The sequence below is a fragment of the Bactrocera neohumeralis genome, chromosome 2 (genome assembly GCF_024586455.1).
Source record: "Bactrocera neohumeralis isolate Rockhampton chromosome 2, APGP_CSIRO_Bneo_wtdbg2-racon-allhic-juicebox.fasta_v2, whole genome shotgun sequence".
In the NCBI taxonomy this organism is placed as follows: domain Eukaryota; kingdom Metazoa; phylum Arthropoda; class Insecta; order Diptera; family Tephritidae; genus Bactrocera; species Bactrocera neohumeralis.
The window spans coordinates 52,060,297-52,204,475 of record NC_065919.1 but is presented as its reverse complement, the minus strand read 5'-3'; the positions used below and the strand labels follow the sequence as shown (position 1 = coordinate 52,204,475).

The 144,179-nt window shown below is 36.5% G+C and overlaps 8 protein-coding genes, 1 long non-coding RNA gene and 1 pseudogene across 17 annotated transcripts; 8 read left to right on the top strand and 2 right to left on the bottom strand.

Moving 5' to 3' along the window:
- The first annotated feature begins 36,088 nt into the window (after nt 1–36,088).
- Nucleotides 36,089–43,812, top strand: LOC126756585 (opsin Rh2). Of its 3 annotated transcripts, none has more exons than XM_050469787.1 (5): nt 36,093–36,378; nt 36,521–36,584; nt 42,422–42,912; nt 42,999–43,424; nt 43,515–43,812. In XM_050469787.1, exons 1-5 carry the CDS (start codon nt 36,359–36,361, stop codon nt 43,642–43,644), a joined length of 1,131 nt encoding a protein of 376 aa, XP_050325744.1. In that variant the 5' UTR covers nt 36,093–36,358; the 3' UTR covers nt 43,645–43,812. The 3 variants fall into 3 exon arrangements, with proteins under 3 accessions (XP_050325752.1, XP_050325744.1, XP_050325735.1); XM_050469778.1 differs by lacking the exons at nt 36,093–36,378; nt 36,521–36,584 and adding exons at nt 40,266–40,390; nt 40,464–40,536; XM_050469795.1 differs by lacking the exon at nt 36,521–36,584 and having other exon boundaries at nt 36,089–36,147.
- A 32,205-nt stretch (nt 43,813–76,017) lies between these two features.
- Nucleotides 76,018–76,994, top strand: LOC126758035 (uncharacterized; annotated as a pseudogene).
- Nucleotides 76,995–85,720: 8,726 nt separating this feature from the next.
- On the top strand, nt 85,721–86,376 carry LOC126767658 (uncharacterized). Its single transcript, XM_050485143.1, has 2 exons — nt 85,721–85,794; nt 85,991–86,376. The coding sequence occupies exons 1-2, from the start codon at nt 85,744–85,746 to the stop codon at nt 86,342–86,344; spliced, it is 405 nt and encodes a 134-aa protein (XP_050341100.1). The 5' UTR covers nt 85,721–85,743; the 3' UTR covers nt 86,345–86,376.
- A 368-nt stretch (nt 86,377–86,744) lies between these two features.
- On the top strand, nt 86,745–90,557 carry LOC126751372 (endophilin-A). Its single transcript, XM_050461588.1, has one exon. It carries the CDS (start codon nt 87,089–87,091, stop codon nt 88,208–88,210), a length of 1,122 nt encoding a protein of 373 aa, XP_050317545.1. The 5' UTR covers nt 86,745–87,088; the 3' UTR covers nt 88,211–90,557.
- Nucleotides 90,558–91,846: 1,289 nt separating this feature from the next.
- Nucleotides 91,847–113,790, top strand: LOC126751371 (EH domain-containing protein 3). 3 transcript variants are annotated; one of them, XM_050461585.1, is made up of 5 exons: nt 91,847–92,046; nt 92,497–93,804; nt 94,065–94,073; nt 112,406–112,579; nt 112,656–113,790. In XM_050461585.1, exons 2-5 carry the CDS (start codon nt 92,580–92,582, stop codon nt 112,856–112,858), a joined length of 1,611 nt encoding a protein of 536 aa, XP_050317542.1. In that variant the 5' UTR covers nt 91,847–92,046; nt 92,497–92,579; the 3' UTR covers nt 112,859–113,790. The 3 variants fall into 3 exon arrangements, with proteins under 3 accessions (XP_050317542.1, XP_050317544.1, XP_050317543.1); XM_050461587.1 differs by lacking the exon at nt 94,065–94,073 and having other exon boundaries at nt 91,853–92,046; XM_050461586.1 differs by lacking the exon at nt 91,847–92,046 and having other exon boundaries at nt 92,053–93,804.
- Nucleotides 113,791–116,010: 2,220 nt separating this feature from the next.
- LOC126751322 (rhodanese domain-containing protein CG4456) lies at nt 116,011–118,868 on the top strand. 2 transcript variants are annotated; one of them, XM_050461514.1, is made up of 4 exons: nt 116,011–116,105; nt 116,199–116,400; nt 118,296–118,455; nt 118,525–118,868. In XM_050461514.1, the coding sequence occupies exons 2-4, from the start codon at nt 116,274–116,276 to the stop codon at nt 118,586–118,588; spliced, it is 351 nt and encodes a 116-aa protein (XP_050317471.1). In that variant the 5' UTR covers nt 116,011–116,105; nt 116,199–116,273; the 3' UTR covers nt 118,589–118,868. The 2 variants fall into 2 exon arrangements, with proteins under 2 accessions (XP_050317471.1, XP_050317462.1); XM_050461505.1 differs by having other exon boundaries at nt 116,015–116,400.
- LOC126751306 (uncharacterized) lies at nt 116,407–117,749 on the top strand. Of its 2 annotated transcripts, XM_050461468.1 has the most exons (3): nt 116,407–116,913; nt 116,974–117,200; nt 117,260–117,749. In XM_050461468.1, exons 2-3 carry the CDS (start codon nt 116,993–116,995, stop codon nt 117,640–117,642), a joined length of 591 nt encoding a protein of 196 aa, XP_050317425.1. In that variant the 5' UTR covers nt 116,407–116,913; nt 116,974–116,992; the 3' UTR covers nt 117,643–117,749. The 2 variants fall into 2 exon arrangements, with proteins under 2 accessions (XP_050317425.1, XP_050317434.1); XM_050461477.1 differs by lacking the exon at nt 116,407–116,913 and having other exon boundaries at nt 116,927–117,200.
- On the bottom strand, nt 118,815–127,081 carry LOC126751291 (DNA polymerase theta). 3 transcript variants are annotated; one of them, XM_050461440.1, is made up of 15 exons: nt 125,817–127,077; nt 124,892–125,762; nt 124,577–124,836; nt 124,390–124,503; nt 124,052–124,319; nt 123,710–123,998; nt 121,132–123,634; nt 120,813–120,922; nt 120,637–120,734; nt 120,389–120,570; nt 120,013–120,277; nt 119,825–119,943; nt 119,516–119,754; nt 119,339–119,451; nt 118,815–119,270 (listed from the first exon to the last, which is right to left on the bottom strand). In XM_050461440.1, exons 1-15 carry the CDS (start codon nt 126,912–126,914, stop codon nt 118,957–118,959), a joined length of 6,843 nt encoding a protein of 2,280 aa, XP_050317397.1. In that variant the 5' UTR covers nt 126,915–127,077; the 3' UTR covers nt 118,815–118,956. The 3 variants fall into 3 exon arrangements, with proteins under 3 accessions (XP_050317397.1, XP_050317406.1, XP_050317414.1); XM_050461449.1 differs by lacking the exons at nt 118,815–119,270; nt 119,339–119,451; nt 119,516–119,754; nt 119,825–119,943; nt 120,013–120,277 and having other exon boundaries at nt 120,472–120,570; nt 120,818–120,922; nt 125,817–127,081; XM_050461457.1 differs by lacking the exons at nt 118,815–119,270; nt 119,339–119,451; nt 119,516–119,754; nt 119,825–119,943; nt 120,013–120,277 and having other exon boundaries at nt 120,477–120,734; nt 120,818–120,922; nt 125,817–127,081.
- Nucleotides 127,082–127,242: 161 nt separating this feature from the next.
- On the top strand, nt 127,243–128,130 carry LOC126751315 (testicular haploid expressed gene protein-like). The gene is made up of 2 exons (XM_050461491.1): nt 127,243–127,758; nt 127,813–128,130. The coding sequence occupies exons 1-2, from the start codon at nt 127,530–127,532 to the stop codon at nt 128,064–128,066; spliced, it is 483 nt and encodes a 160-aa protein (XP_050317448.1). The 5' UTR covers nt 127,243–127,529; the 3' UTR covers nt 128,067–128,130.
- Nucleotides 128,131–131,732: 3,602 nt separating this feature from the next.
- LOC126751626 (uncharacterized) lies at nt 131,733–143,860 on the bottom strand. The gene is made up of 2 exons (XR_007665905.1): nt 132,602–143,860; nt 131,733–132,568 (listed from the first exon to the last, which is right to left on the bottom strand). It is a non-coding gene; the product is annotated as an uncharacterized LOC126751626 (long non-coding RNA).
- Nucleotides 143,861–144,179: the final 319 nt, after the last annotated feature.

The following is a 144,179-nucleotide window of genomic DNA, read 5'->3' as shown; positions in this document are numbered from 1 at the left end:
TGAAAACTTCAAGAAATAAATATTTTCCACCACTCCAGTGGTCAGCCTCAGCTGGAGATGTATAATTCCTCTGTCAAAATCGCTGGTGAAAATGGCGATATTATGTCAAAAATGCTGCAAGATACGCCCACATACATATTCACCATATTAAATGGTTGGGTATTTCCAAAGTACAAAAGAAAACTTGATTATTCTTCTATGTACTTCGTCCCCACATTCATCTGTACGATATACAATATACTTACAAACATTCAAATATGGTATTTATGTGGGAAAAGTAGTAAGACTTTTTAATTTAAATTTCACGCGAAAACCCACTCGTCGCAATATTTTTTTCTAGGCAGTGGAGAGAAGACAGACTATCTACTTCGCAACGTTACATTCGACCACAAAACGGGCGGGATGGGATAGATACCGAGAGTTGAAGAGGGAAGTGAGACGCATTTGCAGACAAAAAAGAGAGAGAGACCGAAATGCGTGAGTATGAAGAGCTTGACCAAGCTGGTCGACAGGGTGAATACTCGAAAATTCTAAGAAAATATGCGGCGACTAATAGAAGGTTTCAAGACCGGAGCATACACTTGTAGAATCCTCAGAGGTGATCTAGTAACCGACGCCCTTAGCATACTAAAATTATGGAGGGAACACTTCTCCAGTATGCTGAATGGCAGTGAAAGCATCACACCAGCAGAAAGTGAACCGGATGCCCCAATCGATGGCAATGGAGCGGACGTTCCGTAGTCCGACCATGAAGAAGTTTGATTAACAATACCCGTCTGAAGACAGCAAAGCGGCAGGAGCCCACAGATGGCCGGCCGAGCTATTTAAATAAGCAGCTGCATCAGCTTCTTAGAATATTTATGATCGGACGAACACATGCCCTATGTTTGGAGTTTAAATGCGCTCTGCCCAATTCACAAAAAGGGAGACCGCACAATCTACACCAACTACCGTGGAATAAGCCTCTTCAAGATCGCAGATAAGATTCTATGGAGCGTATTGTGTGGAAGATTAAAGCTCACCGTCAACAAACTAATTGGACTTTATCAGTGTCGCTTTAGAGCTGGAAAATCAAAAACCGACCAGATATTCACCATGCGCCAATTCTTGGAAAAAGACCCGTGAAAAGAGAATCGACACCCACCACCTATTGGCCGATTTTGAAGCCGCGTTTGACAACTCCCTTATGCCATTATATCTGAATTTGGTATCCCCGCAAAACTAATACGACTGTGTAAACTGAGGTTGAGCAATATCAATCGCTCTGTCAGGATCGGGAAGAACCTCTCCGAGCTATTTGATACCAAACAAGATTTCAGATATTTTCGTGCGACTTCCTCAATCTACTCTTTAAGAACAATCTTCTACAAGTGTGTACAACTGCTGGCGTATGTCGATGACATCGATATCATTTACCATAACAACGGCACCGTTAGTTATACTTCTTTCAGAAGCGAAGCAAATGGGGCTGGTGTGTAAGAGCACAAGACGAAATATCTCCTGTCATCAAACGACTATCTTGGAACCGACATTAGCACCAACAACACGTCAGCAACGTCAATGAAATCTAACGCAGAATAACTCTTGCCAACAGGTGCTACTTCGGACTGAGTAGGCAATTGAAGAAGTAAAGTCCTGTCTCAACGAAGAAAACCAAACTCTATAAGTCACTCATTGTTCCCGTCCTGCTATATGGTGCAGAGGCATGGACGATCACAACACTTGATGAGTCGACGTTACGAGTTTTCGAGAGAAACGTTCTCCGGAAAACTTATGCTTCTCTGCGCATTGGTCACGGCGAATATCGCATTCGATGGAACAATGAGCTATACAAGTTATACGCCGACATTGACATAGTACAGCGAATTAAGAGACAGGCTGTGCTGGCTAGGTTTAACGTTAATTTCCGAACAAATTATTCAGATCTAGACAAGAAAGTATAGGGAATTTATAAATAAAACGAAAATTTTTCAATCATCATCCAAATTTATTTTATCGCCTTCAAAGTAACATCCATTTGAAGCGATGCACATGTGCCAACGCTTCTTCCAATCATCAAAACATTTTTTATAGACACTTTCCGCGATGGCCTTCAGCTCTCGCGTCCAATTTGTTTTGATGTCTTCAATTGAGTCGGTGTTCTCTGAACAGTGTTTTGCTGAATAGCCAGAAGTTACACGAAGGTAAATCAGGTGAATACGGTGCTTGCTCAACGATATTTGTTGGGTGTTTGGCCAAAATTTAACACAAATACGTTAAAAAAATTTGTAAAAGTCAACAAACACTACTGAGGTCGACTGACATAAACAGCTGCTGTAAACACATTAGTTGACAGATCGCGCTAATTTTTGGCATCATAATTAAGGACAGTTGTAGCAACCTAGGAAAAAAAATTTACTTGTCTGCCATGTAAGCGGGAGATGAGAGGGGGAAATGAAAAATTCCCGATACTTTCTTTGAATAACCCGTCAAAATCAATGTGTGAGAGCCCTGTGAAACAAATCATCCCCTTCTAGCTTTTTCCATTTCCACATTCAAACTTTATTTCAATGAAAATTCTTTACTCAATTCCCACTTTCATTTAATAAGTTTCGCAGCCAAATCCCCCGAAACGAGCTAAAATGTAGAGTTTTAATTTTACTGCGGTTCGCCTTTATTAAATTGTCAACTCATTGTGTGCGCGCTTTGTTCATTGAAGTGTGTACGCTCCCTAATGCGTCATGCTTGAAAGAAAAGAATATCATTAACGTCCAGCAAAGCTAATCAAAATTAATGATTGCGCACAGTGAGCGCAACAAATGCACGAGCTTAAAGGCTGCCGCGTTACAAAGGAATATTAACTGAGCTCACGCAACAAAAAATAAGTAAATGAAGGACCATAAAACAACAACAACAAGAGTCACAATAATAGTCAACAGTAGTTGTGCGCAAACAAAAGTGCAACGGAGCAAAGTCATTCGCCAACCGACCCCGACACTCCGCTCGAAGTTGCCTTTGTCAGCCCCGCCTCCCACCTCCCCAAGCAGTGGAGACGTGAATGCACAACTTTCCTTGTTAGTTCGACACTGTCCCCGGGCACTGCCATGTATGGCTGTATGAACGTTCAACGTTCAAAGCGAGCAAACACCAATATTGTGCGCATACTTTCGTGCACCCCTGTGTATTAGCGTCAAGTTGCATTGTGCGCTGCGCAGTTTCTATTTAACAAAAATGCAATTGAAATAAAAATAGAAATTAAACTATTGACCCTACTCCAAACACTGCAGGCGATTAAACCCGCACCGGCTAAGCCAACAAGCGGCGCTCCAACCACACTGACTCCCGCCAAACCCCACGGCGTGTTGTATGTAGCAGCATCGGTCGTTGGAAAAAAAACCGTTGTGTATATTGCGTTGCATTGGTCGAGATATAGCAAAATTTATGAGCGACATACAGGGTGTGGTGGCATGTAACATAACACACACACATACACACATGCTCATATTTCTGTGAATTTTTTTATATTTTCGCTGTCGGTGCGCGCGGTTGGGTCCGGTGACTGTGGATTTTCATTTCGAGCGGAATGCAGCAATTTTAAACTGAGTTGACATTCGACGCTAAGTCACACTGACAGCTCGGCGCATTCTTATTAAATTTGCAATGAAGTAAAATTGCATTGAGAAAATTCGCAGAACGTGTCCACCTTTAGGGTGAGTGTGTGCGTGAAAAAAATATATGGACGTGGGTATGAGTATGTGTTGATATATGTTGATATATTTTTACATTAGAATGTGTTACTTTGCGAAAAAGAATCTTGTTTAGGTAAGTTATCTATTCGAGCAAGGCGACACTGAAGATAAAGTGTCATGCGAAACAAGGAGAGACGAGGGATAATAGTCGGTTTTATACTTCTTCTTCACTGGCATAGACATCGGGTTATACCCGAGTTAATAACAGCGCGTCATTCGTTTTTTTCGTGATACCAACTGCAGCCAAGTACTTCTTCACTTGATCGAAAACCTTCAAAACTTGAGGACTCTCTTCTATCCGGACAACATGACCTAGCCCGCGCAGTCGCTGTCTCTTGATTCGCTGAACTATGTCAATGTTGTCGTTTATCTCGTTCAGCTCATCGTTCTATCGACTGCGGTACTCCTCGTTGCCACTGCGCAAAGGACCATAAAACTTCCGGAAAACTTTTCTCTCGAACCTTTTTAAGGCCGACTCATCAGCTGATGTCGTGGTCCATGCCCCTGCATCATATAGCAACACGGGAATGATGAGGGACTAGTAATGTTTGATCTTTTTCGTCGAGACAGGACTTTATTTTTCCATTGCCCACTCAGTCCAAAATAGGTGAATTGGGGTATAGGCATGCTTGTGGGTAAGCAATTACTGTCGCAGGGTTATACCCAATTCCTACTCTTGCCTCCTCTCCACACATCCTGGAAACGTGAGTAACCCTTGTATAAGATGCGGTAGCCTTAGTACTATATAATATATTCACGTCACATGACATTACTTCAAAGCTGTTCGCCAGCTAAAACAATCCCGAAGAAACAGGTATGTTTGTATCTTCATAGTAGAATTCCAAATTGGATAAACAAATATCTCTTTCCGAAAGACTGAATAATCGTTAAACTTCGGGACTTGAATACCATACCTTTGTTGATGGAGTTTTCATTGCGTCTTTAATCTCCACCTGCTCTAACGGTTTAATGATGTCACTTGTGTAGAGCCATATGGACCTTGTGAGACCGCAAACCCAACTTATGCAGCAGTTCTACATTCTTTGGGCTTTGGAAGCCCTTCAAGAATAACACAGAATTATTTGACAGAGCTCGGGAGCACAGTAGCTATATCCCTTAAATGTGAGAAATTTAATCGCGATATATTTTTCCTTTTTGTGAAAAGACAGATATTTGTTTTCTTTGGATTGCTAGTTCGGCCGTGGCCCTCTGCCCAGTTGGCGGTCTTTCTATGAGATGGAATAGGCAAATAGGCAGTTCAGATTCATCCCTGACCAAAGTAGTGCATGTAGCAGCAGCGGTCGGTGTAGTAAAGTAGCGCGAGGCGTCCACGTTGCAAGCATCCGGAAGTTCTCTCTTTCGAGTAGAAGTGTTATTTCGTTGATCAAGATGACTTAAAATGTCTCCTTGCAGAGTGCGCGATTTCTATACTCTTGCAACCTGTTGCTACAGATTATAATTGTTTTGTTCACCTAACGGTTTTCCGTCTCACCTCAAACTAATCGAGATAAGGTTATATATATATATATAAATGATCAGGGTGACAGGTGAAAAGTTGAAATCGGGTTGACTGTCGGTTAAGATATAAAACTTTAATTTAGCGCAAGGGATCGCAGTAGCTAAAGGCATCCGAGGGAAAAAAAGATTTGAAAAAGTGTAAACTACAAAACCACATTCGCCAGGCACCACTTGTAATACTACAAAAACTCCTACCGACAGTGTGAAAATGGATGACATCGAAAGATAACCCCGCTCACTCCGCATATAACGGTGCTATCAAAAACTACTAAAAGCGCAATAAAGCAATAACTAAATAAGCCAGATACATAAAATTATTTATCCGAGAAACAGGGATGAAAGTTGTACAATGGGCGTGGCACCGCCCACTTTTTGGTGAAATCGCATATCACTGGACCCGATAGCATTCTCCTCATATTCTTATGTCACAGTGTGAAACTGGGCGAAAACGAAAAACAACCAGGCCTACATCCCATATAACACAATTTTAAAATCCATTTGCTTCTGTCACTTTCCGGTACACAATTCAAGAAGTGATTAATATAACGGGATAAAATTTTGCTCTAATAATTCCTTTAAAGTATGCCACTTTGGAATCAAATTTTCTCCAAATTCAACCAAAACATTTCAAGATCCTAGGTACCGAATATGTGAACCCCAGTATATAAATTTGACTTTTGAGTGAAAATATCGGTCAATGCGTGAGATATCCAATTGAAATTCTGACAGAATCCTTTCCTGACAATAATATTTTTATGTATCAAAAATGGGGTGAATGACCCCCTATACCTAATATAAACATTTTCGAACTTCCAGGTTTTTGTATACTAAATATATGTATATAATTTTAGTTATCTCAATGAAATTTACAGAACGTGTTTAATTCATAAAAGTTTTTCCCAAAATATATTAAATTGACAAACATTTGACCTAGCCCCCTTCCCTATTTGTTATAACTTCATTCTGTTACATATGTTGTTTGCTTAGCATATAACTTAAGCCAATATCAGTATTAGCACCTGCCTGTATACCCAACGGTTTGTTGGGATTTATCGTTTGATGAGATATTCGCAGATTCGTTCCATACTTTTTAATAGGAAGGAAGAGCGGAAAATATACCATACATGCCTGCTGATTTAAGAGGTTTTATGCAACCAAAGTCAATGCTAATAATTTCTTGAGTGTATACGACACCGTCATCCTGGCTGGATGGTATGACATGTTGAGAATGTAAAGCCTCAGACAGTGAGAAATAAATATCTTTTATTATTTTATTAGATCATCCATTGACTGTCAATGGTCAGAGCGGCCTATCACATGTCTTTCGCTAAGAATTTCTTAATTTTTGCCGTTCCACTTACGCTGTCTACTTGATCACACCACAGGCCAAGGGAGAACTCAATAAAAAGCTAATAGAATTTACGACATAATTTCGAGAGCACAATAAAGTGTAAATTTCGAAATCTCAACCAATAAAACAAATAACTTTGGGTTTTCGCAAGTTAGCTCAAATGACAACATTTTGAATTTCTCCTCAAAAATAATATTTCTTTGGGAAATATTGTACCAATTTTTGTATGATTTCACCAGTTTCATGCATTAACCTGTTTTGCTACTTAGAAAATATTTTAAGGATCGTTAAACTGAATTATAAAAAACTACACCATCTTAATGCTCACTTACAATACACACACATATCATTTGTCGCCATGCTTCGTGTAAAAATTGCCACAACTCACGTGAAGCAAATGCCATTTGTTTAACTTACAACTAACTCGGGGGAACAGTGTACCAAAAATGAAAAAAAAAACAAAAACACACCAACTGGAACAATTCCGCTCACCACAAAAGCGGCGAGTTGACTTTTTTCTTCTTTTACGCCAGCGACTTGCTGTTGTTGTGGTCCAGCAGCTGACATGTGGTCGCTTGTGTGAATTGTTGCTAGTTGCCAGTAGCTGGTAACACCTGGGAGCACACCCCCTAAGCGTGTTGCAGTTGAGTTTCATTTTTTATTATTTTGCACAATTTTTTTCGTTTTCTTTTCACTGCGCACATCATTTAACTGCGTCCCACGCGGTTATACACGTCGTATGAGTAACTTTACGTGCAGTGAATGCAATTTCGCAGTTAACAAGAGCTGAGTGCATAGCTCGCTTTAATACGCTTCTTAATAGTGCTTAACAACTTTTCAGCGGAAATTATGCTGGACAACAACAACTATGAAATCTTAAAATAACAAAAGCATATCTCAATATTAACAATATTTTCTTGAACACAACCGCTTGCATGCGTGCCCTTCGTTACATATAACATATAAAAATTGTTGTTACAGAAGCATTTTCTGGTCTCATTTGCAGCAGCGCATGAAATTAAGTAATTTAAACTCACCAAGCCGATCCGAGGCAGTAGCAGTGAGACAATGGCGTCCAGTAGTTGGTGTTCAAGGCTTCGATACGTCGCACGAGTACAAACAAAGCGCGAAGACAAAGCGCTGAGACAGTAAATACAACACTGTGTACACGAAAACACAACATAACGGCACTCGGTGACAACTACACCTGTTGCCACGTGCCAGCAAGGACATTAAAGTTGGTCAGCGAAGGTCTACACGCCAGCAGCAAGCCACCATTGAAGCATACAAAATGTTAAAAAGAAGAAGAAAATTTTCATTTTTCTGCCACACACATATTGTGTGTATACGCAAAACAAAAACCGCTTAACTTATGTTTGTTAAATTTTGTAACGAGCGCTGCAGCATTGATTTTTCCAGCATAAAGCCTTACTTTGAGTTCTAAAATATTAGCACTTGTAAGCTTCGTATAAATAACATAACAATATTTGCACTTCTAAACTTTTAACACAAATATTCGGCATCAAATAGAAACGCTATAACTTAAGTTAAGCCATTTTCAAAGTAACTCCCAGCGTATTGCATAGTAAAGGGGCGGCGAGCGTGGCGCAGAGCGCTGTGTCCTTGTTGATTTTCAATTTAACTGTAAGCGCAGGGGTCAACGCTTATTTGCTTTGCTATTTCGCTGCTTCACTTCTCTTCTCTTCGCTTATCTTCCGCTCTTATTATATTTTTAGCTTATTTTTTGCATATTTTCTTTAGTTTTGCTTTGGTCCTTTATGCGCGCCATCCAGCCAGTAATGGCGCTGCAAGTGCATTTTACTTTTTATTAAAACAACCATTGGCCATAAATCGCATTGAGCACTATTGAAAGTAATTAACAGAAATATTAAAGTCAATTGCGCGGCTGTGGGCTAAGTGCAGCGACAATTTAACGCATAAGTGGGGAACATAAAAATGTCATAATTAAATTCTGCAAAGTGCACAGAGGGCCGCACTTGTCGCTACGCGTTTTGCGGAAATTAATATTTTTTTAATTATTTTTCTTCCACATAAAAATGTCACTGCTGAATTACGACTGAAGGTAATTAAAAATTCGCGCAGGAATGATGCACTTGCTGCTTTTCTAGTCTTTGGTAAATTAGTAATTTGATTGTGAGTGGACTTGTGATATTTTTTTTTGTTTTAAAATTGCGATTTTAAAATTAAATTTGAGCATCTGTTAACAATAATTGTGGCTAACTATATCTCATGCTAACTATTACCTTGAGACGTTCGAAAAGCGTAGTCAGTCAACTTTGAGATGCAAGATAGAGTACATCAATTTAAGTAGATAATTTCACCGACGGTATCTAAATTCACTCACAATTCTTATCAAAAGGAATTGATCCAAAAACTCAAGGCTTTCAATACTTTTTTCATAAGAATGCAATTTAAATTGCAGGAAAAAAATATTATCGTTAAGAAATATCACACTTTGTCACGGGTTTTGACGTATTGAAATTTCGAATTCCTCAAAGATCATATATTCCACGTCACTGCTCGTCCTTTGCACAAATATAATACTACTGTGCCCAAAAAATAAGGTGACATTTGAATTTAAACTGCGCGCGTGGAAGGATTTGGAGAATTATTTTTTTTTAGGTTGGTAGTACTGTCAGTCACATTTATGTCAAATTTCATGTCAAAATATTCATTAGTGTATGAGATACGTGTCGTTTTGTGAGCTGCTAAAAGTAAGTTCTTCGTTTTTTGCGATGTCGAAATTTGTTGAGAAAAGAATTTGCATTAATTTTTTTTACGGAATCAATTTTCTGCTGCGGATACATTGAGGATGGTGCAAAAGCCTTTGATGAGGCTATCTCTAAAAAAATGTTTACAAGTGGTATAGTGAGTTCCAAGCCGGCCGTGAACGTGTCGAAGACGAAGAGCGTCCAGGGCGACAATCAACCTCAACCGACGAAGCTCACGTTCAACAAATCAAAGATTTGGTATTGAAAAACCGTCGATTAACAATTAGAGACCTTGCTGTTGAAGTTGGCATATCTAAAGAATGAGCCAATACCATTTTGAAGGATGTTTTAAACTTGAATTTTTGGAAAAAACGTCGCGTTTGTGAAACGATGCTTTCCGACTACCAAAGTGTCATGAAATGCATTATAACTGGCATGAGACTTGGATCTATTTATGACCCCGAAACAACCGATCAATCGAGCGAATATCGTGCCAAAAGAGAGCCGAGACCAAAAAGATCGCGCCAAAGTCGCTCAAAAATCAAGGTCATGTTGACTGTTTTCTTCGATTATCGTGTTGTTTGATTTGAACGTTATGCGTCGTTTGCGTAACGCTATCCGCCTAAAAAGGCCGGAATTATGGAAAGACAATTCTTGGTTTTTACACCACGATAATGCACCATCCCATACTGCCCTCGTAATTCGTGATCATTTCGCCAAAAACTCAACCCATATCGTTCCGCAACCACCATATTCACCTGATCTGGCGCCGTACGACTTCTGGCTGTTCACCAAGCGCAAAAGACCGCTTCGGGGACACCGTTTTTATACGATAGAGGAGATTCAAGCCGCAGCGAAGACGGAACTGAAGGCCATCCCGAAACTTGACTACAACCAGGTTTTCGAAGATTGGAAAATCCGTTGGCATAAGTGCATTGCATCGGGAGGGGATTACTTTGAAGGGGATGAAATTGATTTGGAAGAATAAATAAAGAGTTTTTAAAATAAATACAATGTTACCTTATTTTTTGGGTACCGAAACCACAAAAATAAGATGCAGAAAAAGAAAATTTATTCGTTGCAAGTATTATACTACTGTGGACAAAATATAGTAAGACTTTTTAAATTAAATTTCGTGCCAAAACCCATTCGTGGTAATATTTTTTTCTAGGTTGGAATGACTGTCATTGATATCTGCGCCAAACGACAGAACAAAATTAATCGATAGGAACCAAATTCCTGGTGCCGAAACGTTCAGATTGTTGAAAAAGGTCTTAGATGATAATTGTTTGTCGCGAGCAAGTGATTTTTATTGGTACAAATTATTCTAAGAGAGTCGTGAACGTGTTCATGACGAACCACGTCCAGGATGGCCATCAACATTTGCTGATGATCAACACGTCAATAAAATAGAACAATTGGTGCTTGAAAATCGACAATTAACAGTCAGAGACTTTACTGTCATTGTTGGAATATCATAAGGATCAGTAAAACCCATTTTGAAATATTATTTGGGCCGAAGAAACGTGAAAGCACAATTGGTTACAAAATCACTTAATTTTTTTGAAAAACAGTATTGCCTTGAATGAATCTTGGCGATGAATCTTAGATCTACACATACCACCCAGAAACAGACGATCAATCGGTCGAATGTCGTGGCAAAGGTGAGCCGAAGCCAAAAAGCCACGTCAAAACAGGCCAAAAATCACAGTTTTCTTCGATTATCCAGATGTGGTGCACTCCAAATACCTTCCGACCAGCCAAACTGTCAACAAGGAATACTATTTGAGTGCATTTGGGCAGGTGGAGATAGATGCCAACGCTAGAAATTCATTATATATGAAGAAAAACAGTTACAGCTATTCAAAAATGAGTGAAAATACAATACAAAAAGAATCTCGATGTTTGAGTACCACATGAATTGTCTGTGAAATATTTAATGAACCGAACTAACATCTGCCATTCTTTGCTGAAACGAAATGAAATCGTACCATTTCTGAAGTGAATGGTAATAGAAGACGGAAATTGAATCAAATACGACAATAATATGCAAAAAAGATCATGGTCGCGAAGCCAGTATTGACGCTTCGAAAGGTTATGCTCAGGGTTTGGTGGGATTGGAAAGGAATCATCCACTATGAGCTGCTCCAGCCTGGTCGAACGATTGATTCTACATTTTACTGTTAACAACTGAGGAGACTGAAGCAAGCACTCGAAAAAAACGGCAAGAACTGATTAACAGAAAGGGTGACTACCCAATATTAGGTATATGGGGACAAAGGATAATATTCACGCGAGTCAACACATTTGTAGCACACATATATATCACCATCAGGAAAGGATTCTCTCTGAATTTCAATTGTAAATCTGCCACATTGACCGTTATTTTCGGTAAAAAGTCGACTACAAGCACTGGGTCCATTTCATTTAGTCATTAGGTGCTACACCTTAAAGGCACAAGTCGTTGTATTCTGATAAATTAATTGATTCTTGAATTGTAGACTGGAAAGTGAAAGTTTTAAATGGAATTTAAAATTGTGTTATGTGGGAAGTAAACGTGGCCGTAGACCGATTTCGCGCATTTTCACACTGTAACTTAAAAATGTCACAGGAATACCGCGTGCCAAACTTGGTTGCAATCGATTGGGTCTCGAAATATGTGATCGTCCATCGTCCAATTTTGACCACGACTCCTATAAGGCTTTCTCATATCATCTCGAGGATAAAATTTAACGTCTCTGGCGTATTCTATTGTTATTGAGTTATCGCGCTTTTATGAAAAAAAAATCGATTACATTTCCAATAAAACGATTATTACTCTCTTCCATTCAGGATTTGAAAAACACGGTATACAGATTTAAACCAAGAAAATCCATTTAAAACAAATTGGTTGGGTATTCTTTAAATACAGTTATGTTTATGCAGCGTTTGAGCACAGAATCTACTAAATCCTAGCATCTTTTTTGAAGAATTGAGTACCATATAGACTTTACCTCTTCCCACATTCCAGCATTATTTTTTTAAATTTTTATTGTACCCTCACCTATGCCATGGATTTAAGTTTGATATATTGTACTTCTACCAGCGTTTTTGCCAATTTTCAAAGCACTTCAAAAAATTATTTTTTGTGATCTTGTTTAGTTGCTCCTTCGATACTGTCAGGCGGCCAGGTTTGGAGAATACGGTGGCTGCTGCACTATTAGTGTGTTTTCTTTGACCAAATATCCGCACACAAGCAAAGATGCGAAAGCAGTTGCTTTATCATGGTTCAAAAGCCAATTTTTGTTCCTCTACGGCATCCCTTCAATCGAAAAAGCTGTTAGCAAACCCTTCACATTCGATCTAACTTGGCGCCCATTTTCCGGTTTTGGCTCATGTGGCATCTTCCACTGTGATTATTGAGCTTTCGTTTCCACATCACAACCATACATCCATGATTCATCACCAGTTATCAACCTTTGGAATAGAACTGGTCAACATATACATTAGGGTGATTCAAAAAAAAATTTTTTTTTTCGTTTGGTACTCGGAAAAATAGGTTCCTAGACACCTCTAAGAAAGCCTCTCCAAAAACCTACGAGTTTCATCATTCATAATGATTTTTTTCATTGAGTTATAAAATTCATAAGAAATAAAAACTTTTCCCAAAAATAATCAAACTTCAACCGTTAATATCTTTTAAACAGTTGGGATTACGAAAAAGTCGTGCAGACCTTTTTTGTAGAGCATTAAATTTCCTACAAAATATAAGGAACAAGATATTTTTTCAAGTAGTTGGAAGCGAGATATAAATTTTTCTATCAGATAATAAGAAAAAACAAGTATGGAAGGGCTAAGTTCGGGTGTCACCGAACATTTTATACTCTCGCATGATAAAGTGATAATCGAGATTTCATTATCCGTCATTTACATATTTTTCAAATACCGTATTTGTGTAAAGTTTTATTCCGCTGTCATCATTGGTTCCTAATGTATATATATATTATACAGAGAAGGCATCAGATGGAATTCAAAATAGCGTTATATTGGAAGAAGGCGTGGTTGTGAACCGATTTCACCCATATTTCGTCATCAGGGTGTTAAGATATCCGAATTTCATTGAAATCAGTCAGTAGTTCCCGAGATATGGTTTTTGGTCTATAAGTGGGCGACACCACGCCCATTTTCAATTAAAAAAAAAAACTGGGTGCAGCTTCCTTCTGCAATTTCCTTCGTAAAATTTAGTGTTTCTGACGTTTTCTGTTAGTCGGTTAACGCACTTTTAGTGATTTTCAACATCACCTTTGTATGGGAGGTGGGCGTGGTTATTATCCGATTTCTTCCATTTTTAAACTGTATATGGAAATGCCTGAGGAAACGACTCTATAGAGTTTGGTTGACATAGCTATAATAGTTTCCGAGATATGTTTAAAAAACTTAGTAGGGGGCGGGCCACGCCCACTTTTCCAAAAAAAATACGTCCAAATATGTCCCTCTTTAATGCGATCCTTTGTGCCAAATTTCACTTTAATATCTTTATTTATGGCTTAGTTATGACACTTTATAGGTTTTCGGTTTTCGCCATTTTGTGGGCGTGGCAGTTGGCCGATTTTGCCCATCTTCGAACTTAACCTTCTTATGGAGCCAAGAAATACGTGTACCAAGTTTCATGGTATCTCAATTTTTAACCAAGTTACAGCTTGCACGGACGGACGGACGGACAGACGGACGGGCGGACAGACAGACATCCGGATTTCAACTCTACTCATCACCCTGATCACTTTGGTATATATAACCCTATATCTGATTCTTTTAGTTTTAGGACTTACAAACAACCGTTATGTGAACAAAACTATAATACTCTCCTTAGCAACCTTGTTGTGAGAGTATAAAAATAGAAAACTGTAAGTAGGAGGAACTTCCCATTACAATTAAGAACTCATGCTTGGAGAGGCTTTTTAAGAGGTGTTTAGGAACCTATTTTTCCGAGTACCAAACGAAAAAAAAACATTTTTGAATCACCCCAAATATACATATAATTATTTTTGGCGTTTTAAGCGACCTACCTTTCTTAGGCGGATTAAAAACGATTTGTTGCAACGTCAAAGTATGTACATATTTTAATAATCTTAAGCTGGTTCTTTTCCGCGTTTTGCAATTTTGGTACGATATCTCGATCCTCTAAAAAATTACCTTTATATATTTGCGTCTAAACAAATACAGATATTCAGGGCATATGATAATAATATGAGCACACGTGCGTGCAAACCAGCTTTACAAAGGCGCAGCATTTTCGGTTACTCATACGCAGTGTGAACCCAAAGAAGAGAATTACGCCACGCAGCGAATTATTTGAAGTGAAAATTGTATGCTCGCGACATTACTAGCAGCATCATAACTAACATAATATTTATTTGAATGCCTAAGTATGAGCAAGCACAACAAAAACATTAAATGTGGAAGGAAATGAAAGTCGCTGGGGGCAACCAAAGCAACGCACTTAGGTAAGGTCTAGCTATTGCTACCGGCATTCGTAGCGGTCGAGCGGTGGTGAAGGGCGGAAATGTAGTTATAAACAATTGTAACTGACAGTGGCGCGAACAGTGTTGCGGCGCCACCTACAGCAGTGCCATCAGCGCGCCGAAAAGTGTCGTTTAGAGTTAGACAACAAGCAACTTCAGTGAGGCGAAATTGCAAAGTTTACGCTACTCACTGCCGTGGCATGCATCAAATGATGTCTAATTAACATACATACCGCATCATAATGTGTGTGCGTGTGTGTGCTCCTAACCATAGACCTAGTTATATGAATATGCGGGTCTGGGTGTTATTTGTGTTGTTGTTATACATAAAAGTGGAAGTGGAAACGTGCTTGCGCCTGAAAATACATTCAGACAGCTCGTTAGGCACCGCATTGTATATCCTGTGGCAATATACATACATATGTATGTACATGCAAGCATAACTGTGTGTGTGTGTGTGTGTGGGATGGTTTGTGTGTCATGTTGAGGGCATAAGCGACAACGTTTGCGTCTACATTTTGAAATGTGCCAACTGTCTGGCTTACCCTGCAGTCGTTTTGTTGTTGTTGTTGTAATAGCATTTGTTGTTGTTGTTGTTATTATTGTTGTTTCCGTAAACTTAGAATTCCACGTAAACATGGTTGTTTTTGTCGTCGTTGTTGCTATTGTTGTTGTAAATATAGCTGTTGTTATTGTTGGGTATTTGAAATGATGCGGCACTGTGAAAAGTGGTAACGCAAGTACTTTGTAATTATAATCATTAGCCAGGCGTTGATGGCGGTGACATTGACAGTTGTCGCAGCGTAAATACCGTTGCCTTAGCGCAGCGTAAATGCCAGCGGCTGCAACTGATGTGCATGTGTATGTGCCCGCCTATTGGGTATATCATTAACAGCGAGGCGTTCACGCTCATATGCCACGCATCACCACACTTGGTTGGAATGGTTGCGATGATGTCAACGCGACAGTTGATATTATAGACAAGCGCGCCTGCCATTAGCAGCAGTCGTAACTGTCCCTTACAGACACTCAAGCTCCCATCTTGCCACTATGAAATAGTCATTATCCGCATGCGGTTATGATGTTGTGTTCTGCTATGATATACGCGTAAATATACACGCATACATAAACACTAATAATATACATATATACGAATACGTATGCACATATAAATATACACATCTATCTACCTTATACTCGCATCTAGATACAAAGTATTTCTGTTTATGCTTAAGTTGGAGTTATGTTATGCCGTGAACGGTAACTTCGTGGCATTTGCTCTCATTTGGATTTGCAGACGGATTTGTTCTATTCTATTGTTTTAGCAGTTAGGCATGGCCGCCAAATGGCCTTGTCCTTATTTCCATGTAATGTGATAAAAGAGTGTTGAATGTCTACTAAATGTCTTTAATATCATTTATGATAATGAAAATGGATTACTCATATTTCGACGAGTTAGTAGATGAACGTTTTTGAAAACTACTAAAAGTGCGAAATCCGGATCAAACAATACATAAATACGTCAGAAACATTAAATTTTACATGCAGGATGGCAAAAGAGCTTTAAAGGAATCGTTATAAGAATTGGACGAAGGGCACGGCACAATCACTTCAGACCGACAAGACGGATTTCAACCAAATTTGTAAGGTTTTTTTGACATCCCCCGTGAGAGTATGAAATCGGAAAAAAACCACGCCAAAACCAAGTGATTTCACTTGCCGGTCAAGAACTATTCAATATACCCGCATAAAAAATGCCCCTTTAAGGTAGTAGTCTGGTAACTTGGGTTCAAAAAATCGAACATTTTTTTTACTTAATTTGAAAGTAGAATGTTTTGGAAATATACTGTGAACATTTCAGACAGAAATTCGAAATATTTCGGGAGTTCTAACGAATTTCCTAGAGCGCCTCAGAGTCCTCTCTCTCGTAGTTGTTGAACTTTAAACGCGTTTTTTTTTTTCAAAACATTGTTTTTCTGGTCGGCCCGGTCCTAACTCTTTTTCTACAGAACCGAGATTCACCCGGGCCACCCACGTGCATTTTTTTTGAGGTTCCAACTTCGAGTGACAATAATAATAGCAATAAAGGATTAAATTTTTCCAAATAATTTTTTTTTTTTTTTTTTCAATATGTAAATAAAAACACTCTAAATATTCAAGATAATTCCTTTTTATTTTCCTATAAAAAACCACCCTCCAAAGAAGTCATGAAAATAGGCATAAGTTACCGGACTACTACCTTAAGGTATTCCTTATCACCAAAAATTGTTCATATCGAACCACAACTAATCAAACCTCCAGATACCGAAGTTGTGGAAATAAATGCGCATGACTGACTTTTTGCGGAAAATACCGGTTAATATGGTATGTAAGATAGTGACGGTGAAAATTTTCCTTAGCCCTTAACTCCTTATACATGGTATGTGAGGCAGCTTACCTGAATGGCTACGGATCGAAAAGCCACCAACTAGAACGATCATGTTGCAGAGAAGATACTCACTCGCACTAGGAAGGTTCGACGTCAAGAAGCTGCAATCACAACGTACACCCGAACGATTTTCTACTCGACTTCCATTTCTGCTCTCTGATAATACTCATCAGTAACGCGGTATAAGGGAACTATGGGACAGCATTTCAATCTCCTGCGTATAAACGAAACCATTGGTTTTCGGAAAAATCAAAAGTACAGCTGGTATGATGAAGAGTGCCGTGTCGCAGTGGACGGAAAACAGACTTCCTATCTCGCAACCTTACAATCGACCACAACACGTGCGGGATGGGAAAGCTACCGAGAGTTGAAGAGGGAAGCGATACGCATTTGCAGACAAAAAACGAGAGAGGCCAAAATACGTTAGAACGAAGAGCTTGAGAAGCTGGCCGACTCGAAAATTCTACAAAAAGATGCGGCAACTAACCAAAGATTTTAAGGCCGGACATACTCTTTTATATACCCCAGAAGTGATCTAGCGACTGATGCCCAAGGCATAAATTATGGAGGGAGCACTTCTCCAGCCTGCTGAATGACAGTGAAAGCATCACATCAGGAGATAGTGAACCCGATTCCTCAATCTATGACGTTGGTGCGGACGTTTCATTGCCCGAAAATATGTTCGAATAGCAATTGCCCGTCTGAAGAACAACAAAGCGGCAGTGGCCGATGGATTGCTGACCGAGCTATTCAAATACGGCGGCGAAGAACTAGTAAAGAGCATACATCCGCTTCTTTGTAGAATATGGTCGGAGTAAAGCAAGCTCGACGATTGGAATGTAAGTGTGTTCTGCCCTATCCACAAAAAGGGAGACCCCAAAATTTTCAACAACTACCTTGGGATAAGCCTCATCAACAACGCATATAAGGTTCTATCAAGCGTATTGTGTGAAAGATTAAAGCCCACCGTCAATAAACTCACTGGAACATATCAGTGTGGCTTTAGACCTGGAAAATCAACAACTGACCAGATGTTCACCCTGCGCCAAATCTAGGAAAAACTTCGTTAAAAGAGAATTGATATACGCCGCCTCTCGTCGATTTCAAAGCTGCTTTTAACAGCACGAAAAGAAGCAGCCTTTATGCCGCTTTGTCTGAATTTGGCTCCGTCAGATTCGAGAAGGACCTCTCCGAGTCAAACGAAGTTTCTGACAAGGCGATTCCCTATCGTGCGATTTCTTCAATCTACTGCAGGAGAAAATAGTTCCAGCTGCAGAACTAAATACAGAAGATATCATCTTCTACAAGAATGTACAGCTGCTGTTATACGCCGATGATATTGATTTTATTGGCCTCGAAATCCTACGCACCATAACTCTTGCCAACAGGTGCTACTTTAGATTGAATAGGGAATTGAAAAGCTAAGTCTTCTCTCAACAAACAATGACCAAACTATATAAGTCCCTCATTATTCCCATCCTGCAGAGGCATGGACGATATCAATATCTGGTGGGTCGGCTTTACAAGTTTTCGTGAGAAAGGTTTTGGGGAAGACTTATAGTCCTTTGCGCATTAGCAGCGGCGAATACCGCAGTCAATGGAACGATGAGCTGTATGAGAAATACGACGACATTGACATAGGTCAATAGGTCGAAGAAGAAGATGTGAGGTAGGTTAATGAGTTTACTCCTTTTATAGGTAAAGAGTAAAATATGCCGGAAATGCTGTTTTCGATATTCCATATTCAATAGGGAACCAAACAAAAACTATTCCAAAAATTTAAGAATTTTTCTACAAACGAGTTTTTCTATAACAACTGTTCGAATGTGTAACGGTAAATAGGTTAAGTGTGAAGTTGGCTGCGAAGCAATTCGATAAGAACAGCTATTGTCATCACATGAAACATGAGCTTTTGGAGAACATTTCCGAGTTTCCAAACGATTGAAATTTGTCGATCAAGCGAAAACTTATGGAAAATATATTTAAACAGATCTATCAATCTAAAGAAATCCGTTCTTTAAAACCTAATAAGTACTTATTAATCCGAGTTACAGTGAAACTAAATATTTTGGAGGAGTCAAACTTGAACGAAGGAAAGTGACCTAGGCGTCGGTGGGATCATTTGTGAATTAACGTATATAATTATATAACCTATTATTGATGAAAAGCTAGAAGAAGTTCTAATACAACTTCAATATTGTCGAGCAAAAACACGCCTGCTGGTGGAAATTTACATATATGTAATTTACCCAATCCACAAGCAGAATTTAATATCGCCTTCTTATATAATAGGTTGTCAAAAAAGTCTTGCGGTATTTTCGCTAGTTGGCGCTGAAAGCGCGTAGTTCTAGTTTTATTCGTCGCATCGGGTCATGCTATACCTTTTTGGAAAGCTTATTTCACGCGCTAACACGTGTTTGATTGATTGTCGTTTCTTTTAAGTCGTTCGTGAGTTATAGCGTCGCAAACATGGAGCAAAATAAAGAGATAATACGGCATATTTTACAGTACTACTACGATAAAGGCAAAAATGCATCTCAAGCCGCCAATAAAATTTGTGCAGTTTATGGACCCGATACAGTTTCCATTTCCACCGCACAACGATGGTTTCAACGTTTTCGTTCTGGTGTAGAGGTGGTCGAAGATGCGCCACGTTCTGGTAGGCCTGTCGTCAAACATTGAGATAAAATCGCTGAATTGATCGAAAGAGACCGGCATAGTAGCAGCCGTAGCATCGGTCAAGAGCTGGGCATGAGTTATCAAAAATTCATTTCAATTTCAATAAAAAAAAAATTCAATAAAAATACCGCAATACTTTTTTGACAACCCATTATGAAAATAATGCTTTTTAAGGAAAAGAATATTTGAACAAAAAATATGAACTGCAAATGTGTTGCAACAATACTTGAGAACAAAATGCACCCTTATGGGCAATACCAAAAACTGTACTGAAGAAGGCATTCCCCCCGAGATATGCCAATCCATACATATGATAAACATATACATATATACCCACATCTGTACATAGACATATATGGAATATATTAATATATATGTACGTGGGTGTGTGCATGGAAATGAAGCTGCGGAATTAGTAACACTCGAACGATTGCGTGCCACACAGATGCACTAACGTTGTATTGCTGCTGTGGAGCCATAACCGAGCGGAAGACACACAGAAGCTTTGCACTCGCAGTATACATATCTTAAAAATGGTTCAAGATATAACGGTACACGGGTGCAATTCGAACATATATGTATGTATGTGCAACCGCTTTAATATGCACAATGAGAGAGCGCATGTTGCAAGCAACCACTTCCGTGGCAGCTGAGTTAAAGTTAATTAGTTTTTCTTTGGCATCAGTACGCCAAATTAGTTTCGACTGCAGGAAATAATGTTGTTAGCTTGTTAAACAGTTATCAGTAAGGATGAGCGAACCTGAAGCGTTAATGCGGTATGTCTACCGATATTCGTTTATAAATTGTTTTTGTATCGTTGGTGCTTTTATATTAATTAACAAAGCCACAAAAACATGTTTAAATAAAAAAGTATAAATGAGTGGGACTTTTCAATATGAAATTTGAATAAGTATAAAATTATGAATCTTAGAAAAAGCGTCAGTCGGAACCACCTAAACCGTAAGACGCCGAATCTTTGCAATTAAGTACAGATATCTTCTCATCATAGTGTTACCTCCAGCGGCTTTCATACCAAATGTTTTCGGAGCAGCGGCGATGAGAAAATTTAATCATTCGCAACAAAGAGAGCTCTTCTCTTAATCAATTTAGAAAAGAACTGATATATGTATTAGGGTGTTTTTTTTTTGAACCAGTTTTTTCAATCCACAAATTCAATACAATATATTTCTCTGATATATGTACATTAAGAAAACAAAAATGTTCCATAGAAAATCCGCTACAATCGAATCTTTTATCTTTAATTCCTACAGATTCCCATCGCTAAATGATATTTCAAAACTGTTCACTCTACAAAAGTGGCCAGTGCGATTAACTCACACCCGCGAGGTGCACCGATTTTTTCAGAAAATATACCCTTGACATAGGTGAAAAAATTTATTTTAGTAACTAAAATGTGTTTAGTTTCGTTTCTTAGAAGCTATATGATATTTTATTACGTATCTAGAAAATTCTATGAATGAACTGAAATTTTTTTTCTTGTCATTTACGAGATTATATTATTAAAAATCAAGCAGTAATCCGACTTTGTTGTCAAATTTCGTGAAGATACCACGTCAAATGCGAAAGTTTTCCATATAAGCCCTTGATTCCGATCGTTCGGTTTGTATGGCAACTATATGCTATAGTGAGCCGATCTGAACAATTTCTTCGGAGATTACAAACGAGCAGTCTTAAGGAATAATGACGTCAAAACGATATCTTAAAAACTGAGGGACTATCAAATTTCGTGAATATACCATTTATATACAGTTTCGGACAAAACTCATTGGACTAACTCGAGTTCCTCATGTATTCCGTCATAATTTTTTACATAGATGCATTAGAAGAATAATTTTTTTTGCAAAAGAATGATCGTATATTCTATATTATAAAACAAAGAAATTTTATTTTCCAACTTTTATGTAAGATTTATAAATTATAGCAGAATGGAAAAAAGTAAAAAATTCGTGCGACATAACTCATTGGACTAACACTTTGGATATCGAAATAACCACTTCCAATGAATTAATTTACCGTTATCTGGAGGGAAAAGAATTTTGCAGGGACTTATAATTATAAATCGTAGATCACACTTATTCATATTGTTTATTTTAATGGGAACCGGTGTGTTGGGAAATATATAAATTTTTCCCAAATAATGCTACTAAAAAAGTATTTTATATAAAAATGGTAGGCAAAATACATTCAAATTAACTTAAATTATTAATTGTAAGCGAATTTATAAAAGATGTGTGGCAGAGGAACTTTGCAAAAATTATTCTCTGGGAAAATCAACTGTTTCTGCTATTTTACGCAAGAACAAAGCTGAAGGAACCGTTGAAAAACTTAATATTGGAGGACGTCCTAGAGTCAATTCGGTAAAGGATGACTTGCGAATAATGCGCGAGTTTAAAAAATATCCAAAAATATCAGCAAAATAGCTTACAATTATGAGTGAGTACGCGTACAATACAACGACGAAAAAACCATATATTTCCAAAAAACAATCGGTTAGCACATTTGGACTTGCGAAACTACAAATCAATTGGTCTGTAAAGCAATGGAAGTCGATATTGTTTTCAGATGAGTCCAAATTTAATTTGCAGAACTCAGATGGAATGACAGGTGTACGAAGATCAATAGGAAAGCTTTTAGACGTCGACATTTGCATGGTGCAGTAAACCATGGTGGGGGTAATATAATGGTGTGGGGATGCTTTTCTGGTCAGGGAGTAGAACGTATTTACGGAATAGAAGGGAATATGGACGGGTTCCAATATAAAAATATACTGCAAGCCCAAATGTTACCTCACGCTATCCAAAAAATTCAGCTTGATTGGCAGTTTCATCATGACAATGACCCCAGACACACCACTCTCAAAGTGTAGAAGGATTGCTTTTTGGAATGATAAGTTTATGTAATGAGATGGTCCGACCAGTCTCCTGATATGAACCCGATTGAAAACTAATGGGAAATTGTCAACAAGCAAATTAACAGGGAACAGGTTCACGGTTATAAAAACAAGCTATTAGATGCCTTAAAACGAGCTTGGAATGGAATAAATGACACACATATTGGTAAATTAATTTTATATATGCCTACAAGATATGTTACAATCAAAAAAAATAATGGCTACTCAGGAAAATATTAATTTAAAACGAATTTATTTTCGTATTTAGCTAAAGTCCAATGAGTTATGTCGCACGAATTTTTTACTTTTTTCCATTCTGCTATAATTTATAAATCTTACATAAAAGTTAAAAATAAAATTTCATTGTTTCTTAATAAAGAATATGCATCTTTCTAATGCATCTGTGTAAAAAGTTATAACGGAATAAATGAGAGACTCGAGTTAATCCAATGAATTTTGTCCGACACTATATATACTTTATAGGGTCTCAAAGTTCGTTTCGATTGTAAAAAAACTTTTGTGGTAGAATCATTGCAAAATATGAATCTGTCAAACTGGAAAAGGCTTAAGTCGCTGATTCAGTTTTTCCAAAAACACAAGCCTACGAGTGGTACAAAGCCTTCAACTACGTTGAAAACATTCCTCGTTCTGAACGACCTTCGACCTCTTCAACTGATGAAAATATTAAAAAGGTGTAGGATTTGGTGCTTAAAAATCGTCAGGCAAATGTTAGAGAGATGGCACGTTGCGAGTCCGCTCGAATGATTTTGGTGGATATTTTGGGCATAAAACGCGTTCTGGCTCGACTAGTCCCGATAAAGCCGATTTTTTTTCAAAAACAGTACCGTAAGAAGGTCTCTTTGGGTATGCTTGATCGTGCGAAGTCCGATCCCCCTTTTATGGAGAGCATTATAACTCCTAAGGATACATAGGTTTATGAGTTTGAGATGAAAACAAGTCAACTATCATCGGAATGGGGGGAACGAGCCGAAACCAAAAAAAGGCACGCCGAAGCCGCTCAAAAATCAAAGTGATGCTCATTGGTTTTTCGATATTCGTGGTATGGTGCATCATGAACTTTTTCCGGAGGGACAGGTGGTCAATAAGGAGTAATATTTGGTCGTATTGAAGCGTTTTATTGAGAACATCCGTCAAAAACGGCCGGAATTATGAAAGAACAGTTCATAGATTTTGCACCATGATCATGCACTATCGCATCGAGCCACGATTCTGACCGAATTTTAAGTTAAAAAGCGCAATTAATACCATTGATCAACCACCGTATTCACCAGATTTGGCTTCTAGTGATTCTTTTGTTCCTCAAACTGAAATTGCCGCTCCGTGGGACCCGTTTTCAGTCGATCGAAGAGATAAAACAAAATCGCTGAAGAAGCTGAAGGCCATCTTAAAAAGTTCTTATGAAAAGTTTTTCGTATCCACGACGCGAGATAATGCGCTCCCCAAAAGTTTATTTCAATAAATTGATTATTTCGTTAGTTGTACCGCCGTCTTATTGGAACCGGAGATTGCCCATATCAACATGCTCAAAACGAGGTATGAGAAAGTTATTAGTCATGGCTTAATAGAACGAGGAACGTTGACTGTAAGAAATTGATTCCGTCTGCTGACAGAGCACACCAAACAGAAACTATTTAGGAATGTAACGGTGTCTCAGGCTTGTGGATTATCATCGCTCCAACTACGACAATTTTGTTTATTAACGTAGCGTTACAACCAAAAGTGAGCTCCATCACTGAACAAAATTTTCTTGTGAAAACGAGTAAAGGTGGCGCATTCACCTAATATGCCACGCACTTGATGACCGTTCAGCTTTAAATCAATATTTTTTCAACAAAATATTCCTTGGAGTACATCTCCAATCGTTGCGCGCTAAGGCTTCTTCGATACTCTGCTTCAGCATTATTATTCACTAGAGTAAACATGGTGCGAAACCGATTCACGATTTATCAAACCACTCTGAATCTGCTGGGTGATTGATTGAATATTGATTGCAGCGACCAAACTGAGTATAAATCAAGTAACAGCTAACAAAAAGATGAACTGGGAAAAAAGTTATGCCTTATTGAGAATTACACGTATAAAACAACAACCGGCAGAAGGGTTGTTCGAAAAGTACTTTGCCTACAAAAGAAAGCTCAGCATTATCGCCTTTTAACTCAATATTCTTGACTCAGCGATCTTCCAATTTCTTTAACTCATCTAAAAACTATGTCTTTGAGAGAAATGCATAATTGGTCTCCTGGTGGTGATTCAAATTCTTATCTAAGGCCGACCTTTTCCTGTTTGGCAACAAGTGCAAGTCGTACGGAGCCAAATCTGGATGGCCTAATAAGTGGACGTTGCCTCGTTCTGCTCTTCTCTAGGTAGGCTGTACAGATCAAGCCTTGAAAATCTCAGAAAACGGTAGCCATCGCAATTTTAGCCGATAGAACAGATCTTTCCTTTTTAGAAAATATTCGCCATCTAATGGAAAAAGAGTGTAGTTTGTCACTAACCGGCTTTGCTATTAAACACCTGAGGATAACAGAAGGTACTAAGAATTATATGAGGTTCTCCTAACATATACATATATTAGAGAATCATCATTTCATTTGTATGAATCGCCGACAGTTTTTTTATTTGACAAGATATATTCAGGAATTCTGGCATTATCCTCTTATCAACGCAACATATGTGAGAACGACTCACTATAGTATATATGTTGCTGCCATACAAGCGGACTGATAAAAATCGTTTATGAAGCATGCTATAAAGGATGATCCAAGAAGATGTACTTTTTTCAATAGCCTTTTGTTGACAGATTCAGCATCCATTATTAAATCGTCGAGTACGCAGTGAAGAAAATATAGCAGATGTAGCTGAGTGTACACGAAGATCGTGTAGAGTCGTTTCGGCACCTTAAATTGAAAGCATACAAAATACAGCCTATAAACGAACTGAAATCGCTCGACCTTCCCAAACAACATCGCTTCGCTCTAAGGACTATTGAAAAGTTCTAAGAAGATCCAACTTAAGACATTCAAGAGCTGCAATTTCATTCAATCAAAACAATGGTTTGGTGTGGTTTGAGGGCCAGTGGAATCATCGGTTCATATTTCTTTAAAAATGATTGGCCACCAAGATCGTGTGATATCACACCGTTAGACTTTGTTCTGTGTGGATATGGAAAGTCTTAAATCTATGCGGACAATCCCACTTCAATTCAGGCCACGAAGCAAAACATCAAGTGTGTCATTCACCAGTTATCAGAGGAAATGTTCGAACGTAACCACGACCAATATATGAGAGTTTTTTGAATGGTAATAAACATTCCCCATTAAATTTGAAGTTTCTGTGTTTTTTCTCCAAAAAATGTAGGGAACCTCGAAATGGATGACCCTACAGCTTCGAAGCAATAACGTTTTTTTTTTCTTGTGTTTTATTGAAGACAAGCTGAGTCTGTTATATTCTTTTGAATCAAAAGATTTGAAATTAGTTGCTATTTGAGTACCTCTGGTAATGAAAATAATGTTTATGAAATGATATATTCTTAATATATTTTAGCTAGAATTCGTTAGCCTGCAATTTAAATACTTTTCCAAACTACTTACTGAACTTTGGAGAATTCAAATTTTGAAAAAAAAAATCTTAAAAATTATTTCGAAATTGTGGCATGCAAGCAGAAGATAACATGCTAATTTTAGTTACTTAGAATTCTCTTAACACCGTATTAATTTGATACCCAGAAAACTTTGATATTTAAACAGAAATTCCGGGAAATTAAAAGTAAAAATTATGCAAAAGTCTTCACGAAGTGCGCAGTCACATTTGTGAAATGTGAAATTAAAATTGCAAATACAAAGAAGCGCAGACAGATATACATATGTACATGTGTACAAGCAAGTGGCTAACAGAAAGTGCAAAACTTAATGCAAAACATATGAACACACATAAAGCAAGCGCCTACATTTGTACGTGTGTGTAAAGCAACACTCAAACACAAAATTTGAAAAAAAAAACACTCATAACGCACACATATGAGCATATAGATAGATGGAAAAACTGAAAAACATAAAGCGCATGAAGAATTAAAGCGCAAAAGAAACTATGCAAAGTGAAAGCTGCTGAAAATAATTTGCAATTCAATTGTAATTCTCACTTAATGAAGCCCCAAGCGCAGTCAGAACAAGTTCAGAAAACTGCCATTCCCAGTGTTGCAACTGCAACAACAACAAATACATACATACGGCGCATAAGGTAAAATATGCAACATAACACATTTTGTATGCGAATAAGAATACAGTGTGCGAAAGCAAAGAGATTTACACACACACATACAAATATTCACGAGGAGCAGAAGAAGAAGTGGGGAAAACAAACAGTTTCGACTTACCTTTCACTTTCATCTTAATTTCCTCTTTTACTCGATTCCACATATTCGTATTCATGGAATTTGCTCTCGCTTAATTTCTTATTCGGCTTCTGTTTGCGGATTGGAAGTGTGTACATGTGTGTACACTTGTGTCTGTGTGGTTGAAAATTTTCACTTTAAAAACCGCCCGACCGCTTGCTGATTTTTAACTTATTTTTTAATTATTTTCTTTGTTATCACTTGAATTTCGCAGGAAGTGTGGACACAAAACTGAAAACAGAAAAAGCAATTAAAGAATATAAGTTTTTAGGAATAAAAATAGGCGGATAGAAATAGGAATGCGGCAAGATGGACTTTGCTCAAGGTAAGTAGTTCAGTAAATCTCCTGCGTTCTACTCTAAGATCGCGTAATACCGCTGGAGATGGTCTTGGACTAACAAAACTAGGTCACAAAACTCCAATTGAGTTCCAACTCAATCCCATACCGTTGTGAGCGGGGCAAGGGTGCCCATTCTGGTAAGCTTATCGGCTTTGCAGTGCTTTCGGAGTGAAAGCTCATCTCTTTGAAAAAAGCTGCACATCGTAGCAATATGTCTACCGACACCTCGATAGCAGTCCATATAGCCTGAAAATCACTACAGAGCTCTGCTAGCCTAAAACCAAGATTGAAATCCGGTCGTTTCCGACGATCTGCTACACATAGATGCCTTGAAACGACTTAACAATATTAATTATTGGCCGTTTGACTCAGTGGACGAATTCATGGTGCACCACAATACGGTAATCAAAGAGCACGATAAAGCATTACCTCAATTTTTTACCGACTCTAAGCGCTATTCGACAGATTATTGGACAGTTTCAACATCATAATTATAAACTCACTTCTCATCTCTACGAATGATATTTTTGATAAATGCAAGGCTCACAGCTGGAGAATGTAGTCATGTGTAGAAGTTTACGCAAATGAGGAAAGTTCTCTGAGCGCCATACACTTGGAAGTGGCCCGAAACGATTCATTTACATATGACTCAAGCAGCTCACGACTTCCGGTCTTAGATAAAGTATCATCTGAAAAGCCAAAAAACTCCCGTTTGAGGCGAGCTAAAGTGGGAAGGTGAACCACATACAATCCAGCTCAGAAAGTATTCGACGCAGTACCAAGAGAAGTAGGAGAAGAGGAAGACATCCCCTCTGTTGGAAAGAGCAGATGGAAAAGGACTTGGCTACACTTGGAATCTCCAATTGGCGCCAAACGGCGAAAATGAAGAACAACTGGCGCACTGTTGTAAATTTGGATATAACCAAGTAAGCGGTCTTTAGTCCAATAAAGAAAAAGAAGAAGAAGGTTTTCAGCTACCAAGTCAAGCAAGTACGGGTTACCCTACTCAAAGTTCTTTTTGCAAAAGATTGAAATTTTTTGGTAAGAGTTTAGCATTGACACGCTTCATACCCAAAACATTAACCATGTGTTGAGTTGATCCATAAGAGATAATGAGATACTCTGTCATCTCTCTGAAGACCACACAACAAGCACAGTCTCTTCAACTTTTTCAATGTTATTGTCATTAACAGAAGTGGATGGATGGACGACTTACAGCGGTAAGTTTTTGTTGGTTTCATGACCTTCACTGACCGTGCTGTGCCACTCAAATACCTGTGTTATTAATAAAGAATTAAATTTCAAGTTTATTCTGACTTCATTTTTTTGAAAATGCGAAAAAGGTGCACCAGCTGTTCCAATAGTCCCAAAATGATAGTCTCATAAATTATTCGAGAGTTTTCAAGATCAATCTGACGACTGAACCTGGCTTTTCAAAAGAATATTTTTCTTGTAAAAGTTCGGTTACCATTTCTATCGATGACTTTTAACCTGGTCCCTTCATTCTGTCTACTATAATATGCATACCCATTGAATCCGAAAAAAGATGCAGAAACCATTGGTAGTTAGCTTCTGTGGGTTAAACTAGTTACTTTTACTATAGACGTCAATATATCTGTTTACAGTGATGTTTTGTGCTAACAGTTTCGAATGATGGCCAAGATCTTGCAAACGTGGTGACACAGAGTATAATTATGATGAACCTCCAAAAAAAGAACAGAAACCTTATGCTAACCCAACATTTTCTTAAAATCCAAATTTCACTTATTTTCATGCAATTTTCTTGAAACATTAAAAGACAACTTCTTACGAAAGTGTCTCAAGAATAAAAGCAAAATCACAAACATAAACTTCGATGTTATTTACATATGTGAATATGTGAAAAGTTGTTTCCCAAACTTCAAACCTATTTACGTCCACACAAACATATATTTACGTATCGCACACACGTGAGCGGCAACACAAATATTGCAACTTTGTAAAGTAAAGTTGAAACTGAAAATCAAAGCAAACATTCAATGCATGTAACGGTTGGGGCAAAAGTAACTTTCAACTTAAAGTCAAAGTTCATGTATGCAAGTAAATAGACCTGAATGTGAGTGCCCAGTAGGGAATATTTCACGCGGGTGCAAACTATAGTTATTTTGCACCAAAAATACCCTTCAATTAAAATTTTGTTCTGATAGAAATGATAAGGAACATGTTTCAGCTTCTTTGTAAAATATGTTCGGACGACAGCACGCCCGACGATTGGAGTTTAGGTGTGCTTTGCCCAATCCACAAAAAGGGAGACCCCACAATCTGCACCAACTACCGTGGGATAAGCCTTCTCAACATCGCATATAAGGTCTTATCGAGCGTAGAGTGTAAAAGACTGATACTGACCGTCAACAAACTGATTGGACCTTATCAGTGTGCCTTTAGACTTGTCAAATCTACAATCGACCAGATTTTCTCCATGCGCCAAATCTCGGAAAAGACCCATGAAAAGATGATCGACACACACCACCTCTTCGTCGATTTCAAAGCTGCTTTTGACAGTACGAAAAGGAGCTGCCTTTTTGCCGCGATGTCCGTCAGGATCGGGAAGGACCTCTCCCAGCCTTTCGATATCAAACGAGGTTTCAGACAAAGCGACTCCCTACCGTGCAACTTCTTCAATCTCTTAGTAGACAATTGAGAAGTAAAGTTCTCTCTCGACGAACAAACACCGAACTCTATAAGTAACTCGTTATTCCCTATATGGCGCAGAGGCATGGACGATGACAACATTAGATGAGCCAGTGTTACAAGTTTCCGAGAGAAAGGTTCTGTGGAAGATTTGTGGTCTTTTGCGCATTGGCAAGTACCGCTATTGATGAAACGACGAGCTGTACGAGATATACAGAATAATGACCCATTTAAGCAAAAAGACAGCGGCTACGCCGGCTAGGTCTTGCCAACCGAATGAATGAAAATATTCCAGTTGTGAGAGTAGTCGTTGGGTCTGTAACCGTCGGGGGAAGCAGAGGAAGGGGAAGATCTTCACTCCCAATTCCTTCTGGTTGTTACAAACTTCGTAGCAAAGTTAATTTCCCCGGTTCCGGGTATGAAAATCGTAGCAGATGGTTATAGTGCTGTCCCTTGTCTTATCTCATTGCAAATAGTAAACCATCACGACTAGTACAATCCTGTGAGCGGTTTATAATAAATAAATTATTCGGACGCGCCTCGTTGGTGCTTTTGTATATGTTTAAAGAAATCCCACACATTTCTAAGAGGTACCCAACTATGGGATGAATAGACACGTCGGTTCGTAGATTTGACAGTTTCAAAAATTAATACTTTCCCAAAGAAGTTCTGTACCTAAGACCGGTTTGACCTAATCCCGTTAGAAAGGGGAATTTCGAACAGTTCCTTGGCTTACCAAGTTCTATAGAACCAGGTTCAACAAGGTTAAACTCACGAATGCTCTGCCAGAAGTCAACCTTATCGCTCACCAAGTATATTTTGAGCAGTTTCAATATTTGGATAGATAAAATGCGGGATTTTTTGTTTCGGTTATGTGGACTTGAATGACCAGAATTAATAATTTTGTATATATTCCCAAGAATTTCAAATATATGTTTTGTTCTGTGCAAAGGCCCTTGCACTATGTTGCAGAACTTGGAAAGCGATCGCTTGTGGTAACAAAAACTTCAAAAAATTTTCAAAACCTTCGTATACCGATAAAGTGCCTAAGATTATCGTAATTAGATTGCTTCCACTTAGTTCGTTTAAAGGACTGGTAAGAGATTCCAATTGTTTCGATCTTAGTTTTGAGAAAGTTTGTCAGTTTAGAAAGAAATGCCGAGTGACTCCACTTCATTCTAACAACTTCATGAGTTCACGTCATGAGTTCACTTTAAGTGGAAGGAACTTATTCACTAAAGGGTGAAAGAGTAGACCAAGGCACTTCCAGCTCACCGATGATCCACCATGACCTCGTATTGCAACAGCGAAAAACTCAAAAGTATTTGAGTTTCCTCGGATTTTCCTACAGGATTAACACAAAAAACTGCCGAATATATAAGTACTTGTAGATACGAGTAAAACACGTTTTAGCTTGGCAACTTGTACAACATTTGTTCACATGTGCGTCTTTCAAAGCCAAATTTATGCATACCCCACGTTTTTCCACTGACATTATGCACATACACACATACAAACGCACACGTAGGTTTGCTTTGATATTCGTCCATCCAACTTAACATTTGACTTTCGGCACTCAGTGCAACTCTACCTCCTCATCAACAGCATGGCAGCGATTAAAAGGTTTTCACGGGAATTCCCACATACTTATATGCCACAAGAATGCAACAGCAACACCAACAACACTGCTTTAAACAGCCCTGAAAACACCTGTCTAAGGCGAAGGCGTTCAAGCATCGATCAATACAGTGTTTTTGTCACCCCTACAAGTTGCTAAAAACAACAACACCAGCAACAAAGCAAAGATACTTGAAATTATTTTACGCTTTTAACGCATTTACTTAATGTCCTTGCAGCTTACGAGGTAAAGTGGCAGCAGCCAGCAACCTTTTCGACCTGCCCGCTTGCCCCTGAGAGCATGTGTGCTCCCTCTACAAGTAATTTGAAGATTCCTGTTGCATAGCTTTCTGGCACACATGCTGGCGTAACATACATATATAATGCGAAATTCCCTCCCCGCCTTGGCCACTCAAGTGGTCCCGGCGGCTGCCGCTTGTTAAGCATTCCTTTGTAGTAGTCACTTCACATACCGTTACAATATGTAAGCGTAGCACTATATAGTTATAGCTGTATATATATGTATATATATTTATATATGTATGTACCAGTATACATAATAATGCTTGGATATATGCACCCGTGTGTGTAGAAGTATGTGTTGCATGTTGCAAGTAGATATTTAATCCTTGCAACTTTATATCAAACATTTTCGTGGTGACGTTCAGCGCATTATGACCTTTATGCTAAACTCACGCACTCACACGCATGCATGCCTATATACCTATATATATATATACATACACGTATATATTTGTACTTGATAGTGCTCGCTTGGCATTGCACACACCCACACACATGTTGCATGTGAATATCCCGTTTACTTTTTGTTTCCCTTCGCCAAAAAATCTTTGAAAATATCCATATGCAAATATTTTTACGAGTTGATTGGAAAATCTGTGGCTTGCAATTTATGCCAACGGAATTGACTCATAGTGGAAATATTTTTTTTTAATAATTTTAGCATTTCACTATGCGGAATATTAAAATGGCAAGAGGGAAATAGAAAAGAAAAATATAAATTAATATTCAAGATATTTAACGGAGCACACTTTCTTTATTTTTCATAATTTCCTGACAGTTGGTGGCAAAAGTATGCAGCTGTGGCGAGAATTGTTGCAAAAATATGAAATTTGTCTGCTTCGCTTGGTGGATTTTACAGAATTCAATTGATGACTTTGATAGTATTGCGCAATATGAATTCGGCATTCAACGATAAGTGAATAAGTGACAAAAAGAAAAGCAGAAAAATTACTTAATTTCATTTTTAATAAAATGATGTGACGATGTTACCGTTGCACGATGTTGAAGACACACAAGTTTCTTAGAAATAGTGTAGCGACGATATGTTTACGGCAAATTAAGCTCGGTCAAACTGCGCAGGTAGCTTACTGGCTTGCTTTTCTTCTTTTTTGTAGCAACGCCCCCCGAAGTGCTTGGCTGTTTTACTTCTGCCCGCACAATATCAGCTGACAACTGATTTATTGGTAAGCGTTTTTCACGAGTTATTTCAACCCGAGCAAGGTCTAAGCCCAGATTTTTGAGAAAAAGCTTACGCTTATACTTATGTTTTTGACGCGTTCCAATTAGGGTGAATTTCGGTTCATTAAATATTCAAGGGCAGAGCTACGGGCCACACTAGCCTTTTGCCTTGGTTTCGCTCTGGTTGGGCAGCTGCTGAATCTTTTCCCAAATACATTTGAAAAATTGTTTACGCATATTCGAAGCTACCCATGCCTTTATCCCGCATTTACTTGGCTGACTTGGCATGTAAATTAAGTATGGGCATCTGCCCCTAAAAGAAATTAAACGTTCATCGACTATTATGTTTTCCTACGGAACAAACAGTAGCGGTAAGTTAGCTACCCATTTGTCGTATAAATTCCGAATTGGAGCTATTTTATCGTCACCTCTCTGAGCTCTACGCGTATCTCTGTTTTATGGAAGCTCAGTTCACGACTTATTTCCAAAAACCTTGTAAGCGACATTACATTGCAAAATATTGGTCGACCATGAACATCATCCCAAAAGCTGCGGAAACTTTCTCCATGCGACCGATATACGCGGTGTGGTTTCAAAATTATATATGTTTTAACCAGTGAAATCAATTTATTTTATTCAAAATAGTCCCCTTCTGATTCAATACAGCTATTTGCACGGTCCAAAAGCATATCGAACGAGTGTTTTAGCTCGTTGGCCGGTATGGCCGCCAGTATGCCGGTGCAAGCCTTTTGAATGGCCTCTACGTCTGCATAACGCTTTCCTTTCATTGGCAACTGCATTTTTCCGAAAAGGAGGAAGTCGCACGGTGCCATATTATATGAATGCGGGGAGTGATAAATGGTTTCAATGTGATTTTTGGTCAAATAATCGTCCTTCGAATGTTGGATTCTGAGCAATTTTTGGTCGTCAGTCAATTTGTGCGAAAGAAATCATGCACACACCTTCCGTAAGCCTAAATGTTCGGTCAAAATGCGATAAATCGATGTTTTGGATATGTTCAATTCCATTTCCATGAATTTCAGTGATGATTTCGGCTGATTTTTGGTGAATTCACCCACAGTTTCAATGGAATTTCCGGTGATCACGGATTTTGATTGGCCCACATGTTGATCGTCATTTATGTCCACAGGACCACTTTGAAAACGTTGAAACCACTCGTGCACTCTGCTATGGGATAGGCAATCATCGCCATAAATTTGTTTCATCAATTGAAACGTTTCGGTAAAAGTTTTACCAATTTTAAAACAAAATTTAATGTTGGCTGTTTGTTCGAAGCTCATTTTCGCACCGATAACACAAACATACTGACACTTAAAATGCAATAACTTCACTTCCAATCGATGAAATGTCTTGAAATTCTCACTGGACAATCGATATAGATAGCAGTCGACATATAGATGGCGCCACCAGGGGGCGCTAGATTCAAAAAGTCCTGTTTACTTTGGAACGGACCATGTATAAATGATGAATATGTTGGGCTGAGTCGATTTAGCCATGTCCGTCTGTCCGTCTGTATATATACGAGCTAGTCCCTCAGTTTTTAAGATATCGCATTGAAATTTTGCAAACGTCACTTTCTCCTCAAGATGCTGCTCATTTGTCGGAACTGATATCGGACCACTATTACATATAGCTGCCATACAAACTGAACGATCGGAATCAAGTTATTGTATGGAAAACTTTCACATTTGTCAATGTATCTTCACAAAAGTTGGCACAGGTTATTTGCTAAGACAATAATGAAATCTGCTAAGAAATTTTTCAGATCGGCTCACTATAGCATTTAGCTGCCATACAAACCGAACGATCGGAATCAAGGGCTTGTATGGAAAACTTGAAATTGAAGGTCATGATCTCGAAGACATTTTTGTTTCAACAATACGGTGCCACTTCCCACACATCGCATCAATCAATGGATTAATCGAGGGAACAGTTCGGTAAATAGACAATTTAACGTTTTGGGCCGGTCTATTGGCCACCAAAATCGTGTAATATCACTCCGTTAGACTTTTTCCTGTGGGGATATGTAAATATGGTATATGTAGATACGCTTCGATTAAGGCGTTGGATCACGCGTGTCATTCGCCAGTTAACAGTATAAACCGAACCGGTCATCGAAAATTGTACTCAAGGGATGGACAATCTGGATCACCCTTTACTTAGGTGTTACGAGATGGACACAAAAACCACGTATTGATACAATTATAACATGAATAACATTTCAATTCATCTGTCAATCAATTGTCATTGATAATCGAACCAAATATTATTATAAGCATTTTTTTTTATTATTTTCAGTATTTCTGTCAGCTGTCTCCCTTGGCAAAAGGGCGAATGCAAAAGAAATTACCCAACAATGTCGCTGTCACTTATTGACATCTGCAGTTGTAAACGCATTTGTTCTACATTGACAATTACAATAACTAACTGTATTTCATTTAACTTTCTTCATGCACGTCAATCCCACACCCGTCACCTGCAAAATTGCACTTTGAGCGCCACTTTGGCGGCGATCCACCACCGCTGCGCCACAGCCGAGCCATGAGGTATGAGTTTCAAATGCAAATTACCGAATTTTGTTTTTTATGTAAATTTATAAGCGTTTTGCGCTTTGTACTACACAACACTAATCCAATTAGTGTTACAAATGCAATTCGCTAATAAAAAGCGTGGCAACCTCTGCCCGTGGCTACTCGTGGCAGCACTGCAACGCGGTTCCGGTTGACCGGCTTCACCGACTGAAAGTGCAACGTTAACGGTATTTGAAAATTTCGACTGTTAATTTAATAGAAATTTTTGATGTAATTTTGCGCGAGTGTGTGTGTGAGTGGAATGTCCATCATCCGTCCACCCCTAGCAAAAGTTCATAACTAATAGCGGCGAGCTCTAATGTAATTCGCTGAAAAGTTAGAAATTCATGTGAAACTCGACTCTCACTCATGTGAAGCTGCAGCAATTTTGTGAGGATAATGGAAATGACAATGGACAGGTACATGTGCGCAAATAAGCAGACAAGTGCTGGAATTTGTAGCTTCCGCTGTATTACTAGGGGTTAATATAGTTTTGCCAATGGAACACTAATCAAATTGTGGTAACACGTGTGGGTGCTTTTCATGTTTGTTGTTTTGCAGTTCACCTTCTCTGCAATTCCCGAAATTCGAGGCGCAGCTGAGCAATGGCAGTGTTTTGGATAGGGTGAGTGCATATGAATTTTATGAATTTTGCAATCAAGTTGCAAGCAATTTTGGGATAACAGTGTAAGCCCTCTTCATTTGTTATTTTATTTACTTATTTACTATTTTATTTCCCTCATTCCTCTTCTATTTCACTGGAGTAGACACCGCTTACGCGGTTATAGCTGAGTTAACAACAGCGCGCCTGTCGTTTCTCCTTTTTGCTAAGTGACGCCAATTGGAGATTCCAAGCGAAGCCTGGTCCTTATCCACCTGGTCTTTCCAACGGAGTGGAGGTTTTCCTCTTTCTCTGTTTCTGCCGGCGGGTACTGCGTCGAAAACTTTCAGAACTGGACGACATGACCTAGCCAACGGAGCCGCTGTCTTTAGTTCGCTAAACTATGTCAATGTTGTCGTATATCTCATATCGTTCATTGTTTCATCGAATGCGGTATTCGCCAATCCGCAAAGGACCATAAATCTGCCGTAGAACCTTTCTCTCGAAAACTTTTAACGACGGGAATAATGAGTGACTTATACAGTTTGATTTTTGTTCGTCGAGAAAGTACTTTATTTCTCAATTGCCTACTCAGTCCGAAGTAGCACCTGTTGGATTTTGTGGCTGACATTACTGTTGGTGTTGATACCGGTTCCAAGATAGACGAAATTATCTACGACTTCGAAGTTATGACTGTCAACAGTGACGTAAGAGCCAAGGAGCGATTGCGATAACTGTTTGTCTGATGACAGGAGTTATTTCGTCTTGCCCTCGTTCACATTTGCATCGCTTCCTTATCCATTCTGGAGAAAGCAGAACTAATGATGCGGGTGTTGAGGCCAATGATATCAATATGATCGTCGTACGCCAGCAGTTGTACACTTTTATAGAAGATTGTAAGATTGTATTTTCTCTATTTAATTCTGCAGATCGATTTTTTTACTCCAGCGGTAGATTGAAGAAGTCGCATGATAGGGAGTCGCCTTGTCTGAAACCTCGTTTGATATCGAACAGCTCGGAGAGGTTCTTCCCGATCCTGACGGAGCTTTGGTATTGCTCAACGTCGGTTTACACAAAAGTATTAGTTTTTCGAGGATATCAAATTCAGACATCGCGGCATAAAGGCAGCTCCTTTTCGTGCTGTCAAAGGCAGTTTTAAAATCAACGAAGAGGTGGTGCGTGTCGATTCTCTTTTCACGGATATTTTCCAATATTTGGCGCATGGTGAATATCTGTTCAGTTGTTGATTTGCCAGGTCTAAAGCCACACTGATAAGGTTCAATTAATTTGTTGACGGTGGGCCTTAATCCTTCACACAATACTCTCGATAGAACCTTATATACGATGTTGAGGAGGCTTATCACAAGTTAGTTAGCGCAGATTGTGGGATCTCCGTTTTTGCGAATTAAGCGGAACACACTTAAATTCCAATCGTCCGTATGCTTTCGTGCGTGTAATTGCTATTCGAATTTCTTCATGGGCGATCAATGGAACGTCCGTTCCATCGTCGATTGTAACCTTAGTAAGCAGTAGTTTTCTCTCCACTGCGACGCGGCACTAGTCATCGTACCAAATTTTGGCGATATCGGTAGAGTAGGCTCTGAGAAATGGGATTTCACCTAAATATATATGGTGTCAAGCATATTTTCTTATTTTGATCCTGGGTCCTGTAAAGCCCTATGGCACCATCTCGGATGTAAAATTTGATGTCTCTGGAGCATTTAGTCATTATTTTATCGATTAATTAAGATTTGTCCTAAGAGAATTTGGTTATCTAAATATAACAAGAGTTCTTACAAATTTTGGAAAACTCTTGTGAAATAAAAAAGGTTTCCACACAAAACTTTAATGTTTATAGTTCAGCTCGTATGATAGGGTATTCAACGATAACTTCTGGGTTCTAAAAACTTCGTTTCAAACTGAATATTACCCTATATGAAATGAACGTTTTTTGTGAAAATGAAGTACCATTTTTGAACGGCAAAGTAAAAAGAAAGTTGTTCAAAGTATTGGGCATAGTTTTTCATAAATTTTGACCACATGTTTGGCAATTTGTGGATACCATTCGAGAGAAATGTTTGTCTTTTGAAGCAAACCAGTCAGACACCCCATTTTCGATTTCTGCGTATAAATCGAGGTGCTTCCCAGCCAATGCGTGTCCCATCGATGAAAACAAATGGTAATCGGAAAGGGCCAAGTTTTGAGAATACGGCAGTACTGGGTAACAGCTCCTTGCAAAGTACTTTGATTGTATCCTGAACTTTTTGCTTGGTGTGCAGGTACATTATCGTGTAACGAAACTAATTTGGCGTGTCTTTTGGGTCATTCTGGTCGTTTTTCGATCAATGCATGGTTCATTATTTGTTGTCTGTAGCCATTAGTAAACCCTTCTAATCCCACCAAGCACAGAACATTGTCTTCCTACCGATCAGTCGATGTTAATGGTTGCCCCGGTTTAAAACATAAATTTCTCCGTTTAGGATTCTTAAAATAAATCAATGTACTAAGATTTTTAACATACATACTTGTATGTTTCTTAAAAAAAAAAATTTAGAACAGTGAAACAGTTCAACGGTACGCACTTCTCTTTCATCTGGACTTAGTATAACGAAAATGAAATATCTTGAAATTAGAAATAATGGAACCAAGTATCTATTTTTAGCATGAAATCTTTTCACACCACCATTCTGACACCGCAATCACTACACCTCAACCAACAAGTGATAATCCGTTAAAGCTCGTGTTCATTTTTTAATCGATGCTAAACAAGGTTAATGCCAAGGCGTAAATGAACAATTAGAGAAAATCATAGCTAGTTTGGAAATTTTGGTCTTAAAATGATGCATGAAAATAGCTATTTAGAATTCCAATTTAAAAATATCTGAAAGCCTCTGAATAAATATTTTTCAATTACTAACTTGGGTTTAGAATGCATAATTTTGAGCTTTTTGTATCGCTGAAATGTTTAGCATTTAAATTTAATGTAATATCGGTTTATCGATAACGATAAATTTTTTTTCGATAAAAATTTAATCAAAATGGTCTACAATTGTCACTCAAATAAATTTATCGAAGTATTTTAATTTCATGTAATATCGGTTAATCGATAACGATAAATTTTATTTTATCGATAAAAATGTAAACAAAATCGTCTTCAAATAGCATTCAAATAAATATATAGAAAAATTTTAATCTCACGTAATATCGGTTAATCGATAACAAGAAATTTTATTTTATCGACAAAAATGTGATGTAATGTAATGTAATAGTCTATAATTATCATTCAAATATACTTGTATATATTGAAGAATCGATAACTAGAAATTGCATTTTATCGAAAAAATTTTATTTAAAATTTCAATTAACATTGAAGTAAATTTATCGAAAAATAGTATAAGTAAAAACGTCATAAATTATCATTTAAATAATTTTACATAAATAATATTCCCTCCAAAATTTGTCGCAATTGCTAAAATTCTCCAATAATTATTGCATCCACCGACAAATATTTACCGTGTAATTTAGCCAGTTCATTATAAGCGCACACCTTTGTGCTAAATGTGTCTGCGCGTATTCGCTTTAGTCAGCGCATTTATCAAACGCATTCGAATTATTGTGTGCATGCTCATACTGTGATTGCATTTGATTCACGCTTGGCGCCAGCAGGTAGGCAACAATAGTGAAAAAAATGCCAGCGGAACAAATCCGGATAGTGATTTAAACGCTACGAGCAGACATGGTGCGGCGTTCGCGCATTTTACACATAAAATGTTGGAAAATTTAACAACATTCAACTTTTCTGCACTACTTAATGCCATCAACTGGCAGCGGTTAGTGCATAATGTTAAAGTAAATCGAAATTGTTTTTAATAATAATCGAAAATTGAAATAAATCCCACACAGTGTCGATGAAATTTGGAGTGAGTTCGGCAAAGGGTGTGCATTGTATGCGGCCAATGGTTCGATTATGGATTGTGTAAGTGCAAATTGCAACAAATATTTTATTCTGTGTGCCTGGAAGCTATAAATTGTTTACGAGCTTATGAGTACGAGCGATTCATTGAAATGTTTCGTAGCGAACTTAGTAATATTTAGAGTTTAAACAGATGCGATTATCATGTGGGTAAACATTCATATATTCAGTAACTTAAAAGCACACTTTATTTAATAGTTGTTGCGTTTCCCTATAAACACGTGATTTCGTTTGTTTGTGTCGTCATATTGATTTTGTAGCAGTTGGTCTGCATCAAAGGAATACCAAATTTAATCTCTTAAATCACAAAAAGCTGAGCTTTCGGATTAGGCTTTGTCATTTTTATTTCAGAAAGAACTGCTTTGTTTAAAATAACGTTGGCAATGAAAGACTAGCAAGACAATAATACCCGGTGCTCATCACACACATAGCTGAGCAACACAACAAGATTATCGTACTACAACTGGAAAGTATGAAGCGTTTTTTCGATAAGTTTTTGCTTTTTTATATAAATTAAATTTGAAACCAAACATTTTGGGAGTCTGGAACAAGACTTAGTACGATAAAAAAGATTTGCCGAATGAGAAAAAGAGAATCTTAAATACTTGAGATAAAATATTGAGTTGAAGTAATTCTTTTTGATCAATTTTTTAAACTAACAGAAGTTGCTGCACCCACAATGCTATATTTCATTAATCAAAGTTGTTTCTTTTAAAGGTAGGGACTTACTAAAAATCATAACGTAATATTAGTAGTGTAAACTTACGAACTTTTCAGCCTACCCGTTAAGTCGAAAAATTTTTGTGTAACGAAAAAGGTCACCACGAAGTTTATATCACCTATAAGGAAACCGTCAAGGTACTTTTTTCAATATCCCCTTTTTGACAGCTAACGCGTGAGTCATGTTAAGCTGTCAAGTTATTTTTGTTCAGTATTGTTTAGCATTTCATCATTCAAAGCCTTACGCCTGAACATTGTTCAACTTTATTACGAAAATTCACGTTCTGTAAAGAATGTGTTTCGCGCGCTCAACTTATGATCAAAATAATCGGCTTACTGAGCGCAACACCATCGCCTATCTTTCGTTATTGGATAATTTTCGACCGAACAGACCAATACCATGGAGAGTCGATTCGGCGAATCGGACTGGCATACGAAACGACTCAGCAACCTAAAGAAATTAAAGAACTGCCATTTATCCAGAAAAACCACGGTTTGGTAGAGTTGGTCGCCCGATGGAATCACCGGTCCATATTTCTTCAAAAATGATGCCGGTGAGAACGTAACTATCAATGGCGACCGTTATCGCGCTATTAGAACCGACTTTTTGAATACTAAAATTAAAGCTTGTGATCTCGGCGGCTTTTGATTTCTAAACGACGGCGCCATTTCCCACACATCGCATCAATCAATGAACTTGTTGAGAGAACACTTCAGTGTGCATAGAATTTCACGTTTTGAGCCGGTCGATTGGCCAACAAGATCGTGTGATATCACACCGTTAGACTTTTTTCTTGGAGATATGTAAACCACGAAATGGATCTTTCTTTTATAGTATATTTTGTAACGATTGTTCTCCGAAATTTGTATGTGATAAATATTTCGCTAAAATCAGCAGGTTTTCGGACCATCGAGGTAGATACCCGCTTAAGATAAAAAACTGAGTCACATGGTCAAGTAACTTTTCCAAATGCCTACTGCTTTCTGTATTAAAGTTAATTATGATAGTTTCTAGACGGTGATATACTAAAATTTTTGTATGCCCTCTAACTAGAGTTCATTTCCGCTCTAACAAAACCTAGACTTGTCTTAAATACATATAAATATATGTCATATATCACAACTTAAACATATCAACACAAATTTAAATATCAGCGTTTATTTTCAGGTAACCCCCGACATGGCACACCTCGTCAACCCCTATTGGAGTAAATTCCCACCAATGGATTCGACAATGAGTCAAATTTTAGGTCTTTTCACATTGGCTCTGCTACTCATCTCCGCGTGCGGCAATGGCGTTGTGGTCTACATATTTGGCGGCACCAAATCGCTGCGCACACCCGCTAATCTGCTCGTGTTGAACCTGGCATTCTCCGACTTTTGCATGATGGTCTCACAGGCGCCGGTCATGATCATCAATTTCTATTACGAGACCTGGATACTAGGACCGCTATGGTGCGACATTTATGCCATCTGCGGCTCGATGTTCGGCTGCGTATCCATTTGGTCGATGTGCATGATTGCGCTAGACCGTTATAATGTTATTGTGAAGGGCGTTTCAGGGCGACCAATGACGATTAAATTGGCGTTGATGAAAATCATTGCCATTTGGTTGTTTGCGACATTTTGGACACTGGCACCGTTAATGGGCTGGAGCAGGTGGGTTAATATGTTGGTGTTGCACGCAAATTAATAACTGTTAATTGAATTTCTCATTACGCGCTCTCTTATATGCGTGCGTGCAGATATGTGCCCGAAGGTAATTTAACCGCCTGCTCCATCGATTATATGACACGCGATTGGAATCCACGCTCTTACCTGCTCACCTACTCCCTCCTCGTCTACTTTACGCCGCTCTTTCTCATTTGTTATTCCTACTGGTTCATCATTGCGGCTGTGGCCGCGCATGAGAAGGCAATGCGCGAGCAGGCGAAAAAGATGAACGTCAAGTCGTTGCGCTCCTCGGAGGATTGTGAGAAAAGCGCCGAGGCGAAATTGGCCAAGGTGGCATTGACCACAATCTCATTGTGGTTTATGGCATGGACACCTTACTTAATTATCTGCTATTGCGGGCTCTTCGAGGTGGAAGGTCTGACGCCGTTGAATACTATTTGGGGTGCAACATTCGCCAAGACCAGCGCGGTTTATAATCCGATTGTGTACGGTATCAGGTGAATCGTTATATATACGTTGCATGTGAACGACAATAATGCGCCAGTGATAACTGTTAATAATAATTTAATTACTTATTTTAATTACAGTCATCCCAAATACCGTTTGGTTTTGAAGGAGAAGTGTCCGTGTTGCGTATTCGGTTCGACTGAGGAGCCCAAGCCGGACGCGCCAGCAGCGGAAAGTCAGGGCACAACCGAGGCTGAATCAAATGCTTAGCGGGTAGAGACAAATTTCTTCATTATAATAATATTTACCGATTAAATAGTTCCTGGACTTTTTGATTATTAACGATATACAAACAAACTACAAAACGACGTAAACAAAATATGTACTAAAATATTAATATATTCATTGCGAAAAGCTAATAAATTAGCATAAAGAAATCGTGTTCTCATTTGATCTAATATAACAAAAATGTTTCAAGTTTTTTCCTTTAAAGGTTGATCTTGATGGTTGAGAAGTTAAGTCCTCTCTCGACAAACAAAGGCCAAACTCTACAAGTCACTCATCATCTCCGTCCTGCTATATGATGCAGAGGCATGGACGATGACAACATCTGATGAGTCGACGGAACGAGTTTTCGAGAGAAAGGTTTTGCGAACGATTTATGGTCTTTTGCGCATTGGCAACGGTGTATACCGCAGTCGATGGAACGATGAGCTGTACGAGATATGTACGAAGACATTCCGCTCTAGGTGTTACACTTGCACTGCCGTTCAGCTGTCTGGATTAGTGTTTTCTCCTGAACATCAGCCACTAAATCACCACTTAGGGTCCTACAAGAGTAAGCTCCGGTCTTAAAACCTTCCATTAGTCGCCAAATTTTTTCGAAGAATTTTCGACCATAACCCCTGTCGGCCAGGTAGTCAAGATGCTCATACACACGCATTTCAGCTTCTATCTTTTTATCAGCTCGCGGTATCCATGCCACCCTCATGTTGATCGTAATTTTGCGAATTAGGCTGTCTGCTTTCTTTCCATTGCGACTCAACAGTCTTCATCGTACAAGCTGTTATTTCGACCTTAACGATAGTTCGACCTTACCAGTGGTCTCATTTGTAGCTGTACGTAAGGAGCTTGAAATGCCGTTACACGGTCCCCTTATACCGAATTGCTGATGAGTGCTCTCAGAGAGCAGGAGTCGAGTAGAAAACCGTATCGCTGTCGGTTGTGATAGTAGTTTTCGACGTCGTTCCTTTCGTGTACAGAAACGGACGAATAACTTCCCTACAACTAGTTGTTGCTAGGTCCTTGGAGCGTACGCACGTCAAGGACACTGCATACATGTCGTCCATATATCAAAACATGAATGGTCTGATTTCGAACTTTCCGATCCGGAAGCAGCCAAATAGCTTGTTGAATTTTCTTGTGCTGGAATCTAATACTACAGACAATCATATTTCGGACCACTGCGAAATCGATCCGCCTCAACCCAGGAGAGGTTTCCGTCAAGGGGCTTGAACTTTCCGACTATTGTACCAAAGATACCATTTTTGCCCACCCTGGCGTTAAAATCGCCAAGCACAATTTTAACATCGTGGCGTGTTAGTCATAAGCACGCTCCAGTCACTCATTAAACGTATATCATATCGTCCTTATCTTCCGTCGGGTCGTTGGCGGAAATCATTGTTATGTTGAACATTTTTGCTCTAATGCGGATTGTGGCTCATCCACCAGAGTGAACTCCAGGATTCAACGACTGAGTCTTCCCCCCTCCACAAATCCCATACCGAATTTTGCGCTCCTTTATATGGCCGCTGTAGTAAATGTCACAAGGATCTATTCGTCTTCATGCTTGTCACGTCCATCGCATTTTTTGGGCGACAGTGATGTTAGCCTTTACTTTTACGCGAACATCAAGCAGCTGTGTATCGGACCGTACATTCTAGGTCCATACCTTAAGTCCTTATTATGTTTGCTGTGGTTGTCATCAAGAATGGGATCTTCATCCGAGGCTGCTATTTCGTTTTCGTTTCTATGAAATATGGATCTACATAACCACAACCGACCCGAGCATTACTTCAACCAAGAACTTTCAAACTCGGAAGAGTCCACAAAATAATTTGAAGATCACGCGTCATTTTACATTATTTTCTACTTGGAATTAGAACTGAATTAGTTTGACTGCATGTTTTAGAAAAAAAAAATAACAGCTTATCGTTCTACCGAGTACCGAAGTACCAGTTTGACAATGGAATGCGATAGTGCAACAAGTATGTTCGCAGTTAAGTGTTTTGCCGAAGTATCAACTAACCAGATTAACATATTCGGCCTGAACATCTCTAATATAAAGAAAAAATGTATCAATCGTAGAGTCTTCAAGACAGGTAATAACTGTTTATTGAAACCCATAAGCGGCAGGGAATGAAAAATAATGATTTTGAGAACCGTTTGGGTGGAATAAAACAAGAAGCCGGAAAACATGTAGATTAACCCCTTATATGTAACTACCGTTATACAGTATAGCAGTTGTGTAATGGTTGTGGCAATGGTAACGGCATTGCAGCCACTTTCAGTATTTTCGGCAATAAACTCATTTCATTTCACTGATTACACTTTTGTAGCGGGAGGAGGAGGTTGTGTGTGAATAAATAAAAGTGAAAGGAAAATGGAAATTATGAAATACATTACTGGCATATATTTTACACATACAAACACATGTATTTGCCATTTGCTCAACATGTGTGCGGCACAAAGCTTTTAAAAATGTTGATTTTTAATTTCGAATGGCAAATATTGCACGTTTTTGACGTAAATGGAAAATCAGCGAACTAACAAAACGCATGAAGCCACCCACTTAGCTCTCTGCTGTCGTTTTTTAAGCGCAAAAAGTTAAGTGTAAATAACAATAATAACAATAGAAATATATTAAGCGTTTTTTATTATTAATTTTACAGAATATTTATTTTTTAAACAATTGTAAATGGTAAACAAATAAAAAAGTTTAGTTGTGGAGCACTTAATAGCCGGCTTTATGTTATTGTTGACATTTATAAACATTCATAACTCTAGCAGTAAAGTGAAAAACGCACACACATACAGCTGAGTCGGTATGGAAATGACGCTGAGTTGATAGTCCATATTTTGCAATATTGTTATATAAACAAATATGTGGAATGTGAGGTCATTTATCAAGCTGAGAGCGTTTACAAAAATATTTATATATGACCGAATAAGCCGCGCAGATGTATACAGCGAGTATTTCAAACGTATGTACATATACTACTGTGGGCAAAAAATAATAAGACTTTTTAATTTAATTTTCGCGCGAAAGCCCATTCGCCGTAATTTTTAGGTTGGTATGACTGTCAAGACCAACTGCATCAATGTCAAACCGAAATAGTCATTCGAGTTTGGTATATGCTTAACTTTATGAAGTACATTAAGCGCATTTGGCGATTTTTACTGTGAATGAAATTATTCATCAAAGAAGTTCCATTAAATTTTATGTGCGGAATCAAATTTCTGTTGTCGAAACGTTCGGAATGTTGGAAAAGTCCTCCGATGATAGTTGCAATTGTTTTGATTGGAACACAGAGGCGAGAACACGTTGACAACGAAGCACGTCCAGGACGGCCAACAACTGATGACCAACACGTCAATAAAATAAAAGAACCGTCTTGAGAATTGACGATTAACAGTCAGAGATCTTGCTGGCAACGTGGGAGTATCGGAAGGATCAGTGAAAACGATTTTGTAAGATAATTTGGACCATAGAAAAGTGAAAGCACGATTGGTTCCAAAATAGATAAATTTTTTCAAAAAAAATGCGTCACTGTAACGTCTGTGAAACAATGCTTTCCGACTACCAAGATGTCATGAAACGTTCAGTGTTTGTTCGGAAAGTAATAGGACTGAGTCGATTTAAAAAAATTATTGAACCAATCGTTATAATTCTTTAAAAACTTCAAAATAGGCTCCTTCTGCGTCTATGCGTCGCTTCCAGTGCAATTTCCATGCATTGTACGTGTCACGAAAAGCATTCTCCGGAATAGCCTTGAGAGCCGAGGTGCATGCTGCTTGGATCCCCTCAGTCGTCTTTTCAGGCAAGGAAACAAAAAAAGTTCGGGGGGCCACACCCGGGCTGTAGGGCGGCTGCGAAAGCGTTGCGATGGCACATGTTCAAATTTTCTTGGCACACTTCCACTCGTCGCAATTTCTGGTCGTCTGTGAGCACTTCTGGGACCATCTTTGCGCACACCTTGCGCATGTTCAAGTGACCCGTCTCAAAGTAATGAACAACAGATTTTGATAAATTTAACATCTGTGCAATTAAACGGATATTTAGTCGACGGTCTGAGTTCAAAACTTTGCGCACACGAGTCACATTGTCGGTGTTTGTCGAAGTCGCAGGTCTCCCAGCACGGTCTTCATCAGCGACCTCTTCCCGGCCCTCCAAAAAGGCCTGGTGCCACCGAAACACACCACTTCTTGCCAAAGCAACATCTGGGTAAGCCTGCTTGATCATATCAAACGTCTCTGTCACAGATTTACCGAGTTTCACACAGAATTTAATCGCGTACCTCTGCTCTAAAGAACGCTGCATTTTCGGCTTGCACCACTCACAGAAACACGACGCGCGCATATGTATATTTGTCCTGATTCTCCAGGTGCTCGGAGACAACTGACCAGCCGCTCGTTCGTTAGCTAGGAGCGACCTCTACCGAATCCAGTCAGTGCGCACACAGAAGAAAATCAGTCCTATTGCTTTCCGGACAAACCCTGTCTTATTACTGGCAATGAGTCTTGTATCTATGCTTACGACCCGGAAACAGACGATCAATCGGCCGAATATCGTGGCAAAGGTGAGCCGAAGCCGACGAAAACAACGTCATAACAGATCAAAAATCAAGGAATGTTGACCGGTTTCTTCAATTATCGATGTGTGGTGCACTTAGAATTCATTCCGACTGGCCAAACTGTCAACAAGGACTACTATTTGAGTGTTATGCGTCATTTGGGCGAAGCTATTCGTAAAAAGAGTTCGGAATTATGGATCGACAACTCTTGGTTTATGTTCCAGGATAATGCACCGACGCATACTAATTTTCAACCAATATTGTGCCGCAACCACCGTATTCGCCGGATTCAAACTCAAACGACCGCTCCGGGGAAACCGTTTTGAGTCAATTGAAGACATTAAACGGGAACGGCTACACGCATTGAAGGCTATTCCGGAAATTGACTTTAACAACTGTTTCGAACATTGGCAAAAACGTAGGCACAAGTTTATTGGGACCAAGAAACATTGTTTTCAGGGAGGCGACATCGATTTTGAAGAATAAATTACGGATTTTAAAGTTATGAGCAAAGTCTTACTATTTTTTGCTCATAGTATTATGTACGATTATATTCAGTATGTGTACTCACATAAGTACATTCAATTTCATGCAAAAGAGCAATTATTATACTCTTTTATATTTTTTATAATTTCATTTTTTCAATTCCGAATTTCGCAGTTTACTTTTTACTATACTCATACTTGTCATGGAGTAATTGATTTGATTGACATGTGGCAGCAGTTGTGGCACGTGGTGGCCCACTTTGCTGCCGCTGTGGCAAAAAATATTGAGGAAATAGACAAATTCAAATGAAATAGATAGCTTTTTTAGATATTTCAATGAAATTGTTTGCAACTCTATTTTAGTGCTGCCATATACCTCTGTTTAGGAAGATATACACATGTACATACATAGGTGGAAAGTAGTTGTATATGACGACATACATATGTATTTGGTAGTATTTCCTAATAAACCAAATTTGTATTTTATATTTTCATTAAAAGATGAGATAACAAGTCGTTAGAACACCTAAAAAAATGATCTAATTAACTAACTGATCTGGAAATCCAAGCTTAGCCACTTTACGCGTTTTTATTTGTAGATCGATTAGGAAGAAAGATAATTAGCGAGCGCAGAGAAAATCTCTACAGAAGTTTCACTTTGTCAAAACCTCCCCTGATTTGAAGAATTTATATTCTTTCACATTTTCACAAGATTAAATCACGAAATACGCAACCAAAACAGAGGGCGTAAACGAGATATATTCTTGATTTAAAGAGGTCCTTCTGGCTGGCTGAAATTAGAAGACTCAACGCTCTTCATCGATACATAAGGGTATTTTTTCCACACCGAAGAGTGCTTACTACCCCAAAGGACCGATGTTTCAATTGTCCAAGTGCCCGTGATCTTTTTCTAAACCTAACCTCTGGATATATTGAGTCTAATAGAAATAAATCCATTATTTTGGCACTAAATTGATGGTTTTATTTCGCAGCCGGAGCTTCTGGCGAGTCACTATCGACGAGTGTCATGGAGTTGTCCTGATGGAACACAATTCGTATACTATTAGCTAAAGCTGACTATTTCTGGGCTATTACTTTTTTAAGATGGTCCAATTGCTGACTGTAGAGATCCGAATTTTGACCATAGCTGTATAAGAGCAGCTCCTAATAATTATTCCCGTCCAATACTAAAAAAAGTTGCTGTTGACAGCACGAAAAGAAGCTGCCTTTATGTCGCTATGTCTGAATTTGGTATCCCCGCAAAACTAATACGTTCGATACCAAACGAGGTTTCAGACAAGGTCAACCTCGAAACCCAAAGCAGAATAACTCTTGCCAACGGGTGCTACTTCGGACTAAGTAAGTAATTGAGAAGTAAAGTCCTCTCTCGACAAACAAAGAACTAAAAGTCACTCATCATTCCCATCCTGCCATACGCTGCAAACGATGGACGATTACAACATCTGCTGAGTCGGCTTTACGAGTTTTCGAGAAAGGTTCTGCGGAAGATTTATAGTGCTTTTCGCATTGGCCATGGCGAATATCGCATTCGATGGAACGAGCTGAATGAGATATACAACGATGTAGTAAAGATATGGCGTCCGAATGAATGAAGACACTGCAGCTCTGAGAGTATTCGACGTAGTCTCCGGCGAGGGAAGCAGAGGAAGAGGAAGACCTCCACTCCGTTGGAAATATCAGGCGGAGAAGGACCTGGCTGCACTTGGAATCTCCAATTGGCACCAAACAGCGAAAAGGAAGAATGACTATGACTCTTTTGTAAACTCGACTATAACCGCGGTATCTACGCCAATAAAGAAGAAGAAGAAGAAGAAGAAAAATTATATTATTATTTTTGCAAGAGCTTACATAAGTGCCGGTCGAGTTCAGTCTATACCTAAATTATTATTGAAATATTGTCGCTGTACTCGAGTAGATGGAAGAAGTAACTATTAACCAAATGGTCGTGAGTTCAAAATTCAGAAGCAAATTCTCAGAAATAAAAATTGTACAAGCACCTCAAATATTTGTGATTATTAAAATTGCAATAAATTTTAGAAACATGGTGCATTAAGATTATCCAAACTTGGTAAGCATATTGAAATTTGGACGCTGACCTAGAAATTAGAAAGGCATGTAAATATGTTTCGACCAAAAATTTGTTCTCAAAGAACTGTTAATAACACAGAAATTCCACAGCAGGGAACAAATTATGAATCAATTCTACGCTATAAAGACAAAGAAACCCGTAAAAAGACGAAGGCTGTGTGTATGATCCTGCTTTAATTGTGCCTCAAGGTCATGACAACAAAAGAAGATGGTTTCCAAAAGCGGTGCAGCAATCGGTAACAAGCAACGCTTATTTTCTCCTATATTGAAAAGATTTCCAAAAAAATATCACGCACCAGAAAATCCCATTGCTCATAAATTTGAAGAAAGTTTTAATTGTAAATATAGCTTATTTAAAGCGATCGTATAATTTCTAATATGAAATTATGTTCAACTTCTGTTCAAACTAGTTTAGGGCTCAAATTTTTATCCTTTCCAAAGTATCTACATTTTACTCAAAAATCGCTTATTTACAACCGCATTTGCGGGATTAAGAGAAAGTACACACATCACGGTCAACACATTTCAATTTTAATTGCAATACTAAATGCAAAATAGCAGGCCACATGATGTATGCCGGCACTCTATGCGAACTCAACTATGCATGAAGGCGTCGCGAATCGCTTTTGCCAGGTATGCACATAACGTATGCCGGAAAGAACGTGTGTACGTACGTACCATACATTGTGTAAGCCGTTTACAACACACACATATATATTTGTATGTGTGGCCGGGTGGCTAACGATGAAAAGTCCGATAACAAGCTGGCTCGCCAACTCATTGGCATGTGAGGGTCAATAGGAAAAAACTTTTGACCAATATGAAAAGGCAAGCCGGTTCTAAGGATTGTAAAAACTGTTTAACTTTAAAAATACTTTCCAAAAAGTATCTAAATACTATGGCGGTCCTTAAAATATTGAGACTGTTTAATTATTTTTATTACAAAAATTCACGTTTTGTAAAGAATATATTTCGCGCGCTTCGCCCAACATACTCGGCCCGCTGCGCATACTATTCGCAACACCATCCCCCATCTTGAGACACAGCATTCCTTATTGGATAATATTCGACCGAATAGACCACGTCCAGCACATGTTGAAAAAAATATAGCATCCGTAGGTGAGAGTGTACACGAAGACCGTGTAGAGTCCATTCGGCGCCGTTCGTAGCAACTCGTACTGACGTATGGAACGATGTGGCGCATTTTATATTGAGATCTTAAATTGAAAGCATGCAAAATACAGCTTGTGCAAGAACTGAAGCCGCTCGACCAACCCAAGCGACATCGCTTCGCTCTATGGGCTCTTGAAAACTTTCAAGAAGATCCGACGTTTTCGAGCCCAGCGTTGGACCTCATTTCTAACTCAATGCGTATGTAAACAAGCAAAATTGCCGCCTCAGTGGCGAAGAACCAATTGAAGAGATTCAAGAGCTGCCATTTCATCCAGAAAAAACAACGCTTGTGATGTGTGCTTTGGTGTGGTTTATGGGCCGGTGGAATCATCGGTCTATATTGCTTCAAAAATGATGCCGGTGAGAACGCAACCGTCAATGGTGACCGTTATCACGCCATGATAAGCTACTATTTGAAATTCAAGCTCATGATCTCGGCGACATTTGGTCGCAACAAGACGGCGCCACTTTCCACACTTCGCATCAATCAATTGATTTATTGAGAGAACACTTTGGTGAGCAGATAATTTCAGGTTTTGGGCAGATCGATGGTCACCAAAATGGTGTGATGTCATTCGTCAGTTACCAGTCGAAATACTCGAATGAGTCAACGGATGGACTATCTGAGACGTAGCCGTGCCAACATTTGAAAGAGATAATCTTCAAAAAATAAATGCCAAAGAATGTTCTTTTGAATGATAGTAAACACTCTCCATTAAATTTGAAGTTTCTGTGTTTTTTCTTCAAAAAGGTAGGGAACTCCGAAATGCTCAAGATCTTTCCAGTGAGCATTTTGAAGTTTGTGAACCAAAAAGAAGCCACGGATCTAGTTTCGAAGAATGCGGTAAATGCGAAAGTAACTCTAATTTTTTTTTTTATTAAGGGGTCAGTAGGGTAAAAAAAACGTTAATTACTTTTTTTATTTATCAAAATTTTTTCATTATTCTAGTAGGGACGATAACCATTAAGGTACTTTTTAATAATAAATTGGGTTTTTGTGTTTCAGATGATCCAAACATAAGAAATTAGGTCCGCCAGTGAAAAAACGCATCTCATTCATCCAGCCATTTCTCCGACAGATGTCATCAAAAAATTCCGAAAAAAAATTTGTTTATACACTCCACGATATACCTCATGATATGTGAAAAAAGTTCTATTGTAGAATAAAAATTTCTATGAAAAAAATGTCAAAAAAACAAGCCAGATTACCCTACTGACCCCTTAATCGTTTTTATTGATTCCTGATACGATGTATTGTTTGGATAAAGTAGATAAGCCGTTAAAGCAGCTTTTGTGGACTCCCTTCAAGCGTTCCAATAACAATATATATAATAGTCACCCTTCGAGGATTTTTTTCCTTTTTTCCAAAGGCATCTCAAAATATTGACGTTTATCTTCACCAACTGAGTACACGCGGATAATTATCGATTATAAATCCTGATGATAAGTCTTACGTCCAATTCGTTCCTTCAATGGCTCCAGATCTTCAGCTATCCCTATCAATTTCATGTTAGGATCTTCATAAAGCATTTTTGAGTGTTGTAATTGAATCTTGGCTTATAAAATATTTGTATTCAAATATTTTGGGATCTCAGCTTTTTCTTTGGTCGAAGGAGAGACGAACAGAATTTATTAGAAAAGCTGCTAGTATCCATGTAGGGAGTTATTGAAATAAAGATAGGGCTAAACTTCCCCACTGTACTTAACGATCCCGCTAACCCACAAAAACCCACAAAACCCACATGGAAATATTCACCTAAAATTTCCTACAGGATCTTCGTTGGCATTTGCATTTGCATGCACTGCGCACAGCGAAATAAAGAAATATAAATAAAACGGGACAAAATTGAAAAATCCTTCAACAGGCAACTGCAAGCCTGTACCGTTATAGCGTTGTTGGTGTTGGTGTATGTACATACAGTCATTTCTATTCAGCCATTCAACTAGTTGGTGGCGCTGCTTTATGGTCGTTTTGTTGCCCATTATTGCTTAGCCCGAGTAAATTTCATTGATGATCGCGGAGTAAATTGCATTTGCGGTCAGCAAACTCAGCACACACACGCGCGCGCGCGCATACACATGCATATACACAGCAGACATCAGCGTTGCTCACCTCATTTTTAAGCATGGTTTTCTTTTTGAGGTCAAGCCACCAGCAGCCAGTGCTTGCAACTCACTCCGCCCGCTCATAATCTTACTTTCATTCGTTCCATTTCGTTGGCTATGCGGCCATTTTCAATTTCAATACAACATTACGGTTTTTAGGTTTGGTCAAACTCGAATTTCATTTGCGCTCAGCGGTGCACTCGGTCTGTTTGCCTGTTTGTATGAGTACATGTGTGTGTGTGCATAACTGTATTTATACTGTTAACTGTTTTTCACATTATTTCGTTCGTTGTTTAATGTGTATGTGTATTTGTGTAGGTATGTTTGTAGGTGTGTGAGTTTAGTTTGCCGGGCTTGGATATCGGTCCGTTAAGTGGTTAGTTGGCCGCACATTCGTTTAGTTTCAATTGCCATTATGGTGCTAATAGGAGTGGCAATGGCCAGAAGCAATACACCATGTATCTAGCATGATTCTAGCTTTCGCTCATTGCCTGTTGTTGGTGCTGATTTCTGCTTGCACGTAAGCCCCATGCCACACCCATTGATACTGGGTTACTTAAACAGATTTTAATTTTGGTTTGTTTGTTTTATTGCATCGCCATTTGTAGTTGTCTGCGCTGGAAATAATTCATTTTATTTTCTTTCTTTGTTATTTTTGTGTTTTGCTAACCGTTGAAATAACCCAAGCGCTTCGCTGTGGAGATATAAAATCATTTTTATCCTTTTATTTCAAATATATTGAGGTGTATTTCTTAAATTTTCTTCATTGTTTCTTTGTTTTCAACATTTCGATATTCTATCGAAATAAAGGGTGTGTCATTCTTTATTTTTCTTTTTCTTTATAACCATTGCCTTTCTAACTTTGAAGTAACAACGTGAGCTTTTTATATTTGAGAAATTTTTATTAAACTTGGCTATTTACAATTTGAGTATATAAGAAATTTTCAATACAACAACAATCAAAATGGTTATATTTATTTTTTTGTAGTTCGTCAATTTTGGTCTGAAGATTGCTGGCTTAAAATGTTTGAGTTTGAAGTAAGACCAAAAAGGACGTATCAAAACGAACCAACTTTGAAAATAATGGTGGTCAATCAAATTCACCTCTTTTTGAAATCAGATCAAAGAAAGAACCAAGCAACTTTTCTCATAAAACCTAAAACGTTTGCCTCGGAGTATGTCACGGTGGCTTGTCTTCTTATATTTATTATAAGCCGGAATCATTTTCATGCCTAATAAGTCAGAAAAATTAAAAAATAACTTATTTTTAGTAATGCTACTCTGGACGATTTTGGGGTTGAGTCAAACTTCAAACTCTTAATTTTCAGTCTTTTGTGCGACAGAGTGATTGAAATGGAATGGTTCAACGCATGTGCTCAACGAAATGTGAGTAGGAACGCCACTAGATAGATTTGTCTCTCGTCTTCTATGGATCCTGATCGTTAATGACCTGCTTAAAAAACTTGAGAATCGTCTGTCAGGTGACTGCTTATGCAGACAAGGTAGCACTTTTGGTCAAAAGAAAGTTCCTGAATACGTATACGAGTTGTCAGCGTCGTAACAAATTGGGCAGTCGGAAGTGGTCTCGCCATCAACCCAAATAAAACAGAGATGATTTTATTTACTAGAAGCTACAAGATCCCTTTATACTGCTGTAAAAGAGCCATTGGCAAAAAGTCAGGTCTTTCATCGAGAGTGGTCCTCTGGCTCTTAGACACTATAATCAAACTCATTATGTACCATGAAGTCTTTATGTGGTGAGGGGCTCTAGAAAAGACCACACTTGCAAAGAAACTCGAGAGCGTTCAGCGGTGCTCATCAGCACATATGGTGACCTAAGGCTCACTCCAACCCTGGCACTTAACGCCATCTTGCACGTAGACATCGTCGAAAGGCTGCGAAAGCTGCTATCAGACCCAGAAAATCTGGGTTTTTAAAATCCTCACACACTTTGCCATCGTACCGGATCACTTGGATCAAGGAGTCCCCAAACCGAACTCTGGCAGCTCCTTTGTGGTTGGGAAGAAGTCGTTGGAGAAGAGGGGCAGTGAGCTTATTTACGGATGGGTCAAAGCTTGGGAGGGAGGTTGGGGGGTTTACTGTCAGAAGCTCTCCATAGCATTGAGTGTCTTTGTGATAAGTCTGGTATCGGTGCCAGGCCACAGTGGGATGGCAGGAAATTGTAAAGCTGATGAGCTTGCAACAAAAGACATCCTAGAACCGCTATCGGTAGAATGGGAGTGGGTCGGTGCTCCCTTATGCTTTAGTGTTCTACCACTAGATACCTAAGGTTCGCGGAAGATTGGCGTGCGCTGGGTCACCAACGGTACATGCGCTGTCGCAAAAGCCTTTTGCCCAAAAATTTATCGCAGGAGATCTAGTGATCTCTTTGCCCTCAGTAAAGCTAGCCTCTCCCTAGTTGTGGGGCTTTTAACAAGACATCGCCCTATGGGCGTGAATGCTATAAGACTGAGAATCTTACCAGACGCCATCTGTAGAAGCTGTATGGAAGAAGATGAGGCGGAAACAACACAACACTTCCTTCTTGACTGATCCGCGTTTGGTAAGTCAAGATTTAAACACCTCGGAGCACATACCTTCAGACATCCCACCGAACTGTATTGGCTACTAAGTGTTTTGCTAATTAATAAGCTCGAACACAAAAGTTCTCCTTTTCGATGGCTTCATCTTCATCATGCGATCTCTTTAGATCATCTATCTAACCTAACCTAACCTAGTCATGCAATATATAGTAATATTCCATCATGCCACTAGGCAGTGTAAAAATCGCTTACAAAAACCAAGTTCAGTATCGTTATATCGAGTTTTGATATTTAGCGCTTCAAGATTACAATTGTACTAAATGGATGTTTCCAAAACATGTCTAGCCTTCTCTTAGTAAAATTCAAATAGATAGATATAGATATAGATATAGATATAGATATAGATATAGATATAGATATAGATATAGATATTATAGATATAGATATAGATATAGATATAGATATAGATATAGATATAGATATAGATATAGATATAGATATAGATATAGATATAGATATAGATATAGATATAGATATAGATATAGATATAGATATAGATATAGATATAGATATAGATATAGATATAGATATAGATATAGATATAGATATAGATATAGATATAGATATATATAAAAAAGAATCTCTCTTAAAATTTTAGTTTCGCCCCCACAATTTACGAAATAGCAGTCACACAACACAGTGCACACGATTACTCATGCTCTGTCATAAATATTTTCTAGATATATACATACATAGTATACAATGGTGTTGATTTCAGGTAAGGTTTTAATTAAATCAACAATAGCAGTATGGCAATTCTAATTCGTACGTGTTTTTGTTGCCGTTGTGGTTCGCTGGCTTCATCTAATTCGTTTCATTCTATTTTTGCACATTTCTTGGCTCTGCATTTTCTAAATTTTTGTTTTTCATTCAGCAGGGCAACAGGGAGCTAAGTATCAAATTCTAATTTATTGCCACAATAAAACTTGTTTCAACTGTTTTTTTAACTGCATCGCCAGCCAGCTCGGTTGCCGGCTGCAACGTTTTGATAAATAAGTTTTGATAATTCACAAAATATTGTGGTAATGCAAGCATTTCTCTCAAGCGAGAGAAATTAATAATCGCAACTGAAGCAAGCAAATCTCGGTGTGAAGTAATTGTGGGCAGTGATACCCATACATATGCACTCTTAAAGATATATATATATATATAGATATATATATAAAGTAGCAAAACTTATTAATAAATTCAGATATGTTTTGATTCAAAGAAAGTATTCATATTTTTGATATTGAGGATTTTAGGTTTTTTAGTTTTTGTTATTGCTCTTTTTAATATTCAAATTTAAATGCCTTAAATACACAATGGTTTACTCAATCTCCGCAAAAAGGAACTGAGGTCAATATAAATGTGATCCATTACAAAACACAGAAGCTTCAAATTTAATGGGTAAAGGTTATTATCATTCAAAAGAACATTCTTTGGCTTTTCTTTTCCAAAAAGTATCTCTTTCAAACTACGTCTCAGATGTTACAATTTTGCTTTGCTCCAAGGCCTGAATCGAAGCGGGACGATTACATTCTCACCGGCATCATTTTTGAAGAAATATCGACAGATAATTCCACCGGCCTGCAAACTATACTAAACCAAATCATTTTCTTGATGGAATGACAGCTTTTGAATCTCTTCAGGTTGCTCTTCGTCCCACATGCGGCAATTTTGCTTGTTTACATATCCATTGAGTCAGAAATGCGTCGCATCGCTGAACAAAATTTGGCTCGAAAATGTCGGATCTTCTTGGAACTTTTCAGGGGCTCATAGAGCGAATGGATGTCGCTTACGAAGGTGGGCGGCTTTAGGTCTTACACAAACCTTATTTTGTACGCTTTCAATTTGAGATCTCGACGTAAAATGGATCAAGCCGTTCCAAACGTCAATGCGAGTTGCAGCGAACGGTGCCGAATCGACTATCCACGGACGCGTGCTGGACGTAGTCTACACGGTCGAATATTATCCAATAAGAAATGCTGGGTCTCAAGATGGGGGATGGTGTTGCGAATAGTACGCTCAATAGGCCGATTATGTTGGCGATAAGTTAAGTGAAGTGCACGAAACAAATTCTTTACAGAAATACAGATTTCAAAACGTTGTTCAGGCGTAAGTCTTTCCATGACGAAATGACAAACAATAGTCACATGACAGCTTGACGCGCCTCAAAAAAAAAGCTATTGAAAAAAGTAGCTCTACTTGTATCACTCGTTATATATCGAAATGATTAGCGTGGTGAGCTGTGCTGATTAACCGTGCCCGTGTGTATGTATATACGAGAACAAGTATCTCGGTTTACGAGATATCCAATTGAAATTTTGAACACGTCCAGTTTTTTCACAGAAAACTGCTAATTTGTCGGAAGTGCTGATATCGGACCATTACAACATATAACGATGAGATTCAAGTGTTTGTATGGAAAACTTTTTCATTTTATGAGATATCCTCACGAAATTTGGCCTTGCAATCTTCGAAGAAATTTTTCAGATTGTATAACTATAGCCTATAGCTGCCATACAAACTGAAAAATCAAAATCAAGTTCTTGAAATAATATTATTTATTTGAAAAGGGTATTATATCTTTCTTTTTTTTGTTATTTCATACTAGTTGTACCCCTTGCATGCTTTCTTGATACTTGAGGATAATAATGCTTCTGTATGCTATACGAAATTTCTTAACAGCGACTGCTTTAAACAAAGTTTACCTTCCGTTCATTCTCTCAAATCAAGTCTTCAGCAAAACTTTAAAAAAGCAGTTTCAAAGTCGGCTACAAATGCGATATTCGCGAAAGAGACTACAACAATAACACTTAGATGAACTTCTACTTGTGGAAACACTCGTACTCTCCCACTTCAAGCACACAATCATAATAAATCTCGATTTTGTGTTGAAAACTCTACAACTCCGCTTTCGCTGTGAGCCGCCACAACAATGAGCTCAATAAAGTAGTAAAGAAGATTTGCAAAAAAACAAACCCTGAGAACTACAAAAAAAATACAAAAAATAGAAAATTGCAAGCAAACACTAACACCAGCAACAGTTGGCGCAGTTGGCGCTGGCATCAAAGTTAGATCAACTGCGAGAAGCTGCGCTTGCAACCTGGCGAACGCGCAGCAGCCACCCGCCGCCGTGTTTCAGGAAAGTACGATTATGGCTTTGGCATTAACTGCAAGAAAAGCAGCCGGCCATAAAAAATCGTGAAATATCATAATTATTGCATTACCCTTGAACTTTGCCGAAACTGCCACTTGCCACATGCCGTCATTTTGACTGCTGCCAGCCAGCAGCCACCATCTTCTGCAGTAATGCGACTGCAGTAGACATTTGAATCCTATTCTTTCGATAAACTTACTTGGGAACATTTTAAGCAGCCGTACACTCACTTTCAGAGCCAAAATGCAACGCTGTGCTGCAACACACTTAGCTCTGCGCACGCTTTCACTCGCCTTCTAAACATACAAATCACTGCCTGCCAGCCAAATAAGCCAACTGAGCCTCCTTTATATGTATGCGTTTATGAGTGTGTGTGCAATCCCTTGAGAAATGTGAATAACTGATTTCGGTGTAAGGCCATGTGGCTCAACTTCATTGAGCTGCAGGTGCAGTTTATATGCGATTGCTTCCAGTTGTTATTGTTATTGTAGTGTAGTAAGCTCGGCGAATACTCAGCCTAACGGCAAGCTTTACCCATTTGCGGCCAAATACAATTGACTCACTGATGAGGCTGCATGCAACACACATGTATGGTTGTATGATTGTGTGTGTGTATGTGTGCCATTATTTATGTATGTATTTGTTAGTAGTAGTTGCCGGTCTGTTGACCATCATTAATAAGACATTTCGACCAATTGCTTTCGAACTGCGGACATTCTGTGCCTTGCAGCATTGTTGCCCGTCGGTCTTGACGCATTCTTACAGACAGCGCCAAGATGGTGGAGAGCTGGGTATGTTCGCACATGCGGAAAATTCGATGAACCCAGCATAGAATTGGGTTGGCTTGTTTGTTTCCTATTTTTAGTTTTGTTTAGCATCAATATTAAATTTGAACCGGTCTGGTCTATATGTGGCTTCCAGCTGTTTGTACACGAAGTTGTCGCTCGAAATGGAATCAGAAGAATATTGGGAAATCGATTTTAACACGAACGCATTCGAACACATCATTACTGGTATAGCGTTTAACGCTCCAAAAATGAGCCGAAAACACCAAACTTCGCTGAGAGCACTGAAAACACTGAAGGCCATCTCAGTCAGGGCTTATAACTGTTATGTGTAAGGAAAATAGTATTAGCGTTAAAATACGTGAAAATTTATTTTATATATTTTTTTGTCAGTCCGGGTCAAATTTGATCAGATAATTATAGAGATGAAATGTCAACTCAATCAAAAGTAACGCTATATATTTCGGTGTGCTGAGAAGTTTTTTTGATAAATGGGTTATATTTTCATAAAAAGCAAAACAGCTGTAATGGCTATGAGAAAAAAAGTTGTCATTCGGTGCCAAGTCAAGACTATACAGTGGATGACTCAATAAACCTCAAAAATGTGGTTGATTCAGTCGAATTGTGAGAACTGGCAACTAAATGATTTGGTACTACTCAGAATTTACTGTTCTGTGTTATACAAGTCGTATGGTTTCGAATGTGCTGGGAGAGCTTCGTACACGAACAAATTTGAGCAATTGATAATTTGTGGGATCCAACATGAATTTTTTTTTTCACAGAGCATCTATAGCATCAAGAACCACAACTGACTTTGGACGACCTTCTTGAAATTCGTCTAGAAGTGATCTGCGACCTCGATTGTATTCACCATAAACACTGGTTCTAGGTGCTGCTTCATCGCTAAAAATTGAATTAAGTTCGTCGATACTCTGTTGCTGAGTTAATCATCATCAAAAATTGTAAGAATGCGAAAATGTTCACTATTAATAAATTTTTTGGCTGAGAAGAATATTTCAAGTTACTGTAAACAACACAAATAGCGGTCGTATGTCAAAACATTCTGAGCATGTATAATATCAAAAATGTGGGAATTTACTATACAGTTGTGAGTTGCCATATTGCAACACTCGCTAGGGTTGCCAAGTCCCGAAATATGAAAGACAACAAACGTATTAATAAATTTAGAAAACTGTTTTCCAAAGCTTTAAAGTGCCACTGAAGTTTAGCTATACGTGATAAAAATAAAAATGTCAACCTTTAAGTGTCACCTGACTCAGAATTTGGAATTATTTTCGAAACAATTTTGTGAAGCTTTCGTTTTAGCGCCGCAAATTGTAAATTATATTTTTTAAATAATTTTCTTAAATCATTCGAAATTTTTACTTGTATTGACCACTCCTGGGTTCGGGCAGTAGCACTCGTGTGTGCAATGACGCTTGACCGCTGCGCCAACGAAAGTGCAACAGTCGATGCCTAGTTGCAAAGTGCTCACACATACACATACACACACACACATCTGCATGGACCCAATGTATTGCAGGTATACATACATATACCTGCACCTACACTTATATGTATGCCGTTATGTACCTGCACGTGCATGCAATCATTTTGTTTGGAAAATTCGCATTAAATTGCTGTAATTTGGCTGCCATTGCTTATGCTGCATTGGTAATTGCAACTTGGGGAAACTAATTTGTTTGCCTCGGAGATTTACGATCGCCTGATTAGACGCCAAATATAACTCAAATATTGTAAAAATCAATGAAATGCGAAGCAGGAGCGAATGTTTGAGTGAAAATGAAAGTTCGTAAAAATTCAAGTCATCAATTATCTATATATAAAAGCTGATCTATGATTTTTAAAGAAGCAACACTTAAATTTTAGTTTATTTAAGGTCTGCGATAAATCCAGACTAACCATCTGTCGACCAATTTCTTCAGCTAAAGGTCATTTATCTGTCTGGCTAACTATTTGGGTAATTTGAGTAAAGCGCATGAATTTATAAGTGAATAATTTTAATTGTTTTTAATTTGAAATTCATGGCATTGATAAAGGTTCTCGCCATTAATTAACCCCTTAGTGACCGTTATGAACCTTCTTGCGGCTTAAAGTTGGCTATGAGCAAAGAATGGGCGCAAATTAACGAGCTCAGCGTATATTATCAGTTAAATACTTTTTTTTGTAAAGTTTTATGCACATATTTAAAAAAATTTAAATGTTCAAAAATTTCATTTATATCTACATATGTATATAAATAAAAAGGAATCGCCAAACTGTATGTACGCTCATAACTTTCATACGACTGAACCAAATTTGATAATTTTTTTTTAAATTCATTCCAGTGATTAACATGTTCCAGCAATTGTAATTGCTGGCTTACTTCTCCAAAACTTTCACACACCGTACCATTCACAGTACGCAATGGCTCAAATGCAGTTGAACCGCGTACATTAATCAATAGCAACCGAAAGTAGAAACAATCGTCGTGTTTCGGGTGGTTTGTATAATTAAATTAGTTGGGAATACACCTGGATGTCCATCTACTGGTTGGTCTTGTTTCTGCGCCACTATTTCTTCGACGATGCATATCAGGTATAATATCGAGGTATTTCCGAATAGAGCAATGTTCTCGCAAACGGATCACTGACGAAAATTGAGCAAAAACTCGTAAATGTTAATTTTGTTGCTGGTTTCCACCAGCTGTACTGTATTCTTTGGGTTGAAATACACTCTTTGGCCATTCTCCAAATTAACTGCGAGACGCACAACAGTAGGAAAACGTTCATGAATTGCAAAAGTAAATATCCAACAAAACGCTTTATTGCATTTCACGTATCGACCGTATCGTTCAAGATCAGTAACCGTCATGTTGCTTCCTTTGGTGACGTACTTACAAACGAATTGTACCGATTTCACCAAACTGCAATATTAAACATTGATACTCGTATGAGTTTTGAATGTGAATTAGACAATAATGGTGAATATAGCACGATTCATGTGTTGTCAACTTCGATATTAACTCTTGTAGGTTTATTGCTGAATGTTCTGTTATCTGGTGAGCGACGCCGATAGAGTTGATATCCATCATTTCCAGTTTGTGTTTCCGAAAGAAAAGCACGTGGATAGTATTTCATGTTGTTGACTTAAACCGGAAGATTCAAAGTCAAATTCCGGGAGACTTGCGCTCATACAAATCGATCGATCGTCTTGACAATGAAGACGACCCCGTGAATTATCCAGTGGTATTTCTAAATTCTTTGGACAGGCTTGGTATGCCACCGCATCATTTGCGTCTCAAAGTAGGATCGGTCGTTATTATGTTTCGCAATCATCATGCCCCGAAACTGTGTAATGGAACCCGACTGATTGTGATGCACCTATCGAATACAAGGGGCAGAATGCTTGATTCTACGAATTCCTGTGAGTTCTAACGATTTCCCATTTCAGTTCAAACGTATTTCGCTTCCAGTGAAAATTGCATTTGAGATGACAATCTACAGGACCTAAAGATAGTCGCATAGTGTGAGGCTTAAATTTGGAAATGCTATATTTTTCACACGGCCGTGGCGTGCTCACGAGTTGGAAAACCATCTTTTCTGTACACCGGAACAGAAACCAAAAAATGTTGTTTATCAAGCTGCGTTACATTGAAAAAAAAAACAAAAATAAAATGATAAATTTAACTTTTTTTCATTTCAAAACACATAATTTCGAGCAGGACAACGGCTGCAGGGTCAGCTAGTGAGATATATAATTGGGATACTCACAACCCGTCATAATGTATCATAAAATGATAACATTATAAATTTTTACACTGGTTTAAAAAAATTGTTGTTGGATTACATACAAAAATGAGTTTACACATTTACAATTCTCGATGCTATGTTTTCGGATCGTTATAACTTATAACTTTATGAGACTATGTGAAACCCCTAAATTACTTAATTCATACATATATTTACTTTAGGAAATAGTAAATAAAGTAGAAGTCATTTTTCTTAACTTAAAACAAGAAAAAGCGTTAACTTCGGCCGAACGATGCTAATATACCCTTCACAGGTGCTTTTCTTTTAGTAACTATGTATGTGTTCAGTTTGTATGGAAGCTATATGCTATAGTAATCCGATCTGAACATTTTTTTCGGAGATTACATGATTATCTTAAGCAATAATCCATGTCAAATTTCGTGAAGATACCACGTCAAATGCGAAAGTTTTCCATACAAGCCCTTGATTCCGATCGTTCGGTTTGTATGACAGCTATATGCTATAGTAAGCCGATCTGAACAATTTCTTCGAATATTACATTATTATCTTAGAAAATAACCTGTGCCAAATTTTGTGAAGATACATTGTCAAATGTGAAAGTTTTCCATACAAGAACTTGATTCCGAACGTTCAGTTTGTATGGCAGCTATATATTATAGTAGTCCGATATCGGCAGTTCCGACAAATGAGCAGCTTCTTGAAGAGAAAATGACTTTTGCAAAATTTCAAATCGATATCTTAAAAACTGAGGGACTAGTTCGTATATATACAGACGGACAGACAGACAGCCGGACATTTGTAGCTAAATCGACTCAGCTCAACATACTGATCATTTATATATATGCTTTATAAGGTCACCGACACTTCCTTCTGGGTGTTACAAACTTCGTGACAAACTTAATATACCCTTTTCAGAGTATAAAAATTTTGGACTTCATTACCTTCTCACAAGAAGTAAAAACATACTTTTTCGCATCTTTAACAAATTACAAACCAGTTTTGTGAACTTTTTTCAACTTTTATATTTTTTTTAGCGTTCAGGTTTTAAAAACATGTGTCAATATATATTAACTCATAATATCATCATTTGACTTATTTCTGATTTGATAGAAAATTCAAAAGAAACTAGACTGAGTTTGGGTGCAACCAAACATTTAATACTCTTGCAACTTGCAAGAATCTTAGCTGGGGAAATACTTTAAGGTGTAAGACCAATCATATAGAGTAAAGTCAGCCGGAAGTTCGAAAGTCATGATGTTAGTTATACAGGGGATAGGCCAAGCTTTCGCTCCAAATTACCTATTTTAGGCACAAGGAGACACTGTTATGAGTAAAACACGCTCTCTTATATTCATTGGGATAACTCCCATATTGACCGTTATATGCGGTACTAAGTTAGCCGGAAGTTCGAAAATCTTTATATTAAGTATATGTGGGGACACACAGACATATCATTATAAGAGAAGAATTACCTATTGCCTGACATTTTCGATCAAGAGTCAACTATAGGTACCGGGGTCTAAATAGTCTGTTCTTAAATATTTTTTATTGGATTTAAACATTTTTGATCATAAGATGGCACACACTGAAGACATTATTCGTGCAAAATCTTATCCCGTTATACTTGTATTAATCGCTTTTTGATTTGTGTACTGGAAACTGAACGAATCAAGTGGAATTTTAAATTGTGCTATATGGGAAGTAGGCGTGGTTGTTGTTCGATTTCGTCCATTTTCACAATGTGACATAAGAATGTAAGAAGAGTGCCATATACTAAATTTTGTCGAAATCAATGAGCCGGGTACCAAGAAGTGGACAGTGCCATGCCCATTGTCCAATTTTTACACCGGCTCCTATAAAGCTCTCTTATGCCATCTCGGTGGTAAAATTTAATGTCTCTGGCGTATTTACTTATTGTTTTGCGCTTTTAGTAGTTTTTAACGGTACCGTTATATGGAGAGTGAGCGGGGTTATTCTCCGATTTCAACCATTTTCACACTTTCGGTAGAAGTTCTTATAAGATTTGTACTCAATAATCTAAGAGTTCGAAATTTTTTTGTCATCGAGAAGATATCGAGATATCTCTGATCTGAATTTTTACTCAAGTTACAGCATGCACGGATGGACGGACAGAACAAACAGACAGACAGTCAACTGGATTTCAATTTTTCTCGTCATTCTGATCATTTATATATATTTATATATTATATATAACCCTATATCTATCTCGCTTAGTTTTATGTGACAGTTACAACCGTTAGGTGAACAAAACTATACTACTCTGTAGCAACTGGTTGCAAAAGTATAAAAATTTTGAAGTATTTTGAATACTTTAACACCAAAATTTTTTAATTTAATTTTTTTTTTTAATTACAAAAAATTTAATTACAAAAAAATTTACAGAACAGATAAAAAATCGTTTTCGTGTTTTCTACACATTATGTACCAATTCTTATAGGTTTTTTCATTTTTCGTATTTGGTCAAAAAATCATACACCATCGTGCTAGAATGTCAAGGCGCCATATCGTGGTGCATCAACAAATGCTTTACTCACAAGTATCATCGTTTACGATGAATTGCCTTAGGTGATCGTTTTTACACTATTGTAATCAAAGATACTGATGGGCATCACCTTTATTTTTGACTGACATTGACATGTTTTTTTCGGTTGGAGGCGTTATTCGGTAGATTGTTGGATAGTTTCAACGTCATATTCATAAATCCCTGTTTCCTCTCCAATAGTTCGATGAATGCAGGTTCCTCAGCTACGTTGTAGGCATCGTTTTTTGCAAAATATTCAAATAATTTAATAGGAGTCAAGCATTGACATGCTTCATAGACAAAACATTTTCCAAAATGTGTTGAGTCTATCAATGAAAGATGAGATCCTCAGCCGACTTTCTTTTGTCTTGAAACAACGAATTTCAACAACAACAACAATCAACAGTTTCTTTAACTTGTCCAATGTTATCGTGATTAACAGAGGTGGATGGACGATTCGCTTGAGACACGTTTTCGATGACGTCATAACCTCAATGCTTTTTGTCGCTCAAATACTTGGATACGTGATAAAACAGAATCCGCAAACTATTTCTGCAACAATCTCAATGATTCCGTTGCCATGATTCCATTGGAAAAGCAAACGAAAATAAAAAGGGTTGTACCAATCTAGAATTTCATTGATTCGGTTCACGTTCGCTGTTTTAATGGATCAGTTCGAGTCAAATTTGATTCCTTTGAGGGATCAGAATATTTTACTTATGTATTATGTTGAATAAACCCCATTCAAATAACGGTACTTGTTTTCCCCTATAATGAGTGCAGAATTCGATATATTTTTGATTAAAAACTCGGTAAACAAAGTCTTGCGTATATTTTTTAAAAGTGTTCGAATCTCTCTAGGCAATGTCAAATCAGCAGGTATTTTCTTGAAGTGAAAAGATGTGCTTATCTTAAAATGTATCGATTTGTTGGATGACATCAAAAATTATCAGAGAAAGAGGAATAATATATTTTCAATTTGGCTATTTTCTAATATAATTTTAACGAAAACAACTATTTTCCCAACTAAAAACGGCAAAACATTATCCAAGGCAGCAGCTTAGCATAATACACAAACTTAAGTTTATTTGCATATCTCTCCCGCGCAGAGCAACTTCTGCTACAAGTCCCTCACTCACTTGCGTGCTCAACGAACTCGACAAACTCTACTTGATTTAGTTGTATTTTTGTTCGAGTCTTTCAATTTGAATATAATCAAGTGCGAGTGCAAAATACTTCCAATTAAATGCGGTCACACCCTGAAATGGCATGCAATCCCAGAGCGTAGGCGAGCGGAGCGTCGAAAACTGAAAACAACAATTGAAAAGTGGTAACTAGATGACAAGGCGTATGAGCAACATACGTCAGCAGAGCAACAACAGCAACATATCCGCATGCATATGTATGGAAGTTGTCGGCTAAGCCAGTAGAGTAACGATTGTTGAACCGAGACTTTGGCCGAAGGCGAAATTAGAGAACGAAAATACGCAGATTTATTTGTAGCATACATCTAGGCTGAGTGGCAGCAGCGGGCAGAACATGGCAGAACGACACAACAGCAGCGGCAGTAGCGAGCAAAACAACAACGGCGTCGCCTACAACGTCAACAACAACAAATGGCAAATGACAAGTGCAAAGTTTTGTCACTTAATTGAAATATTCGCCCGAAGATTAAAACTTTCCACCAGCATTTTGGTGTGAATTTTTAAAAGTTTCACTTGTTTTACAAGCGAGCGCTCGTGCGAGCTGCCAGAGCAGAGTGTAGATGAGTAGACGTAATACCGCAATTGTGCATGCGCGTGTGTTAACTGTATAATAATTCAAAAGTTTTCGGCCCAACAAAGAAAAACAATTGCCAACAAAAAGGAAACAACTGACTAAAATACAACAAGCAACAACAGCAACGACAACAGGAAATAGAAATTAGCAACAACAAAAAAACGAGAATCATCAACAGCTCAGCCAACTAAGCTGAGTAAACAAATTAAGGCGAAACATGGAGCGAAAAAATGGAGTCGCACGAAATGGCAAGAGCCCCAAATCAGCGCCAGCAAGCGACAGTGGCCAGAATAGTAGCTTGTTGTCACATACACCTACTTATGCGGTATAGAAATGCTTATATATGTGTGTAGGAGGTTTTCAAAACACATTTGGCGACCACAACTACAGACGTTTGGGTTTAGTGCGTCACTCGGCAATCGGTTGGTGGTGAATGTGAAATCAGGGGACCTTTAGCAGGCAATGCCAAGCTTACGAGTTCATTTGGAATATAAAGAGACTTCAATAGGTTAACGGTAGAAAAAGACCACTTGATGTCAGTAAATCAGTTTTTGTATGTTGAATATATGTAGTTCCAACAGTTTTCAAGGGCTGCCAATAAAGTTTGTGGAGATATCCCGTCAAATGTACACGTTTTCCCTACAAGCACTTGATTCCGCTCGTCCAATTTGTATGACAGCTAAATGCAATGATCCGATATCGCCGATTCCAACCAATGAGCAACTTCTTGGGGAGAAAGAACGTGTTCAAAAGCCCCCGGCCTACCATAGTTAAACAAATTCGGCAAAATTCGGTTTTTGTATTCAACATTGTTGCCTACAATGGTGATACTTGACCCTAAAACTTTTCGATACAAATTTTGTAATACAATTTGTCCTTTGCTTCAAAATAGGCCTCAGTTTCGGCGATCACCTCTTCATTCGACGAAAATGTCTTCACAACGAGCATTCTTTTGAGATCTGAGAACAGGAAATAGTCGCTGGGAGACAGATTTGAAGAATACGGTGGATGCGGAAGCAATTTCAATCCAAATGCATGCTTTTTAGCCATCGTTTGCACCGACTTGTGACACGGTGCATTGGTTTGGTGAAACAGCACTTTCTTTTTCTTCAAATGCGACCATTTTGGCGACTTCTTTCTTCAAACGGTCCAAACCCTTATATAATAGTCGGTGTTATTGAAGGTAGTCAATAAAAATTATTCCACCCGCATCCCAAAATACAGCTGCCATAAACTTTCCAGCCGACTGTTGCTCTTTTCCACGCTTTGAAGCGGGCTCATCGTGTGAAGTGCACTCGTATGACTGTCGATTGGACTTCGGATATATGTTCCATTCATTCTCATATGTCGATACAAAAACTTGGGTTATTACGCTTGAACATTAGAAAAATGAATGGAATACAAAGAGCAACATGTGCAAGTGTTGCTGGTGCAATCAAGACATGTTGGACTGACCCGCTCAATGTTGTCCTGCATCAACTATCTATAGACATCTTTATTCACAAAACAACAGCATGTTCTGCTATAAGAATAAAAGAATTGGGTGGTTGGAATCAGCAGAACATAGTGGAATCCTAAACAAGCTCAACGTTAATAAATCAGACTACATTTTCCCAATGCCTGATTTCAATAGACACTTCCAGGTGAGGATACCCTAGACGAGAATGGAGAAGGCTTAAAAGGGGAGGAAGATACCATCGCAGTCTATACCGACGGGTCCAAAATGGACTGCGTGGTAGGCACGGGGGTATTTTCCGTTGATCTAGACATTTCTCTCTCTATCTGTCTACCGAACTCGGCTAGCATCTTCCAAGCGGAAGTACTGGGCATAGAAAAGGCCTGCGAAGCTCTATTGGAAAAATACGAGCCTATACATAAAGCAGCAATATTTACAGATAGCCAAGCGGAGCTCCTGACCTTGTCTTCGCCCATGACAAATTCCAGTATAGTCCACAATTGAGAGAAAGCACCAAGTTCAATAAAAGACAATACATAACGAATTGATTTGTAAACCCGGCCACAGGAACATTTAAAGCAACGAATTATTAAATGAGTTGGCAAAAGACAGGAGCTTTCTTTAACGATAAAAGGACACTGGCCATTTGGAGAACATGCGTCCAAAATGGGTATGCCCTACAACAACATCTGCCGAAGCTGCGGAACAGCAGGGAACAAGGAAATAATTTTCCACTTTCTTTGTGAATGCCAAGCCCTATCATAGATCCGACACAGAACACTTAAAATCCATCAAGCACAAAACCTTGAATGGATTTCTACTAAAAGCATATCGGACATAAGTAGCTTCATCGAAACCTCTAAATGGTTTGAAAGAGAAGGTGAAACGTGATAGCAGATATAAAAGGTCTACGAATAGTGAATCAAAATGGCACAGTCAGTGCTAATTGAGCCCGAAAGACAACAGGGCTGCACTCCCACCTACCTACCTACGCTTGAGCATATCCAAACGCTATTCCGAATCATGAACTCTTGACTGTTTTGGTCAAAAGTGAACTCGCACGGCACCCACTTTGCACAGAGCTTTCTTATCTCCAATTAAGCGTGAATGGTATGATGTACAAATTAAGTAGATATCTTTAAAGTGCCTGCTATCTCGAACAACCTCACTTTATGGTCATACAAAGTTATTTTGTGGACTTTTTTGATGTTTTCGTCGGTAACAATCTCTTTTGTGCGTCCATCGCATTCACCGTCTTCGGAGCTCATTTCACCACGTGCTTAGCATACCAAATCTCGATTATTGGTTTTCCTGGGGCAGTGTCCGAAACTCTAAAACACAAATGACGAAGTAATCAAATATACTTCCATCCGTGTATTAAGAGCTGTCTATTTGGTTAACTAGTATGTTTTACTGATGGGTTTATGGAACCCTTACGCTCTCACGCCCCTGCATTAAGTGCTCTTTTATAACACAGCATATTCTACAACTCATTGTATTGTCTTTTTATTGTGATTATAATACTTTTTGCTGACATTATTGTTGGCTACCTACACACATACATATGTACTAGTATGAATGTATGTATGTATGTCTGCATGTGAATGTATGAATAAATATGCATAAAAATAATTTCCGTAGAAAGATTCGCACTAAAATTATAAATTGTGCGGTTTGTTACAATGACGGCTCTGCCACGTCACACCGCCCTCACCATACCCATCCCCCAACCGTTGCTACCACACCCTCTGCGCAGTCATACAAGTGCGCGTAGTCTTGTAATTTCTTGTCAAAACTGCTGCATAAATTATGCCAGTTGGCAAAACATGTCGAGTTCCCAGCTGTCATAACTCTTTCTGACACTTCCATTCAATCTCGTCACTTTAAAATTATTTAAATTTGTTTGCAGCTCTGTCTCGCTATGAATTTATCATTTCGCTGTAATTTTTGCCACATTTGTGCGTGTGGTTGGGTGTTCGAGTTGTTTTTGCTGTGCTCGACTTTTTTTGTGGGCATTAGAAGTGTTTTGCTAAAGACAAGCTGCTGTTCTATGGCGTAGCGCAGCGAAGTTTTTGTTGTTGACTTTAGTTTTAAATTTGTGTAAGTTAGCAGCTAGTTGAGCAATTAAAGTTTCACCAAAGTGTTATTAATTCTTTTAGTTATTTATATGGAAATAAGAAAACTTATAGGAAGGGTTAAAAGCTATTGAATTTTTGTAAGCGCATGCTATTCTAACTCGACTCGAATACTTAGCAGGAACTGGGGTCTACAACTAAATAAAGTCATGCGAATATACTATATACCTCATGGAGCACTTGTTTGATGTCCAGCATTAAAGAAACAACATAATTTCAAAAATTTAATTGGAATACAGATAGGGATTACCAAGGCCATGAAGTCATTCGCTTAATATGCTCCTGCACCAACTTTCCATAGATGTTTTCATAAAAGAATTAAAGGAAGAGGAAACAGGAAGAGTTATGGATACGTGCGAAATTTCGAACCAACACGGTACTAATATATACAAATCCGACAACATTCTCACAAGGTACCAAAGGTATTCAATAGCGATTTCCGGGTTAGAATACCCCTAGACGTGAAAGAAGAACATAGGTTAAAATGGACTTGCGTGCCCTCCGAAGATTTTGATATCTCTCTCACTCTCTATCACCACCTGTTTACCAAACTCCGCTAAGATCTTCCAAGTGGAAATTCTAGGTATGGAGAAGACTTGTGTACTTCTACTGAATAACTACTGGAGGATACAGAGAGCTAATAAACTCCAGCGTGATCGACAAATGTGGTATAGCTTTAAGCTCACTGGCAGATCAACTCCAATTGTCCGTATATTTTCAGCAACGAAAAAGCAAGCGAGTTGGCCAAATCAGGTGCCTCTCTAGGACAAGTCTGCGGCTTAATACACATTTTGAACAAATTGATTAGAGCAGATGGCAGTTTACAAGCAAAAGGAAGAAAGCGAAACAGATTTGGCCAAAATGTGACGTGAAATGAACTAAGGACTTATTATACAGGTTCGGGAATAGTATATATAGACTTACAGCCAACATAACGGGATGTTGGCAGTATGGAAAAGACACATTTGAAATGGGAAAAAATGTACACTTTCTCTACGAGCGCCCAGCGCTAACACCACTTGATATAGATATCTCGGACTCCTTCAGGTACCTAAACTTTAATGTCTGTCTGCAGAAAGCATAACGGTGATAAGTGGTTTCATTGGGGGCACCAAATGGTTTGAACACAATAATGAAACGAGATAGCAATATTAGCGCTAATTGAGCTCGAAGGGATTTTACGCTTATCTACCTACCTCTATGATTAGCTCTTTTGTCTCCGAGTTTAACAACCTTTGAGCTCTTCAAACAAAAACAAAAAAGAACGTGTGCTTTAATGCCACCTACCACATAGCACTGCTGTAGAAGAAGTTCGTGTCTGTTAATAATTTTTCACATCGGTGCGTACCAAGATTGCCACTATCGACAGTCATACCATCAGCCGACGCTTTTCTTTTACGAAGCTGGTAAATCATGGAGAAGTCCGACTTTGGTAATAGTGCTGACTCAGAGTTTAGTTGCAGAACACCTTAAGATAGTAGACCGTCAGCAATGACTCATGTTGTACTTAAGTATTTATTCATTGGATTTAAGAATGTGCCCGGCTCACAGATAAGAAAAGGCAATTAATATTATGGTAATGTTGTGGTGTTTCCTTATATAGTTATGGTTCTCATATGTTAAATTATTCACAAATACAGGGTCTTCAATTAGTATCAGATAATGATAATAATCATGAATCTTTTTCAGTTCGATAGTAGATATAGCCCTCTCACCCTTTTATGGTAGATTATCTGGTCATGAAATAATCTCTAACACATGGTTCAGATTCAGACGAATTTGCTCGATGTGAGATCGTAAGCGATCTTTTTGGTGTGTTGAAAATTTTCAATTTGGCATTAAAAAAAACACCATTTTTTCAAATAAAAAACGACAACTATTGAATCTGCTATCTTTACCGATTGTCCAGTGAGAATTTCATGACATTTCATTGATTGGAAGTGAAGCTATTGCGTTTTAAGTGTCAGTATGTTTGTGTTATCGGTGCAAAAATGAGCTTCGAACAAAGAGTCAACATTAGATTTTGTTTTAAAATTGGTAAAACTTTTACCGCAACGTTTCAATTGATGAAACAATTCGGAAATTCCATCGAAACTGTGCGTGAATTCATCAAAAATCAGCCAAAGTCATCATTGAAATTCATGGAAATGAAATTGAACATCTCCAAAACATCAATTTATCGCATTTTGACCGAACATTTAGGCTTACGGAAGGTGTGTGCACGATTTGTTTCGCACAAATTTACTGACGACCAAAAATTGCTCTCAGCGATCGACGCTTGTGACCGATTATTTGACCAAAAATCACATTTTAACCACTAACCACTCCCCGTATTCACCTGATATGGCACCGTGCGACTTCTTCCCTTTTGAAAAATTCAAAAGGCTTGCACCGGCATACTGGCGGCCATACCGGCCAACGAGCAAAAACACTCGTTCGACATGCTTTTGGACCGTGTAAAAAGCTGTATTGAAACAGAAGTAAACTATTTTGAATAAAATAAATTGATTTTGCCGAAAAAAGCATTTTTTCTGTTTTTTTTTTGTAAAGTCCTGTTTACTTTGGAAAACACCTTGTATATATGAAAATATACCCTATTATGTCCAAAGAAACATTCGATCGAGTACTTTTTTTTTTTTTAATTCGAGAAAATCGCCTAATTCTTCATGGGTTACACTATTATGGCCCCTTAAGATTTTTATTGCGTTACCCGGGTCTGAAATCATTAAAAATACTTAGGGCTTCATCAAAGATAGAGAAATAATGTTTTGATCTCTTACTGGATCAAAATAATATTTCACTACAAACATGCAATGGTTTCTAGGACCTAATGATATCTTTGGTAACTGTGAAGCAGATGAACTAGCCAGAGATGCCTCGTGCTAGTTGCAGATATTTAATCGACAAACATGTTGCACATAAAGCTGAGTCTACTAACTGTAGTCGGGGGGCTAGCAGGTTACTGTTTTTATTACTGGGAACGCCAGAGATTGTCAGGAGGTAGAAGAAGAGGAGCCTATAAAACATCTTCTAAGCGAATGCAAAGCTTTGTATAGAAAAATTATCACAACTTTCGATCGGGATCGCTCTTGATAACAAATAAAACTTCTTATTGTACTGAAGAATTTTATCAGAAACACGGAATGGTTCGGAGAGGTGACATGATTGTGAGGGGAGTTTAGTCACGGTGGTATCACAATGAGCTTCCTAAAGGTCGAGGTGCGTCATCAGACAGCTACTCTTCTTACCTACTCACCCTGTATAATCTATATTATTGACAAAAATTACATATTTTCCGTTTCAGCGAAACATTTTCTGGGTTATCGCGTTAAATGTCAATAACTACATTATGTACAGGTATTCTCTGTTGTTGCTGGAACCGAAAGAAATTGCGTGATAAAAATATTTACTCATTTATGGGATCAAAGGAGCAAAGCTGATATAACTGTATAAACAGATAAGCGCAATTGTATGTCGCAATATATAAGTATATGTATGTAAGTACACCTATAGTTTAACGCGCCATGGGAGTAAACACAAATATTTGTGAGTACAATATGCTAATTAAGATCACCAGACTCAGCGCAGCGGCCTTATCAGTTATATACATACATATGTATACTATATATATATATATATACGTGTGTGTGTGCTGTCAACAATGTGCAGATAAACACGGTGAAAACATCTTGAAGACCTGCCATGACGAAGCTTTTGCAGCGTTTCTCTATTTCACAAGCCACTTGCGGGCGAAAAGCATCATTGTCGAAGAAAGTGTCGCAGAGAAAGGCAGAAAATTTCACCGAGAGAAGCACAGGAAGAAAACTGCAAACCACAAAAAGTGCACAGCGCTGAATTCTCGAAACTCGAAATTGATTTAGTGACCATGTGTGGCAAATCGTTGTTTGCTTGCAACATTGTTGCTGCAACAGCAACTGGCATCGCAATTGCGCTACTGTCATTGGTAAGCGTAATATTAGCTGTAATTTTGGCTTTCACAAAACTTTTCCAATTTCTTTTGAAATTAACTTTTTTTCTCTCCTTCCAACCACACAAGTGTGCAACTGCCAGTGCAGCGGCTGCCAACGACACGTACGTGAGCAACGCAGGTGCGGCGGGCTCAAGTGTGGTGCCACCACCGGATGAGGCACTCATCATTGCCACCGAGGTGCAGCAGTTCACCAGCGCAGCGCTACTGAAAATCGATAATGTGCTGGTGCACAAACTGCCCGAGCGAATGCACGTCGAGGGTGAGGCGGTGCGTGCTGAGGCGGTGCAACAGTTCGAACAGTGCGCACAGTTGGCCACAAGCAAAGAGAAAATTTGGCGTTTTAAGGAATGTGGCGCGGAAGAGTTGGGTCGAGCTATGCAGCGACTTGGCTTGCTGATTGAGCAGGCGTATAGCGGTGGGCCGAGTGTGGCCGGACATGCCTTTTGGTGGAGGCTCTTGAAATTAGTTGGATTCTTCTGAAATGTTGCATGCCGGTTTGAGACTGCACATGCAGCACGTGTGCGGAAATGCAGCGCTGATTGTGTTAGAGAGTGAGAGAGAGAGAGAGTTACTTAGGATATATGAGCTGTGGATGTTGCAAGAATTATTAGATAACTCTAAAAATATTAATTTAAATACACAATGCTTTTGATAAATTAATATTAAATAAAAACAATTAATTTTATCATCCGATTCGACTCCAATTTCATCTATTATCACACTAGCATATGATCAAATTTGACCCGGACTGACAAAACAAAAACACATTATCATTTTCTATGAACAACAACATCCAAGATCTGCATACAAAAGCTTACAAATCACTGCCTGCGCAAGAGCCACTCGAGAGCGTGGTATTTATGTGTCGTGTACGTCTCGGTTTTGTAGAAGCAACATGCAACATGCAGCAGCCACAGACATGGTTACAAAAAGCCACAGAGCAATAAGCAATACAAATGTTGCACGTAAACTACGCTTGCGGTTGCGCATAAAAGCACGTCGTTTGACTCGCCACAGTTTGGCATAAACATAGCGATTGCTGCCGGTGCTTATTCGGTGTGGTTAAACACAATCGGAAATGATAATAAATTGCCATTTCGACTACACTGCTCAGCACATTGCTGCCACTAAGGTGTGTGTACCCACATGTGAGTTCCAACAAATAGTTTTGCTGGTTTGCAGTGGATAAAATATAGAATTGTGCATGATTTGTTGAGATTTTTAGACAGCTGGATTCACTCGATCCTCGATTCATTTCGATTTAAGTGGTAGCTGACTGCTGGTCAGTTTATACCCCTTTCTAGGTAGTCGAAAAAGTCTTTTCGTATTTCTAATCAAACTTCAACTTATTTTTCTTTTTATATTTATAATGAACTTTAATGAACCAAATATGTACCATATTGGTCAACCGCTTTTTGCCATTTTCCGCTAGAGACCTTATTCCAACAGTGTAAAACTGTTCTGGTTTCTCGGCGAAAAACTGCGACAAGTAATTTTCGCAGGCTTAACTTGAACTCAACTTTACTCCATTAAGAGAGTTCTGAATTTACCGGAACAAATGGTAGTCCGATGGTGCAAGGTTAGAGCTATGTGGTGGATGCATCAAAACTTCCCAGCCAAGCTCTCCCAGTTGTTGTCGAGTCATCAAAGATGTGTGTGGTCTAGCGTTGTGCTGATGGAAAACGAAGCTCTACTGTTGATCAGTTCTGGTCGTTTTCTTTCGATTGCTTGCTTCAATCTCATCAGTTATGGACAGTAAAATATAGAATCAATCGTTCGACTAGGCTGGAGCAGCTCAAGGTGGATGATTACTTTCCAATCCCACCAAACACTCAGCATAACCTTTCGAGGCGTCAATACTGGCTTTGCGACCATATGTTGAGCTTCACCACGCTGGGACCATGATCTTTTTTGCACATTATTGTCGTATTTGATCCACCTTTCGTCTCCTGTTACCATTCGCTTCAGAAATGGTTCAATTTTATTTCGTTTCAGCAAAGAATCGCAGATGTAAATTCGGTCAATTAAATTTTTCACAGACAATTCATGTGCTACCCAAACATCGAGCTTCTTTTTGTAGCCAGCCTTTTTTAAATGGTTCAAAACCGTTTGATGATGAATGTTAAGTTCCTTAGCGATATCATGGCTGCTTATGTGACGGTCCTGGTCAATCTTTTCCATAATTTCATCGACTTTTTCAACGATACCTTGCTGATTACTAACATGCCAGTTCGATCTTCATTGTAAATTGTGGCAAGAATATACGATATCTTGTACTTCAGAGTATCTACAGTACATATCGTCCAGCTGAACGCTAAGAAGTTTGATGGATTGAAAACGGACATACCTGTTGTCAAAATTTGGTACTCAGCTTTCGCGTAAAACACTTTTCTTACTAAAAGATTGGCTATCCAATTGTTACTTTTTGAACACTAGTTGAAATTTACCTTACTTCTTTAGGTTTCGCTGATTTCTTCTTCTTTATTGGCTGAGTAAAATTTTGTTTTTTGTTTCAGAAATCCTATCTTCAAGAATTAGAAGAGCTCTCAATACAATCAAAGTGAAAAGAAATAATTAAGAGGGTGTTCTTTGTAAAAAGTCAAGTTTTGTTTTAAATGTTCTCTGCCAAGATTTTGAGTCATAAATTTAAATTCTTATTTAAAGATTCAATAATTTATGGTTCTAATTATTAGTTTCCTGAATATTTCTTAGGAGTGTTTTAATTATTTTTACGAATCTTGTTTTCATCAACATGCCGTTAAAAATTTTTCATATTCAATGACGATTAGATTCCATTAGTGCATTTGTATTCACCAGCATTCATTAGTGGTCTTTATTCCATACAGTGAAGAAAATATAGCAGACGTGAGAGTGACAGTGTACACGAAGACCGTGTAGAGTCGTTTCGGCGCCGTTCGCTGTAGCTCGGACTGGCATATGAAACGACTTGGGGCATTTTACGTCGAGATCTTAAATTGAAAGCGTACAAAATACAGCTTGTGCAGAAACTGAAGCCGCTCGAACTTCCCAAGCGACATCGCTTCGCTCTCTTCTTCTGACGTTTTCGAGCCAAATTTTGTTCAGCGATGAAGCCCATTTCTGGCTCAATGGGTATGTAAAAAAGCAAAATTGCCGCAGTTGGGACAAATAGCTTTAACCTGAAGAGATTTATGAACTGCCATTTCATCCAGAAAAAGACAACGCTTTGATGTGGTTTGTGGTCTGATGGACTCATCGGTCTATATTTATTAAAAAATAATGTTGGTGAGAACCTAACCGTCAATGGCAACCGTTATTGCGCCATGATAACCGACTGTTTGATGCCTGAAATTAAAGCTCGTGATCTCGGCGACATTTCTTCCCACACATCGTATCAATAAATGGATTTATTCAAAGCACACTTCGGTGAGTAGATAATTTCACGATTTGAGCCGGTCGATGGGCCACCAAGATTTTAATGAGATGTGTAAAGTCTAAAGTCTATGCGGACAATACCCCTTCGATTCAGGTCATTCGCCAATCACGAGTCGAAATGCTCGAATGAGTCATCCGAAACTGGACTCAACAACTAACTCTTGCGAACAGGTGCTACTTCGGACTGAGTAGACAAAGTTCTCTCTTGACGAATAAATACCAAACTCTGTAAGACACTCATTATTCCCGTTCTGCTATATGATGCAGAGGCATGGACCATGACTACATATGATGAGCCGCCGTTAAGAGTTTTGGAGAGAAATGTTCTGCGGAAGATATGTGGTTCTTTGCGCATTGCCAACGGCGAATATCGCTTTCGATAGAACGATGAGGTGTATGAGATAAACGACGACATTGACATAGTTCAGCTGAGTAGATAATATGTCGTCCAAAAGGATGAAAACACTTCAGCTCAGAGGGTATTCTACACAATACCCGCTGGAGGAAGCAGAGGAAGACCTACATGGAAAACCAGGTGGGGAATGAATACGCTTGGAATCTCCAATTGGCGCCAAATATTGAAAAGGAAGGACGACTGGCGCGCTGTCGTTAACTCAGCTATAACCGTGTACACGCCAATAAACAAGAAGAATCCTCCAGTTTCTAAGATGCTGCTAATTTGAATATTATTTTTAGTCGACCCCCTATAGCATATATGTAACTGCCATACTAACTGAACTATCAAAATCAAGTTCTTTTACATTGTGCATATGTATTTGGAGCAATTTGGGTAAACAATTACAATAACAATAGGTACATATGGAGCCACGTGTGTATGTGTGAAGGCATTTTCCAAATAATTTTGCTAATTTTGGAATTACTACAATCTCTTTTGTGCAGCATATAAGCTGGGAAAATAAAAATATGCAGGTCCATATTTCTTTGTTTTACAAACCAACGTGAAACGGCCTCGAGCATTTCGTAATCTACAGCAAGCTTAGAAATTCATTAGGTTAGAATGAATTCGGAGAAATATTTCCATTAAGTGAATGCTTGTGCTGGAGGTACAAAATAATTGGATAATCCACACTTAAGCTGCTAAAATAGTTTTCAATTTGCTCGCATCGCTTAGGAAATGTGAGCTATGCAATTCAAAGTCGGTCAAAAGCCGGAAGCGAAAGCACAAAAAATTCAAAATAATTTATTGTTATGTTTCAACATATGTATGTATGTAAGTGTAGTATGTATGTATTTATTTCTAAAGCCATTTCCTTTCCATTATTTTTTGTTGTTATTGTCAAACTATTAATAGCCCAACATTTGTAAGCGAAATGGTTCAGCAATAAAAACGCTTTAATAAATTGACACCTCTGGGCATACTTGTTATTGTTGTTGCATGTGTTTTGCATACAACACTTTATTAAATTCTAATCTAAATGAAAGCCAACTCAAATCCTATCCATAAATATCCCCCCGGAGCATACACACACACACACACACACACACGTATATACACACCATGTTCTACACAGAAATATGGGACATGCCGTTATTAAGAGGAACTACAAAATGTCAATCGCTCTTCAAATATTACTACAACAACAGCAATTGTTTGTAATTGTTGTTGTAACAGAATATTGTGTCTAGAACTGAAAAAAGTTCGAATTTTCGCAGCATATGATAGATGTCTGTCGCGTCAAATTCAAATTTGCATGCCAAAAGGTGAAGGAAACTAGAGCGAAACCAATATGACAACAAAAACAAACAAAAGTAATAATAGAAATGGACGATGCTTGGCGTCTGTGAAAAAGTTATTGTTGTGCAGATTTTTTAAATGTTTTTGTAAATATGTTTGATATGTTTTTATACCCTCAACAGTTTATAACGGGTTTTTCAATAGAGACGTTACAAAAGTAGACCGATAGGGACGGGAAACGACGCCATATTTTTTCGCGCTCTTTTGACACTTCTCTTCAGTAAGGTTTGCCATTTCATCATGGAAAGATATACGATCCAACAACGAGTCGAAGTTATTAAAATTTACTACCGAAATTCGGAGTCAGCGGCCTCAACTTTAAGAGCGCTACGTCCAATTTATGGTCATCCCAATCGTCCCGTCAGATCAACATTTGAGCGTCTAGTGGAAAAATTTTAATCCACAGGCACAGTACAAAATGTTCGCGTGCCAGTGGGACAAAGAAGTGGCCGTAGTGTCGAGAATATTGTTGCCGTTAGCGCATCTATTGAGGAAGACCCAAATTAGTCTTTCACACATCGTTTTCAAGCGTTGGACATCTCTGTGGCGTGGTTGTGGCGAATTTTGCAAAAAGATCTTGGCCTACATCCTTACAAGACTAAATTGAGGCAAGAACTGAAACCGCTTGACCATCAGAATCGTTGTATGTTCGGAAATTGGGCTGGGCAAACAACTTGAAAATGATCCGGATTTTGATCGAAAAATTATCTTGGATGAGACTCATTGCTGGCTGAATGGCTTCGTCAATAAGCCAAATATGCGTTATTGCTCAAACAGCAATCTACACATACTCCATGCATTCCGAAAAAATTACAGTTTGGGGCGGTTTATGGGCCGGCGGCGTCATTAAGTCGTACTTCTTCCGTGATGAAGGCCGACACGTTACTGTGAATTGGAATCGATTACGCTCAATGATAACCGAATATTTTTGGACCGAATTCGATGATATGGACTTGGACAAAATGTGGTTCCAACAGGATGGCATCACAACGCTTCATTGAAAATCAAGTTTGGTGAAATTGCCCAATCAATTAGTCGCCTCGGTCGTGCAATTCGACGCCATTAGATTCTTTCGTGTGGCGCTACGTCAAGTCTGTGGTCTATGCCAACAAGCCAGCGACAATTGATGAACTTCGTACAAATAACGGACGTTAAATTGCAGCAGTATCGGCCGATTTATGCTTGAAAACCGTCGAAATTTGGATTCAACGTCTGGACTTCTGCAAGCGTACCCGTGATGGCCATGCAAAAGAAATCGAGTTCCATACATATTGGCGTAGAATGTACTTTCACAGGAATAAAGAATTCCATTGATATCCCAAGCCGCTAAAAAACTTTTGTAGCGCTCTTATTGAAACCCCAGTTTTATATATTAATTATACGTAATTGATCAGCACGACGAGTTGAATGGATTTAGCCATGTTCGTCTGTTTGTCCGTCGGCCTCTATGTATGTACGTGAACTAACCTTTCAGTCTTTGAAATATCGCTCTGAAAGTTTGTACACGTCCTTTTCTTCTCTAGAAGCTGCTCACTTGTCGGAACCGCTGATATCGCACCACTATAGCATAAAGCAGCCATACGAACTGAGTGATCGGAATCCAGTCCTTGTATGGAAAGCTTTTTCATTTGACGTTATATCTTGAAGAAATTTTTCTTGAATAACTGCTCAACGCAACGGTGCAATCTCCGAAGAAATCCGAAGATCAGATCGGGTCACTATAGCATATAGCTGCCATACAAACTAAGCGATCACAAACAAGATATAGATCTTTTGAATTATACTACAAAAAATGCACCTGTAAAGGGTATTATGGCTTCGGTTCAGTCGAAGTTAAGCTTTTTCGGTATTTTTTTTTTTTTTGCGTTTATGAAAATTCCATTAGAATGATAAAGAGTGAAAACTGCACGAAATGCCAATAGCAAAAACAACAACAGCACTGAAACCAGCTGAGGAATGTTTTCACGTATATGTATGTATGTATGCATATTCTGCACACTGATAATTGTATATGTATATTTGTGAATGCAGCGCTGTACGTATAAGCATAAAGGAATCGCAAAAATACACCGTCCAACTGAGCCCAGCCAAAAGGAACAGCAGATGTTGCAACAAATTTCTACTGCCTCACTGCTAGATAACATTAACAACAACAAAAACAAATACTAATAAAGTACTTTACCTTCAGCAGTCAGCAGGTAACGGCTTTCTCTAAGAAGTTTCAGCAAAAAAAGTTGCAAAAAAAAGTATTTATGAAGGGAAAATACAAGAACAAATAAAAATAAAGAGAGCAAGTCGAGAAGATGCAACAGCTGATAAGGAAACTGCTTAGTTTTTAAATTTGCAAAGAAAATATGCTACACCAAATGCGCTATACAGCAACAACAAGGCTCTGCTGTGCATTTACCTGTAAAAACAATCAACATCAACATGTTGCTTCAAATTAAAAAAAAAATTAATAAAAACGCGAATTCGCAAATAAACGCATACTTAAATACTTTTGCTTTTGTATATGTATAAGGCAAGCATATTATTCGCTGCTATTTGTATTAGAAAATGGAACCCTTTTTAAAGAAAAATGGAGCCAAATGTTCAGTTTACTAACATAAATAACGAGGTTTTCAATATCCGATCTGAACAATATTTTTAGATTATATTATATTATTATTATCTTAAGCAGTAATCCATGTCAAATTTTGTGAATATATCTTGGCAAATGCGAAAGTTTTCCGTACCAGCACTAGATTCCGATCATTCAGTTTGTATGGTAGCTATATGCTATAGTAAGCCGATCTGAACAATTTCTTCGTATATTACATGATTATTTTAGAAAATAACCTGTGCCAAATTTTGTGAAGATACATTGACAAATGTGAAAACTTTCCATACAAGAACTTGATTCCGATCATTCAGTTTGTATGGCAGCTATATGTTATAGTAGTCCGATATCGGCAGTTCCGACAAATGAGCAGCTTCTTGAAGAGAAAATGACTTTTACAAAATTTCAAAACGATATTTTATAATCTGAGGGACTAGTTCTTATATATATACAGACAGACAGGCAGAGTGACATGGCTAAATCGACTCAGCTCAACATACTGATCATTTATATAATGTATATAAATTGTCAAAAAAGTCTTTATTCGTCGCATCGGGTCATGCTAAACCTTTTTGGAAAGCTCATTTCACACGTGTTTGATTGATTGTCGTTTCTTTTAAGTCGTTCGTGAGTTATAGCGTCGCAAACATGGAGCAAAATGAAGAGAAAATACGGCATATTTTACAGCACTACTACGATAAAGGCAAAAATGCATCTCAAGCCGCCAATAAAATTTGTGCAGTTTATGGACCCAATACAGTTTCCATTTCCACCGCACAACGATGGTTTCAACGTTTTCGTTCTGGTGTAGAGGTGGTCGAAGATGCGCCACGCTCCGGAAGGCCTGTCGTCGAAAATTGCGATAAAATCGCTGAATTGGTCGAAAGAGACCGCCATGGTAGCAGCAGTAGCATCGGTCAAGAGCTGGGCATGAGTCATCAAAAATTCATTTTAATTTCAATAAAAAAAAATTCAATAAAAATACAGCAAGACTTTTTTGACAACCCATTACTTTATAGGGTCTCCGACGCTTCCTTCTGGGTGTTACAAACTTCGTGACAAACTTAATATACCCTGTTCAGGGTATAAAAATGCAAAATCATTAGTCATCAACTGCAATAATTTCTACGTGAACAAAGAAGCATTTTTAATTTGTTATGCGTAACTAATCAAATATGCTTTTTAGATCATGTACATACATACATATACAGTATGTACATATGTATATATTTATATCTAAGAGTTGTACTTGTAGTGCAAATAATAATAGATGTGTAAATCAAAGCTTGGAATTAAAGATAACACAGACAACTGTACGCATTTATGTGCACACACATACATACTAGCATTATAAGAAACTTTAATTAATAAAACTGCAGCCGTTTAACCGACATTTAGATACTGTACATACACATCTATAACCTGGCAAACACACATCAACATGTGTCATACAAATGTCAAATAACGCGGATAAGCAAATAAACAGTTTAAAGGAAAAATCTACGCATGGCCGAGGCAAGTTTCCAGCCAAACTGGGATATAAAAGCCATGATAATTGGTTGCGAGAACAATTTAAAACGAAAAGTGAAACGAAACCGTTGCAAAGTTAAAACGAAAAACCTATTTTCCAATTATTTGTCGTTTTTTGAATTCCAGTCAAAACTTAGTATGAAATTTTTAGTAATTTTAGCATTATTTTGCGCCATTGTAGCGGTAAAGGTAAGCTTTTCTAAAGGCGATCACTTTTATAATACAAACATGCACTTGTGTTCATAACCTCAAACGGGAGCACTTGCATTTCTATAAATATATGAACGTTTATGATCGTAATTCAACCATAAACTTTTGTACGTAACCTTAAATGCCTGAATCACATAATTTTTATAAACTTTTATAACACAAACTCACCTTTCAGGCACAACTCAATCTTGGTTTGGGCTTAGGTATTGGGCGAGCTGGCCCACCGCCGCCGGAGTTTTTCCAAAATGTCATTCTCAATGCAGAAGCGCAGAAAGTTCTCGCAACTCCCAGTTTACCCGCTGATTTACAACAGCGTGTACAGGACACACTGAGCAATTCTCAATCCGGATTAAATAATTGCAGTACCCTGACCACATTGCCCTGGTTTCAAATGCGTTGCGTCGCTTTACAACTATCGAAGTCCAAAGCTGAATTGAAGGCTATAGATGACGAAGCAAAAGCGAGGGCCCAGGCAGCTGCAACAGCGGAAGCAAGCGCACCAGCTGCCGCAGACGCAATAAGCATTTAAACTTTATAAAATCAAGTAATACATTAACTGAATATAATTACCTCTAATAATTTAATATAACATTTCAATTTGTTACATTTTGCAGACATTGCATCTAATTCACACGAATTTTAGAAATAAACTAAACTGTCAATACATGGTGTTTGTTATGAAATAAAAAATATTTTGAAATATTTCCTTCCGCTTGCAATTGATTTGTACGATAAGTAAACCTACACCCTGTGCTTTATACTGCTTTATCAAAGTTGAAAGATAGACTGCTTTACCAGCAGAAATAAGTCAGAGAACGTATATCATTTATAATTTACGTTCTCTGCTGAGCTTTTCTACGAATGTCATAATCAGCCCCAAAACTGTCAACTGCCAAATTGTCAGGGTCGAATCGCCCCCCACTGTTGGTGAATGTTGGCGAATGTTGGCGCAGTGCTAAACATTTTACCAGTCATTTCTTCTCCTATCTCCAACATACACCGAAAGCTCCGCTACGAAGTACACAAATTCTTTGGATGTGAAATATCGATTTGCAGCGCGAGAAAAGTCCATTAGCCCAAAAAACACACAAAAAATTGAATAACGTTGAAGAAAATCGGAGTATCTAACAAAAAAACAACTTCCAAGTGCAAATCGAAAGTCCACAAAGTCGCTGAATCGTTTTGGAAAACCAGTAAAACGCGTAATTAATAGCTCTAGTGAAAATCGCAGTGTGTGACTTGACGACTGAGTGAAAAAGCGAAAGTAGCAGGGATGGCGTTCGCAGGACTAAAGAAACAAATTAACAAGGCGAATCAGTATGTGACGGAAAAAATGGGTGGGGCGGAGGGCACAAAGCTGGATATGGACTTCATGGAAATGGAGCGTAAGACGGACGTCACCGTTGAACTGGTCGAGGAGCTGCAGCTAAAGACGAAGGAATTCCTTCAACCAAATCCAACGGCACGTGCTAAAATGGCAGCCGTCAAGGGTATATCGAAACTATCCGGTCAGGCCAAGTCCAATACATACCCTCAGCCAGAAGGTCTACTCGCCGATTGTATGCTAATGTATGGCAAGAAACTGGGTGAGGATAATAGTGTATTCGCGCAAGCGCTTGTCGAGTTCGGTGAAGCGCTGAAACAAATGGCTGATGTAAAATACTCACTGGATGACAATATTAAGCAAAATGTCTTAGAACCATTGCATCACCTACAAACTAAAGAATTGAAGGAGGTAATGCATCATCGTAAGAAGTTGCAGGGAAGACGCCTCGATTTTGACTGCAAGCGTCGCCGGCAAGCTAAAGACGAGGAGATTCGTGGCGCCGAGGAGAAATTTGCCGAATCGCTGCATTTAGCGCAAATGGGCATGTTTAACTTGCTCGAAAACGACACAGAACACGTGTCACAATTGGTAACGTTCGCTGAGGCGCTTTACGAATTCCACTCGCAGTGCGCTGAAATACTGCGTGGCTTGCAGGAGACACTTCATGAAAAGCGAGAAGAGGCTGAATCCCGACCAAAAGCTGAATTTGTGCCCAAAACATTGTTAGATCTGAATCTCGATGGCACCGGCACTAACGATACGGACAGCGTGAGCACACCGGCACATCGGGCTTCAGCGGCATCACCGCTACCCTCGCCCTTGCGCTCGCCAGCCAAATCGCTGGTGCCGGGAGCTACGACACCACAACGCCAACAGCAACCATGCTGTCAGGCATTGTACGATTTCGAGCCAGAGAATCCGGGCGAATTGGGCTTCAAAGAAAACGATACCATTACATTGTTGAGCCGTGTGGACGACAATTGGTATGAAGGCTCTTTAAATGGACGCACCGGCTACTTCCCACAGTCATATGTGCAAGTTGTGGTTCCACTGCCCAATGGCAATTAAGGGGAGCACGCTTAGCTGCTACATTTGATGAGAGCAAAGCACTTCATCACTCCATAAGCAACTAGTTGACAAACAATAATTAATTATTTAATATTAAATTTAACGGTTAATTAAATTTAAAGCTACTTAAAAGCATAGAAGCATCAAAGAAAATTCGCAAACAAATTGAGATGTGTATTTATTATAATTATTAAACTCAATGGAAATTATAAAATTTATAAAAAAAATTTCAAAGATCAATTCATAAATACTTCAATTACAATTCAATTTGAAATCTTGGAACTTTTAAAATGATATTTGTAACTTATATGAAACAAAAATAACAAAAACAAAAACCGCAAATTGATTGTGCTACTATGAGTATTTATGTAATTCCTAACTTATTGCCTACCTATCAGCCTGTTATCATAAAAAGGAATATCATCCAAAATTGTTGTCATTTTTAAGTCATTGCATACCCTAACCTACACATACCTACACACATACACATAAAAGCAAACTTGTTCCCTATTCCCCATTTCTTGCTCTTAACTTTAACCTACATTGTGTGTGTTGTTTTGTTATTTATATTTATATATATGTATTTATTAAGCATAATACAATAATATTATATACGTGTATATTTATTATAACTCTTACATTAATCGTATATATGTTTTCGAGGCGAAGTAAAACAGACATAAACAAGAATAGAAAACTAAAACGATAAATAAATAAAAAAAACACGAGAGCGAGAGCTCTCTAATTCCTAAATACCTTAAATATACCTTATACATTTATTGAAAAGACCTTAAATAAACAAAATAAACATAAAGTTTGAACACGAAACCATCTGAAATGTATTGTATTGAAAATGGTGTACCACTGAAGCTAAAAACAAGTGTCATAATTTAAACCACTGAATAAAATATACGTTTAAACTAAAAACAAAGAATACAGTGGTCTAGAAATAAAACGGATAGGTTTTATAATTACCTGTGTTAAACTAATTATTTTAGTTTGTTAAAGTTTATCATGTAACTATGTAAGCTGTTAAGGAATGTCGAAAATATGTATAAAAAGCAAACATTTGTGTTTATATGTAAGTACAGCAAATGTGTGCTGGTACAATGAGAAAAAGCGTTAAAGCTATCAGCGCTGGATGTGCGGTTTCAAAAAGTTTTTGTGTAAAACTAACTTTAAATGGATTTTAAACAATTAAGTGTTTGTAAAGTGATACGTAAATACGTGCATGTATTCATTTGAAATATTTCATGAAAGTTTGCTGCCTTTTATAAAGAGCTACTTAGGGAAAAATGTTCATCAATTGAAAAATAAAATGCATTGTAATCGAACCACTTAATTTTTTGGTTGAATACACTAATTTTCAAAGAAAGTTCGGTTGCAAATATATATTTTTTTATTTGAATAATTTTTTGTATAATATGCTAGTTTTTAAATAACATTTTATTAAATAAACAGTTTGCTGTAATTAATTTGTATGCAAACTATTGCTTTATTGCTGCATAATGCTCATACTATTTTGTTCTCTAACATTCCATGCTATCTTAAGTACATATTTAAATATTTTTCACATCTTTCTTTATTACTTTATTATTTCTAAGCACAAAGCCAAAACTTGTCCGTTATTATTTTTATGGCACTGTCACTCGAGCGGATTACTATCCGATTAATGTACTGATAATAATCAAGTAGTTACCGTTTGGTAGCGTTACCGATAGCGTTTGTGAGGATTTTTGAACAAATATATTATGAAAGAAGAAAGTCGAAGGTGGTTTAGTAGTCTCATGTTGGAATATAAAACACAAAACAAAACAAAAAAATTAAAAATAAAACCAAAACTAAAAATAAAACAATTCAAAAACATTGGTTTAATAATTGTATACATACATACAATATATAGAATAAAAGGCTAAACATAACGAAAAACAATAATGTATTGAAAATATATACATACTTACATACATATATGCAACTTGATGCAATTACGATGAATTATAACAATAATAATTGTAATGGAAATTTACAAGTGTAATAATGTAACAATTACCTACCCCTATACATACATACATACTATATACACATAATTAACGTTAATATGAAATATGAAAATTAACTATAAAGCTACCGCAAATGAAGATATAGAGATGAAGACGGCGTGTATAAGGTTTATGATATTGCTGATATTAAGATATAATATGTATTAATTACGTTATGCAAACAAACAAGCAAAAAAACTTACAAAAATTATTGAAGCAAAGCGCGACAAATATGAAGGCAAAAACCCGATAACAAAAACCAAAAAGAAATTAATAAAATTTAATTTTTAATGTGTCTTTCGTTCCAACGCAAGTATTCTTTCTTCCACGATTATTTCATTTTCGTTTTCTTTGCATTTTATATGCTTACTGAATTAGCTGCTATATCATCTGGTTTATTATTTCCCCTCACCATCCACCGCCAACATCTTATAACGGCTACTTATCTACATACACCTGCTAGGTGAATGCCAACACCCCCGCCAATTGTCACAGCAACGAGTCATTAGCCGCCCTCCGGCATTGAGAGACGCCAACACTGTTGTGCGATCCTTTCCTAGTTTGCTTCTGTTTCATTTACACGCTATTAATTATACTGAATTCTTTCAATCCCCCGCGCTGTGGTTAAAAACAAATAAATATAATTAAATTGGGGGCGGTAAATGGCTATCTCTATGACAACAATGTCAATGCCAAGCGGCGGCCAATTCATACTCACTTGTGCATATTGAAGAGCACATAACACAGCATCAGCTCTATTATCAATAGCTTCCATGCTCCCCGCTACTGCGCATCCTTGAATGCGCACAGCCATAAACAATCCATGATATATTTGTAAATGTGTACGCTTGTATATACATACAGACTTATGTACATGATGGTCTAGTATTGGCATTTTGGCGTTGTTGGAATTTTCGGAATTACCCCCAAATGGAATCAAGGCTATTAAGTATGTTGGCGCCAAAGTGATTGTGACCTCAAAGGAGTAGCCTGTGTTTAAGTTCAATAATTATGGTGTAGTGTGTGGACCGAAAGGAAGAGTTGGCGCCAAAGAGGCTCACAAAGGTTTCGCGACTGTGAAAATCTACCTTCCTTTTTAATAATACACATGCATAAATAGAAATATATATTTGTATACGTGTGTGCATTTCCCTTGATGTGCGGATGTGTACTAGCTTATTAGGTAGAGGTTAGGATAAATCACTTGTTTGATTTGCCTTAACTTATAGATTCCTTTTAGGGGTCTCTACCAACTCAATTAATTAATGTTTATGATTTTATTTTTATTAAAGTTGACTACTATTATCAAATTCAAGCTTGTTATTGTTGTCATAACTTGGTTATAATTTTTAAGCACTGTATTTCAAAATTCTTTCGACATTTACTTTAAATAAAACATAATTTTTTTCGAAACAATGAAAAATTGAGGGTTTTTATGGTCGTTCGATAAATTATCAATTGATTTTTTCATAAATTCAATTTTTATATAAAAAAATAAATTAATATTAACGGAAGTAAATTGTTTTGGTTTCCTTCATTTATCAAAAAGCTTTTCACTTCATCTGGCAACATTTTAATAAGAGCAATGTGGCAACTTTGACGATTGTCAAAAAGCTTCCAGTTGGTTTCCAATTAGAAACGTCATTGTCGTGTGTCAAAAAGCCGATGACGTTCTTCTGTGCTTATTCATATATCTTCCAGTTATCACTGATATTCACATTTGATTCAGATTTTTTGGTGGTAGTGTCTAGTCGAGTTTGTGCAGATTCGTGGACGGAGCGAACAGATAAATTAAATGTAATTAACTAATTGTATATTAAAATTAAATTTAAAATTTAAGTTTCTATAAATTACTGTTACCTCGCAATAGACTGTTCGTTTGGGATTTGGTTGATCAGACAGTTAGTGTATTGGTGGTGTGTGAAATTGAAGTTTGTGGAAGGGGCGTTGTGAAAATTGTTGCTTCTCAGTGAGAAATATCGGGGCGGAATACCTGCCTACGGATAATAAACCCCAGCAAGTCCCAGCACATACACTTACAAGTGGCAGTGGTGCAAGTGGAAAGAAAATTGTGACGGAATTTTTCCAAAAATAAATTTGTATACGTGTGTGTGATTCATAGCCAAGTATTGTAGGAAATTTGTGAAATTCAGTTAAAATAACAAACGAAAGTTGGAAAACTAAATAGAAATCCAGTCAATATTAAAATAGTGTGTTTCTTTTTTGCTTTCTTATAAATTATTACAGCCCTTTCTGTGAAGTGAAGTCTTGCCGTGTGAAGTTGCCGCTACATAAACGTTCGCTATATTGTTGTATAAAATTATAACAAAATGTTTAGTTTTCTGAAGCGCGAGAAAAATAATCAGGAAGTGGTAGAGAATGTGGTTGGCGAGTTAAAGAAAATTTATCGCAGCAAGCTGTTACCTTTGGAGGAGCACTACCAGTTCCATGATTTTCATTCACCTAAGCTTGAAGACCCAGACTTTGATGCCAAGCCAATGATATTGTTAGTGGGTCAATACTCAACTGGTAAAACCACGTTTATACGTTACTTGCTGGAACGCGACTTCCCTGGCATTCGTATCGGCCCTGAGCCCACAACAGATCGTTTCATTGCCGTAATGCATGATGAGAAGGAGGGTGTCATACCTGGAAATGCACTTGTTGTTGATCCAAAAAAGCAATTCCGTCCACTAAGCAAATACGGCAATGCCTTTTTAAATCGTTTCCAATGCTCCACTCTCAATTCACCCGTCTTGCAAGCGATTTCCATTGTTGATACCCCTGGTATTTTATCAGGCGAAAAACAACGTATCGATCGTGGTTACGATTTTACCGGTGTCTTAGAATGGTTTGCAGAACGTGTGGATCGAATTATATTACTCTTCGATGCTCATAAACTCGATATCTCAGATGAGTTTAGACGTTCCATTGAAGCGCTTAAGGGTCATGATGACAAAATCCGCATTATACTCAACAAGGCTGACATGATTGACCACCAACAATTAATGCGTGTATACGGTGCTCTTATGTGGTCTTTGGGCAAAGTGCTGCAAACACCTGAGGTAGCGCGTGTCTATATCGGTTCTTTCTGGGATCAACCACTACGTTTCGATGCCAATCGTCGACTCTTTGAAGATGAAGAACAAGATCTGTTCCGCGATTTGCAATCACTGCCACGCAATGCAGCGCTGCGCAAGCTTAACGATTTGATTAAGCGTGCGCGCCTGGCGAAGGTACATGCTTTTATTATTTCTGAATTACGCAAAGATATGCCATCAGTGTTCGGTAAAGATAGTAAAAAGAAGGATCTAATTAAGAATCTGGGTCAAATCTATGATCGCATTCAACGTGAACACTCCATTTCACCGGGTGATTTCCCAGACATCAAGAAAATGCAGGAGGTGCTGCAGCATCAAGACTTTAGCAAATTCCATTCTCTAAAACCACATTTACTGGATGTAGTTGATAATATGTTAGCCAAGGACATCGCGCGACTAATGGAAATGATACCGCAAGAAGAAATGACGCTCGTGTCAGAGCCAGTGGTCAAGGGTAAGTTTTTGTAGTTAGCATGCCATTAATGTCGAATTTCAAAATTTTTGTGTAGTGTCATTGCTTGTCGGTGTGGGCGCATGCATGTCTCTGCTTTTGCTAGTGAAATTTAACCCTCACTTCGTGTCTAATTCAATTTTCATAATCATATTCTTATATTCATATTTGTTGTGTTTCAATACCCAATTTAATATCTTAAATTTCTTATGTATTTTTTTATATGCTGATGTATGCGATTCGCCTTACTTGTAACTAATCAGAACTCAAAGGTAAATGACACTACAAAAATTAATATTTCGAACACATACTTTAAGTGTATCACAGTCACAGAATGAGCATTTTTTATATTATAAAAAGTATATATTTTTTTGGTTATATGTATATAACATTCACATGCAAATACAATACTTATTAGCGTATTGCGGCGTTGATCTCATGTCCAGTTAGAACTCAAAACTCTGAAAAATGTCAAGATAAGTTTGTAAATACAAACAAACAAGCCCTATACAATTCTTTGAAATTTCGAATTAAATACATTTTATTACATAGAGGTATATATTTGTGTTAGAAATGGGCACGTGATCTCCCTCTAATACCATTACTCAAAAACCGTTGAAACCTCAATTTCTTCACAACGCTTTTGCAATACGCCAGCAAACACGTCTAAAACAGTTGACCCAGTTAGGAGAAGAAATAAAAACTAGAAGACAAAGTATTTAACAGCAACAACAACGACAGAGGAAGTCATTGTTGGTTACTCATCGTGATTTACCATGTCGGCAAAACAAGTTTTTGCCGGCAAAGCAAAGAATTGCCATAGATAAAATTGAAAAGTAGCAAAATAGGCGGTAGCCAAGCACGACACACATGCGCACAAAAGCTGACAATAACAGAAAAAATAAAACAAAATCGAGTTGAGTAAAAAACAAAACATTATTTGAGCTTGAAGTATCTGCAAAAATCCAACGAATCATGACTTCAGAAGTGTAAATAAAGTGAATTTTTCAAAGAAAACTGAAAAGCCTTCATAGTCATACATTATGATGGGCTGGCTCTCACCGCTTTTACCATGGCGCACTTCGCTGTGTGAAAAATATTTTGTATGTTGATGGCTATGCAGATTTAGTTGGTTGCACAAATATTTAATGATTTGGCACTCATTAAATTAACTATTCGCACTAAATGCTTTTACAGTCGTCAAGGAAATTTGTTGCAAACTGGTGTGAGTTGACCATTTTGCTGAAATTTGACAGTTGGAAGTAGTATTTAGTAGTTGTTAGTGGAAGGCGTAATACTAACCTCAAAAATTCTTTACCTAAATGTTTAATATTTCAAACTTAAATGTTGCTAAACCAAAAGCATGCATTATTACTTAAACTTAAAATTTCTCTATATCTATATAATTCGCCTGCTTTTTATGGCGCCAAACTCGCCACTTAGATAAGCTGTTTGCCGCTGCTACTGCTGCTAATTAATAAACAAATATGCATAGAGAAGGCTATGATGTACATATGTACATACATATGTATATAGATAAGTATGCATATAAAAACGCCTGGCTTTTCAAGTTATTATGCAATACACTTTGCCAACTTAAGCTCTCATCGTTTTCGCGCACACCAACTGATAAGCGTACTCTCTGAATTATGTCAGGTATATTAATCTATGCGGAGAAATAAAAAATAAGTAGTAGCAATAAATTAAGTAAAATGCTCTCACGGTTTTATTTTAAAAGGTCTGCTATTAATTTTTGTAGCGAAAGCGATTTTTATTTACACATTGTGGGATATTTTCTAGTATAGTTACTGGGAATTCTTTTTTTTTTTTGTTATTTTGTGTTTTTCTTTAGCATTTTTTACTTTTCAATTTATACGAAAAACCGTAATTTTTCGTGAGTTCCTCAAAGCACCGTAAAATTTTATTAATTATTTTGTGCATAACAAATTTTTATTGCAGGCAGAATCATGAGCAGAAATCATCACTGATAAGTTCAGAATGTCATCACATTTTTTGCGGTTGCTAAATATTTTTACTTTTTTAGTATGTTTGCTCTGGAGCTGTAAGTAGGTCGACGCACTGTGATGCATCAGAATAATTTATTTACACTAGTACTTATATAAGTACTTCTACACTTCGTTATATGCATATATTTTTTAAATAAATATACGCTTCACATTATACCGAGAGCAGTCGAAACAGCGCTTTTAGCCGGTTGCATTATCTGCTCCACACATCCGCTAACCAAATTAATTACCGTCATACGGCTAAGGGGGTTTAGTTCTTGTTTTCTCTTATGAAAAAATAAACCTGTTGACCAATTTATATGTACATTCATATATGTAATTCACATGACAGTGTTAGCAATGCACTGCTTAGCGTTGACTCACGCCATTCGTTTTTTATGAAAGAAAAAATAAAATAAAATGAAATTTAAAAAAATTTACACTTGAAAACGTTTCTAATTGCTGGTCGCAAACGTAATATATGTATGTTTCCCTACATACATACATTCAACTGAGAGTACTGAATGTAAAATTGAATATTTACATATACACATATCGACTTCATGCATATGCATGTATGTACATATGTTTGTCTGTGCCATTAAGCCACTATTATAAGTATGTGAAAGTACATTACCTTATTTCAAATATTTGTTAAATTAGTCGTTGCTCTGAACGGAACAACGGTCCAACACATTTAGATTTAGATAAGCTGTGTCATGGAAGTATTTCCAGCAAATCATCAGCTGAGTCATTCCAATACGGATTGTCATTGTTTGGCGTAAGATCAAGAGCACGAATAACAGTAAATAATAGGGGGATTATCTTGCTCTTGCAAAACCCTTGCACAGTGCACGAATTGCAGAATTTTCCTCTTGGTGCAACGTCACAACAACAAACACACGCATAAAAATATTTGCAAGGGCTGTAAAATATGTCAGACCAAAACCCACGTAAAAAAATAATTGCAACCCTGTGCTAGCTGTCATTTTACTTAAATACATATTTTGACGTTAAATTGTTGAGGAAGGTAAATTTTAAATAGATTTTATAATTTCTATTTTAATTATAAAGATTTGTTACATTTTTTTTGTTAATAATGAATGCAGAAGGTGCGCCATGCACAATAGTAATTTACAATAAATATCCATATACCACTAGATTCTGCAATGGGTGCTCTCGTGCCCTTGTATATTTCGGTATAGGATTTTTGCAATCTGCAATCTTGCAAGAGCAAGAGAATCCCCCTAATGTATTTTTTAGGAATAGGAATAGTTGCCATACAAACTAAACGATCGGAATCAAGTTTCTGTAAGGAATATTTTTTTATTTAAGGAGAGTATTATAACCAGGGTGCAACTGAAGTTAACGTTTTTCTTTTGTTTTTTATAATACATATAATGCAGTCAGATATTTATTTGGAATTCGGTAAGAAACTAATATTTTTATTTATCGCTAAAAATTAGCAGCCACATTTTGTTTTAAATCAATAGCTTAGAAAAGGTTATTTCACTTAAGCCAGGTCATCTTCAATATTTTTTTATCGATCCAGACAAAAAAAAATCAATTTCTTTCCAGTCCAAAACTCTCACGTCACACCACAGCTAATTTCACTTTGTATTATTTACAAATTTTTGTTGTTACCACCAATAACGTCACAAATCCAGTTACATTAACAACGAACTTGTTTGCGTGCACCTTACAACTGCCTCGTAAAGTTCAAGGTCTCCAACAAATGCTAATACATTATTTAGTCAATTCAATCGCACAGCTGCTAGATTTCTGAGTCACGCTGCGTAAATATTTGTATTTGTAGTTATTCGATTTGTAAACGACTTTAATTACTGTTATAATGGGCTTAGTATGCTATGTTATGCCTAGATTTTTATAATTAAACCCTGAGAATTCAGAAAAAATTTAATGTTAATATAAAATATAAAAAATATTAATATTTTGGTACATATGTTTTAAACTCATAATGTTAAATATTTTAAATTTAATTATTTTTTTTTTTACTTTTTATAATATTTTTTTTTTTAGTTGTCTATTTATATTTTTGAATTTATTATTATTTTTTTAATTTTTTTGTTTTTTGAATACAATATTTTATTTTTCTAAATTTTTATAATTGTGTATGTTTTTATAATTTTTTGTGATTTTGCTATAGTTCTGTTTTTTATTTATAATTATGATACTTTCAATTTTTTAATGTATTTGTACTCTTTTATTTTTGATTTTTATTTTATTTTTTATTTTTATAGTTTAATGTGTTTGTACCTTTTTATTTTTAATTTTTAAATTTTTTTAAATTATTTATTTCAATTTTTTTCGTAATGTTTTACAATAATAGGTATGTATATTTCTTTCCTTTTTTATTTTATAACATTCTATTATTTTTAATTGTTTTATTTATTTTTAATAATGCTTAATGTTTTTATTTATTTTCTTAATTTTTTTTTTAAGTTTTAACTACTAAATTTTTTTTATATTCAATTAATTTTTTAGAGTCATTTTTATTTCCATTTGTCATTAACTTTTTTTTTGTTTTTTGTGTTCTTTTATTTTCTTTTTTCTTTTGAATTTTTTTACTTTATCATATTTGTATCCAACTTCTCCAATTTGCGCTCATTACATAGCAGATAAGCGTATCTGCCCGCATTCTAATGCCCTTGTTTTATTGTCGATTAATAAGCTTAAACGTGTCCGTGCGTGTGTGCTCAGTATAGCGAAACAATAATATTTTTTATATTTTATGAATCTAAACGCATATGTAGGCATATGTACATATGTACATACATACATACATACATATGTATATGCTTTGGCTTAAATCTGGTGTGTATTTGTCTGAGTTGATAGAGCTCTCTCTCTAAATTATGAGTTATTTAGAAAAACTATATAGTTACATTTATACATAAGTACGTACTTATGTATGTACATATTACAATGTTTACTATACTTTTAAGTATAAATAAAAAAAAAAATTCCTTTGACTGTCGTTTTAAAAAAATTCGCTTTGCATTGTAAATTTCATTAGAAATACATCAGTATTTATATAGAAAAATTATTTGTAATGAATTTAAAAAACTTTTCCAATTAAATAACTTGCAACTGTTTGTCAACAACTGCAAATGTGCATTATTTGCAGAAATTCGTTAATTTCCATAAGTAATTTTATTAGCATCCAGACTTTATAACCTCACAAAATAAATATTGATTGTTTTTGTATTATTTCTGGAGTAAAGTAATTAACTTTATACTTATTTGCACATTTTTGTTTACTTCGAAAGATCGTTGCAAGCTTAATTGATTTTGATCCCAATGTTTATATTTCGTATGCATTAGAGGCAGACATACATATGCACATAAGTATGTATGTATATATTCATAATTAAATACATATGTATGTACACAGACTCATTGATCTCTGTTTTGCAGTATTTCTAATTATACATTTGTTAATAATATGCATGCATTTATGTAGTACATTCATACAAATGCATATTTACATTAGATTCCCATGTAAAATATAGAATTTTCCGCCAGAGATTAGTTTACCAGACATATTATATGGTATGTACATATCTATAAATGCTATATTTCACTGTGTCAATGAACTCGCCAGTATTCTCCATCGTGAATGTAAACAATACAATTTTCATTTTAATTAGATGTAAAATTTCACGGGGCTGCCGATGTCGTAGATAACCCAATTCAATGCACATTTCAGACTGAGAAAATCTATAGTTGAATTTAACTTTAATGTTTTGAGATCGTTCTCAAATATATGAATTTTATATTGAAATAGAGTTTAAAATTTCTTAAAGTTTGGATTATGGAGAATCCACCTCAAAGAGTAATAAAAAAGTACTAAGATACCATTTCTAAAACTCACCGATCCAGACCAGTCTTAGATCGTCGAACAATGGACGAAGTGGATAGAGCATCTAAAGTTGTGTAACCTATCCACCGGCTTGAGTAAGCTTTGGACTACTGTCAAGGCTTTGTCTAACCCGAATGAACATGTTGACTGAGTTGAAATACAATTCAATGACCATGCATCTTCACATTGCACCCTTCGACAGACAAAGCCAAACGTTGTGTTACCTGACTGCCAAAAGATTGTGCACCACTTACTTTCACCAATAAGAAGATTTGGAGTGTCCATAGATCCAGGATAGAATGATGCTAAAGCACCTAGGCTCGACGGGAGTAAGCTACTTAACCAAGGTCCTCATGCTGTTGCTGATCACTCTTCAAATACCCGATGTGTGAAAGCGAGAAAAGTGGTGCCGCTACTAAAAACTAGGAAACCCCTCAACAAAGTGTAGTTTTATCGCCCGATAACTATCTTTTCCCCATTAGTGAGGATACTTGAGACACCTGAGTCTAGCAGACCACCTGCATGGGTTCCGCAAAGTGCACAGCCACCACAGCACTTATCGTCATAAATGCCCAGATATTTCGTGGCCTCAACCAAAAAACACCCTGTGAGAGGACGATCCTTCTAGCATTAGATTTGCCGAAGGCCTCTGACACAGTCAATCACACATCGCTACTTGAGCACATTAAACAAAGGTGATGTCTTCTCCCTGTTACTGTTTAATTTCAACTTTTGGAAACTCCCTCAACCACCAAAGGACTATCACCTTGTACGCCGATGATTGCACGATAACACTCTCCCCATTTAAATCCGCAGCCTCCTTATTCACAAACTGGGCGGAAGAGTACAGACTAGATCTTAACATTGAAATCGATGAAGATAAAATTTCGACTGTCAATTATACTAAGATTTTAGATGTGACACAAAATAGTCTGTGCTCCCTCACTCCTCATACGACAACGATAACTGCCGGAGCCGCAACCAATCCTCAAAGCCGGCTAGCACATGAGGAAAAGACAGAGAAACGTTGTTGGCAACACCAACATTCATCGATTCCTTCTCAGTGAATGGCGTACTTGGTGTAAAACCATCACCCATTGCAGACGGCGAGCTCGAGTTGCCGCGAGAATCTACAGTGATCCTTGCGCGGTTTCGTCCTGGATATCGTAGCAGGTTAAACTCCTATTTACCCAGAATCGACGGGGACATAAGAAATAAATGTCCAGCATGCAACGAGGCCCCGCCTGACCCTAACCTGCTCTTTGCATGCCAAGCTAACTCTGTACATCTAACACCCGTTTCCCTATGATCCGAATCCGCCGAAACAGCACGCTTGATGGGCCTACCGTCCCTAAGAGATATTGCGATCTTCTGCTGTCTCTCTGAGACGCAACACGAAGATTTTGAAACTTTCAGTTTCTTCAACTTTTTCGATGTTATCGGCATTAACAGAGGTGGATGGGCGAATCACATGAGAAAAGTTTTCGATGACTTCATGATGACTTAAAATTTTATCGATTCGGTTCCCGCGGACCAGTTCAAATATATGTAGTAAGAAAAAGTTCCCTTCCGGACATCGGGACACATAAACAAGCTTGGGAGCTTTCAGTGCATAAAAGTGAGCCAGTTTCACTTGGCTCAATTTCGCATTGCAAACATTTTTTTGACAGTTTAATCTCAGTTCTTTGAGAGAAATATCTCTGTGACGTCACTTTTAAATTTTGCGTGAATCAGCAATCGACTGGTCTATACTATTTCTATTATTTTTTTTGTAAGGTTTTAAAAGATTAGATACAAGATTCTGAACAAGCAAGTCAGTGGTGACTAAAACATTTATTTTGCTGTTGGTGACTTTCGCATTTTCGTGACAATTTTAATATAAATACATCATTTAGCTATCTGGTAACTACACATTTCATTTCTAGGAAAATTATTATAAACTTCAACATATCATTTACCTAACTTCACTCGTGTGACACTGTTTTTGTTTATAATTTGTATGCTTTGACGTTTCCTCCTGTCAAATTTTTTACTTTTATGACGTACATGTGTATATGAATTGTTTGCTGAAAATTTGACAAGTCAGAGAGCGGACAGAATATGAGTGCATCAAAAATTATAAACGTTAATTCTTGGAGAAAGCTGGAATTTTTTTGAAATAAATATTTAGAGAAAGTATTTAAATTATTTTGAAATTCAGAATCACAACAGTTCTGCCGAAAACAAGGGTTAATATACTGAGATCAAGTTTTTTTCATTTGAACTTGAAATTGTTATTCGATATTGTCATTCAATCGACAAACGATTTGAACTTATTGTTGGGGTCATTGTCTCTTTGTACTCGCAAACTTATAACGCTTTTTGATCAACATCGTTCAAAAAACGATTAATATCGCATTAACTTTCCACATAATTAAATTACTAATTTTAATATTCTGTTGACCTTCTTGCAGCATTTCTCCGATTAATTGCAAAATCGCTTTCTTCCCGTTTAATCTGCTGATTGCGTCTAGCATATTACCTTCAACGACTGTCTTCCCGACAGCTCTGCATTCGAGAACATCCGTTCATCCGTCCGTCCGTTTAATTGAAATATTCTTCTCTTGACATTGTGAACACAATGCGACAAAATGCCATATGTGTCCGCGTGCCTAATCTAGGCTAAACGCTCGAATAACCAGCCACGGAGTACACAGCCACACATGCATACATACACATGCAAATGTGCTGCACACACGCGCACCTATTTGCTATCACAATGCTACGTGTCGTTATGGCGTCATGCTCATATCGCAAATACCCTCAAAAAGCACAACAGCAACAACAACACCGACAAAATGTATGCAAATTATTTGCGCTTACTGTGATTGTTGTTGTTGTTGTTGTGTTTTTAGCAGGTTTAAGTAAACGCAATAAAATCGCTGCCGGTGCTTCAGCGTCTGCACTTGTTTGCGACACCGGTTCTGGTTGAGTGCATCCACCCACGCGCTTGTATGTGTGCCTATTCGTGTAAAGGGCCATCGTGTGCACGTTTGGTTCATTTTCGAGTCGCCCGCTTCACTTGCGCTCATTTAATGCCAAGTGTCACTTTTGACAGCGTCAAGCTGCGCTCTTTTTTTAATCACATGCCGACGAACCGCCCCACTGTAATGCATCGGCTGGCACTCTCGGCGTTTGCACGGCACTCACCTCAATTGGCGGCACAAGCTGCGCGCTCCGCTGGCACTTTTTCACTTTTCAAATTAATCGGTATGAATAACTAACTGCAAGTGGTTTAACATTATTTTATGCACAATCGGCGTTTGAAGACGATCGTGGCCGGCTAGTGTATTTTTTGTTGCTTTAATTTTTTTTATTTCACTTATGTATGTATGTATTTGTAGTGTATTTTTTGTTGCTTTAATTTTTTTTATTTCACTTATGTATGTATTTGTAGATTTCCTTTTTTGCTTTTGCATTTTGCAATTGATAATGCGCTACATCCATTTAATGGCATTTAAATTGTGCATTTGCAAACATGTTAATGTACAGACATACATACATATGTACATACATACATATGTACATGTGATGAGCTCGTATATCAGTCGCACATTGCCCATTCATGAAAGTGTCAGTCAACCATTCAGAGAATTCAACACACTGAATTGAGGTTAATATTGATAGTTGAGCTCTTCTTCTGAAAAGCTGAAGTGCATATTTTTTATTAGAGACTGTTGAAAATGAAAAATTATAAGAATCTTATTTATTAATTATAGAAATTAACAATATTTTCGAAAGTTTCCATACAAAAAATTAGTTTTGATCGATAAATCCAGTATAGCCGCTATATGATATACATATGTACATAGGGATCCAAGGAGCTAAATAAATTTTTCGAAGATTGTAACAATATCTTGGACAATAATCCTTGCAGTTTCTGCTGCAGTGTTTTCGAAATCATCCCTGCAGTCACCTTCTTGAAGCGGAACCGCCTCCCAGCTGCATCAAGAGGTCTTTCCTCAACTACGTCGACGACATAAGACAATACGCCGACCAGACTTCGGACGCAACTAACTTCAGACATGCATTGACCGCCTTTCACGATAGAGCCATAAACACCTTCACTGACTCCCTATGAGTGAATGACGTACTTGAAATCAAACCAGCACCCATTGCTGGACGAGCTCGAATCGCCGCGATAATCGAGTGTGACCCTGGCCCAACTTCGTTCTGGTACTGTAGCAGGTTAAGCTCCTACTTATCCAGAATAGTTCAAATATCAAATATAATATATGTATGTCCAGCATGAAGGACGTACTAACCTCTTTGTATGCCCAGCTAGCCCTCCACATCTGACATCCCTCTGCCTATTGTTCGACCCCGTCGAAACAGCACGTTTCCTGGGCCTACCGTTGGTTGATCTCAATGACAACTTATCTGAACCTTACCACCCTAACGCGGACTAGATAACCGTTACAACAACAACAATAATCCATGCCAACTTCATGAAAATATCTTGTCAAGTAAAAAAAAATTCCATACAAGGACTTTATTTTAAATATATTGTTGAGATTGTAGCGTAGCTTTTAACAATAAGCTATGCAAAATTTTGTGAAGATACTTCGCCAAATAAGAACGCTTCCATACAAGAATTTTATTTTGATCGGTCAGTTTGTATGACAGTTATATACTAAAGTGATCCAATCTGAACAATATTTCGATGATTTGGACAATGGTTCGTGGCGAATTTCATGAAGATAACTAGTCAAATAGAAAAGTTTTCTATACAAGGACTGGATCAGTTTATATGACAGCTATGTATATGATCTGACAAATGAGCAGCTTCTTAGGGAGAAAAGGACGTGTGAAAAATTCCAGTTCGATATCTCACAAATTAAAGGTAGTTCGCGTATGTAGTATATACAGAGAGGCGGACATATAAATTATTTTAAATACTTGAAACAATTTTGAAATTGTAGAGAAAAATCTCACTCTCGCTTTTGTTTTAGATAACAAATTTCAAATGTTGTGCCATAAATGACCTAAATATTTAACTTCCGCCCATCGTTAGTGTAAAAGTTTTGTAACAAATTTATTTTTAGTCGAGTTCAATGTTTTTACATTTGTTTATCTTTGCTATAACCAATCAACAAACAGATTTTCTTCTATAAACATTGTTACTGTTGAGTTTAGAAATGTTTCCTTTCTATACCAAATTATAACAAAAGATTTGATCTTATATATGGATATGTGTAAAAAAAATATAGTACATACATATATGTACATACATACATATTTACAAATACATAAATGACAAGTAAGGAAAAGCTAAGTTCGTGTACAGCCGAACATTTCATACTATTGCAACTTGCAAGGATTAAAGTCAGTCAAGTACATTCAGTACATAAAGCTTGCCAGTTATATGGGGTGTAGGACGAGTTTTCATCCGACTTTATACATTCTAAGCACAAATATGCTTCACTATAAGAAAAATACGTTCTCTCAATTTTATTAAGATTACTCACATGTTGGCTGATGTACAGTATGGGGTAAAAGGTCAGCCGGAAGTTCGGAAATCTTTATTTAGGTATATGGGGGCTAAGGGAAGTATTGAACCGATTCAACCCATTTTTGACACACAGATATACTTGTACTACTATGAGGAAGTATTCTCTCTAAATTTCAATCTAACACCGATATATTCCGTAAAAAGAACAGTTTTTGTTGAATTTGTACAATTTTTGTTCATAACATGGCATACTCCTAAAGGCACTATTCGTGCAAAGTTTTATCCGGTTATACGAATTTCTTTTTGATTTGCAGATAGAATTTAAAATTGCGTTATATGGTTGGTAGGCGTGGCCATAGATAAAAATTGACATAGAAAAGTCAGGAGAGTGCCACATAACAAATTTGATCAAAATCGGTCGAGCGGGTCTTGACATATGCGATTTTCTCTAAAAGTGGGCGGTGCAACGCCCATCGTCCGATTTTGATAGTGGCTCGTATAAAGTCCTCTCATACTACTTCGGTGGTACAATTTAATATCGCTGGCGTATTTAATTATTGACTTATGGTGCCCTTAGTAGATTTCAAGAGACGCACGGACGGACAGACAGGCAGTCACCCGGATTTCAACTTCTCTTGTCATCCTGATCATTTATATAAATCTATCTCGTTTAGTTTTAGGTAATACATACAACCGTTAGGTGGTCAAAAGTATTATACTCTATAGCAACATGTTGCAAGAGTATAGATATGTGTGTACCTCGAATATAATGCATTAGTCGATATTTGTACCGGTAATTAGCTGCATCCGCTGTTCCGAATAATTCTATTGTATTTCAACGAGATAATACATATATATATATAATGCCATAGATACATACATATGTACGTACATATATAACTAACTCAATATAAACACTAAATATGTAGAAATTGAAGTACAACAATTACAAAAAAAAAAAAATGTTCCGCAAGCGCACACAATATGTCCGAAAAGTGAATGAACTTCCGATCAGTTTAGAAGAGCGAAGTAAATCGTGCCGAACTGTAACAGTGGAATGCCACGATGTGTACAGTGTTTTATTTTAGCAAAATTTCTCTCACATATCTTATCTGCATTTGTGCTGGAATTGATATTTTGTTGCAATTTTTCGAAAGTATCAAGCGAACGAACACTTGGCATGATAATGTTAAACAAACACACCTTTGATTAAACTCGCTACAGTGGATAGATAAGTCATGTGACACGATGTGTCATGTTGCAAATTTTAGGTATGATGTCATTGTGATTGAAATTCAAAAAAACAAGAATGGAAAGGAAAAAACATTTAATAAAGTTTTTTTGTCAAACAGTTTTTTCAGCAAAGAATTAGAAAACTGTTATGAATGAAACAATTAAAAGTGAATTTAATGATCCTAGCTGTTGCTGCTGTTGTTGTTGTATCGGTTACCTAGTCCCCGTTTAGGTGGTAAGGTTCAATTTGGTTGTCCTCGAGATCATCTGACGATAAGCGCAAGAAACGCGCTATTTTGACAAGCTTGGATCATGGGGAGAAGGATTCTAAATGAATGGGATTCGCTGAGTATGCAAAAACGCCATAGGGGAATGGCGCTGGACATATACATGTATATGTATTTGCTATATCGGGGTCGATTCTAGATAAGTAGGAATTTAATCTGCTACAGTATTCAAAACGAAGTTGCGCAAGGTTCACTGTAGATTCTCGGGGTAACTCGAGGTCTTCGTTGGCAATGGATGGCGATTTGGCTCCAAGCACGCCATTCACTGAGAGGAAGTCGGTGAGGGTGTTAATGGCTCAACTGAGAATGGCGGTCAAAGCGTGTCTAAAGTTGGTCAAGGAAGACCTCTTGATGCTCTACGGACGCGCCTCCGCTTCAAACATACGAATATTTTCACAGAAAACATCCCAGCAGAAACTGCTTCGAGTAAAATTCATTATGACGAGATCTTTTGAGAAAATTACTGTCTCAGAATCTCACTCATGCTTAATCGGCGTACAGCTTATCGTAGACTATTGTCTCGTTAGCTTTTATGGTAGATGTTTGCATTGCCTTGGCTCATAAAAAAACCAAAATGCGTCCACATCGAATTTTTTGAACCAAGCACGCCATTCACTTAGAGGGAGTCACTAAAGGTACTGACGGCTCCACTGTGAATGGCGGTCAGTGCGTGACTAAAGTTTGTTGCTTCCGAAGTCTAGTCGGCGTACTGGCGATGACGTCGATCAAGAAAAGACCTATTGATGTTCCTAAGCGGTGGCTCCGCTCATCAAAAACCAATACGCGTCCATATTGAAATTGAAGTCCAAGCATTTCTTGATTACATTGCCATACATTTATCTATGAAAAACTAGAACCGACTTTCCAACCAATGTTCGCCTTTTCCATTTTCCAAAATACAGAGACACTCCCGTTTCCACTAGCGGTCGAAACAACATTATTAATTCATTTCGACTAAAATGTATACGATAGCCATTTACGAGAATGAAACGTCAGCCAGATATGTAAGTATATCCAAAACCGATAACTTATTTGCGATTAAACATACAGATTAACCCGACTTTATCCTCTTACCGGTCCAAACTGGGGTTAGATCGCCGAAATAACAGTTCCTGGGCGGATAAAATCCGAGTTAATTCTGGGAACGTAAAACCGGCTGTCGTCAGACTATATCCTTCTGATTACCTCATGTCGGTACAAAATAAACAAATTAATTTATATGTATATTTTTACCGAATTGCAGCCTAATATCTCTAAAATATAGTTATAAGTAGTATTTGAACAGACAGTTCAAATTGTATATACAATTAGTTAAACTTTTCATACTATAATACCGTTATGTATATATGATCGGTCCATCTGTCTGCTATCGCATCAAATTCAGATTATCTACGCTCTAAATCAATTTGTAAGTGTTCGTAAAAAGATTTTATTTTCATAATTTATGCTGCGTGATTTTCTTGATCTTTTTTCTTTATTCGCAAATCCATCAATAATTTGGTGACCACAAACTATTTACTTTCATAGTTATTCCTGGCTATTTGGCAAACATAAACGCCGGCTGTTAGTGCCTACTCGACAAAACGATTGTCAACATGGCGATACGGTCCACATTCCTACGAACTCATACAGCCATGTACCTATGTATGTAGCTCTGTCGAATTTCTTTTGTGCATCCGAATGTTTAGTCAATTCGTCAGGCGTACATTGACCTTTGATTAATGAACTTGACGCAAATACACGCAGTCATTGCTGCAGGAGTACTTGCTGTACCGCCGGTACCGTGTTTTTGGGTCAGAAGCACATGAAATTCAGCAAAAGATTTCACAACAAAGTTGGAGAGGCATTGCAGATTCCTAGAAGTCAATCAGCGTTGCTTTCAGTGAATTTTGTTTTTACCGTTTATCTTGCTCCGCCCAAAACTCGTTAAGAATTAATTTGAAAGCAAGAATGTGAGACACTTATGCAATAGCTGCTGAATTAGCGCGAAGATGGTCATAAAAAATAGACACTCCAACTTTGGCAATCTTTCCAAATTTTTTACTTTATTTTAGACTTTTTGGGCACTTATCACATGTGACTGTGCGCCATGCTAAGCGAGTTCATGCAAATGTGGCGCGAAGTTGTGTTAACATTTAAGTATCTCTTTGTGACTTTGTGACTTATTTGCTTAAGTGCTTATATGCTCTTATTTCTATTTTTGCACTAGCTTCTTAATTATTTGCGTCAACTATGTGCGTATGTATATTTCCAAAGCCTCTTATGATAGGGCAGCACTGCATGTTATATGTATGTTTACATATGTACATACATATGTGCGTGTGCTATGTGTCTACTCGCTGCTATCTTATCAGCAGACATATTTGCTTGCTGCTCGCTCTACTTTTTTCCCAGTGAAATACCGCTCCTTTAACCGGCTAAATTGCTCGTATGGGACGCCGCCCAATTGCCAAATATATAGAGAGCATAGTTCTATGTACTTTTGCCATATAATATATATGTATATGTATGTAATTATATGCCTGATAAATAACGATTATAAGTCACAATCAGCGACCAACGCAACTGTGATGTAATTTTTTTATGAACTTGCGATTATTTCACACCTAACCTAACCTCTATGTTTGCGCTGTGTTTAACATTCTGGTACTTATTTCACTTTTATTGATTTTTTATATACATATGTATTTATTTATAAATTTAATTTATTATACATACATATATATATATATAAATACATATATAAAGCACTTGAAAATCGATTTATCAAAAAAAACTTCAACAACTGTCGATTGTTGAGCAAATTTAAGACCAATCGAGGCGCCATAAATGAATGATTAGGTGCGGCCGACATACATACATTCCAGCCTATATACTATTCTGTTCTATATATAGCGTTGTGTTTAAATCAAACATTCAGTGTCTCGAACAGTGATTTGTTTTATAAAAGTGTGACGCAGCGCTTATGTCATTGAAGAGCAATTACTCCCCACTGTGCTCTCCCATAAATATTTATGTGTGAATATAATTACGCTATCAGTATTTTTTTGTTTTTGCATATTTCTATTATATATAATGTATGTACATATATATGTTACATTTGTATATATGTACATATGTATGTACATATACATATGTTCTAATGTGCTGTATAAAACTTCACAGCTTTGAGCTGATTCTCTATATACCCTGTATTGTTGCGATCACTCTGAATCATTTCAGAGGGCTAAGCAGAATATCTGTTCAAAGTTCATTCTTATGAGAAAACAGGGAAAATCGTTAACGTCGGTTGCACCGGAAGCTAGAATACCCCTCAGAAATAAAAAAAAATTCCATACAATAACTTGATTTTGATCGATCAGTCCATATAAATACTTGATTCTGATCGTTCAGTTTGTATGGCAGCGATCTGCTAAAGTCTTCTGATCTAAACCATTTGTTCGGAGATTGCACTCTCAGCTTGCTCAATACTTCGTGTCAAATTTTGTGCAAATAAATTGTCAAATACAGATTTTTTTATACCAGAGCTAGATTGTTAGTTTGTATGACAGATACATATGTATATAGTATGCAATAGATGTCCGATATCGGCGGTTCCGACAAATGTGCAGCTTCTTGAAGAAAAAAGGACGACATATATAGGGTCTCGGACGTTTCCTTCTGGATGTTACAAACTTCTTGGCAAACTTAATATATCCTGCTCAGGGTATAATAAACCATTTTTGCTTACACATCCGTGTTAGGCCGACTTTTAGTTTCTTTAAAAAGTTTTCATTTGCGACCGCATAGATTCAAGGCACATTCCAACCATTCTATGAGGGAATAGTGGAAGCTCTTGAAAACCAAATCTTGTGAATACAAAACAAAGCGTTGATTTGACTATTTATCTCTAACGAATACTATAAGTTCTTAAAATGATAGTCTATGTGTTACATATTTACTTATTCGAAAGAACCCGTTTTATGACCAAAAATCATAAAAAAATGTGTTAGACTTATCAGAATCACAATTTTCCTCATTTTATCCACTGTTATCGTGGTTAACAAAATTTTAAGGAATGCAAGGAAGTTGTTCGTATCCTTAAGGTAGGTTTGAATTCAATAAGAAGATTATATTTTTTGTAGAAAGGAAAAAGAGATAATTGTATTTAAAAACGTGAAATTGGAAACTCACAATTTTTTCAATTAAAAGTACAACGGTTCGAAGAGAATTGCGGATAATTTGGATGAAATTTTTTTTTCCTTCTATATTCCTTCAAGGAGAACGATGAGAATGCAATTAATTGTATTATGTAAATGGGTCTTCCCAAAGTAATTCTTTATAATTCCTTCAACGTAATTTTCTACAACTACAACTTAATGTTTTTTTCTACACAACTCAATACAAAAACTAACTGGACCAAACTGTCATCTATAATGTCATAATCTATATCTGTCAAGTGTCGCCTTATGTGCCCTAAGTGTACTTAATATTCTTGGGTTACTGCAACTCGACCTATCTTATTGTTTTCTATAATTCGCAAAAATTCCTTCAAAATTTTAAAATTTCAAAATTACTTTAAAAATATCACATCTCATAGATGTGGTTAAAAATCGTAGCCTATCAGTTTCCTATCATCTGAGGAAGATTAAAATAATTATTTATCTTGAATTCCGTATATAATAGAGAAAGATGAATCGAACAAACAACTGGCATAAATCAAAAAGACTTGTATAAGCAATTAGAAGTGGAATAAAGACCGATTATACCACTTTTTACCGACTATATTGAGGTGTCCACTTGCTCACTGGTATTGAATTCAACTGGCTAACCTCGACCAGAGATTAGAACGAGCAGAAAATATCAAAAATGTTTTGCGTATACAGTTATAATTTTGTTTTAGAAATAGACCGAACTCCCACTACATTTTTCTACCTATTTGCAATTACACCTCGCCCTCGCCCATAATGAAAGTAAATTGCTCGAGTGCGCATGGCCTCATAATCTGCCCTAGTCTAGCATTACATTTCTATATATTTTCTTTCTTTATTCTTTGAATAACGAAAATTAGTTAGAGTCAGACTCTTTTAATTACCACTACACTTACACACACAGCCCGTTGCACTTTTTGCACAATGCAAAGCACAAAATGTGCGACGAAATGCAAATGCATCGTTGCAAATTACGTTCGTGCGCTGCTCACCGGCCAATAGACAAGCGAATCAATTGTATGGTGAAGCGACAATTGAGATTAAATTGCCATAAACGCATACAAGAATTGAAGTGGCCGCCAAAGCCGCTGCAACTTTCAAGCCGGTGGCTGGCGTGCGTTTTTGCATTCAAGTGCCTGCGCCAGCGGAGACGAGCGCTCTGCATAATTGTAGGCAATTGCCGCTGCGCCTACTTGGACGCAAGCGATTGAAAAGGCCAACAAACGGCGAGGACACAGAGCGTCACGAACGAAGCGGCCAGCGGCGGCAAGTCAGGTCCATAAATTGAAACCCAGCGTCTGCTAGAAATTAGGAGCAATAGAAATATGTCTGTCTATGCTTAAAGCAAATGCGTATGTATGTATATTTGTGTTATTGAATATATAAACCTTTGATATATAGATTTTATTATTTAGTAGGTGTAGACATACTTTTAGCAGTGACTGTTTTACATTTTATTTTTATTTTACCAAATGTACGCTTTTCTCATATAAATTTCAATCTAATCCTTTTAGGTGGCGCCTTCGCTGGTGTAATCGACGATCACGTGTCGCCGTTCGGCTACATGAAGGGCGAGGGCATCGACGCTGGTTTCGGCGAACATGACTGGATCTGCAATCGCGATAAACCACGCACGGACGCCATCTTCAACGCGCTGGGGCCGGTAGATGGGCGCATATCGGGAGCGAGTAAGTCCAAATTTCAATTTAACTTGAAAAAGACCAAATAATATTAATAAAAACAAAATCACTTTTCACTTTACAGCTGCCAAGCAAGAACTCATCAAATCGAAGCTGCCCAATTCAGTGCTCAGCAAAATCTGGAAGCTGTCCGATGTCGACGGTGATGGTTTCCTAGATTCGGACGAATTCGCACTCGCGTTGCACTTAATCAATGTAAAACTGGAAGGCAACGAACTGCCGAATGTGCTGCCCGAACACTTGGTGCCACCGGCGAAACGTTGCTAGTGTTATTAAAAAAACAAATTTTTACTTTATCATTTCTTTTCTGTTCGTTCACATCTTAATTGGCATTATGACGAGCGTACGTTTCACCTCGCTTCAGTTTCCTATGATATCGTTGCTAATCTGTTAATGTAATACGAAAATGGTACTATGCGCTTAAGTCACCTAAGCTACTATGTATTGTAAACTACACCTATTTATATGATATATACAGCTACATATATAATTTGTTGTCGCATATGTAAGAGCCTGCAATCGGTATGCACAAAGCGTCGTTAAAAGTGCATTGTTAACTATACATACATACAAACATGTACGCAAGGAACGTTCCCAACTTTTGTAGACCCAACCAAGCGCTAAATTCACTAAATACATATGTATGTATGTGATATGGATATGAGTTTTGTATGCTTTGCATTGTATGTATGCTATTACACCAGTTACATATGTATGTATATTATATTTCATATTAAGTAAAATTTCAATTTGAGGTTTAAACGCGTACACCCCGCATATCATGTGAATGTAACTGCAACATATTTTTGAATATTTCATATACATGTGCATCAATATTAACTAAATATACAAAACAAATTGCAAAGAAAACAAAAAAGTTTGTAAAACACACTTTAGTTGCATATACATACACACAAACATGCATGCATAAATATCTAAGCGCTTTCTTTATAAAATTCATTTTATATTTATATATGGTATATACATATATATAATATAAAAAATGAAGTTTTGTTCGAAATGAAACTATCTAAACTAAATGTAAATGTGTACAGCAAATGAGAAATTAAAAAAATAAAGTGAAAATATATTTGATACATACATACCATAAATGCAATTATTTGCACTTTTAACCGCAATGTCGTATGCACACACACTAAAAATATGTTACAAACTTAAATAAATCCATTGCATATGTATGTAAAAGAACAAAAAAAAAAGGTAGCTTTCACAGTTGCAACATTGATTTTGGCTCAGTTGCACGCATTAATTGAGTCCTGCGCATTTCTTTCCAGTTTGTAGATTATAAATTTTTGCTTGTTTTCCACATTTTGTGCAATTTTTTAACAAATTTTTGTTTTTTTTCTGAATGCAATATTTTTGTATTCTTTTACAAGTGTATAAATTTGTATTTCAATTTAATTGAAATTTTGAAGTCTAATTGCAATTGTATAACATAAAACGCCTTAAATAAATTGCAATTGCTTAAATTATTTAGCGAAAAACAATAAAAGTATACATTTTTACATATTATATACTATTTGCCACATATTTATGTATGTAGCACATATATAGATATGTATGTATTACAAGTATAAAATAAAAAAAGTTGTAAACAAAGTATGTAAATGAAATTTTATATAGATATTAAATGAAAACAATAAATTTTTTTCGAAAATAAATTTAAAAAATCTATGTTTTGGGGTGTTTTAGAATCAAATAGTTGTCGGATGCAGTAGGTAGTGGGTGCCATGAATCTTCCTTTTCGCTGTTTGGCGTCCGAATGAATGAAAAAACTCCTGCTCTGAGAACTCTACGCAGTACCCGCTGGGGGGTAGCAGTAGAAAAGGAAGACCTCCACTTCATTGGAAAGACCAGGTGGAGGAGAACCTGGCTACACTTGGCACTCCATTTGGCGCCAAACAGTGAAAAAGAAGAACGACTGGCGCGTTGCTGTAAACTCTGCTATAATCGAGTAAGCGGTATCTGCGCCAAAGAAGAAGAAGTAGGTGTCATGAATTCAGCTCTTATTGGTTTGATGTTCGGAGCAGAAATCATGAAAAATTATATCCTGACGGGGTTCACCGTGTTTGTCACGAAGTTTGTACCACCCATAAGGAACCGCCGGAGACAGTCGGGTCTACGTAACCGGAACGGACCCGGATTTTTATCCGGCCAAGGACTGTCAACTCGGCAGAATTCTGCCGTTACAACAACAACAACAACAACCGCCGGAAATCCTATAAAAATATTTATATTTTATGCCATTTATGATTTGAACAAAATGGTGGCCATATGGCCACCACTCAGTGCAGCAGTTCGGCTGGAAATTCGGCTTGTCTTCGAGCTTCTCGAGCGTTGATGTTGCATGTTATAACGCTCGCTATTGATGGTAACGGCATTTCCTGCCTCTTTTCGAAGGAAACAAGGACCGATGACGCCGCCATACCACAAACCGCACTAAACAGAAAATTTTTAGGGATGCAATTGCGTTTCCTGAATCAGACGGTTATTTGACTCACCGCAAAGCAATAATTTATTTGCTGACGAAGCCGTTAAGCCAGAAATGGGCTTTATCTGAGAACATGGATGGATGTTATAGATAGCTTCAGTTGCAGTACGTCGGATGGCGAAATTGAGATTTAGTGGTGTGAAGGCCATCTTTGAACTTTCATAAATAATTTGATAGCTATTAGATAGACTCCATAGATGGTTTTGTTGTTTAGATTTTGGTTGGGTTTTAATCCTGGCTGTCGGTGGAGTCGTAAACCGAATTATCTTAGAAATGAGTTAAAGATTCTGCTTTCAAAAGAAGTATCTGTTTATAGTGTTTTACTTTCGACCTGAAGTAGCTGCCTGTTCTAATTGGTGATGATTATTTTTTGTTGAAGACCTTAAAGTATTCTTAAAATAGTTTTGGAGGTTTAGATGTTTGGTTGCATTACTTTTAAATAATTCTGCATCCGTTTCAATTAGGAAGATCCAACTATTTGGGAGCGATGGTTTCTTCATGATTAACGTTTTCAAGATTACCTTCATGATTACCAAGCAAGAAGTTTTTGCATAACCAACATGAGAAGACTCCCTGAGTATTGTGTTAGGAGCATTAATATATTGAAAGTGGAGGTAAAAAGTTGGGTTGTCCGCACCGTTACCGACCAAAAACAGCTGGCAGCAAGACTATTATAATTTTTAATAGCTAACCAAATTTTTTATTTATCGATACGTAGAGGTAGTTTTTACAAAACATATTAAAAGCTCTTTGTAAATTGAAAAAGCTTTGCGCAAAATTTAAATTTTATAAATTTGTCACAATTGGACGTCCCTAACGTTAGAGCTTTGAGCTTTCAACTTTTTTACTAATATACAACCACAAAAGTCACCAACTCTCTTGCACTTATAATTATCAATGCTAAAAACACCAATATCTGTCATATCATACAGCCGGTACAAACGAAATTACCACTGACAACGAGCAACACATATCTTATCGGAAACACACCAATTAGAAAAGGCACTAAGCAACAAATTAATCACTAAAAATTTGATTAAATATTTAAAAAGACCACAAACAGTAAAATTGGATTTGTTGTTAAATTACTTTTAGGTTGTACCGCAATTTTTAGTATTTTAACAGCCGGCAAGTAAGCGAAACCGACCAAGTTTTTGATAAATTGTAAGAATGGCTACTGTGACCTATGAAGAAGTCAAAGATGTGCCCAATCAGCCAAACACTTTCGTGATTGATGTGAGAAACAAGGATGAGTTGGCCAGAACTGGTGTGATACCAGGAGCAATTAGTGTACCAAGTAAGTATGTGCATATTTTAAAGGGGTACAGAAATTTTGAAAAGCAACAACTAAGTGAATATGTACATATGTATATAGAAATGTGTACTATATCTTGGTTGCTGAAAGGTGTCACAATCAAGGTGTTGAATTGAATAGATAAATAATTGTAGTTATAGACCAATAGTTATTTATGTATTATTTTTAGGAATCATATTAATGGATTGAGAGTGAGTCACGTTTACCCTTTAAAGAACTCGCATCTGTTAAAAGTTAAAATTAAAATACCATACTAGGGGTTCTGTTTAATATCGCGCCGGTTAATTTTGGCTCACTGTACCTAAACGAGAGAACCAAATTGAAAATTTTAAACACGCATGTATGCTTAAATTATCGAACTTTATTTTAAAACATATTTTATAAAAATCGGTCCACAAATTTTTCCACAAATTCACTTTAAAAAATGCTATGTTTTCCTTCGGCGTTATTGAAAATAAAAATATTATTATAAAACAATGTGCGAAATTGCAAATGGTGAGTAATAATAATAAATAATAAGATACTCTAATATTGGAATATATTATTTTTTTTTAGGACACGCTTTGCGTGTCGTATGTCCCGCGAAGAAATATTGCGCGAGGACTATACAAATGACGGGAAAACTTTGTCATCTGCAACAATACAAGACTGGTATAGTTATTGCCGAGAGGCCGTGGTAATATACCAGTTGGACCACCAATATGAACAAGGAAAAGTTGGTGGTCCGGGAAAAATTGTTCAGATCAACGAGAGTAAATTTGGGCAGCGGAAGTACAAAAAAGGTAATACCATTTCCTTATACAATGAATTTAACTCTAATAAGGTTTTTTTTACATTTTAGGCAGGCGCGTAGAGGGACACTGGGTTCTTGGGATGATTGAAGATGGTAGCGAGGACATACGCCTCGAAGTATGTCCTGACAATCTTCGAACGGCGGACATTTTAATTCCATTGATCCAGAAGCACGTTGCTGAAGGAAGCATAGTTCGGACGGACTGCTGGCGGGCATATGACGCATTACCAAATTTTGGGTACGTCCACCAAAAAGTGAATCACAGTGATGACACCAACCCTTTCGTTTCCGAAGATGGTGTTCATACGCAGCGGATTGAGTCGCAATGGCGCGTAGTGAAACGTTTCTTTTACAAAGCCAACTATAATCACACCGCCAACTTCGCCGACGTCATCGTCGAATATATGTGGCGGCGATCTATTCAAAAATAAGAAAAAGATCCCTTTGTATCATTAATAGATGCAATTAAATATGTATATACATTGCACTGAAACATTTTGGTTTTCTTTATTTTGATTTCTTGTCCATACAAAAATGTTGGCTGGGTTGCATTGGTTTCAGTTTGTGTGGAAAAATGAGCAAAAACACTGATTTTTGGTCATTTTCAAAGGGCTCAACAGGTCTATAGGGGCTCTAGGGGGTCGAGGGGGGATTTATTAAAAAGTTCGATCCTTCCTCTTTCCAATAAGGGGGCCTGATGCATATGTATATCGAATTATTCAGACCAAAATTTATTTTGGAAAAAGGAAAGAAATGTCAGTTGCTTAGAGTCAAGGTCAATAGCATTAATTTTTACAGCAAACAAAACAACAACTCGTCCATATATTTTACAATGACAACACAAATCTATAAATCATGATTTTTAAGTGAAATTTGAGAATACTTATTAATTCCGAAGTCCCAATTTTGTTTGAAGAAATAGTCTATTGAAGGGTGCTGCAATTAATAAAACTTCTTAGGACCTTGATCTGCCACTTGTAATATATTAACTTTCTGATAAATAATTCTTATAGGTTAAAATATTTTTTGTTGGGAAAAACTAAAGACAAATAAACTAAATTTGCTATTTTTAATCCTTCCGCAGTGCCCGATCTGGAAGCCGCCTTCCAAATGTCTGAAATTGATTTTAAAACTGCATTTAATCGCGACAAGCCGAGCACAGAGACAGTCTTAATATTCTCTTGTCAGGCTGGTGGGCGCGCTAAGCGAGCTTACGACTTGGCGCTGGCAAATGGCTACAAAAAGTAAGTAAACGTTATATACTAGACATTAATATAATAATTAAACTTTGTATTATTTCTAATTGCATTTAGCGCGAAATACTACCCCGGCTCTTGGACTGAGTGGGCTGAAAAGGAGGGTTTGAATAAAGCTTAAGTGGGCGCAAACGTAAATAACAAAATTGAAATGACAATTGAAAATAATATGCTTAGAACGCGTATGTAAAAGAGAAAGTAGCAAAAAAGTTGAAAAAGTTAAAACATATCAAATATGCTTAGTAGTGACATATAATAATCATTGCGTTGCCGCACTATTGCATGCTTACAATCAAAAGCTAATCAAAGCTATAATCGCTATCTATTGCATTTAAAAGTAGTACGAGTAGCATACAATTACTGTAGTGAGTTTATTGAATAAATTACAAGTATATAAATAATTTGTGTGACTTAATGAATGATGTATAAAATTGGCAAATTAACAAGTAACTATTATTTTAAATATCAACAAATTGCGCTGACAAGTTATTACAGCTTAATATCTTGCAGTTCACCCCAGCTCCTGCCCATTTTGAGTTTGACCTTGAGCGGCACACTTAGTTTAACGCAATTCTCCATAGTGAGACTTAAGATTTTGGCCACTTTTTTCGCCTTCTCGGTGGGCAACTCGAATACCAGCTCGTCATGTATGTGCAACACAAAACGCACGGCGTTCGCGCTAGTTATGCCCAATTTGTCGCGGTATTTCTCGATATTCTTCTCCATGCGTAGAATAGCATTCTTTGCTATATCGGCGGCTGAGCCTTGAATCGTCGAATTGATCGCCTGACGTTCAGCGTGTTCTGTAATGCAGTGAAATTTAAAATTATTAAATAAATGTCTTTCGCAGTCAATTAGCTTAGGTATATACTTTTTTGCTGTGGTTCGCCACTGTTTATGTGCTCCAGGTAACGACGACGACCCGTGATGGTTTCAATATAACCATTATTGCGTGCAAATTTTACCACTTTATCGGTATATGCTCTAAAAAATGGTAAAAGAGATTAAAATATGTTTGCTAAACAAAACAAAAATTTCAAGCATTTACCTTATACCCGGATAAGCCAAATGGAATTGCTGCGATAGAGATGTCGCTTCCTGTTCGGTACACTTCAAGGCATCGGCCAAGCTGCGCATGCCCATGCCATAAACTATGCCATAGCAAATCTGCTTGGTGCCATCGCGCAGCTCCGTGGAAACAGCATTTTCTGCCAGCTTGTGCCAGCGCGCTGCTATTGCGTTGAAAATGTCTCGATCGGTGTTCATTACTTTCAATAGCGCTGCGTCCTGTTTGGTAGTAAAATTTTTAATACAAATTGAAAGTGACATCACCAGCTTAAAAAACTTAAGCACGCACCTGTGAGAGATGCGCGAGTATGCGCATTTCAAGCTGACAAAAATCTGCGGAGAGCAAGCAGCGTCCACTTTCCGTTGGGAAAAATGCGCTGCGACAGGATATAATTACATTTTCGCTGCCTTTGAATATAAAATTCGTAATTATTAAATCATATGATTTCGAAAAAGTTCAATTCCGTATATACGAACCTTCCACAGTGACCACAAAATTTTTGGCCACATTTTGTAAGTTTGGCTCAGTCATGGAAATACGTCCAGTCTGTGTATAGGTTATACTCTGACCATGTATTCTGTCATTTTGGACGCATTTCAAAAGTGGTTGTATATTTTTGGATAATGTGGTGCTTATTTTACGATAGGATATGATGGCTTGCGAAATTGGTGAATCGATCTTTTCAAGTATTTGGCGGGAAGTGCTCACGCGACCGCTGGGTTTGCGGTGCAGACCAAGAACCTAAAATTTAAATGCTTGGAATTATTTAAGACTCAAAATTAAAACAATTTTTTGGCTTAAAGCTTAGAAATATTAATTTCGCCACTAAAATATGCACCCGATGTCCATTACCTTCGCCACCGCACTCGAAGAGCCCAAATTGAATCTGCCACCATGCATTTCGTAGATTTTCAATTCGAGTTTTTTCATCGTTTCCAGCATTTGTTGGTAAATTTTCCGCAAAGCAGCCTCATTCGCTGGAAAACCGATCAATTCCATATTGCAAAGTGAATTCTGCAAAGGCATTTGTAGTTCTAACAAATACCACGTAGTTTTAATGATATTATTTTTAACAAAATAATTCACCAAGAAAATCTAACCTTTAAAAAATTTATACAATTGACCTGAGCCGATGCGTTCTAGGTTTTCTATTTGTGTTTTCAGTATGTGCACCGTAACGCAAGCTTCCACTGAACATCTGCGGTTAAATTTTTTATTAAAATGTTTATGCAAAACTTGGATGAAAAATCAAATAAAAATAAATAATTTGCATTACCTAACCTTAGCTCTAATAGCGCTAACCGTATCCAGGCCGTGACTACTATAACCACGTCCATTGCCACATAAGCCGGTGAGAGCTGTGCATTCCGGCGCAAATTGGTGAGTCTGCAAGAGAAGAAACAATCAAGAAAGGTCCAGGCGTTCATTTTCGAACAAATGTCATCTATTTCAGTAGTTTCGGTAGCAGGACCACAGTAGGTTCACAACAGGTAAAAGTGGTCAAAGACAAATTAAGCACTATTTTGGTAATAATACCGTTCGTTCTACGTTACAACTTATATTTTGATCGATGAGTATAATTAATGTTAGCTTACCATCTGTTGGAAACTCATGAATTTATCCGGCTGCAACAGCCAATTGGCCTCCTTGGGATCCTCCAGGTCTACGTGCAGCTCGCTGAGTTCACCCAAAACACGGTACAATATCTTCAACTGCTCCTTGGCATCCACACAAAGTAGCGTGCATTTACCGGTGGTTAAAAGTGAGGATAAAAATTTGCATTTCATTTCTTTAGTCACATTAGCGCAAGTGCCCTCTGGCTGCATGTTCATATAATAAACTACATTCTCTACAACACCAAAAGCACAACCAGCTAAATATGTATGATCATCGATTTGAAACTCTTTTGCGACCGCCTGTTGCCCCTCATTTTCGCTACCTGCGCGCTGATTTATTAGCAAATTGCCACCTATTAGCGGTTTGCATTTATTCTCCTGCTGTTGCAAGCCAATGCAGAAACCGAAACGTTTAACTGCCATGAGCTCACGCAGTGCGGCATTGAACAGTCTGAGGTCACCACAGATGTCAACAATCTCAAGACGTTTGAAATTGGTAGAGGCGTCGTCAACTTTGGTACAATTCAAAATATGCGATGCATTCAGTTGCAAAGGATTCTGGAGCAGTGAATTCTCAAGCGATAAATCCGACACTTCTATTGAACTCGAGGGATGCGCATTTGTGGGAGAGGCATCCTTCGTTACATTGATTTTGTGTGCGGCTCTCAAGCGTTGTGTTGTGCGCAGCAGACGTGAGGCATGCACTGAGTGCTTCGCCGGCACGGGTGAATCGATCACAGCTAGTACAATTTGCTGCGATTCGGCAATTTCGTCGTCATTTTCTTTGTTGGCCGTAGTTGTTGAGTTGGTAGGAGCATCATTGTGCTGATTTGCTGCTTCAATTGCAGCATTGATACCAGTATTCAATTCGAAGGAGTCGTCCGCGAGGAAAAGCGATTGATCAAAGTGTTTCTCTGTGCTTGTTGAATTTTTCGTGACATTGCACGGTTGTGGTGGCGGTTTTGTTTCCACAGTATTTATGACATTCGAATTTCGTTGATGATTACGTGGACTACGACGCGGTGCTATGCTTATAACCTGTGTTGCTTGTGGCGATTGCTTCACCGAGTTGGGTTTATTTTTGTTGCTTGTTGTTTGCTTCAAAGTTGTTGGAGTGTGTCTGTTTACATTACTTTTGGTATTTGGTGTTAATATTGCACTATCACTTGTTGCGGGCTTTGAAATCGCTGGATGTTCCTTAGATTTACGTAGCGTATACTTTTTTGTCTCAATATTTACTGCTTTTGGTATTTGTTCGTCTTTCGCTGTTTTGAAGTTAACGTCTGTAGCAGCGTTTTTCGCATTTTGTGCAACATTTTTAGCATATTTTTCATCAATTTTATTTTTATCTACAACTTTATTTGTGTTTTGCAAAATTTTGAATTTCTCGATCGTTGCTGATATCTTGATGGCAGTGCTAGTAACTGAATTTTCTTTATTACCTTCTGCGTTAATATTTTTTGCAGCAGTTGCAACAACTAAAGTACTATTTTGTCTCTGTGCAGTTATTGTAGCGGAATTTTCTTTTTCTTTTATATTTATACTTTCTGCAGTTGGGGCAACTGCTAATAAGCCATTCTGTTTCTGTGCTGTTATTGTAACGGGTTTTTGTTTCATATTGCATGTTTTATTTGTTGGAGCTGTCAACATTTTTGCGTCATCAGCTTTTTTTTGTTTTTGTTTGCTATTTAAACTGGAATTTTCCCGCAACAGTTCTCGCTGCCTTAACGCAATAAAAGCGTTTTTACTCGTTGACGGTTTTTCATTTAATATAGAATGCTGTTTCGCCTCATTCTCCAGTCTTTTCAATTTTGGTGGCGATACTTCAGACTCTTTTCGATGCTCCACACTTTTACGTTTAACGCCATGCTCCTTTTCATTCTCTTCACATGACATGTGTAAACTATCTATTGAACTCCCTTCATTTGTACGTTCTTGCGTCCACTTAATGCCGCCCACACCGATTTCGTATTGTACGAAAATGCGCGCTTCTTGTACCAGCAATTTGGCGCCTTCGGCTACTGTCAAACCCACTTTGCCCGTTATGAAAAATTCCCGCGCTTGATTTCGTTGCAGCGCTTCGTAATCCGCTTCATTATCATGTTGTTTGGCTGAATCAAAGCTCAGCGCGTTATATAAAACCTTTTCGACTTCGAAAATATCAGCGTTTGCAAGATCTACAAGTGTTGTAATGCCAGCGTCGAAAAGTGCACGCGCACGTTTGTGATTCAAATCCGGCAAACGCATCAAATCGATCAAGTCTCTATGTATGCCGAAGAACAGACGCTCCTTAAACTGCGAAACAACCAAGGATAGTGTGGGCCACTGCAATGAGTTGCAAAACGCCGTGACTATACCGGCAAATGTGGACGACATTTGCTGCAGACTTTGTAGCATACCACGCGTGCATTTATATTTAGCGGCCACGGTGTTGATAGGGACTTCATTGACTAGTTCTTGTAGCGCTAATGCGGTGTAAAATCTGAAAACAACACAAATTATCATTAATTGTCCACTTAAGTTATAATATATCCAAATCTCTGAAATTAGCTGCAACCTTTTATGTATCTGCATGAGTTTATAGTCCAATTTCGACTGCCCGCGCATAGCACGCACCAGAAATGACTCCTTAACACCAACTAGTTCACCAACTTTTTTCATAGCTGGTGTCAATTTCTCCCACATATCAAGAAATAGCAACCAATCGAGATCTTGCAGTTGATAGCACACCGAGTAAGGTGTCACCAAATACACAGCATGCAGTTCGGACTCCAGCACAAAGCAACGTCGTGATTTCTGCAGCTCAGCGAACAGTATTAAGCCATCAGTGGGCGGCATCGAGGCAGCTGTAAGTTATTTATGATGTTATTTTTGCTTTTATGAAAACGCTTCCACTTACCCAAACACGCTTGGCCTAAGCGTGTTGCTACATAACTCTCTCTATTTGTTTCGCTATCCACTTGCAGGCGTACAAATTCATATTCTATGAGAAAATCGAGAGCATCTGTTATGAAATGTTCTTCGTCATCTTTGCTTTTATCCTTTCCTTGTTCGCTAAGTTGTTTCTCCGCACTCAAAAGTGTGCAGTTCACGAAGCTCTCAATGTCTTCCTTTGTGATGGCCACACCGGAAGAGATCACTTCCAGCAAGGCGCGTTTAAGGTGAGTCTGTGTATGTGTTAATGTTAATTTGACCAAGTTCAAAACTAATTTTAAATTTTGAATTGAAAAAACTCACACTATTCTCTTGTTCCAGGCAGGAGTAGATTGGCTTCAAATCTGCTTGTATTAGCTCTTGGCCAATACGCGTGTTGGCAGGTGTGCAAATTAATATCGATTCTCCTAAAGTATCCTGTAAGAGAGTTAAACAATATCGATATCTAAAAATTGAGGGACAGACTTCAAATAAATAACATCAATTTTACCTTTCCTGTGCGTCCTGCGCGACCAATCATTTGCCGATACGTGAGTGAGCTCATTTGCCTACCGCCAAACATCGGTGTGCGTATCAATACGCGTCGCGCTGGAAGATTAACTCCGGAGCTGAGTGTGCTGGTTGCAACAATTATTTTTAAAACACAAGACTTAAAACTTGCTTCGATAATATCGCGTTCTTCACTTGTGAGTCCCGCATGATGAAAGGCACAACCAAATGTGATCATTCTTTCGAGCACATTGTCCAGACCTGTAATAAAATAATTATTTACTACTCAACATTTGGAAATAAAATTGTTACATACCTGTCGGTATATCACGCAACTGCTTTTTTACTTCTTCAATTTCGTCACTTTTTATTTGCGCGCGCAATCGCTTACCATAATAGTCGTCTTTACGTATAAGCGTTTGTATGGCGCTTGCCAACTGAGTAGCTAAGTTTTCACACCAATCTTTAGACGGACAAAATACAATTACCGAGCAGCTTTCTAGTAATGTTTCAATACACAAATGTGCTACGTGGTCATTGTCATTCTGTATTTGTGGCAGTGGATATTCCGCGCCCTGTAAGGGTTCGTTGATATCACGCAAAGGACGTAATTTGCTATCGAATATTTTATTTCCGATTTTAATCATCTCCTGCAGTGCGACGGGTCGAAAATCTGTTATATACAACTCTGCGTCTAGCCAACGCTTCAGCAGCTCAACATTAGCTAGTGTGGCGGACATTGTGACTACTTGCAGCTGGAAACCATACTTGCGTGACATATACAATACTTTCGCTATTAGCAGTTCGAGTATATAACCACGCCCTGGATCGGAGATCAAGTGCACTTCATCTACGACCACTGTGCCTATGTCGTCTAGTTTACCTTGCTCCATTAATTTATTTATAATGGAATTGGCTTTCTCTATGGTGCATATGGCAACATGTATGCTATCAAAACCGCCAGGTGGTGTGTAACCGCCGAAGAAACCTTCAACACGGTAGCCGGCTACGGTTAACAAATCTTGTAGATAAAACATTTTCTCACGAACCACAGAAATGAAGGGCAGTATGAAAAGCACCTTTTTGCCACGCTCGAGCACGGTTTTTAAGAGTAAAATCTCACTGACTAAAGATTTACCAGCAGATGTGGGAGCAGAGTAGACGAGATTGCAGTGTTCAAATATAACCTAGAAATGAAAGATACTAATATTTTTGTAAACATACTGTCTATTGGTACAAACCTTTGGATTACTGAGACATTCTATTTGCCAATCAAACATTTTTACCACACCTTTCTTTTCATATTCCTTTAACACACTATGGGGCAAATTCCAGGCACTAATTCGTTTCAGTGTTTCTAAGTCACGCATGTTTTCGTTCGTTTTTTTAACTGTTACGACAGAAGAGTTTGAAAAACTTCTTTGTGGATAAGAAGCATTCAAATCTTTTCTCACTTGTATTGTCTCCAAAACTTCATCAACTTTAGTCACTTCCCTGTGACTAATTTTCAATTCTTTTTCTATTTGCTGTTTTGCTTCAGAACTACCAGCATCAGCGCAGATAAATCTACTTTGGTCCAACTGGCGGGCATCCAATTCATCTATTACATCTGTAGGTTTCTCCTTACATTCAGAAGTATCTGCAAATTCCGACAAAGACATTGGACTATTTGCTGCCATACCAGACTTGTCTTTTTCTTCTTGTATACTTTTCACATTTTCTAAAAGTTCATTTAAATCTTCTGAAAATATAGGCATGTCTAAATCATTATTCACAGCCTGTTCATCTTCAAGAAGCATATCATCTATATCTTCTACAATTTCAGCCTTTTCCTCTTTTATAATTTCAAATGCTGCTTCGATTTGTGAGACACGCAACACGGAATCACTTCCCTCAAAAGCACTTTTTTGCGGTTCACCTTCTATTGAAAATGTGAATCCACTACGAAAAAGGTCAGTGTAATTCTCTGCTCTATTGCTCCCATTTAATGTGTGTTGTTTCTGTAGTGTAGAGTCTGACTTGCTCCGCCGCAGTCGTCTCCGTTCGTTTGCGGACACATTCGCATTTTGGGCAGTTGTTTTACCGCAGTTATTTCGAGATAAATGCCGCTGCGTTCGCGATCTGCTAAACATAGATAAACCAGCTATATTACTATGTTTGGAACGCTGACCATGTTCCGGCGATTCCTGTATCACTTCGGCCACATCTACTTTGTTTTTAATAGTGGGAGCCTCTCGCTGTCCTTCATCTTCTACTTCGTTGTCAATGGCGTGACGCGCCTGGCTGTCTAAATTTAATAAAGTGCTATTACCAATGTCTAGCGATTGAGAAAAGGCCATGCCAAAATATTTTTTAAAAACTTAGCTTAGAAATTGTAGAACTAAAATACAAATTTCAAATACAAACAAATGAACGAATAGAATGAGCGGGTTTAACTGCTTTGCCGACTTTGTTTATATGTTGTTAAGGTGGTGCAGCGACGAAAGATTGCCACGTACCTTTAAATGTTAAATAATATTTCGTAATTCTTTTATAAACAATAGCATTTATAATTTATATAATTTTGTTTTTAATCAAATATCGTTAAAATAAAATAGTATTAACAAACAACTATATAAATTGATTTTTTTAATATTATTAAATGACCTAGTTGATTTATATGTACATATCTTATAAGAATATATATTATATATAACCCAGATATGCTCAAAATGCATAAAACATGCTCAAAAACAAAAAACAAGAATTTAGGAACTATTATTTTTCACTCAAACGCTAAAAAGTTTTTACACTTCACAAACTTCAATATTTTTTTTTATAATTTTTTCATTACATGAAAAATTTCATTTTCACATAAAAGCATAAAAAATCTCGACTTTCTCAGCGTCTAACAAAAAATTCACGGTTACTATTTAATTTCACTCAATTAGAAGATTGGTTTATTAAGTTAGGACATGTGCGCATTTAGAAACATAATTATGAAATCGCGACGACTCAAGTATTTGTCGTATCCCCGAGAGCGAATCGACTGGAGCAAGCCAGAATGGAGGTTAACCACAGCATTAAAACGTTACAGGCCAACCAAGCGCATAATTCAGCTGGCGAAGCCGGTTAATCGAGGAATAGGAAAGGTCTACTCAGTCTCGTCAGAAAAGAAACTGAGAAACACGATAACTTACCAACGTAAGCATATACACATACAAATAAGTATATTTATAAAATAATCATTAATTACAGCTTCACAACGTCTCCTGGAATTGGCGGTCCCGCCAGTGAAACCGCCGGGTAATAGAGATAAACGAAAAAATCCCTATCGCATACCACCGAAAGCATTACGCGCCAAACCCACAGCTCGTCTACTGGAATTAGCAGAGCCAAAGGAGCACGATTACCTTGAGCCCCTTAACCCTTGGTCCATATCAAAATCGGCACTAAGAGCTAAGGCGTCTCAAAGAATCGAAATGCTCTCCAAACCTAAGAAATACAACTAGTAAACCATATAAAATTTCTGTTTCAAATCATTCGTCATTGATCAGAAAAGTCCGAACGGTATGTCGCGTGCTAAATCTTTTTAATATTAAACTTTTGTAATTAAAAATTGTTTAAATTGTTTAAAAAAAAATTTAAGTATGTCGTTTCAATATTGAATGTTGAAGAGAAAAGCAACACTTCCAGAGCTTTTGAGACATTTTCAAAGTCCGTAAGTTGATTACGTCTATATAGACCTTAGAATGCTGTCCAGAAAGATGTTGCTTCTATAATCGACTTAAACGAAGCCTAACAGATAGATTATTTTAAGTTAGAACGTAAGGTTGATCTTATCGATGAATCTCATGTGGACAGTTGTGAGCATTGGTCCCTTATGATACCCAGAGACTCTTAAACATGGATTACCAGATCTTCAGATTTTGTTAAAATGTTGCCAATTTTTATCTTAACTTCGAAAAGTTATTCAAATGAACAATTTTGAACTTACATTTTAAACCAGCTATATTCCAAACTTTGGCTGAATTTTATGTTTCGAGTACTTCAGTAGACATGGAATGGAATAAAGTCTCTTAGACCTATATTTTATATATATTATAATAGCGCTCAGCAGGTTCCTGGAGTATATCAGAGTGCTGGACCTTTATGAGTACGTGTAATAGAGGGGAGAGTATAATAGACCTTAGATCGCAGCGCAAGCCTCAACTTAATTTCTATGCTGTTTTTCAGAGTGCATCAAGTTGGCGCAGAGAACTTATGACAAGTTAAACAAATTTATGTATAAATCTATAAGGGGCGGAACTCCACCATAATTTTAAAAATTTAAATTTTTCCAAAACCTTAATTTTAAGCATAATTTTTCACTGCGTTGAAAGTGTTCTGAGATGGTCTGGGTTATTCCATATCGATAAGTAGGAAATCAATTCGTCTAGGCCATTCCTTTTCGATAGGGATGTAATTAGCTACCTGTTCTACTTCTTTATTGGCGTAGACCCCGCGACAGTCGTTCTTCCTTTTCACTGTTTGGCGCCAATTGGAGATTTCAAGTGTAGCAAAGTACTTCTCCACCTGGTCCTTTACAACGGAGTGGAGGTCATCTCCTTCCTCTGCTTCCCCCGGTGGATACACTCAGAGCTAGACTGTTTTCATCTATTCCGACGACATGGCCTAGCCAGCTGTCTCTTAATTCACTTAATGTCAATGTCGTCGTATATCTCATCGACTGCGGTATTCGCCGTTGCCAATGCGCAAAGGACCCTAAATCTATCGCAGAACCGTTCTCTCGCAAACTCGTAGAGCCGAATCATCAAATGTTGTCACCGTCCATGCCTCTGTATCATATAGAACGGGGATGTTGTGTGACTTGTAGAATTTTGTTTTTGTTCATTGAGAGAGGACTGCACTTTTCAATTGACTACTCAGTCCGAAGTAGCCGTCATCAAAAAGGGGGTTTTTCATCCGAGGCTATTGTGTTCTTTTCGTTGGTGGTGTTTTTTTAGGTGGCATGTCCCAAACCCAAGATTCGCACCCGCCTCTGTGCAGCAAAAAACGCACGCCATGGACTTGCATTGCTGCTCTCTGAGAGCATTCGTCAACAACTCGGTATAATGGAACTGTGGGACGGCATTTCAAGCTCCTTACGTACAGCTGCAACCGAAACCGTTAGTTTTCGGAAAATGCAAAAGAACAGCTGGTACGACGAGGAGTGCCGTGTTGCAGCGGAGAGAAATATAATAATCGCGTAAGCGGTGTCTGCGCCAATAAAGAAGAAGAAGAAGTCCCAAACCCAGAGCACTATTCTGGGGAGAGATGGTATGCCTTCTCACTTCTCGTTGTTAAATAAATTGCCTTTTTAATATTTATAAAAAATTTAAAATGATAAACTCAAAATATTAAATTGTCATTTTTTAACATTTATTAAAAAAATTAAAAACAATAAAAAATAAAATTAGTAATGAAAAAAAAAAAAAATAAAATTCACAATTAATAAAAATAAATTTTATTTTAATGAAAAATAAAATTAAATATTATACATATATACAGTTAATTACAAAACTAAGCATTTCCATTAATAAAAAACACATTTATGTTTTTTTAATATTTTATATTTTTATTTTCAAATAAATGTATCATTACAGTATTAATAAAATACTGAGTATGCTCCAAGTTCACATTATTACAATAGGTAAGTAAATCTGTTTTTGTTCTCCTTGTTGTTGCTATTTTTTTATTTGTTGTTTCACTTGCATTTACATCTGTCTCGCTTTCCATACGCATTTGTTCAATATATCTTGTATTAATTCATATTTTACAATATTTGTCATGCCCAGCGTTAAGGTTTAGGTGTTTCCTTGCCTCTTGTTACTTTATACACAATTTTGTTTTGATTTGAAATCTTGTTTTCTTGGTTTTAAATATTCAGCAAAAGTTTATCAGTAATTTTCTTAGTCTCAATAAAAATAAACAATTTAGCTCAAACTGAAGAGGAATGAACAGAAAATCGTGTACCGTTGTGTGTACATATAAATTATGACTATAACGTTATTATTAGTTTTGATATTCATGTAATTTTTCAATAAATATTATAATAATGCTTTTTACATGTTTTTGCTGATTTTTGAATTTTTGCAATTAGCGTTAAGGGTTGCCATGCTTCCGGAAAATTAATAAACTGAAATAAATTTGTTTCTTTTTAATTTTGCTTTTAGTAAACCCACTTGAAATGCAGTCAATTTGTGTACACGTGTCTGTGGTGTGTCTTAGGTTTCTCTATTTAATTAAATTTAAATTTTTTCATTTTTCAAAAAAAAAAATTTTTTTAATTTCTTTGAAATATTTTTTTCAAAAGAATTTTCTTTCTTAAAAAACATTTTTTTGATTTTTTTTTCAAAACAAATATTTTTCAAATCCATTTGTTTTGAGTTATTTTCAAAACATTTTTTTTTGTTAATATTTTTTTAAAATAAATTTTTTTCCAATTAAAAAACAATTAAACAGTTTTTTTTGTAAATATAATTTGCAGTTATATTTTTAAATTATTTTTATTTTTAGAAAATTTTTTGAAAATATCTTTTATTTCAAAATAAATTTTTTCTTCAAATAATATTTTTTAAATAAAAAATAACTAAACTTTTTTCCGCATAGTTTCACAATATTCAGTAAGCATTTTCCAAAGCTATTTCTATACTTGTATTAAATTTTTTGTTCGCCTAAACTAGTTACTTAGTTATCGTATACATCATTATGCTCCACCTATTTAATCTTAATTTATTTAAGTGCTTTTAGCATTTGTCAAAAAATTACATACAAAGTTTTGAAACAAGTTTCACGCTTAAATTTCCTAAAGAAACGCAAAAAGTCGGTTTCTCTTTTGCTAGTTTATTTTTGTTTGCTTGTTTGTTTTGATTTTACTTTCACCACTTGAAATTTCCTTTTACCAAAAATGTTCACTTTTTTATTTACAAAATAGTTGATTTCATTTCCTTAAAGATTGTTAGGTTACAGCTTTTGTTAATACATGTTACATCTCTGTGCGCTATTTGAAGGCGTGCCCACCCCCGTCTAGCCGCCGAACAAGTTGAACGAGTACTTCAAGTACCGTTATATATGTATTTATAATAACATAGTGCCCACCATTTTACGCCATAATTCCCCACATTATTTAGTTATTGTTTTTATTTACCGTTTTTTTTTGGATTTTCGCACATTTTGTAAAAAAAATTTCGGATATGGTCAAGTGTCTCTCTAGTTTTCAGTATATATATATTTTTTACTTTAATTTATTTTTAGTTTTTGTTGTTGTTGTTTTAGTTTACTTCTTAAGCTTGTTGTTTCGGTCTAAATAAATCAAAATATTTGAAATTTTGATCCCTGAAGTTGTTGTTGTTGTTTAGATAAGAATTTCCTCTACTTATTGTTAGTGATGGCTGTTGCGCAGTCAGCATTGAATACCGGTTACTCACTGATCTATAAAATTGTATCGCATTTTGTAAGTGGGTTTCTGGCGCACAAATTTTGCGGCACAATCTATCCAAATGGCTAACTGTGTGCTTAGTCTAACATTCGAAAACAATAAAAAATACAGAATCTGACATTTTTCTAAAGAAATCACCAGTAAAAGGTAAGCGTTGCTCAAACTTGGAAAATTAAAAAAAAAAAAAAAACATAAATACTTCTTGCAGTTCGCTTTAATCGTTCACCGAAATAGTTGTTCTGACTTTTAACCGTTACTATTGCTTTGTAATTATTATTAGTTTGTATTTTTGCCAATAGTTCAATGTGAAAATGGAGCAAACAATGGTAATGTTGGGATCTGTCGCATGGCGGGTCTTTAAAAATGTGTCTTACTCTCGTAGTTGTTACGACCAACTATTAACTCGGTTTGAGAATTACTGTGGTTATAGTAATTTGCTTTCTCAAAACTGTAACCTTCAAGTCGTTTGTCTTTGCCTCAGTACCAATTACTTTGCCGGTTGTTTTGCGTACCGATTACTTTGTGATCCGGTTACTTTGCGAACCGATAACTCTGCATGCCAATTACTTTGTATACCGATTAATTTGCGTACCGATTACTTTGCATACAGATTGCTTTGCATACCAGTTACTTTGCATACCGCTAACTTCGTATACCGATTACTTTACATACCGATTACTTTGCATACCGAATACTTTTCGTACCGGTTACTTTGCATACCGCTAACTTTGCATACCGATTACTTTACATACCGATTACTTTCCGTACCGGTTACTTCGCATACAAAGTATTTTAGACCGTTATTTCAAATAGCTTAATGTTAGTAAACTCTCTTACTCTCTTCACCACACTTTTAATTCTCACCATGCTTAACCCCACACGACCAGTATTCACTTTGGTCTATTGCATTGTATTTGAAATACTTATTTATTGTAATTTTTTTAATTGCTATAATTGTAATTGGTTATTGCTTGTTGTGATTTTGTTTTTTTCGCATATTTTCTGCTTATTTGCATGTGTGTGTGTGCTTTATTCCTTACAATATTCCATTACTATTCTGCAGCCGAAATCTTGCTTTTTATTACATTTGTGTGCAAAATAAAAGCATTTTAAAAGAGTTAAAGTGTATTTGAGAAAATAAATTACAAAAAAAAAGCAATAAACACATTACCTCGTAGCTATTTATAAGTTGAAAAAATGAGTAGTACACAAATTGTTGTTTATTTTGTTTTTTCCTCTGTTTTAACTAAAATTTTTATTTATTAAAATAATATGTATCCATGTGTCTGTGTATTTGTATTATATATTGGTATTTGTATATTTAAACAATTAAAAGTATAAAGTATCAATGTAGCATATGTATACGTATTTATGTATGTAGTATATATATGTATATATATATTGTTTTTGTATTTAAGCATATATGTACGTACGTTATACATATGTAAATATAAAATAACGAAAAAGATAGTTGTGTAAACAAATCAATCATATTAAAACCATAAAATTACATTATATATTAATTATAAAAATAGTAAATATTTATATATATGTATATATGTATGTATATATGTAAAAACAAACATCCACATAGCGCTATTTATATATGTAAACTATGCATGTAATTAGACACGTAAAAATCTAAGGCAATCTAAACAAGTTATATCGTTTATAAAAGTGATTCTGCTCGCTTGCTGTCTCCCTAGCAATCATTTTCAAACTGAACGTTTTTTTGTTTATTTTTTGTAAATATAACTTTATTTTACATATATAATTGTTTTACTATTAATTTTAATTTTTGCTTTACGCATTTAAAGTTTGATATTTTTGTTGCTACTATTTCTAAATTGAATTTTTGTTTCACTTTTTTTTAGATTTTTATTTTTGTTGCAACACTTGAAAAAAGAATTAAACTAGGCATTAATTAAAAATAGAACGCTACTAATTCGATTACCAATACGATTTTTTACTTTAAATAAACTTAAATTTAAATGCACAATATATATATTTTTTAATTTTACATTATTTTTACATTGACATTTCATATATTATGTGTTGTGTTGTTTATAAAGAGAACGAAAGGGAAAACGACACTTCGAAAATATGTGAACCCGTTTAATTAAAATTTTTTAGTTTGCTTTTGCAGACAATTATTTTCTTTGTTTCATTCACGGCAAATAATATTAGATTTCTTATAATAATTTTAAATTTTATTTTAAAAATATTAATTTCCATTTTAAATAATTTTAATATTTATTTTAAAAATATTAAATTTATTAAGAGGTTAAAATAAAATTTTCACCACATAAACATTTAAAGTTTCACATAACAAAGTGTAAACCCTGCATAATGGAATGCTGCTGTCATTTTGTGTGTGCCGTTAGCGGCCGAGTTATTGAAACTGCGAGTTAACTGAATTTTTCCAATTGTGTTGCCGTAAATTCAACGTATTTTTTCATATTTTAATAAAGTGTTCAAAATATATATTCTATATATGCACAAAATAAATAAGAAAGTTTCACGTCATGAATTTTTAGTGACTATTTAGGCGTAGTTCATTTTCAAGTTTTGTTTTTGTACATTCTATGTGAAAATTCTGCATTGTTGTGTATTTGTAATGTCCAGTTTTGCCACCCAAAGTGAATTTTAAATATTGTACTTGCGTTAGTGTTGTGTAGTTTGCGTTGAAATACAACTTTCAGCATATTTTATTTATAACAACTTTATAAACAATAAAATTACCAACACTCGTGAGTAAAAAAATTTATGCAAAGTAATAATTTATTAATTACAATAATAAAATGTTATATTTTATTAGCTATTTTTAAGAATTTTGTAACAATTGCTTGTGTATAAAATGTGTGGAATAACTTCATGAAAATATTAAATTGTTTTAAACTCAAAAATCGCATAAAAATAAATTGAAAATTTAAGCAATAATGCTGTGCAATTAAATTTATTATTTATGGAAGTGCAAAATATACATATATTGTTTTAGAATTCAAAATATTTTTAAATAAAAACCAACTAATTTGGTTTTAGGGTAATAATTAAATATGAAATTTGTTTTTTGTTAAAAAAAAAAATTAATTTCGTTATTTTTATATTAGAATAATAATTAGATATGATTTTTTTATGTAATTGTGGCACAAACTGTAATAATTTTTGACAAAAAAATTAAATTTCGTAATTTTTAAATAATTAAATAATAACAAACAAAATAAAAAAATAATCACTTCAAATTGTAAAAAAAGTATTAAATTTTGTGATTTTCTATTGACTTCTTGGAATTTCGACTATTTTTTCTGTCGCATGGCTGTTGTCGTTGGTTGATTTATGGTTTATTGTTTGTGGTTGGAGCCTTATTACTATTGCTATTGCTATTGTAGTTGTAATTGTAATTGTAATTGTGAGATTTATTTGAAAACTATTGTATTGTTTATGCATTAAAATTGTTAGATACTATTGTAATTTGTATGTGATATTTAGTTTTTATTTCGAATACATTTCAATTACTTTACTGTAAGTTCATAGTTAGGTGAAAAATAATACAGTTTCACATTGAGTAATTTCACAAATATTATTTCATAATAATGATAGTTACAGCTTTCAACATAAACATAGGTGTAAGGAAACAAATTGCGCAAGCGCATTGTAACAAACATAACAAAAATGAACATTACTACACTAGTTAATTATGGAGTAGTCATCAAAAATATATGTACGAGTTTGTAAGCAATTTAACATAACGATTAAAACAGTTAAATGGAAAGTGAAAAGTACTAATTTTATTATTTTAAACGAAATATGCAACTTGTCGGTTGCAATTGACGCAAAATAAAATAAAAACAGTCGACAACTCGATGAGAATATAAAACACATACATACATATGTTATTTTATTTCGTTTATACATATGTGTTTATGCATTGCGCGCACGTTTTGGCGCGCTTTTTACGTTTAAATGTAGGTCTTAATAAAATATTGTATTTTAAGTGTTAAGTACAAGTTGCTATTCATTATTATGTTTACGGCATATTATTGATATTGTTGTTGTAGTTTGTAAGTAATTGTTGTGGCTGTTCTTGGTTTTTCTTGTTTTCAATTATTTCTGGCTTATTTGAAACTGCTTTAATTACTGGGCTATTGTAGGCTGGTATTTCGGGCTATTGCTGTTGGTTTTTAATGTTGTTGTTGTTGTTGTGAACATTTAAAGACTGATCTATTAATTATATTGTTTCATTTATTTCATTTCGTTATTTTATGCGTTAATTAGTTGTATTTTCTGCTGTTTGGTTGACTATTGTATAACTATGGTAAGCAAATATCTATTGTAAGTATTGTTGGGTATTTTGTGGACAAATCTACACATACGTTTATTGTACGCGTAGTTTAATGTTTTACAAGTTAGTAAAATGCTAATGATAGCTTAAAATGCGATTGCTTGCTGCTAAGCAAAAATTTATCTATTTAATTGCAAATTAATGATTAATTCCATTTTAATTTAATTTTTGCAGTTTACGTTAAACGGCCTTAAGGAAGTCGCTGCCTAACATCGTTTGCACTGCATTAACTACCGCGTACGGTAATGGCTGCACTTGACTAAGATGGCAACTTGGCAAACAAATCGGTAGCAGTTATCATTAAGTTCGGTTCGTGTTCGCGTTTCGTTTGTGTTTAGTGTGGAAAAAATAGTTAAATTAATAGTAAATTCGTTGAGAAAATGGCAAAAGTTGTGCAATACAATGCCGAGATTAGCAAAATACATGTGTGCTCAAAATATGTTGAAGTGCAAAGATTATAAGTGTTTGCCATCAGCTTATAAGCAGCGCATTGTGGTAGCGGCTGGTTTGTGTGATATTTGTTGTTTTTGCTTGCAGTCATATTTTTTTGCTTGCACATCGGTACCATTATGCTATGTGTCACATTTTTGGTACATTAATACAATAATTTCTGTAGAATTTCACTGAAATCAAAAATCTTATTAGGTGATGCTCAAAATGGCGTTACTCCTGTCAATTCTGTTTGTGCTTATATTCGGTACATCAAAACGAACTGTATTAACAGTATTCTTTTTTACTCTGTAATTCATACAAAGTCAAAGCAGTTTCCTTCGAAGGCAGTTCCGATTTATCGGTGTGTTTACTTAAAATAACCGATCGCGATTTTTGGAAAATTTGTAAAAATTTAAAAGTAAAGTGTCAGTTCGGGAAAATCATAATTAAATAAAAAATGGTACAACAGATTAAAGCGTAAGTTTCGGTTAGTCGGTGTTTTCGCGGTTTTAAAAAAAAAAGTTATAAAAATTCAAAGCGCGGTGTTAGCTTCGGAAAATCGTCACGTTGCCGTGAAGTAATCAGACATAATTAAAAAGTGATACAAATATAAAGTGACGTGTTCGTTTTGGTCAATTCGTGTCTTGGCAAAATATGCAAAGTAAAGTTTCGGTCAATGATTGCATATGCGTAAAGTAATAAAGTATGCTGTCGTAATTATTTGATATGCAAAATAAGAATAAAAAGTGGTAATAAAGCAAAGTTAAAAAAAAGAAAATTAAAAAATGTAAGTGAAGAAATAAAAAAAAGTAACTATATGGCAAAAAATATGATAAAGGCCGTGTACAGAAAATATAATTTAATAAATTTAGGCTACTCAAAAGTTTGAAAAGTGCTGACGATTAAAAAATCAAAAGTCGAATAGAATTAAAAATATATATTTTAAATGAAAAGTTTGTAAAATTATTTGAATTCGAAATGTCAACAACAAAAACGTGTTCATGCGCGAGATATCCGTCTGTGGTCGCTGCTACGTACACGTATATCCGGTAAGTAATGACCAACTGCTTGCACTGCTTTGCCAACCGTGCACGCATCTGCATGCATACTACTTTATCACTCCTGCCATTTGCTACTACAATCGCATTTTAATACCATCAACACATTTTAATACTATCTTGTTTAAAAAATTTACAATATTTATGGTTATTGCCAATCCCTTTTACTGCTATTGTTGGTTTTTTTATTATTACTGTAGTCAATATTATTGACTTACACTGCATATTTTGGTTTTTTTCGACTATTTCAATACAATATTTAAAAATAAAAACAATCGACTGTCGGCTGTATTTATATTAATTTCTTTGATTTGCAATCAATTATTTCTTATATAACATATTCAGTGTTGTTGTTATATGTTTTTGTGCGTGTGGAGAGGGAAGATTACTATTGTGGGTTTTGTTTTGTTGCTTATTTCTGTAAATAACCAATAGTTTTTCGGCTATTTTGCGATTTTTCCAATATATTTATATATGCCTGCATATAATACAATGTACATATATACTGTGTAGATGGATATATATACAATACACAAAGCATTGCTATATATATTTGGGCTATTGCTCTTTTTCACTTATATGATTTGTTTTGTTTGGAAAATAAGCTGTTTTTACTATTGTTGGTTTATGTTTTGCTGTTTGCTTATTTTTTTTAATGTCTTTGCTGTATGCTGTAATTAATTGGGTTAGTTGTATTTATGTATGTTGTTGCAATGTGCCTTATTACACAATTTTAAGCTTTGTTTTGTTTATTTGACGGTTTTACTTGGTAAATCTGGTAATCTTCTCATCTTGGTATGTGTTTTAGTTTCACAGAGGGTATTAAAAATAAAATTTTTGTTAAATTGCGTTTAAAAAAATTTTTATTGTTGTATTTATGTTTATATGGAAAACTTTTTATGCTAAAATGAGGTACGAAAAAATATTTTCGAAATAATTGCGAAAACAGAAAAATCCTCCTTCTCATTTGGATAGATTTAATTTTGAAAGGGTGTGGTTTTGCTGAATATGTTCACAAAATATTTTTTTTAATTGTGGCATGTAGCAGATTTCACAAATTATTATTTTTTTCGTAATCACCTACTCTATTGACGCTTTCTTTTTTCGTCCTTTCTATATAGTTTTCTTTAGCTTAACCGCAACTAAAGAGCTTACCATACGCTTAATTGGTAAACATAGGTTATTATATAAAATTAATAAATAGTGTTTACAAAAAACAACTAAACAAATCAGATCGTAATTACATTTGGTACACGAGGTCATTGCAACATTTTCACTTTTAATATTACAGTTTACTTTGCATTGCATTAAATGCGCTTACAATTTTAACTCGTTTCATTCAAACAATATAGCAAATATAATAGATATCTAAATACAATAGCTTTATTTGTAAAATAGAATGATTAATATTAATTTTATTTGGATTTTTCGTTTATTATGTGTAAAGTATATATAAAAAGTGTTTTTTTATTTTTATTTTTTTTTTGTAATTATAAATATAGTAAATATAAATATACATTCTGCCATTCGCCATTCACAGTCCAAAAGACTTAACGCGCAATGCGAATTTTTTTGATTTCAATTTCGCTTAACGTATGCAATATTGTTGCTGGTAAATGTCAACAACATAAATTGTAAATTTTAAAAATTATAGCAACATTTCACTTTGATAAAAAATACAAAAAAGTCCTTTGAGTCCTTTTCTTTCATGTTTTAAAACATTTACACATAAAAAAGCGTTAATAAGATAATTAGAGAAAAATAATATATTAAACAAAAACATTGCCATAATGTTTCTACTTGAAATTAAGAACGTGCTCACACGCTTAAAGATTTTCACTACTTTAATTCGTTTTTTAAAAAACAATTGCACTATAAATTCAATTTTGTCTATATATACATATAAGCAGCCCATTGCTTCGCCATCTCTGCCTGCTCCACTTCTAACCCTCTCTACACTGCAAAAAAAAAATTATAAACGGTTTGTAAGTATATACTATATTAACAGTAAACATTAGATTATTTCGTGTTGTTGTTGCGCCAGAACGGGTAGGCATCATAGCAAATGCTCGAACACAGCACAATTTATTAGGGTGTTAGGTCTTGAAAATTGATAATAAGTAGTAGAAAAATGCTCCCCGCTCAGTACAAATCACCCAAAATACTACTAAACCATTCCACGCGCAATATGTATGTATGTACGTAGCAAAAGTTCTAAGCCAACTAACTTTTGAATTACTAACACAATTATTTAGTTAAAAATATTTAAGTTTTAAGTTTAAAAAATAAAATTATATGTAAAATTATGCTCATATCCTGTATGTGTATGTATGCATGTCGTATATTACAAAAACTATATAAATTTCTATAACTGTGGGTCTGTAAGTATGTACAAAACTGCGTGTTGAAGAGATGTTTGCAAAGAAAATAGAGACATTTGCGACTTGTGGCTGCACACCAACAACATTTGATCATTCCTGCCACGCAACACTCCGGCTCCTCAATTAGCAGGATTTTCTTTCGCGCGCGCTCTCGCTCTCTTTCTCTCTCTCTATCTTGCTCACACGTCCTCTCTGCTTACTAACTCTTTACAAATCTAACATTCTATTTAGCATTTTAAAATACAATATTTAAAAATATGGTAGTCAATCTTTTTTCTCTCCGAAAATAAAACACATACCTGAGGGATTTTACATACAATTTGCATTCTCTGCGCGCTCCTTCAAGCGCTCTCCCATTCATTCAGCCCTAAACGTCCGCCTTTAGACGTTTTCTTAACTTAATTATTAAATCAACTGTAGCTTAACTTGTCTTTTTGTCCCAATACTTGTCTGTGTGTGTGTGTGTTTTCTTTTTTGTTGCTTCAACTTGTATACCATAAGTTTTTGAAATCGGCCGGTTGTTGTTAGAGTCAATGGCGTAATTCGCGAGTGTGTGCAGAGGTGATATTTGAAGTTAAGTTCCATATCCGGCAAATGAATTTGCTAGAAAACTTGAGAAAAGCTTTTACTTTTGCAAAATTTGTTTTGAAAACTTAAGAAAAACTTGTAGTTTTGCAAAATTTGTTTTGAGAAGTTGAAAAAATAAGTTTTACTTAAACAAATTTTGTTTGTTTAAGTTCGAAAGCAATTTTCGTACTCTCTTATCACCTCTACCACTTCGTTCTCGCAAATTTTTTATTGCTCTCTAACGCTATTTGTATTCATTAGTATGCTCTCAGTTGTGCAAGCTATTTCTGCTCAGTTGACTCTTCAATGAGCAGAGCTTTAGCGCAACTTTGAGCGCATTTCTGCTGTATGTTTGTATGTCCGGTATATATTTTTTCCTAGTTTCAACTCATTGCAACGCATAATTTTTTGAAATTAAGCAGTGAAATTATATTAATAATATTTTTAAAAAAGTGTTTTTAAATTGTTGCTAATTAGAATGCATTTTTATACAAACTTTTGTATTAATTTTTTATATAATTTTCATTTATATTTACTTTAACTTTTTAATTTAATTTTATATTTGGTTCAATCAAAGTTCTAATTATACATTTGCTGCTAAATTTTCCCTATACGCAAATTTTTTACATATATTTCTTTACAAATTTTTTTCTTGTTTTATTATTTATTTATTTATTTTTTTTTTTGTTTTTACTAACGAACATCATTTCACCATTTATTTTCCAAGTAATTGCACTTTTAATTTTGTTTATTTTTTGTTGATATTTTTGTTTTTATATTATTGTGTGGTTTTAAATATATTTTTAATATATACATATGTATGTATGTTGGTGTAAACACGTTTTGAATAAATTTTGATGACTTTGGTTTCATAATTAATTTTTGCTTGCGATTTTCGACTGGTGTTTCTGTGCAAATTTACTGTTTTATAATTGATTTTGCGCGCTTTTCGTAGAAAATATTTGAAGGTAATTTTAAGTTGGAACTAAATCCTGTTTGCAACGTTAAACAAAATTTTTGTAGCAAATCATTTTTTATAGCAAAGTTTTTTTTTGCTATAATTTCAACTTTACGTTAAAAATTGCGCCAAAATTTTCATGCAAACATTTGTATAGGAATGCATATGTATACATGTACGTGTTACTTTTTTTTTGCTCTACGTGTGGTCTCAAGAGCGTAATTTGCTGCAAACAACTTGTTATTTTTATTAAGATATATATTTGCCGTTTATTCTGCTTACTAAATTTTCTCAATATTACCAATTTTTAATTCCTCCTTTGCAACAGTTTCACACTTATGTCCTTGCAGCATTTATGTATCATATACATATATGTATGTACGTGGCTAATGTGATGTCTCATATATATTAGTCCCATAACCGTTTGTGTTTTCATCAAGCTTTTGTTTAGACTTTCTTCGCTTTTTATTAGCACTCCTCTTTGCTCAATTCCACTTTTCCTTTTACTTTCGCTTTTTCTTCATATTTATTTTCTTCACTTAATACTCCTCAACAGCTTCAATGCCAATTCTTTTGCGAATTTGCTTGAATACTCATTTTTCGCATCAATAATTTTGGATTATAAATCACAGATAGTGTCTAATGTATGTATGTAATTTTTGTATATATAATAAATATGTTTTCGTGCATGTATGCACTGGTTTGTTTGTGGTAAATTTGAAATATAATTATAATAAAATTACTACATACGCAATAATTACATAAATATATGTATGTATGTATGTACTTCTGGCCTTGATCTCGTTCAGATCATGTAGCCTGACGTGGCAACATGCCGGCGAAGGTCCACAGTTCGACTGTATGCATTTGTGTTTGTATGTATGTGTGGTGTGGTCGTGTAGTCTTGGCTAAAACAGTTATTTGTTCAAAATTGTTGGTCAATTGTCAGTTGTCAAATGGTTGTCATATGTTTACACGAACGTGATAAGTGAAAAAAAATATTTTTCTCTATTATACGCACATACAATGATTTTTACACGCATACGCACAAAATTTATGGCCAAAAGTCAAAAAAGCATTCCGAAAATGTTTACATAACATGTCTTTTACAAGTGTTATATGTTTGTGTGTCAGTTATTTCTTTTGTGTATAAGTGTAGACTTTTAGAAAAATGCCAAAGTCTTTTTTTGATTTTCTTAAATATGTTTTTTTAAATAATTTTTATTTATATAATTATCTAAATATACGCACATTCAAAAGGATTAATTTTTCTTAGCATTTACTTTAATATAAGTATATGTATATATTTTTTGAAACTTGTCTTTATGTTGGTATGTACTGTACTCGTATGTATTTATGTATTTATATTTTATATATAATTTCGACACAAAAATGTTTTACATTTAATTTTTTGCTTTTGATTTGGAATTGTTTTTTTGTTTTTGCATTTTACTCAAATATGTATGTATATAGGTATGTATATGCATGCTTGTAAGTATTTATGTATATAAAAAATTGTCTGTGCTTTCACGGTTCCACTACAGTCGCAAGTTTTACGTAGCACACGAATTAATTTGTTTAGGTACATTTAAGTTTTTCTTTTATTTTTTTAATATCTACTTTATTATTTTTAAAAATATACACATTTAATTGGGTTTAATTTTTCGCAGTGCCGAAATGTTGCCGGAGTTTATGAAAAACAATGAAATGGCAAGCAGTGAAAAGTATATATCTAGCTTAGTTTGTTTCAACGCTTGAGGAATGTTTCTTTTAGTTTTTATTTTTTTTTTATTCGTAGAAAGCGCAAAATATTTTCGAAATTAATGCTTGTGACAAAAATTCATAATATTTTATAAAAAAAATTTTCTTAAAAAAAATGGAAATTCAATATTCGAATTGTTTTTAAAAATATATTTTGGAAAAGATTGTTTATGAAAATGTGCCTTTTGTAATTTTTTTTGGAAAAATGTGAAAAATTATTTCTTTGGTAAAATATTTGATTTTTGATTTTTTTTTTTTGAATTTCAAGTGTATTTTAAATATTTTTAAGCCTGAAAAATTATTAAATTTATACCAAAACACGTTTTAATTTATTATATACAGAAAACGGAAAATTTTCTTTTGGCGAAAAACGTAAACGGTTTTTGTTTTTTAAATTTTGTTTATGAAATTTTTTAGAATACTTTTTCGGAAAAATTTGAAAGCTATTTCTTTGAAATGCTTTTTTGGATAAATATCTTTTAGATTAGATAAGAGATTAAAATTTAGAATGTTTTAAAAACTACAATAACTTTCGAAAAGATATTTTTTCAGTGTACATTTAACTAGTAAATAAACAAATTTTACTTTGTTTGTTGAAAAAGCAAAAGTATTTTTGACATTAAAGTGTAGCTTGAAACAGCTTAAT

Bases quoted from the DNA above. Each gene is read 5' to 3' on its own strand.
- LOC126751372 (XM_050461588.1), top strand. From the start codon at position 87,089: ATGGCGTTCGCAGGACTAAAGAAACAAATTAACAAGGCGAATCAGTAT.
- LOC126767658 (XM_050485143.1), top strand. From the start codon at position 85,744: ATGAAATTTTTAGTAATTTTAGCATTATTTTGCGCCATTGTAGCGGTA. The intron at 85,795-85,990 runs GTAAGCTTTTCT...CTCACCTTTCAG, and splicing joins GCGCCATTGTAGCGGTAAAG to GCACAACTCAATCTTGGTTT.
- LOC126751371 (XM_050461585.1), top strand. From the start codon at position 92,580: ATGTTTAGTTTTCTGAAGCGCGAGAAAAATAATCAGGAAGTGGTAGAG. The intron at 112,580-112,655 runs GTAAGTCCAAAT...TTCACTTTACAG, and splicing joins TGGGCGCATATCGGGAGCGA to CTGCCAAGCAAGAACTCATC.
- LOC126751315 (XM_050461491.1), top strand. From the start codon at position 127,530: ATGTGCGCATTTAGAAACATAATTATGAAATCGCGACGACTCAAGTAT. The intron at 127,759-127,812 runs GTAAGCATATAC...CATTAATTACAG, and splicing joins AAACACGATAACTTACCAAC to CTTCACAACGTCTCCTGGAA.
- LOC126751306 (XM_050461468.1), top strand. From the start codon at position 116,993: ATGTCCCGCGAAGAAATATTGCGCGAGGACTATACAAATGACGGGAAA. The intron at 117,201-117,259 runs GTAATACCATTT...TTTACATTTTAG, and splicing joins GCAGCGGAAGTACAAAAAAG to GCAGGCGCGTAGAGGGACAC.
- LOC126751291 (XM_050461440.1), bottom strand. From the start codon at position 126,914: ATGGCCTTTTCTCAATCGCTAGACATTGGTAATAGCACTTTATTAAAT. The intron at 123,635-123,709 runs GTTGCAGCTAAT...TGTTGTTTTCAG, and splicing joins CTCATGCAGATACATAAAAG to ATTTTACACCGCATTAGCGC. The intron at 119,755-119,824 runs GTGCGTGCTTAA...ACTACCAAACAG, and splicing joins TACTCGCGCATCTCTCACAG to GACGCAGCGCTATTGAAAGT.
- LOC126756585 (XM_050469778.1), top strand. From the start codon at position 40,329: ATGTTGGAAAATTTAACAACATTCAACTTTTCTGCACTACTTAATGCC. The intron at 40,391-40,463 runs GTTAGTGCATAA...AATCCCACACAG, and splicing joins AATGCCATCAACTGGCAGCG to TGTCGATGAAATTTGGAGTG. The intron at 42,913-42,998 runs GTGGGTTAATAT...GCGTGCGTGCAG, and splicing joins CCGTTAATGGGCTGGAGCAG to ATATGTGCCCGAAGGTAATT.
- LOC126751322 (XM_050461514.1), top strand. From the start codon at position 116,274: ATGGCTACTGTGACCTATGAAGAAGTCAAAGATGTGCCCAATCAGCCA. The intron at 116,401-118,295 runs GTAAGTATGTGC...ATCCTTCCGCAG, and splicing joins AGGAGCAATTAGTGTACCAA to TGCCCGATCTGGAAGCCGCC. The intron at 118,456-118,524 runs GTAAGTAAACGT...AATTGCATTTAG, and splicing joins CTGGCAAATGGCTACAAAAA to CGCGAAATACTACCCCGGCT.